Here is a 143314-nt window from a genome sequence, read left to right on the forward strand (position 1 = left end):
ATGTATCGGAGTTCACCCCTCAACGGATAGCAAAGGAGATAAAATCATCGGCTAGGGCTATATAAGACAGAGGTTAGGGACAAACATATTTCGTAGACGATAGGTGATAGGCTCATGCGCAGTTTTAATAAATTATAAAAAAATTATAATAATAACGAGACGACCCGTGTAATTATATATTCCTTTCGGTACGCTGTTCCACTGAACAGGACTTCGCGGTCGTGCTTAGGTAGGCGTAGCTGGAGGACACCACCTTTGAGCAAATGCCTCTCAATGACCATTAACGTATAATAAACAAGCCATCGAACAATTGGTCAAGTTACACGTGACGGAGGAGGGAATGGTTTGATGAAGAACGCAGCGCGTACCCGTATGCTTCAGAGCAGGACAAGAAGTCGGAGTTCGGATGTGGCCGTGGATGGAGGATTGCAGCCCTAGACCGAATTTTCTGGACACGGATTGGAAACCTGGCCATGTCTTCGCGATGTGCTCAACTATGAGCAGGGCAAGAAGAAGAAGACAATCTAGGTATTTGACTTCATCTACCATTTTTCTTCTTCTTCTTGACTTAACGACCTCTGAGATCATTTCTGGCTTCCTATACTTATTTTAACCACGTAGCCGGCTAGTCACTTTAGGTTATTAAGGATGTTAAGGGAGGCCGGGCGAATGGAGTTTGATATGCGTTCCTGACGTGAGGAATCGGCGCAGTTTATCATATAGACCACTGGCCCCCTCCCCCTATGTCCCATTAAAATCATGTAAAAATCCGCTTAAAATAGATATTGTTAATTAATATTACATATTTATAGACAATATATGTTAAGCTTCGGTATAACAGCATTGTTATACACTGTATGAATGAATGAATAAATAATAATAATTATTATGTACTAACGATATTGTTTGTCATTTATGGTTTATTGTGTCATTGTAGTACAATCGTGGAATAAAGTGCAACAGAACCGAATGCAGCAGAACATACTTCTGAAGCTGTACTACTCAATCGGAACAGATCGGCTTCACACACCGCTTGAAGTAAGTCGCAGATAATCACGATGCTAACATTAACAACAGGGCAAGTAGTGATGCATACCCGTACTTAACTGAAATTCCTCATGCCCGTTTGTAGTTTTACAAACCTTGCTTCTCTATTCAGCACACTGTTTTCCCCAATTAATTAATACAGTTTTACCATATTTATTTCCTTTGTTAAATCAGCATTCTCACAACATGCCACAACATCGAATCCGATTCCTCTGTCTCACTATTTTATCTCACTCCTTATTCGAAATCACCCAGGATATATCCAGCAGATTATGGTAACGTCTTAAGCTAAATTGAATCATTTTGACAATGGCTAACAGATACATTGCTCCGGGTTTGAGCATTAAAATGATGTTTTTCCTCCACACACTGGTTGGCTCAACCTTAATTTACTAAGGAATCGCATAGTTTGCATTTGTTTATAGCACACGCTCGCCAGTGCATTGTCTGTGGACAAGAAGGGGTGATGACTTCGTAGTATTATTATTATCACTGGCAAACGTATTAGCCATCTCTTTTGTGGTATCGCATTCCGGATTGCTAACCGGTGTCATACTGTGTTGAGGAGCAGCGTCCGGTACCAAACGTCGCAAGAATCCGGAATTGCATCCCCAAGGAAATACCCTGCAAGGAAGGCAATCTGTTATAGCATTGAGTTGGTAATGATAATTATATCGAACACTCACCATTTGATGGCCAACATTAGGCGCAAATATCCGGGGATTATGACGTACTTCTCATTTTTCTGGACACCTTCAATGATTTTATCTGCCACATCATTCGAATCCAGAGTAGGGACCCATCTGCGTACAGGAATATGTTAAAATGTAAAATAATGTATGCATTTGTCCAATATTTGGACTATTGGATATTTCCAATAGCTTTGTGTATGGCAAATTGAAAAATCAAAATTGAATAGTCGAATATTGTACTTTGGATCATATAATTGAATTAGAATCTTTTTATACTGGAACGCAATTATTCTGAAAGCCATTCTTATAAAATTACAAACAGATATTAATTTACTACAATCATTTAGCATGAACATGCAAAACTAAGTGTTAGTACTATATTTAGTTCTTACCTGGAGTTTACATCGTCAAACATTCCAGTCGATTGTATAAAATATGGGCAAATCACTGTCGTAAAAACACCTTGGGCTCGAAGATGTTCAAGTTCCAACCGTAATGCCTCATCAAAGCCAACCTATACTCGTTCAGCAAGTAAAACATACATGAAAAAACGATAAACTGAGTGATGCTATAAATCAAATTTTCCATTAACACTTCCGCTACTTACCGCAGCAAACTTACTGGAACAATAATCGACCAGTTTCGATATACCGACATGGCCAGCCAGAGAAGCGATAGTTATAATGTGTCCATGGTCGTTTTTCAACATTGCCGGTAGAAATGCCTTTGTCGTCTAGAGTTGGTTCACCGGAAATGACACCAGTAGAATAAAATAAAGTCTATAAGTTGTTTCGATTTCGATTTCATTCGATGAACACTTTTGTGCGTGTATGTTTAATAGTTCACAAGATTCTCTTTCTTGTGTTATAGCTAACTAGCAATCACGTACCGGTCTGTCTACCTATTTGGGAGTTAATTAAAATTCAAAACATCTACGCAACATTTTCCTTCGTATTATTTTAGTGACTCTTTAGCTAGGCAAATAATATTGGGTCTACAAACAAGTTTCCAGTGTTTTATTAAAATTAACACTGCATTCGTATCCGTTCTTTAAAAGAAGTAAAAGTGTAACTAAGACCTATCGTTTAATCCAAGAAACGTAGGAGACAGAATGTCTGATAAACTGCATGAAAAAAAACACATTCCAAGCTCAATGTGCAAGTTCCATGGACAATAATGTGTAAAAATATAAAATTCCCTCGCTATGCACGTGACGAGTTTAGAAGGGTGTCATGTATTACAAATTGCTTCCAAAATTCGTATGAAGCGGATATTTAAACAAAAATCGCCCCGGAATAAAATATTAGATTTGAACCCGTAAATATCTATGAAACATTGCTAGGCCACATTTTGCTGATCTGCTCAAATAATTATTTAGAAAATAGTGTAAGATTTTTCTACCTTGCCTACCTTGCAACCTAGACTTGGTACTAAGCGGCTGCTACTTTTCAGATCTTTGCTGAAAGTTTTTATTTGGAATATATTTCGCTTTCGTTAAGAATATCATAAATTGACTTGACTCGTTCTTGGGCTTAAAAATGAGAATTTTAATCTGTAATTCATAAATTGCATGATAATTGGAAAATGTTCAGTTTGTTATGAAAAATCTGTCCATTAAAAGCTATACAGCATTTGTTTAACAATGTTTGTTCAGTCTAATTTCTTTTAGCAGCTTACTTGAACACCCAACAGCCAAATAAAATTATCAAACCTACCGATTATCCAGTAGCTTACCCAGAAATGTGCCAGTACGTTGACGCTGAAAGATCGTTCTATCAAGTGATCCGGAGTGTCTAGAAGGGCGCGACCAGATACGACACCTGCATTGTTGAATAGTAACGTAACCTGGAAGTAGAAGTAGGTGATCGTATTAGTACAGTTCTAACGTAGACGGTATGTGTTTAGTTTCCTAAATATTTAATTTTCTAATGTAGATTAGTGGCTGTTTATACATAAGATTAGCACACATGTGTGAATAAAACTATAAAAGGGATTATCTGCAGTATATAGGATGTAGATGTTGTTATTGTGATTTATAACTTCTCGCGCAGTTACTAACGCGACAACTCTTAATGCAATGACTCAGAACTATACCCGAAGCGGGTTCCACCACTGCTTCCTGGGGTCAGCAATTTTGATCATCTTAATTAAACACTAAACTAGTAATTAATGGTACAATTATTTGTCGGGTTCGCGTATGTAGAGGGTTATTCTAATGACAATGCCCTTCGGTAGTTTTTGTGCACCTAACAGCGGACACATTTGCATTGTGTATGAATGTTTCTACCAGTTAGACGACGACGTTATGAATGAACATGCTAATTACACTGTGTGCTATAAAGAAACATCAAGCATCTACAACTTTTCTTAAATGCAACAAATGCTACTTTCTATACAAGAATGGATAATGTACTGTTAAGGTAAAAAATCAAACGATCGTTGTAACATGTAACAAGCATACTTACATCACCAATGTCTTCCTGTATCATTTTCGCATACTTGTACACCTCTTCCTTGTTCGAGATGTCCACTTTGTATCCTTTACAGAGGCCTCCTAAGGATTGGATCAGCTTCACCGAGTCATCTAGCCCTATTGCAAGGCAAAAGTACAAAAAAATCATTCATTTACTGACGACAATGAACCAATGCACTGACCTTAATACAACAATACAACACAAAGGGTCATTGGTAAATGGAGTAAAGGCTGTAAGCATGCTGTAAATAAGTTCTTTTGCATTGCATATTAATTTTCAATGGTCGGTTGTAGCATAGAGTTAAAGTTCAAAGACATTCCCTCCCTACAGTCATAAAGTAAAGCTGATTATTATTTAGCTGAAGTAAATATAGAGGTTTAACTTTTCTGTGACTTTTTTTATTAGTTAACTGCATTGCAGAAGATTCAGATACATACCATTTTCAGATACATAGAAGATTCAGATACCATACCAATATAGTGCAATATTTGCTAAAGTTATAACATATCCAACCAGTATTCATTGCCATGGTTTACCACGAATACATGCTATCTTTTTTATCAATCCTGCTGATCTTGACCCAGTGCAATACAATCTTCATATTATGATTGAGCATCCTCCACGTGCAATGAGTTGATGACCTCGGTCTGGTTTTCGGGTTTTCTGATTGTATTTTCTTTTGCGTACGCTGTTTTTTGCACTTCACAAAACCAGTTATATGCCCTATTGTAATTTCATTTTCCTCGCTCGCCCATCATCATTGCCAACAGACGTCATCGGTTGCATTCGTGCAGATCATTCGTGAAAGGAAGCAGCATCCAATCGTTTATCTCCTGCCCAAGCGAACGTTGTTAAAACGAAAGTTGACAACGGGAAAAGTAAGAGTAAACATAAAAGCCAATGCGTGTCTGTCTGTGCTTTGTGGCGACCTTGAATATGTTGCAGTCTGCTGTGAATTTACATCATGGGGACTAGTATGCATATCATATGTTCTCCGAGTTTCGTCAATGTCAGCTTGAAAATTTTATTTTCATAAAAAACACTTGCTTAAATTTGGATGTGGTTATTTTGGTAGTGAAATGTTTTTTTTATGTTACAGTTGTTAATTAATAATGTTTCTATGTTTTTCCACATTTCACGTAAAATTCGTTTTTTTACTTATATTTATGCTAATCAAATAAAACGTATTTTTGGGAAAAATTTAAACATTCACAGATTAAAGATTTAATTCCACATAAAAAGGCATTCCATGAATTAACACATTTTATAATTCACAAAACTCGGAAAAAGGCTGTACATATAAATTGAAGCATTATATTTTTCTATCACTTTTTTTTATTTATTTTATATAAAGATAATAATCACATATATTGCTTCATTGCTATCTTCAATGAATAATATCGTAATCTTCAATTCAATCTGAAAAACAATCTGTAGTGAAAATAAATAAATTAACATTATTCATATAAACACCTCACGATTTCGTCACAACTAAATGTCGGCCGATCATTCACATCTCAAGATGCAACTCACTCCCCAACTGACTTTTTAACCTTCAATTAAGCCAAGAAGTACAAGTGTGTAGCAGCCGCCATCGGTATGGTCATCGATTCAATGGGTTATTGAAAGCTTTAACACACTCACTGGGCGTTGTAGTTGCAAAGCAAGATCATTTGACCTTCGACAAAGCTTTGTGAACTATTAGAAACGTGATGCCAAATTTCAACATTACCCACTCGGCGTTAGTGGTAGGGTATGTATCAAATGTGATGTATGTATCAAGTACGGTTTATCCCATTCGTGTGGAATAGTGATGAAAAAATCACATGCTCATCTAAAGCACATCGTCAACCCTTGTAACAACAAGCCTGTGCACTATTGAACCTACAATGGACATACAGGTTCGTCCAAACATAGGAAAGGCACTGCAGCAAATAGAAGTATCTTCAATTTTATCCTAACTCAAATGTATTAACCCATAGTGCCAATAATATACATACTTCTACCGGGCTGGGGAAACAAGTACGTCGTTAAAATCTTGATATTTCCTTTTTTACCATGCAACAAGCCATCTACGCGTGCTGGTATACGCTTACACAAGAAGTCTACCATTTTCTGAAGCTTCATGACGACGCCAAAGTACCTTTCGCGTTTCTTTGGTGAAAAAAAAACGCCTCATTCGTGACATTCCGTCATTGGTGGTGCAATAGCATTATACTTACACAAAACCGACACCGACCTACCGCTGCTTACCTAAGCCGTCTTTACTAATGCCTTTCGGACTGTTTGAATCTTAATTGTCGAATACATACCTTCCTGATTTATATCCCACAGCACAACCTTGGCGCCAAGCTTTATGAGTCGAAGGGCTAGCAATCGTCCAAGACCACCACCACCGCCAGTCACTAAGGCTATCTCTCCGTTCAAGTCTTTCTTTGGTACGCCGAATATTTGATAGTAAATTGCCTGAAAGCATATGAAAAATGATGCAAAAAAGTTGTTTAAAACGTAACAAAGTGAACACTACCACACAGCAAATATACGGAAAATTTATCAAAACAAATACAACCATCCTCTCGACATTCACGGTCAATTGTCACCGGGAAGAAACGCAAACAAAAGGTTGAAAGTAAAACGCCTGTAAAGCTGCACATAGCTTTATTGCTGATCAGTGACCATGGTCATGACATTATTTGCTTTCCAATTACTACACTCGTCCCAGCTCCGATCGATTGCGTGGTGTTTAAATTGACATACGTGCTAGAGATAACCTCCAAATCTTCTCCATTTTGGTTTAACGTAGCTTCTACGTCAAACATTTCTCCCTTACATTACTCCCTTACGGCACTCTACACATATTAGCGGCTGTGTCTTTGCAACATTGCAAGTGTATGAAATCAAAGGCATAGCGCTTCACGAAGACAAAACAAACTTACGCCATTTTACAATTTGTTAATTTACTTGAAGGTCAACCATATAGGCAAGCTTAACCTGGCCCGGTGTTTGAAGCTACCAGACCAGATATTCACCGAGAGCTGGAAGCATCATTTGCTGCTAAATCGCCGGCATTAAACGCAAATGCGAACTGATGCGCCTATTCATTCTGTTCCGCAACTCGCGTCACTACCCCTTAATGTCTGGGTGTGTTAAGGTTTACATTATTGCGTACAGCCACTCGATTACTTCTCCCATTTTATAGAGGGAAGAAGTCGTTTTAATAATTACTTCTTGAAAATTATCTCGAGATGTTGTTTTTTTGTTACACGGCACCTGAATGCAAACAAATTTCAAACGCGGCCTAACACACGCTATACACATACACACGTCGATTGCAATGAATCTCGCATAATATCATTAGTACCCTGACCGATGGCTTGCCGAGCCCGAGACTAGCAATCATCGAAGGATGTGAGAAAAAATTGCCACCTGTTACATAGTCAAGCCCATTTAATTCAGTTCCATATACTTTGAGCTCTCGTGACGCTAGAAATTATGTCCAGGCTACATTAAATCGTACAGTGCATTTAATTGTTTTAACTCAAAGTTCAAAAAGCGATTTATTCAATTATACTACATTAATTAAATAAATTAGTTGTTGCCTCTACGGCACGGTGTTAAAGGTGTTAGCGACATAGGTCGCAGGTTCTGCAACTAGGACTGACTATTCTACTACGTGAGTAGAGATTATTGAGCAAACATAGACAATTCTACGAAAAATTGAGCATTTAAAAAGGTTGAAAGTGAACAGAAAGTTTCTTAATTTTATGTTTCATTCTCATTCAATATTTAATACATCGTATTATTTAGAAATAAAACTACAATCTGTAAGTTAAATTACCTAGCGAGAAAACGTCTGTTCTACCTAAAGGGAGCTCAAACCAGTCGAGATCCGATCATGGATTGCGTTGGTTTTTGTGTCGTTTCTTGCGAAAATATTTTAATTATTCTAAAGCAACGAATGTTTTTTTCTTATTATCGTGCATTATATCAATATCTGGGAGATTTAAAATGATTGTTTATTTACTACCATTTTCTTTATGCTACTTTAGAATGTTTATTATATGTCTGTCAATGTTCTCTCTCTCTCTCTTCTTGGATTTTAACAGCCTTACAGGTAACGTCGGCCATTTCTGGCTTACTAGGCTTATTTTTACCACGTAGCCGGATAGTCAGTCTTTGCTACTTGGGGACGGTCCGGATGGGATTTGAACCCGATCCTGCCGTTTGGACCGGCGCCGTTGCAAAAACTGTCACATGCCCCAATGTCTGTCAATGTTGTTCTTTACAATTTTTCTGATACAAAATTTAAAATTGTATTTTTACCTTGGTTCTTAATATTCCTGTTTAAAAAATGTCAAATGCCCTTTGACTTAACCTACTGCTCATCTGAACCCGTTGGATGAACTTCATCACACACCATCATGGTTGCATGGGTATTATGCGGCAAGTACGGCAGATATAACCGCGTACTGTTGTTCGATTACTGTGGCCGTGATAGCAACATGTTTAGCCGAAGCATAGTATGGCAAGACCGTGTTTGCACAATACCGTCTTGCTGTACACCAATAGCTCAAATAGTTTGTAAAATGCAACGGCTCCGATGAAAAAAGCCGCGTTCGAAGAGTTTTTGCATTGCATTCGCTCTATCGGTTAGGTAGGGCTGAGCTGAAAGGGTTGCATAACTGTAGGAAATGCTGCGATGCAATGCCTGAACTGGCTGCACCATTGGGGCTTGATCCGTTGTAACCGGTCTTCAGGTGAATGAATCTTTATGTTCTCGAACGTACTATTGGTACAGCAAAAATGGCAATGTAAACCACTTCTAAACGATTACACAAGATGATAGAAAAACTACGGAAATTTACGAGCATGCTCTTGTAGATTTGTTTTCAATAATCCACCGCGATCTTGAATCGATCCTCCATTTAATATTTTGCATAAAAAAGTTAAAGTTTATACCAATCCTGATTGTTCTCACTGTAATACTGGTAAAATTTTGAAACAAAATTAATATACCAACATCTTTTGCAGCAAGGGGCAACTATGGCGTTTAGTGAAATGTACGTATGACGTGAGTTCAAAAAGATAATTGGATCGCGAAAAAATTTCTCTTGCTACGAATTCCCTACTGTTGTTATGTTGTTATGTTCTAAAAGATATTCGTTGGTAATACATGATAAATGTTAAAATTAATTCATTTCATTCACTACCTACCTGCAGTATGTATCCTAACGACGCTAGTAAGAACACTATCACATCCATCATCGTTCGTCGTATAGATGGCTTATTCCGGGATGGATTAAGCTCGGTCTGATCGAACGAGAAAGGTTTTCCTTTGGATGCTAACATATTGTTTAGTGTAGTTAGGTATCGTCGCGCCAAATTCTTTTCAAAATTCCCGCTTCTGCAAAACCGCACTCTTTCACTTTCAAACTTCCGTCTTTGTATGCGCTTGTATGCGTCTAATAACGAAGCAAATGAAGTAAAAACCAGTTTTGCACTGCACCCGCCGGCACCAACAATTTCACTCTATCACTTTTACTTCTTTCTCTTAGCTCACGTGTGTTATCTCTTCTGCATGCACTGCAGAGTCTCTAACGACTACTTCAACACATGCATCGCTGGAATCGTACTCGCGCTACTCGGATTGTTGGCGAGCTGTAGATGAAGAAGTGTGAACTACATATATGTAACAGAAATCGTTGCACGGTACTGGGTTACACCACTGCTGTAACCGTGCAGCTATTAATTGCACTATTGTCTAGTAGTTTTTTTTTCAATTTGCGTTCCACAAACATGATCATTCAAAACGACGGTGAAAAACAAAAACACACATATATACATACAGCCAAACTTTATGATACACATCTCATCAAAGGTTAAAAGCACACACCACAATGCATCCTTATGTGCGAAATATTTTTTTTCTCGTTTTATAATCGAGCAGTATCTAACATCTTCCTTTTATTCCAGCTCACTCCCCTTTAATTCATTTTTCATTTCCCTTTTTACTCCCCCAGAGCAGTGGAATATTTCAACTTTGCATTACAGTTGTTAACGACACAATGCCCGGCTATGTATATTATGTATTTCCGCCCCAAAACCACTCTTCCCAGCTGTGCGGTATTTAATAGTGTAACAACAACGGGGACGTTAGCCATCCCGTTCACATGAAAGCATTTTATTTCGTGCGTTTCACTTTCATGTGAATCTGTTTTCAATTCACTTCAAATACGGACCAAAAGATAGTAACGAATGACGCCAATAGAGCAGTTGTTTCTGCCGAGAGTAGTTGCTTAGTGAAAAACATTAATTTTTTATTTGCTTTCATTAAAAGGCAAAGTAGGTCGCTAACAGCTTTTCGCTAAGTCGCGTTTAATCTTGAAACGAGAACAGATTCTTACATCAAATTTTTACTAATACTGTATGAATAATTTAAGCACATAACACACTTACGACACTCGTATGTCGCAACGCTTGCACAGTTGCGTATATGGCGGCGTATGGAATTAAAACGTTAAAAGTTCACAAGCGACGAACCCGCGCAACCGTTCACGCATCTAGAACAGCACTACACAACAACCTCAACGAAAGCTCACCTATCACATTCGCTTTGCCAAACGCACGATCGCGAACGATCAACGGACGATCAAACGTGCACCACCACTCTACACTACGGCTGGCAAGCATCTATCTGGCCCCATCTGACTGCCGAGCATCTGGCCCCGAGGACGACGATGGTAATTGAAGTTTGTAATAACTGTTACCGCTGCCGTGCTTCGTGTACTTGAAGTGGAAGTCTTTCGCGTTGTTGCTCCTGCTCGCTTCGACGTTCGACCGTACCGTTCCGTGTCTGGTCGCAGCGATACACACCAGGCCTGGATATGAAACCGTACGTTTCCACTCGGGCAGTTTGTTTCTTGTTGCTGCGATACTCCGAACACTATCCGGCTATCCCACTTGTTTTGCGGCGTATGTCCCTGTCGCTTTTCTGTGTGTTCGCTTTCTGTTTCGATGGTTTTTCATGCGAGTGCTTTTTCATTCGTCGCGTTACTCATATCATTATAATGTATTTTATGCAGCCCCGGACGGTGCCATACCTCTTTTTATGCTGTTTTATGCGCCAGACTGACGATGAGCATACACGACATTTCGTTCGTCTGTCCGGTCGCGTGCTGACAAGGGCATCAAGAAGCAACTTTGCATCTTCGCTTTGTCAACAATGGGGTTTCTCATTCTTTTTGCAGTTCTTTCCACCGAGATGAAATTATGCTGGCTGGAACACATTTCATGTTTTTCTTTATTTATGGAAGTGTAAAGGTATTTGTAAATGAATAGATGGTGCACTCACAAAGTTAGGATTGACATTCAGTTTTTTTTAAGTTATACAATTAATGTATTGCTTCTTTTGATAAATTTTAATGGTTAAAGGCTTTTTAGGAAAAGGAAAACATTTTAATCAATGGTTTCTTTATGCAAACTTATTAAAAAAAAGTTCAACTATGCTTATTATAATCAATACAATCAAAACAAATAGCTTTTGTATGGATATGCTTTTCTAAATATTATTAATTTCTTCTTAGAAACCAACTAAATGAGTTTTTTCTTCACATGAAAATTTTGCATAGACAATGTATAACTGTTGCAGCAAAATAATAAATTCACAAATAAATACATCTCTGTTGGCTACAGGAACACAGTGATACTAATTTCATTATGACCTAATACTACACACTTGCCATGTTGTTGCATAAGGCGTCGCAGTACAATGTACCTCCGTAAGATAAGAACCAACACTGCATTGCTTCAGCGTTTATTCGGTTATGGAATGAAGGTGTTTCGTAGGTACGGTGTTTGAAAACTGACCGTCTTGCAGGAAGGGATGTGCAACTTGTGCTATGTTGTTCGGCTTTATTTACATACCACGCTTTGGCCCACCACATGATTTCACACATCGCAAAGACGACCACAATGTTTAATTCTATCGTCGCTTTGTAAAACTTTGTATGAGCATTGGCGTGGATTCTCCCGGATGCGACCATACTACAAATCAGAAGCCAATGTTCAACAGTCCAGTGTATACACAAATTCTTTCTGTCTTCACTTTACGCCACCGTACGCTATCGTTTTGCATTCACCAATGTTTACGCAATGTCCGGCCGTAAAATTAAGGATTTTTTTCTTAATGTCAATATTTATCGAATTCTTTGTGAAGCGTTCACCTCCCGGGATAACACTCTTCTACCCTACCGGTACATTGTATTTCGGGTCTTGGATAATCTCAGGTCCCCTTACCGTCACCTACCGATAAGCGACGAGCTACACCGATGATCTCGATAGCACAGCTGAATATCACAAAATGTAAGAATTGAAAGCGAAAGTAATCACTTTCTCACGAGCTGCAGTTTAAGGTGTTTGATTATTTCGTTTAGCGACAGTGCGAACGATGCCGGTCTAGTACCGTTAGCGTGTCATCACAAAACAACTGTGGTGAATATCAAAACACACACAAACTCTCCGTTTGACTGTCCGAATCGTAGTGCGCATGTTTGCGGCATTGTTCAGCGAAAAGGATCAGTTCTGTCAGTCGTACACCCTTGATGGCACATTTTTACACATTGAACGCACCGTTACCCGTTGCTTTCGCACTGGGTTATTACAGTTGTTAGCCCTGAACACCTGAATTCGAAGCGGAAGGTAACCGTTAACCGTTGAAAGTACACCCAGTTTAATAGTAATAACTTTTTTTTATATCGATTAGTTGAAACCAATTACCCCGGTTTTGGTCACAAAATTCTAATGACATTGATCTGCGGTACAGAGCGACATTGACAACTCCCGCATCCACGCGTACCGCAAACAAGCGTGATAGTGGTAAAACCAAGACAACGATAATAAAAAAAAAGCTATGGAGAACTGCAATCACTCCGTTGCTTTAGCCGCTGATGGCACATTGCGGCTATAAGTACAAAGCCTTTCATTACAACCAGGGGTCCATGTGTACATAACCTTCTCCAAGGCTTCGGGGCTGTGGTCACTCGTCATTCAAATTCCACTCTTTGCTCAAGTAATCTCTCAAACCATACCAACCGGACCGATCGCTGCTGATCGCACATGGCTTTCTTACGAACACACCGATATGACCGCACAGGCACATGCAGAAAACGCACCTGCACGAGAATTACCATTAGGGAAAGGAGGTCAATTTCATTATAACTTCGGTACGATGCCACCAGGTATATGGATGCGAGTGGATATGTGTGGTCTGGTGTTCGTGAGACGTCTTCAAATGCTCACACGACGGCGACGGTGCGGCTGTATTCAAACGAGGAGCGGCCAAAACAAGCGACGTGAAGATACATCTAAATTGCTCGACTAATCATTACGAATCATAATTGCAGTTGCCAAATGCGGTAACCTTCTTTCTTACCGCACGCGAAGCTCCCTCGGGTACGTGAGTTTTTTCCAAACACCTTTATAATCGTAACCCATTACTCTTCAAGCACCGGTAGATCTATATGACGAGCGTTTATATACTGTTTGAAGGAATTATACGTTACAAAATGAAATAACAAAATTATTTAATATTATATGAATTTAACATAACGATGAGGTCGACGTTAGCTGGTAAAACTCGAACTATAATTAGGGTTAATTTAAATGTAAAAAGTTATTTGAAAATTTTTGAAACCAACACTTTGTTTGTTGATTAAAACTAGAATGGCCTAAGGTCTAGCTCTCCATTTACTAGTCGTAAGTGTAAATGTCGAACTTTATTGATGACCAGATTTTAGAGAGGTTTAAATCATAATGAAACTTTTCTAGGTTTAACAAGCTCATTTAATTTAAATTACTAAAGAAGCAAGATTTTTAGAATAATTATTTACACAATGTGATATTTTCAAGGCTTACCCAGTATACAGTTGCTAACACATTTAAAAATAATATCCACAATAACATCTTACATTCTTTAATTTCATTTATTTTTGTATTTGTTTGTACACTTGCAAAATAAATATTTTGGAAAAGAGACCATAAATAATACAATTTAAGCTTAAACTAAGTTTTTCACTTTCCCGGAAATTGCCTTTCATCAATTCAATTCCCGCACCTCATTTTGTGTTTCAGACAGTTGTGGAAACTCGTCAAATATATTGAATTTATTTTTGGTTTTGAAAGTTAGCACTGTGATGGTTCTTCCTGATGGTAGGGTAATAATTAGAGACTGTTGTCCATGTCCATCGATCATGTCGCTTTTTGTGTAGTACACATCACTGCAAATGTTAAAGAAACCAATTTGTTAGACACAAGATATTCCTGTTAGCTTTGTTATCCTTACCCTGTCTGGAAGGAAATGTTCTCTGTTGCATACTGTGAGATGGTATCAATCGCTCTGTTTGCACTATCCAGATACGCACCGAACAGACCGGAAACCCATTGTTCAACACGTGGCCAAACCATACGACCAATCGGTGTTAGAATGACTTGTAGTATTGGCATCATAGTGTCATACCGTAGTAAGGGTTTTGAATCACTCTGCCGCGGTTCGATTAGTTCCATTGTGGTTGTATCGATGCCTGCACTATCTTCGGTAGTGTCCACACCGGTAAAAAAATCCCACAAAGGAAGTCCATTGGTGCAGGGCACAATTAGGAGCAGCATAATGCTGGTAGCAAGTATGATCATATGGCGATGCTGAAATAAACGCACAGTTGGAACTTATTTTCTTCACAATATGTATGTTACCACGGATCTGTACCATTGGGCGTAATATTCACTGGAACCTTCACCTGGAAACACTGATTTGTTAATACTTTCGCGAGCAGAATACAACTGAGGCGTAGAAATTTCGACGTCTAACAATTTCTCTTTTAAATTATAAACGAAAGAAGGGAAAGAAATAGGCCGATAAAAGGGGTTCTGTAGGAATGCCATTATGTATCCAGACGGGTTTTCCCTCTCATTATGGTGATAGAATCTTCCTCTTCAAGTGGTTTTGGAGGGGGTGGGAGATATTTACGGAAAGGGACAAAAGAATGTTGTAATTGTAAATTATTTTTGGCATTTTTACTATTGTTTTACGTAGACGGCGATCAAAGTTTTCTTTATTTTCATCCCAAAAAACGCGAAGAGAAATTGGTTTACATTTAGAGTTTTCCCAAGAGTAATCATAGTTTACCTTAAATGACTTTACAATTGAAAAACATTGAAACAATTCCTTTAATTGTGTAAGTATGCTATTGAGCTATATAAAATGAGCATACATATAATGTGCCAAGCGGAATAGAGTTATAGCAAAAAATTGATTAGGAATTGGTAAGATTTTAGGGATTTTAGGCCTACGTTGTGCGCTAGAATATTGAAAACCATGTAAATCAGGCATGAGCAAACTGGGGCCCGCGCTTGTTAATTTTATATCAAATGTTATTAAGAATTAAAAGTGCAAATTTTCCGGTTAATACAACACTCAAAACTAAAAAAAAGATTTTTAATCCTAATTCACTTTTCAAAAATACAACAATGCATCTAGTCCGAAAAAGTCCGGATAAAAGCAGCTTTACTACAATAATGATTATATTAATGCACACTGCAATGTGGCCCGCCAACCAGTTTTTGATTTTAAATGTGGCCCGAAGCTCTAAAAGGTTGCTCATTTCTGATGTAAATGGATTATTGGTCTTAATGAGTTTGACATGCCTGCGTCAATTTGTATCGCTAGGGCACTCGTGAGTGGCCCATCCTCAAATCGTGCGTTTCATTGATGAAATAATCAATTCCCGGTGCGCAGAGAGCGAGACGAACGGACCATTTTGGTCCGTTGACGTGTAGTTTCGGAAAAAGTTTAGGACAAAGTTGGTCGCTACGGTTTTTCTCTCCAAAACTTGACTATTTTGAGAGCGGATCTGTGTAAATAGAAGGGTTCTTTGATTGTATGTGTAAACCGACAGAGTTTGCTCAAGGTAGAATTATTTGCATCTCGTCCTGAACTGTTCATCCTGCCTCTTTCCTCTAGCGTAAAACCCACATAGTGAAAGGCTCAGTTTGCTGTGCGCTAAGTCCAGGGCGGACGTGTTGTGGGACTTAGAAAATTTTGAATCTGTGCGTGTATGCTGCGCGGAGGATTGGAAATGTGCGCTTTAGCTTTGTGCAGTGCAGTATTTAAACAAGTGTTGCGATTTAATTAGAATTTGTATGTCTTTTCAAGCCATTAACGTGTGGTGTTAGTTTTTTCCCTTCACTCCGTGCTTGCTTCGGCAAGCGCATTGAATTGAAGTGAGGAAAAAAACTTTCGGTACATGTTGTGGAAATTTCTTCGCTTTTTTACACGCCGATGAATACAGTTGGTGTTGTGTGTTGTGTGTGAAATAGTGATTATTGTTCTGGTTGATCTTGTGCCGTACGATCAACAAGCCGCAAATTAGTTTTCGCATTTGATTTGGTGAAAAATGATGTCAAATATCCTGTACGCGCGTGTTTTTGTCTTCCTTTTGTGCTTCTTGCTGGCGTCGTTCGCCGTTCGCTCACCCCATTCGTACATGCAGTGAAGGATTGTGTCTTCTTCTTCTTCTTGTGGGTTTTGCCCGTATCGTATGCACTGTATTCCTATGTGCAGCGAAGGATCGTGTTTTCGTCATTCTCTTCGGCATCATTCGTACGTGGAACCGAAGATCACTGCTTGAACCTACACGCACACAACGACAGAAATACGGAGAGCGCACTCTGCAATGGAATGCTAGGAATGGTCCGTTTCTCTTTTTTGCCCTATGCTAGCACATAGGAAATGGTCCGACCATGTCTTCCTTCGGACCATTTTTTACATGGCGCTTCGGACCATTTCTCCCACCATTTTTTGGTCCGTTTCTCTCGCTCTCTGCACACCGGGTTTCTATATGTTTTGTGTTTGTTATTGAAAATTATATAGGTATTGTTCAATTTTTGCGCTTTAGTTAATAGAGTGCTATCCCACGTGGAATTTTCGTGGAATTTAAGTGCAATATCGTTTGTATTTAAATATATCGCCTTTAGTTAGTTGCTCTTAATTCATTTCGCTGTTCACGTGGCTTTTTGAAAGAAACAATCAAGCAAAACTCATTAACATTCTTTTTTTATTTTTTTTTAAATTTCGTTAAATTGCCGAATATTTGCGAAATCTCTTGTATCAGATACGCTGTATCTCACGGACCATACGTATTTTTAAAGCGTATCGATCATGTGTATTGGACGTTACTGAATAATAACAAATGACATTAGTTTAGTTTATTAGTAAAGTCTAGTAAGCCAGAAATTGCTGGCATGACCTTAGAGGTCGTTAAACTAAGAAGAGAGAGAAAGATCTAGCCGATACAAAATTACAAGATAATGAGGTCCTGAAAAATATGCATTTGAAAACGTGAGATAAATGAGGCGAGTGTAAATAAATTGAATCTCTTAAACTCAAATTTATATGTGCCCAAATATGAAAATAAATTTAAAACCTTCATAAATATAACAAAAGAAATAACAGGAAATTAAAAAATGAATGTGGGAGTATTTTGTATTCCCCTGAAACAAAAAAACAAAAAAATCCACATTCGAAATGTTGTTTGAACTAGGTTTATGAAATATTTTCCAATCCAACATCATTAAAAGCAGAGAATTACTAAAGCAACAACTATAAATTAAGTTTAAAAATAATGTGTAGAAAGCAAGAATGAGATGAACCTAAAACAAAATATTTGTTTACCATTTTATAATAAAAAAAACAATCGTGTTAATAACGAATTTGTACTTAATATGTTAATATACTCCGAATCTGTTACTAAACTCAGACTTTTTTTTAATTTCACGCAAGTTTTGAGTCCCACTTTGGTTTCCTTCACTACTGCTTTAACATGCTTTTGTCACTACAACTTCAAGAGTTTTTCGTCTGTAATTGTTAACCATCCCTGGATACATTAACCTTCAGTGGGATAGTTCATTCTGTGTACATGGGGACTCTCGGAATAGGATTTGATTTTGGTTCTATAGTGGAAAGAACGATGCCACTTTTACTAACTATCACGTCACCGATCTCGACAGTGAATATACGAAGCGTACAAGTTTATGTTGGCCGGTTGTGTTTTAGGTGTTTTTCAAACAGGTTTTTCTCACTCTGCCAAAATAACTTTGCAATTCATTCAATTTCAATTTCATGCCAAATATTGAGCGTTTTCTGGTTATTGCTTCTTTACTGTGTATCACTTGCAAAAAAAAAGTAAATATAATTTGCTTTGCAGAAACTTGTAAAAACATGTTCCAGCGGCTAACATGCGTAAAAGCCAATTTCTGCATTTCGAGAGTAGTAATTTAGATACGAAAAATGACGAACATTGAATACGCAGAACTACGAATGATATTGAATTCAAACCTAAACCAACTGATTTAAAAATTGGCAGAAGCATTAACTGTATCTCATATAACAACTTGTTTTCGTTTACAATTTGTGGAATAGATTTGGAAGCTCGGAAAGCAATGCCAAGCACATTGTGAGACAAGCAAATGGAGCATTGCAATACCCCATTGTGAAATGTTTCTTCAATGATTCCAAAGGAAGTTACTGAACAATGATTCAAAAGGAATTATCGGAATGTTACTGATGACGAAAATTGAACATTATTTAGAGAACTGTAAGCACTAAAAAATTTTCAGTTTCACCTTGTAATGTCTAATTATATACTGCAAACTCAACCGTCACTGCCGAAAATCCATGTCCTGCGTGTGGTGTGAATCAGTACAACAAAACACCAAAGTTGTGGAGTACACAACAATTACATTTACTTATCAGGCGCTCCAACCGCTTAGTACATTTGAGATACGGCAAGAGTCCTTTGAATCTTCCATTCAATATTTTATAAGAAGCTTTCCGTATTTTTGATGACACGTGCTACACGATAACACGTGCGTTTACTACACGTGCACGTGTAGTAAGTGCTATATTAGAATTTGTTATTGCAGTTTTTAAGTATTGTACGCATTTTTAATCTTGACAATTTCTTTTATTCAAATAGAAAAATATAATCTATCATTTATGCTAATTTTGAAATTAAAATATAAAAAATATGTAAAATTTAAGTATTTAAGTAGTAAGAAATTAAGTATTTAAAAATAAGTTATTTTAAAATTTATTTAAAAATAAATATTGCACATTCTATTACGACTAGCTGTCCACCAAACTCTCTCAAACCTCAATGTGCGTAGGGTGTAACCACTGTGCCGCGCACTCTGGCGCAGTCGCAGAAGCAGCCGAAACGCGTTGTTTTCATATTATGGATTCGGCGTTCTTAACTACCCCGCCGTAAACCTTTTTTAGTCCACTAAGCAGATTCGATGCAATCTCACCCATATCGCTCGGCGAAAAAAATAAAATAAAACGAAGGCATACGACACACGAGGGTGTTCTGTCAAATTTCCTTCGCTAGGGGGTGCACATCGTGGCCATTCTGTCGTAGCGCATTAGAAGCGTTTCATTGATGTTGGGGTGCGAACGTGCGGTGGCAACAGTGGTACGGTGATTTTCTGTCTAGGTATCACCATTCTTTCCATTCGTGTGAAATGCAGTGAAATTTGATGAAGATCAATATAGCGTCCGTCCTTCCGGGGGTGGGGAAACGATAGCGTACTAAAATAGTCTGCTTTAACCATCCAACAATGAACGACGTCCGCTTGTGTGATAGTGCAATTTAATTCACATTTGTCAGTGATGTGTAGTACAAAAGCAGTGAAGTAATAATGGATAAAATAAGCATTGCTGTACAGAGTGGGATGTGAAAACGTGCTAAAATTTAAACAAAATCATAAAGATAGATTGTTTTTACGAATGGTTCCGTTTTACGATGCAAAATTTCATCTGACACATAAAACGCTCTACAAAGTTCAGTTTTCTTCTCGTGTTTCATTCAAAAGTGCTTACACCGTTGTATGAAGTTTATAATGTTAACAAACGTAGCCCTCCCCCCAGGCAATACACTTTGCCACGAAAAATGTCACTCGACTAGAGAATGCTACATGTGAATATCGATTTGTACGTAAAGCGAAATGGAACTCGATTGATTTTTTGCTGTTGCTACTTCTTTGTGACGGTCGCCGTGCGTAGCTGTGTATTGTTAGATATGTCTTCCGCAGTGAATTCAGAACAGGTGACCAGCTGTGTCGAAAATCAAGTGCTTTTCAACTAACTAGTGACCTTACTTATAAGAACAAAACTCATTCTTCAGTTATTTTTCGCTACCGAGTGAAAACGAACGTAAAAACCACCTTATGTTATGTGTTGCGGATGAAAGAAGGATAGAAAAGGGAAGCATTAATCGCTACTACGGGCTGGATGTGCAAGTGGAAGTGGAAAATTCATCAATAACGCACTGTCTGACAATAGGGAAAACTGAAAAGAAAAACACAACACACATACACGCAGCCAAACTTCAAGCCAAAGGGGAGATTTTCCAACAGCGCGCACGAGTTTGTGTTGGTGATTTATTTTCAAACCAAAATGCCGCCATCGGCTTATACGTTTTGGGGGTTGTGTCTGTTTTCTATTTGTCCTCATTTTACCCCTTGTTGTAGAAAATGTTACCGATACATAAATGCTCCCAACAATACTTCGATACAGAAATATTAATACAACCAAAGGAAAGGAAGCTCAATTTCACTTGATATAGTACAAATGAATTTCGTATCCATTTATTGATTCATGTAGTAAGAACAAAACTGAAAATTAAACAATAAGCATATTGTTTTTCGTTTGACTTATATTAACCTGTTACATGATACTCTTTGCAAGAAACTCATAAAATTATTTACAGTAACAGGTCAAACGTTAATTTAATAGTAATTTTAGTATTTTTAGAACACTTTGTTTTTTGTTTAGAACTGAAAAAAACTGAATACTTTAACATCTGTTCAATACTTTAATTATGCATTAAAATTTAGTTAAAAAATTTTAAACGTTCAGTCGACAAAGTTTAAATGAACACATAATGTCCATAGCGCCCATGCATGCAAGCCCTTTCAAAGATCAAACGTTTAATCTATTTGCGATCAAGTAAAGTGATGTAGTTTCACTCTCAGCTGCCAGAGGTTGCGGCTGTTTACGGACATTTGGTCATTTGGACGGGAGGTCCAACATGTTGGCTATTTATAATGCAAAATTTCCCCCCAAATCAGTATCTTACGCCGAGTTAATTTCTAAGTAGAAAATTCATTCCGGGCCCTTTTTGTAACAGCTTTGCGCTAGTATAGCAAATGTTTGGCAAACCGGGACGTGTCACCTCGATTTGTCAATATTTGATCGTGTATAAAATAATATTCAGTCTGCCCCTGACGATGTGTGCTGCTAATGGGAGAAAGTTTTCTTGGTCATATTGGCTGACGATACTTTTGTACAGATGTAGCGTAATTTTATTTAATCTACTTGAGTTGCGTACTAACGCTTGGATCAATGCATAAGAAAGCATTGAAACCAAATATTGACAACATAATGCTAAAATACAATGTCAGCAGTATTAGCGAATCTCTCGCTAGCCACGAAGCAAAGTGTGTACAATAAATAAATTCAAGTCTGCTGAATCTAGCCCCCTGTGTGTCGGCTCACTTACAGGTCCGAGGTCAGCATGATGGACAAATTCAGCTGACTCTTTCTTTCACCGAACAGACGGTCTGGTAAAACATTTCCTACCTTTCGCAGGATGTGAGAAAACTGATCGGTGGTCAGACACTGATGAGGTGCTATATTTAGAGCAGCTTCATGTTTATATGGTATAAAAATAAAATGTGTTCTTTCATACGTGATCTTCTTTCGCAATATACACGCCATGATATGTAGGACCTTTGAAATTTAATGGTGTACATCCTTCATTCTGTACCACGTACCGATTCTATCAGTTGGTTAGTAGATTAGTGAGCAGTCACCAAGAGTACGATTACTAGCATTGAGTAAATTGTAATCTTAACTTAACGCAGTACTGGTCTGGGAATTGCAAATAAAGTCTGTTTTTTGTTAATTTCGTTTACATAATTATGATAATCTCTTATCAAATACCATATGAATTAATTATTCACAACTGGTTCTTTATTGAATCTTGTGGATACTCTTTTTTATTTGTTTCGTTTTATGCTGTCTGTTTACTTCTTCTTGATCAGAGCTTCCTTAAAGAGCTTATATACCATTTTTTAAATTTAAGTGTATTACTTTTACAAAAAAGCTATTTGCTACTTCTACTATTCAGAAGATTTGCAGAAGTGAAAATACAAATATATTACAGTGAATGTATGATAATTTTTAAATCTTTAACAGTGTTGTTAACATAATTCTGCGGCATGACTGTGTATGAAAAAACAACCAGTGAATAAAGAATCGTTAAAGTGTGTGCATTTGAAATAAGTCAACATAAAATACAGTGATTTATTTGCTTGTGTAGTGTATTCGTGTACATACTTAATATCTGTAGAGTAGGTTCTGTACATAATGACCGCAATTGCCATGGCGTCGGATGGAAGCTATGATCCCGGTAAGAGCAAACCTAATAGATATGGAAAAAATATGTTACACTAACAAAAATCAAACCGAATGCCAAGCGCGCTAGTTGAATGTGACAATGCTTTACGTTCAAATTTACAAATGTGTATAAACACATTTTTAAAGGAGAACCTTTTCATACCCAAACTAAAAACGCAGTGCAGACAAATTCATGACGAAACGCACGCATGTTGCATTTAGAAGAATGCCACTTTGAAAATGACGTCAATGGTAATCATAAAAAAAATCATGTCGAGTCGCACAATGGCGGTTCGCAAGAGAATCAATTGGGCTGGAAAATAACAACGGACGAAACGGAGTGTCCTAAGTTAAACGCTTTGTTTTCTAGTTATATGACTTATGTACCTTTGTTTTGTAGTTGTGGCAGTGTTCTCAAGTTTCAATAGTTTATTTTATTCATTCAATTCATACCACCAGAAATAATTATTTAATGTATATTTATTTAGTACTCTTGCTTAGTACTCTTGACATGTTGATTTGAAATAGTTATTTAGGTAAACTGTTTTGTTCTTATTTTAGATTTCGCTTTATGTCTTTCATTAAATTAAACAAAGCAATACATATGTTTACTATGTATCTTACTTTGATAATAACCCAATACATTAAAGACATTGTTAAACAATTCCACTAGCACACAAAGGCATAGTAATACTTTTGTAAAAAATGTATAATTCATGATATGATTTCCTCACTCTCTCCCTCTTTCTGCAGTGATATCAAAGTTGATTACATCGCTTAAAGAAGCAGAAAGCTTAACCGATGAGAAAGATCTTGGGTTTTTGCAAAATTTGCTTCAATCGAAGGAATTAAATGCTCTTGTGAATGTACATAGCAAGGTGGCCAAAATCAACAAGGACGACAGGATAGCACCATTGCTGTCCGCTTCAGTGCAGGTTAGTGATACATGTTCTTTAAGACGTCGATTGTAAATTTTTACCTTTTCTTAATAAGAGAGGATTATAACATTTATTATTTTTACACTATTTATTGCTTTCTATTCGCTTTTCAAAACTGATAGATCCTGATGGAAGTTTTGGAACTGCTTGCACCAAGATGTCACATTTCTCCACTATGTAAAGAGGTTTTCCACCTACTACAAACACCGCATTTGCAGGTAAGCTTTATAGAAATTTGGAATAATATTAGTTTACTTTCTTATTACACACCATGTTGCATTTTGCATATATCTCCATGGTCATGTTGAAATATAAGTTGTTTTGAGATTTTGTCAATTTCTACTAACGAATCTTTTTTGTCGTAAATCGATACAAAGTCTATGGCAAACTGATTCATAATTGGGTATCAGATCGTTTCTTGTTTTTTGATTTATGCTTTCTTGAGCAAAAAATTACCCATAGCGAAGTATTCAGCTTTGCGTTTGGGAGGCACGCTCCTTGAATCCAGTCCGAATATGTTACTGGTTCTTGCATCATCCACGCTATAACCTGATTGGCCCTTGTCTACTTAAAAAAAAATACAATTTCATTATCATACGAAAAATTTGTCATTACCAATATTTGCTTAGATAATCACAATCGTGCACGAACGCTGAAAGTCATATGTTTCACCATGTTTCTAATTTTAAGTGTGATCGTCCCTTTTGATGAACTGAAGGTCAACCATTAAATTCGATGTAGGTTTCCTCTACCATCACGCGATTTGTGTGCATTTGCGGTTGGACGAAACTTTCATTAAACCTGTCTGGATAATAAATGACATTCAATCGATTGGCGTAGAATACATCCGGACCCAATTTACTACTGAACTGAGCTTGAAGTTGAAAGCATTAGGATGGGATTTGCAATACATTTATGTCATTGTGTATCCGTTCGTTTGATCGACCGGATGGAATCAACCGTGTTTCATTTATTCATATCGAATCACTTCAATGGTCCACAACCAGATTGATCGTTTGTGCGTAAATAAGAGATGCGTTTTGTTTGCGATTTGTGTATCATATTATGTATAACGTTCATTCCCCATTTTTTTATGTGGCACTACAACCTCTAGGGAGGTCGGGGCCTACCATTTTTGGCTTTCCTTGACTTTATTTATCCGCAGCAGAATAGCCAGTCCTGGGTACGGGAAGCTCGATCCGGTTGGGACTAGATATCCGGTCCTATCGCATAAAAACCGGTGCCTGCTATAAAATAGCTTCTTTGTTGTATGATGTTTATGTTTATACGTATTAACGCGTATCATTTCTGATCATAATCCTTGTCATACATTTATGAAAGTGAAATCAACTACATTTAGTACAAAATATCTTAACAATGTTTTAAAAACAACATTACCTCTTCTTTTGTTCCATATGTTTTTTTAAGAGTATTCTTTTTGCACACGATGCAATCGCGCAAAAGGACTTCTACCCACATCTTCCGGATATCCCTGTGGAAGTTGACGAAGACGAGGAAACCATCAAAATCGTACAACTCGTCAAAAGTAACGAGCCTCTGGTAAGTTAATTGAAATATTTGTTAAATAGCTGAATTTAACTATTTGAACTATTAGCTAAAATTTAATAATTGTTAAATGCATTAAGTGAAGCAAAGTTTCTTGTTATATGATGTGGATTGAAGAATTATTTTTTTACTAATTTGATGTAGTTGTTTTATGTTGTTGTAACATTTTTGTAGTGATTGTTTGTTTAGGTGCATGTTAACAGTAGCGCAGAAGCAAACGAATGCTTTATATATAATGTGTACATATTCATTAAATGGTTAGAGTAAAGTGCGTAGTAAATTGTACGTTAATGCTCTATTCTTTTGTGTATATCCCTTATTAACGAAAAAGAATATGATTTGTTCATAATATCATGCGCTTTCATCGCTGAAACAATTGTTGCTTGAAGCATTAAAATCTTTCTTCACCTTTTCTAAGCAAGCGCACAAGTTATACGCAACAACATTGCCAGTCTACTCTTGTCCTTGGATGTAAAATGAGGAAACATTCATTGAAACTATAGACTACAGTCTGTTTCTTATTCCAAGTGGTGAGTTAGTGGCTGTCTTAGCCTAGAGACACCTAGAAGGATGATGTTTGCCCATTTTACCTTGGCCAGGGATTACACATCAACATTTGCTTGAAGTGGTGGCATCCAGCAGCATGTGCTTCTTGCATTTATTTTCAGTTTTAACCTATGCCCATTGTAAGCCATACAATCAGCCTCCATTTATGTGTTGAGTGCAGAAACATGCTGCTCGTTGCAGCACAGCATTATCACAATGACTTTCTTTATGTACAGAGCTCTTTTCACTAGAAACAACAGAAATTTATGTGTTTTATTATAGAAAAATCCGTTAGTCTGTTACATTTCTCTGTCAAACAGCTTTACAACACATACAGAGAAATTCAGGCTTATCCTAAAGTTTACAACTCTTTCCGCACATGTTTTGCTTTATTTTAACCTGTGCTTTTTACTATTTTTGACACAAAGTTTCTGTAATATTTTGTTAATTAAATGACTTTGCAACACATACATTCCGAATAAAACTATATTGTTTTCTAAATTTTATATATTTCCCGTATTCATTGCTAAATAGTGATATAGTTAGATCTTCCATTGTGTTATTATTGTGTTTAAGATGCGTTTATAAATGGTTGAAACATATTTTTCCATAATTGCATGAAAGATGTATTGCACACTTTGACAATCCCTACACGCTTTCATAATAATACAAACACAGTAATATACCACAAATTGTTTAGTTATACCAAAAAACTCATACATTTATCATACCTCCATCGATACAGTGTACCTGTAGGTATATGTGCCTTTACGTTCGCATTTCTTAATGGTATTTCAATCGTATTGTTTAGTTTGCTTTGTAGCGCTACAACAAAAATATCTAAAATTACGTCAGGTCTGTGTAATCGGTATTTCTCACAAACATTCGTTAGCACCGTCTCGAATATTAAAATAAATCTAAGGCTTATAAAAGTATTGCGGTCGACTAGCTTCTGTTCTTATACGTTTCCTAATAAATTGTTCGTATACAGTGAGAGGCTTTAGTCCGCATCCATTCTGCGGTTGTATGTTGATTATTAGCCTTCTTTTGTTTTTGAACAATTTGAACAAAATTTTCAATTCAATGACCGAACCGCATTTCACATTGTAGTGATAATTTGTGAAACAATACACCAAACTTTTATACAAACTATTATTCGCCACTCATTTTTCACTGCATTCAGTGTGCTGGAGCACAAAGTGCGGAACCAATCGTTGTAAGTATTTGTTGTAATTTTTAATTTCTTGGATTTTAGTTACGTCATTGATTTTTTTTTAATGATTTGGCTTACCTATCCTACTCAAACGGTTTTGCCAAAGTGATTCTTTTATTTATGCTGCTACGGTTTAATTATTCGTTGGTGTTGATTTGCTAAAATATATTTTGTTTGTTTCAATTACTTATTTGCGATGGAGGTAACCGATAAAGTATTTTTGACCGCCATAATAATCTTACCAATAGATAAATTAACTACTTTTTATACTGCTATTTGCTCAGCTAGTTTATTTTAATATCGTTTAGCTTCTTGGCGATAAGTTTTCTTATATGCTAAACAACTGTTATCATTCGTGCGCGATTACGCGGATTCAGTTAAGCGATTAGATTGATTTGTAGTAGTTTGATGTTTGATAACACGAACGGTACTTTAATCGATGATATTTCAGGGTGCTACCATTAAAACAGACGAGGAAACGGGCAAAATCATTATCGCACGAATCATGCACGGTGGGGCAGCTGATCGTTCGGGCCTTATTCACGTTGGCGATGAGGTGATCGAAGTTAATAATATTAATGTCGAGGGCAAAACACCAAGTGATGTTCTTTCGATTCTGGTGAGTTTGGTGAAATATTACGATGTACATCGATTTCTTTCATCGTACAGGGACAGGGAGAATTTAACTGTTTGGCAATTTGACTAATTTTCCACCAGCAAAACTCTGAAGGCACAATAACGTTCAAGCTCGTTCCGTCGGATGGGAAGTTGGATCAGCGTGAAAGTAAGGTGCGAGTTAGAGCATACTTTGACTACGAACCAGAAAACGATCCCTACATCCCTTGCAAAGAGGCCGGTCTAGGGTTCCAGCGGGGCGACATACTGCATATTGTATCTCAGGTGTGTAGAAACAGCATTGCGTTAAGTTGCTGCTGTTTCACATTACAAAAACCCATTATTATCATTCCGACAGGACGATTCCTACTGGTGGCAGGCTCGCAAAGAAGGTGAAAAAACTACCAGGGCCGGGTTAATACCAAGTCGGGCACTTCAGGAGCGTCGCATACTGCACGAACGAACACAGAAGGAAACAAATGGTGATGCAAAAAGTGAGCAAACAGTAGATTAAGCATTCGGTACACAAAGAAGTGCATGTGCGCTACATTTGCATTGTAGTAACAACGCCTGTTTTGTAACACTCATTATACTCAAAATTATCATTCCACTGCTCTCGTTTTCCCTCATTGCAATATCATACATTATTGCCCGTTTGTGCCTGTCATCCCGCATTGCTACAACTGCTCATCCCATCTTCGTCTGCCTCGCATCTGTGTTACCACCCTAAGAAGGTTCATGTGCCTCCATCTGCTCTACTCCACCCGGTTCACCAAACCCAAACCATCCCTGTGGTGGGCCAAAGACTAAAAAGATTATGTACGATACAGCTGAGAACGATGACTTTGATCGAGAGATGATCGCCACCTACGAGGAGGTGGCCAAGCTGTACCCGCGTCCCGGTGTCTTTCGACCGATCATCTTAATCGGTTCACCCGGTGTAGGACGAAACGAGCTCAAGCGTCGGCTAGTCGCACGAGATCCGGAAAAATACAAAAGCCCTGTTCCATGTGAGTAATGGCGCAATATTGTAAGCCACGGTGGTGTTGATTGATCCGCTGTCGTTCATTACGCTTATTTTATAGACACTACGCGCCCAATGCGTCCCGGAGAAGTCGCCGGCAGGGAGTATCTGTTTGTGACGCGCGAAAAGATGGACGCCGACATTGCTGCTGGGAAGTTTATCGAACACGGCGAGTATAAAGGACATCTGTACGGTACAGCGGCTGACAGTGTAAAAAGCATCGTGAACGCTGGATGTGTGTGCGTTATTGGACCACACTATCAGGCCCTAAAGTCCTTAAGGACGGCACAGTTAAAGCCGTACATTGTACACATTAGACCACCGGCGTACGAGGAGTTGAAAAAATCACGCACGAAAGCACGTGCACGCTCAACGTTTGATGAAAATAATTCGAGAGGATTTACGGTAAGCTAAAGAAGCCAAAACCACCTTACATACAACCTTGTACTGATGTATTTCTTCTTTGCAGGATGAAGAGTTTATGGAAATGATCAAATCGGACGAACGTATAAACTTTCTCTACGGCCACTTCTGTGACGATGAGATTGTAAACGATGATCTATCGGAGGCGTTCGAGAAGTTGGTCAACTTTGCCAACAAATGTGAATCCGAGCCGCTCTGGGCCCCGGCCAGCTGGGTGCAGTAGATAATTTTGAGTTTGATCGATCGCGGTGTTGAAGCTAGAAATCGAAACTTGTTGAAAATTGTTCATTTTCTATTGCATTATGCGTACTAGGTGGTAATTTTTTCCCCCCATTTGCCTGAAATGAATCCGTTACTTATGTTGTTGGATTTATAACTATTTTAGTTACCAAATATTTTATCTTTTTCCAAATGATACATTTGTTTTTAGTTGTATGATTTTATTTACCATCAACGTTACTTTAATAAACTATCCTTGCTCAACATCATGTAAAGTATTTATTATTTTAAACCAATACTTCAGTTTCGATAGCTTTCAGCTGCTTCTCTCGAAATGAGAATATATGAAATAAGCTTGTACGTTATTCTAAGGTGCTTTACTAACAGATAGTTGTAAAAAACCCCAAACAAAGCGTGAGGTTAGTAGAGGATTGGGCAACTCGAAACAACAACTCTACACATATAACGAGGGTTCGCGTCTCCTATCTCGATGCTCGGTGGAACCAAATGTAATTAAAACGATCAAATCAAGATTTAGTGATATAACGCCAGGAATTGTGTTACATTGTGCGTAATTATATACTAGAGGACATTTGTTGTTTGCCGATAAGCGTATTGCTACACAGCTGTGAAACGCTTTACATTCATGTTCGATTGTTTTAGTTCTTTAATCAGCCAACGATGGAGAGCGACAATGGCATGCAACATAGACCAGATAAACAGAAAGACACGAAAGAGCTTATTTAACCCGTTTAACTTCACGATACGTTTTTGCATGTTATTTGTAGGAATTTAATTAAAGCAAATTCACTGCCCAAAATGAAATGGCAGTTATGTGCGAGAGTTAAGCTATGAGAAAGGGAGAAGGGACGACAAAAATGCATAAAAGTCCGATGTTTTTTATACCCGTGTTTGTGCGATAAATGATAGCAGATAGTGGAACAAAACAAAACAGACACACATTAGCTAGATGGTTGGATTCGTGAAAACGTGTTGCAATTGTGATTAGATTTAATAACTTTTTTTTAATCACATTTTTAATTGCATTTTTAATTAATCATTGCACATGTTTGAGGTTTGTTTTTTTGTAAACTAATCAAAAATGAATTTAAACTAACTGCACAAAATGGTTTATTTAAAGTTTAGAAATTCGATTAGGCAAACAAATTAGGCAGTGTTTTAAAAACAAAAAATATCTTACATTCGCCAATTTCAGATTTCTTGAATGCCACCACCAATGCGCCATGAGCAACTTCCGTACCTACAAAAGCATGAAATTAAAACCCCCGTAGCAAAAAAGAGCATAATTTTGAAAGACAAAAAAATCATACAACACAACTACTCCCAAACGATCTGTTGAAGCCATTTTCTCGTAACACAACTTCTAATCAACAAACAAAACAATACAAGAAAAAAGAATCACTTGAATAGTAACAAAGCTAACAACCGTTCAACCGTTTCTAGTTGCAATATAGATATATTTAAAGCAGCATTTAACAAAATTCATAACATGAAAGTCCGTATTTTCCGACCCGTTTTATAAACTAAATCATTAAACAAAGAGGATAGAATTGAAATGTAGTACACTGTATCTTCATATAGCCTTGCTGTATTTAAATATCTTAAAGCATTTTGCCAACCATTACTACTTTCCACTAAAAGAACAATAGAATCCGGAATATGGTTTGTGAACAAGATAACCATAACATGAAGGGGGGCTAAAAAAACCATACGGATTACACAAAAGTACATACGTCTTTCTCTAGCGTTAAAGGAATTCATATAAATCATCAACCATGTGTTGCAGCATTGTACAGTGAGCCAAACAAAACCAAACAAAAATCAAATGAAAGTAAGCGCAAAGGCCAAACCAGATACTAAGCTAACCAGAACCCCCGCATACATAAACACACAGTTAGAAATGTTGGATCAAAAATAATTATTAACTTCATTCAAAATTTCTATAAAACCAGAAAAGAAATGTGTACAAGCTCGCAATGTAATATTCTAAAGCTGTTGCTAATTTATCATCCAGATTATACACCACACGTCTTACTCTGAAGGATATCCCTTTCAATAACTAACGTTCATAACAGCTACGCTAAATTAAAAAATACCATTTACAATAAATTAGTGTGTGTGTGTATCTGGTATAAGCGTGTCTTGCGGGATATATTATAACTGCAACTGTTTAATAGAACTACATGCCAACTGGATTGTTAAGAAGATGTGTGTGTGCAAGTAAATTGTGAACAATCGGGACAATATGCAGAAACAATTTGCGTCACCAAATCGTTGATGATTCGTCCTAAGACCAGATCTATCTCGCTGTATCGGAAGCTAACATAGAAATGAAGTTACTATCTTAACCAGTATGTGATGGATGGAACGATAAAAGTGGCATTAAAATGTGTCCCTAGTACAGCAGCAAAGGCATCCCGAAACTATAAACTCTCCGATTCTTTTCTGGAACCTGGATGCCAGATAGCTAACGACAAGTGTACCACCTAAAGAAATTTTGTGGCAAATTATGTATTCTCCTGTCGACCAGTGTATGAGGGTATGTTGTTTTGTGGAATGATCGTACAAAAAAAAAATACATCGCGATAGTTTCTAACACTCTACGAATTCCTCAAACAGTTAGATCTTCCCAATGTTTTGCTGTGCTAATCATACGATTCCTACCAGCCAAAGACAAAGACGTTTAAACTGAATTGTGTAGCAGAAAATGTTTGCGAGATAAGAACAAAGAATGAAGGAAAGAAACATTCTAACTTTCGGGCAAATGTTGTAAAATCTATTTGTTTTCTAGGCTCTAAGCGTGCATATAACAAAACAAAAAAAAAAACAGAAACAAAACAATATTGATCAAAACAACAAAAATTCACAAAACCCTAAAAACGATCAAACATTATGTACATGTATGGTACATATATTGAATAACATGCAAACACACAAAAAGACACGAAAAGCGCGTAAAAATAAAACAAAACGAATGATGTTGTTTGTTGATTAGTTCTAGAAACGATACAAAACCAAGCCAATCATGTAGGATGGATAAGGGTAGGGCGAAGTAACAAAAATGTCACCCCATTGTGTACACACTCAACAGCAAGCACTATGCAATGGAAAAAGAGTACAGTAAATACAAAACGAAAAACCAATCTTCGAAACATGAAAACGATTCTTTATTATGACCATTGTTTCCTTTTCTTCGTGCGTGACCGTGATGGTTTGTATAGATTTTTAAAATTTGTATCATCGAGAGATAAACAGGCTCGAGACGAAACAACCAGAATTCTACGGAACTATCGATGCTTCATTCATTACGTAAAGGACTTCGTTTATTTCGTTCATTTTGTAAAGGACTATATGTTAATTGACTTTGGTTTACGAGGGAAACGGTCGTTTGATTGTCTACTACTAAACCACTGGGCGTCTCCACTCGTTAGCTTGCTTGGTAAACCGCTTCACCAGAAACGATCGTTTCTTTTGATGAACGGAATAAATCTGGTTGGTTTGCATAACACTACTGTATTTCTTACAGTAGATGAAAAATGTGGAAACACATAAAAACATTGGACTATTTTTTTAATGCAACGGATAAGTTTGTTCCGATCGTTCCATTTCGTTCCTTTTGTTAATTTTTACATTGATTTTTTACTACCTATCATATTTATTTCTTTCTTTAATTTTGCTTCTATCACTCTACATTCCTTGTTTTACATAGTTTTCTTTCGTTTTGGTCTTTTCCTTTCCTTTCATTTTTTGGTCTTATGTTTCTTTTCATTTTCAAAGTGGCGCAATAAGCGAAGAGAAAAGTAATGTACAGGGTAAAATTTCATTGTTTGTGCAAAGGCAAACTTTAGGTAAATTGTTGCGTATAAGCATTATAAAATGTTCAAAGAAAAAATATTGTATTGAGTGTGGAAATTCTCTGGCGCTAGCTTTAACCTATATGCCTTGAAAAAACATTCTGATTCCTTGTTCTTATCATTCTGTTTGAGGAATGGAACTAATTTACATCCATTATAATTAGTTAGCGGCTGTACACAGAAATTTCATAATATTTTCCATTTTGGAAATAGGAATTAACTGGTTTTGGTTTAGTTTTCCCGCACAATCTGTGGTTTGTAGTCGGGTTTAATGGCCTTTGCTAAGCTTTCCGCGTACAGTGGTAAACGCTGAGTCATTTGGAAGCCCCAGAAATCCTTTATCTGCCGACAGAGGTTCAAATCCATCTCGGCCACCAACAGACCATCCTTATCGCGCGACAGTCCAGGCGTCCGCGAACCATCCGGAGCAGCCACGTAAGACGAACCATAAAATGGGCCAAAATCTTTGTGAGCGGGCAGTCCATTGCCGGAGGTGAACTCGTTCGGAAAGACTTCCGTACCGACTCGATTGATTGCGACGGTAAAGAAGCTGTTAGCGATGGCTGCATTACGAGCTTCAATTCCCCACAGTGGTTCACTTAATCCACCTACCTGTAAAGAAAAACGAATGCAAACGAAATTATTTGCATGAAGTCATCATTTCACACACCTTGCTACGTCTCACAGTGGCCGATGGATTGAATACAATCTCTGCTCCATTTACGCCAAACATCATCCAGTTCTGTGGATGATGGCGTCCGTAACAAATGTTAATGCCAATGCGTCCGAACTGTGTCTCAAACACCGGATGTCCTGTGTCGCCCTCGTAGTAATAGGTAGACTCATTGAAATCACCCACGCGTGGTATATGGTTCTTCCGATGTTTGCCAATGTAGGAACCATTGTTGGAAATGACCACAGCCGTATTCCAGATCGTATCGTGATGATTTGCATCACGTTCCAGGATGGGCGAAATGATCACCATGTTGTACTGTTTGGCTAACTCTTTCAACATCTTCGTCGTTGGTCCATTTTCCACATCTTCAGCAAACTCGCACCAGGGAAACTTTTCGCGCGTACAGAATGCAAAAGGCATGGCTACAGTAAACAGTAAAAAAAAGCATACACAAAATATTTTGATAAGAGAAGAATTTCTTTTTTCTTCCAGCAAACTTACTCCAAGCTTCCTGAAGGCATACGATATTGACACCGGCAGTTACGGCAACACGCAAAATGTTCGAAATCTTCTCATGCAGCGCATCACGCTGCACATGAATCGGTGCCGTGGTCGGAATGTCCACCGTATTTTGTACTGCTGCTACCCGCACTATTCTTGGCCGCCGTAGATCCTCCTTCCGGGCACTAAAAACGTACCCTTTCAGCTCGATATCCACATCTTTGGCCAGGGAAATGGTTTCCTCGGAGAATTGTAACACATTGCTGTAAAACATTCCAACAGAATCATGATCGTTACTAGCTGAAAACGAAACAATCGATAATACAAGGACTTCTACAAAAATTAAAGCCACTTAAATCGACGATTAAAAGACTTAAAAACATCGATGAAAAGAAGACAGTGATCATGACGAATCCTCACAAATATTGGAGTATTCGCCGTTTGTGGTTTACTCACAAATATTTAACCGGCATCATCTGCTAGACATTGAACATTTCTAAGCTTCTCTGGTGTTCCTGAAGGAAATGTCCTTAGTCCGTTGTTATTTTTGTTATTTGTGAATGACTGTGTTGCTATCTTTTCCCCTATCTGCTTTATGTGGATGGCCTCAAGAGCCACCTCCTGTGAGTTCGTCTATTGATTGTTGTTCCCTCCAAATTATCTTGAATACCTATTCCGTTTACTGTCGTAAAAATGGTCTGTATGATCTCTTTTGGGATATCTGATAAAATCCCGTACTTTCTTCAAGGCACCGTCACAAGTCGTGTAATTTCTGTGAAAGAATTGGGAATGTCATTTGATTAGACACTCTCTTTCCATGTTCTTGTAAAGCATGTCATATCAAAGACTAACAAATTTTTGAGTCTGGTTGTTAGGCTATCATCTGAACTCAAAGATCCGCACTGCTAGAAGGCATTATACTGATGGCGAGTACGATCCAACTTGAACTACACCATCGTTGTCTGGTCTCCCCAAAGCTCGACTGCGCTGGCCAGATTGGGCTGGGGAATGGACTCGCTTGTTTGTCCTCCATGCCGCTATACGTGATACCGTTCGAACGAACATTTTATCGAATCCTTCACGAATCCTCGTCCTTTCAGCCATAAGTGTAATTGTACAATAATTAATTTCTATTGTCTTAATTGTTAATTGTAATTCCTATTTTCTTGTCCCGTTACCCACACGAGATGAATATTAAATACTAAATTGGGGGGATTATTAACCAGTCCAACTTCTGTAGTGATCTCTTCTAGTGAAGCCAAGACGTGATCAGCACAAAAGATTCGGAGACATTAATCCCCTTAATGGAGGATGTGAAATATCCGAATCCACGCTTGTCGTCGCTTGCCGTCCATTGTCGAATAGATAGGGTTATTCAGTCCAGGACTCCGTGCTTAGTGAAAAAAACATGTTTTATCATCTTCTGCAGCCATCTATTGCCTGCTGCTCAGATTTATCCGACATCGATTAGTATCCAGTTCAAATATTTCTTCGCCGTGTGTTCCACAGCGGAACTTTTAGATCGAATTAGAAAGATATTATGAATATCTAGATTGGCACAAAGAAAAATTGATAAAATAATCCTTTTTCTAGATACCTACGTTACTAGAAAATTTATCAAACAATCAATAATGTGTGTCACTTGTTTTCTAAGTTCCTTGAACATTGCAAGTCACATTTATCGTAGCTGGGATTACTTTAACGACCCAATTGCATGCACACTGAACAAGTTCTTCAAGTTGTCGTAAATTTGTCGTCCTAAAAGGTCACAATCTACCGTCACAACAACGCGTTATCTTAAAGCTTATCGCAAACAATTCACCAATCCATTGTATTATCATTACAGTACTGTTATCAGATGCTTATTGTCATACTATGCAGATTATAGCCGAATTATTTGCTTGGTTGCTGCTCGGACGTACTTTTGTAATCGTGTGCTACAACTTTAAAGCTAAAAACATTCAAGTTCAGGTTCACATTATAGAAAAGGGCCATGAATTTCTTCACAAAACAATCTCCCGAACGTAGTGTAATGTTGATATCTATTTTTATCGAGCGCATAGCAAAATGAACGAGAGAGAGAGTATCAAGCGCCGGAATAAATCGATAGAAAAAAATACCCAACATTTACAATGTTCATTGTCACTTCATTCTAGGCAGCAAACCTCTACTTACTCGTCTGGCCTTCCATACAGCACTCGTTTCACTTCACGCAGCTCTTCCGGGGGAATATATTTGTTTAGAGTGGCTTCTAGACTTTTGAAATTCGATTCAGACATACTACTGTGTTAACGTTTTACTTTCGATTTAAAAGTAAACTATCTATCAATACACTCTACAGCTTGCCGATGTAATTTCCAAACAGTCTCGTACCTAATGAACGACGTATGATTGTTTTGGGGGCAATGATCAACACAATGTAACACGGCCACGGCAAGACACTTGCACTTGAACGCACCCAATTGTTCACTAAACCGTAAGTGAAACGAGCAGCGGTAGTCGTCGTTGCGCATTTCAACCTAGCATTGCGCACTTCGACTCGGCTCAGTGCATTGCGCGATACAAGAGAAAAAGAGAATTTTGGAATCAACATGAGTGAGAACACATTTTTCATCGGGCTCCCGCGGTCTATCGATGTCAGGGTTCTCCCACTTTCACTCTCCAGATTACATAATCTGTTTCCTCAATCTTCTAGCCGCCGGTTCTGGCCGGTCGACACCTCAGGTTTTCTCACCGCCAAGAGCATTGATGGTAACATGAGCAAACGTTTGTACTCTTTAAACGGCTGATGTAAATAATTGTAATCTAATCTTCAACTATGAACCGTTCTTTCTAGGCACGCACATGTTTGAGTGTCTTATAGAAAGCACTAAAAGGATTGAGTGAATCTCAACCTAAGATTTGGGAAGATATGCTGTATATTAAAAAAATCCTTTAATAGAAAAAAATCAATTCTTGTAAAAAAAGGTCCTGTAATTTTTTTTTAATTCTTCTGCATCTATGCCTCTTGGGATATGAACAGGTAGTCGCGGTCACATAGCAGTAAGTCGCGGTATTTAAGAGACCGGCAACAGATATATTCCATAATTTTCTACACAAAACAATGTTTTCTCTATGCAAACGTATTCCGATGATATAAGCAAACAAAAAGGTTCACAGTTTTTTATAACAATATCTAAACTGCATCGACACAAAAATTCCTTTCTTTTTTGGCACATTTTATTCTTCATTCATTCTGGAATGTTAGGTTGTGAATGCTATGCGGAAAAGCTCTATACACTTTGTGTAAATCTGAAAGTTACTTTCGTTGTCCCTTGAAGGCTACGACGGTATGGAAGTATTAGTTAACAAATTTTGATTCACAATCATCTTACTACGAAGCGTTAAACGCTGCCCCGTTATAGCACGTGGAAGTTTTTTAAATTTGATACTTTTTAAAATATCAAATATTAGGCTAAGCCGTATTGGTGTGGGCAATGATTTTTTTGTAGCAATAGCTTCGATATTTGGTCACTAAAATTATTGTTCCTGTGTAGAGTTTCTTTTACTACTACTATATCAGAGCGTTAAACGCTGCATGGTAAAATGTGCGCTACTCTATCATATCTCAATGAGCTGTATCTCATCGAGCTGCTGCTTACTTTCTAATAAATGCACTTTGTGTCAGACTGTTTAGAACAGATTAAATGCAGAATCAATTCCTTTTCTTGCTTAATAGGTTACTCCTATTCATTCGAATGAAATCAAGACAGCTCCTTTGCGAACGTTGCTACCTTCTGCGTTCGGGATCGCTTTGACCACACCATCCTTGGCCGCTTTTAGAACGTGCTCCATCTTCATTGCGATCAACACCGCTACCGGTGTACCTACTTTCACGCTGTCTCCAGGCTTCACGAGCAATTTATCGAGCACACCGGGCATTGGGGCAGTAACACTCGAAGCATCCACACCACCCATCGAGCTTTCGGTAACGAGAAAGCGTGGCTGAATAATTTCTCCTCCCACCATGCCATTCTGGAACGAAATTGTGAGAATAATGTTAGTAAAATATACGAATCAATCACTACTTCAGGTCTTACCTCATCAAAAAGAGCGATATTTTCACCGGAAATGACTGCGTTGAAGCATGAAACGTGTCCCTCAATATTCGTTTCCAGCAGGAAACGGTTCATATAGGGTTTGCGACGCACCGATACTTTCATCCATTCGCTTGCATTTACGCGAACAGCGTAACTCCCTTCGGCGTTAGTCATTATTTCCACCGTATGCTCTACATCGTCCATTTTCAATTTTAACGATCGTGCCACACCATAGTTTGGCCGGAAACCGTACTCGGTATCGAATGGGCTAGCAGTTTTCTTTCCCAAACTGGCCCCAGCTTGTACGCGCTCGTTTAGTATGTGAGTTAACGCCATCTGAACTACCTTCTCCGAAGGTATTACTTTTTTCGGAAACAGTGTGTCCATGTGCTGCTCGATAAATCCCGTATGCACGTCTGCAGCTTGGAAATGTTGATGCCGTGCAAGATCGATCAGAAAGTTTATGTTGGTTTGCAAACCAGCTATCTGATAGTTGGTCAGCTGTTCGATCAACAGCTGCAAGCTGCTGGCCCGATTTTCACCCCAAACAACCAACTTCGCGATCATCGGATCGTAATGGATGGAAACCTCATCGCCCTGACGAACGCCAGTTTCAACGCGCGTTGTATTCGATGGTTCCGGAGTCGATAAGTAGTCCAAAGGGCCGGCACCCGGAAGAAAGCCACCGGCTGGATCCTCGGCATAAATACGAGCTTCGAAAGCGTGCCCGCGCTTCACGATATCTTCCTGCATCACCGGCAAAGGCTCGCCTGCTGCTACCTTGATCTGCCATTCTACCAAATCCGTCCCGGTGATCATTTCCGTGATTGGATGCTCAACTTGCAAGCGTGTGTTCATTTCCATGAAGTGAAACGATAGATCTTCTTTATCCAGTATGAATTCTACCGTTCCAGCACCGACATAATTTACTGCTTTGGCGGCGCGAACTGCTGCTTCACCGAGCTGTTTTCGTAACTCCTCCGATAGTCCCGGTGCAGGTGCTTCTTCAATAATCTTTTGATGTCGCCGCTGCACTGAACAATCACGTTCGTACAGGTAGACCGCATTGCCATAGTGATCGGCAAACACCTGCACTTCAACGTGTCTTGGCGATCGTACATAGCGTTCCAGCAGCATTGCGCTATCACCGAAAGCTTTTTCCGATTCTGTGCGGGCAGATTGCAACATGGGCATAAAATCAGCTTCAGTTTCGGCAATGCGCATACCTTTGCCTCCACCACCACGAACTGCCTTGATCATCAGCGGAAACCCTATCTTTTGTGCCTCTTGCATAAGCCTCTCGTCCGACTGATCTTCTCCGTGATACCCATTGATGATCGGCACTCCAGCTGCGGACATAATGTGTTTGGATGTGCTCTTAATGCCCATGTCCCGGATGGCACTTGCCGGTGGACCGATAAACGTTACTCCCTCCTGTTGGCATAGCTCAGCGAATTCTACGTTCTCCGACAGAAATCCGTAACCGGGATGAATTGCTTGGCATCCGGCGTTTTTGGCCACTGCCAAAATTTTATCTCCCCGAAGGTAGGACTGTTGGGATGCTGCCGGGCCAATGTTGTACGCTTCGTTCGCTTGTTTCACGTGAAGCGATTTTTCGTCCGCATCGGAGAACACAGCAACCGTACGTATGCCAAGCCGGTTGGCTGTTCGCATCACACGGCACGCGATTTCTCCACGATTAGCTATGAGCAGTTTATTGATTTGGCGATGAACCACTTTTGGGCTGGCGCTAGTACAAGCGGAGGCAAAACGTCGGGAACTTAAAGCAAGGAAAAAGTAACAGGAATAGTCAATTAAAATGGGTACGAACAAAAAACAAAAACTACACGATTACATAACATTCATGTGATAGTGCCGTTGAAATTCGCAAAAAACATGCCTTTGAAGACTCATCTATGATTAAATTTACTAGGCACAATACTTACCATCTCGCCGCAGTTTGTAGTTTGTGCAACATGTTGTATTTGTCTGTTTTTCAGGATAAATGTTTATTTACTGCAGAGCACAACAGCACAACAGGTGGAATTGCACACATGGAATGTGTCAAGGTTTATAGGATGTTTTACGCACAGTTTGATTTGACAGCTCCACGAGAACTTTTTGCTTTTGTTTTTGCATGTTTTGACCTTTTGGTTTGAAGTATGAGTATGTGATATTTTATTGTAGATAACAAATTAAACATTATTTGTACAATTTAAACCAACAGATGTATTCCATACGAATCACGTACGAAGGGAATACATCGCTTTGAATATGAAGGAGCTCAATTTGTAATTATTGAAATCTATGCCTCGTACAACTTTCTTCGAACTTGTTGGGGATCCAATTACCTGAAGAATATTGCAAATTAATCTTATATTTGGATGTTACAGTAAACATTGGTTTTGAGGAAAGCTTCAACTAATGACCCAAAAGCCATAGCTGACACCCCTCGCAGTATGTTGCAAAAACACACAATATTTGTACACGGCCTTTAGTTATGTTTAGCTCAGAGCAAACAGTGATTTATTCCCATTTAATAGATACACACTCGGAATGTTTCACTTATGCCGAGCAGCGAACTGATTACCATAATAAGTTTGCTATTGTTAGTGGCGGCATACCGGCCTCTGATCCTTTCCGAAATCCTGAAACATAAATCACACCATTAGATGGACATGTTCAACCTAGCGACTTCGGTCATACACATTGAAACGAGTGTATTATGTAAATGTTTGCGCCCCTACCTAGGTACAGCAACGTGGGAATGAAACCCCAATGGAAGGATGTCTTTACCACTTCAAAAACAACGCCGATGCGTTCTTTTACGCCTGGGGACAACATTACTGCCTTGATGGGATTGTAAATCACGAACCACCACCAGAATGCGAAAAACAATCAATTGCGTAAATACAATGCGGTATCGAATGACATTTCGCACTATCGAGCAGGGAAGGCTGGACCACGATAAGAAGGTTGACAGCTACCAACAAATTGAAATTAAGTAAAAATTAACATTTTGAAGTCGATTAAAGAAAAGAGAATTTGTATACGACTAAAATGTAATATTGATGCAATTTGCTACACCAAATTTGAGTACGTAAGTGTATATGAGTTATTTTTATGTTACCTATAGTCACCTTTGGTACATGTTTGCAGTTGTCAAACACGCCAATAGTTTTTTTTTAGTCACAGAAGCTTGTCAAATCTTATGACATGAGATAACCTTGCGTTCTTTGCGCAGGCTGTTCTGATTTTATTTCCGACCCCGTGAAGGTTGCACGAAGTGAGTATAGTTTTGTAATAAAGGATATTTGCCGTATAAATTGGGTAAATTAGGATTGCTATTGAAGGAATATGAATCAGAGTACGGAATAGTTTGGATGAGTCTAGTGTTAATGGAAATTTAAGATACTTTTAGGTAGTTGAAAGCTCTTCAATTTTTGGTTCCAATAGAAAAAAAATTACATAAATTTTACTCAAAGTGATAACTCCAATCGTTCGAAAACTGCACCTGCACATTTGTGTAGTTAGTGGAGAATATTTGTTGTTGTTTCACGACAAAGTGCACATTCCAACGACTAAACAAAGAACATCTTTTGTCGATCACAGTGGATAGCAATTTTTTGTTGTAGCAATATCGTCTAGGTCACTTTCTGACCAGGAAGTTGTTCCGTATGACATCATAGCTATAAGTCCTTTCGGGTTTTTTTGTACCATTCTGTTCGATAATGTTTCATTGATATAAAATTCATTTGTACGGTTTCAGGTGCTGCTGTCGCATAGGGATTTTTCCTGAATAAGCTCATCACGAAAAACCAGCAACAGTGCGGGAAGACAAAGCATGAAAACGACACAGGCCATCCGATATGCCGTTCGCCTGAACTATGGACAGGTAAGTTAGAAAGCGAAGCGGAGCTAGATTTGGTGATTACTTGATTAATTTGTCGTCACAACGATGTTTCCATGGTTTTCATGGTGTTGTTTCCTTGCCGCTGAACCAATCAGTGCTGAGTTCAAAGTGTTTTCACCTTCTAGATCATGTGATCCATGTCCGTAAAGACAATGTCAGACGAACAAAAGGAATCGTGTTTTGTTTCAAAATTCGTTTGTAATATATTCTTTTGTTAGGTATATGTTTACTATCCTATTGATTCAGTAGATAATTTAGTTCAAATGCACACAAGTGCCCGTAGAGCATAAACCATGTGCGCCTATCGCATTTTTAAGTAGTTAAATTCTTAGATTTCCGAATAAAGTAAATACTACGGCGTCACGAATCAAGTTCATGTTAGTTTATGTATACAAACAGCAAGTCTAATCGGTCTTTTCCGATCATCAATAAACTATCGCCACCCTAGACAGATGTTTATCAATGACGTCGTTCACAATCTGTCCTGGCACCTACATTGCTTGTCCATGTGCGCTGCTCATGTTGCGTGCTAGGAATAAAAATAGGCAGGATTTGCAAAAATATTTCACCTTGACATTCGCCCATCGCCTATTTATAGAATCCGGTTGTTCATTTGTGTTTTGCGTTATCGATTTAAGAAACGCGACAAAATGCAAATGTTCCGGCCCGGTGGCATTACGACTGGCGTGCTGAGCAAATGGTCTTATTAACTTATTGGCTTATGTTGTATCAATTTCTTTCTTTTGCAGGTTAACGATGTTGCTGCCAAGTCGACGGACCGCTATACTACAAGATCAGCGGCCCTTCTTGCAGCACTTGGCATTGGACTGTCGTCGTTTAGTATGAAACAAATGTTGACCAAACCGGCGAAAAGGAAACTGTAAGGTTCCTGTCACGGCCCTATCTAGCCCCCGAAAAGTGCGTGGAAATCAAATGAAAATTGAAAGTTAGCTCTGCATCGCTGTGCATCGTACGACATGATTTCGGAGAAAGATAAAGATGGAGAAAGACGGCATTGGTGAATATTTCATCCCTTATCGTAGAATATACCGGTTTATTTGTACCCTTATTGTTGAACTTAAGTTTGATAATCCTGCAAAGACCGACTGATTTTACGCGGGAACATATTTTGTAATCGACGCAGCTGATTTGAAATAAGAGATAATCCAAACCATTGCCCTTTGATTGCACATGTTGCATTATAGATTCTGCATGTAGCATAAATTATCGATAACAGCCCGTATTGTGCAGTCCTTCGGCAATAAGCGGAACGCTTATGTTAGTTTCAGACAATGATCATTAAGCTTAGTGAAAGCTCCATGAACGTAGATCTATTTCCTGATTGTTTTAATTTGCGTAGCTTTTAGGTTTATAATTTGCTTCATGTTAGCTTGGCTCTATGCATATGACTGAAGTGTTGTAAAGATATAAAATTGCAAAACTCAACACCACTACGTGTGGTGTATGTGTGTTCGATGCTAGTTCATCGCTGGATCACAGATTTTGTTTCATCATATTGAAACAAAACAAAACTATTAGAATAGATACGTTGATTGTGACTACTCGAGGTACGAAACCAGTAAAGACTGCAGAGCAAAGACGATAACGAAATTCATATAGTACTACATATCCAATAAAAAGCGATGAATGTGCATCGAACTTGCAATGGAATGCGAATGGAATTTGGAATGACTACCTGTTAAACAAAAGTAGACAAACAAATACGGAATTTTAACTGTCCAGACCAAAACCTGAAAGTATCGTGAATTACTTGACAAAAGGCTTATTCAGTATAACTGATTAGTGTGGCTTTTCTTCCAAAGAGCAATGCGCTAGGATATGGGCAAACCAATTTTTAAATGGTTTGATTTCTTTACGATAGGCCGGATTTGGTGTGATAGATAGAAAGGTAAATAAATTACAAACTATGTCAATGCTTCAATACCGTTGCTCGTTATCCGCATATGTATTCCTGTTGAAATGATGACCTTGATGGCTACCATGAGTATATTAGGTATTTTTTTACACGAACAAATGATCTCAGATTCGCCAGAATACAGAAGGACCATTCTGTGTTTTAATAACTGCAATAGTGCATACCTATATTTGTCTCTGTTGCATTGAGATGCATGCGCAATAGTTTCGATGCACTAAACATTCAACTACACATGTCCTCCCTATGCCCGAGAGATGGATTTATTCGTTCATTGCTAAGAGAAACCTTTAGAGGAAATTGTGAATTTTTGTACTGTTGTACTTTCCTATTACCATGCATTGGTATTTTCCCAGACGTCGATAGTAGTGGAACTTGTTGATTAGCAGCGAAATTCCTTCGTTGTGTTGTTATTTTTACCAGAATTCTCCCGCTGGAAACGAATCGCGCGAGACCGGTTTGAGCAGTGAAACTAATACCATCATGCACATGCATTGCAAAAACAGGGACATCCCCCGAAATTGTACAAGTATGAGAACTGCAAAAGCAGTGACCGCAGACATCTCGTGAGATGAATCGCTTCTCTATACTTGCACAGCAAATAAACACATGGAAACAGTCTGAGTTGTGCGCGCTGTATGTTGTCATGTATGGAATGATTTTTCTGCCATCGCATTTGCTTTCATTTTGCATCTTCCGTTCATAGCGTGAATAGCGGAGCAGCAGCTCGAGTCGTAGTTAAAAAGTTGTTTGTTTTTTTACGGGAAAGCGAAACAGTTGCAAAGTGTAGTGTGCTTCACAAAAATACGTGATCACAATGGTGAGTACGCTATTTCATGCTGAATGCTGAATCTGTATTGTATTGTAATTATTGTATGTATGTATGCTGCATCCTTCACAGCTTACTGGATACCGGTTGCTGGCGGATTCATTCCACGCGTTTGCAATACTCTATCTGCTGTTCAACATTTGGCGCACCAAATCATGCTTTGGCGTATCGGGAAAAACACAGATTCTGTACGTCACCGTTTTTGCGACGCGTTATGCCGATCTGGTCACGTTCCCAGAAACCTACAGCGTGTATAATGTGCTGATGAAGACGCTCTTCATCAGTGCAACGCTAATAACGGTGCTGCTGATGCACAGCATCTACCGTAAAACGTACGACCGCGAAAATGACACCTTCTACAACGAGGTCCTGATTTTGCCCTGCTTTGTGACTGCACTGTTCGTGAATTATCGCATGGAAGCGTTCGAGATATTGTGGTCGTTTTCCATCTTTCTCGAAGCTGTTGCCATACTGCCCCAGATGGATTTAATCTGCAAAACCTTCCATGTGGAGCCATGGTTCAAGTGTTATCTGCTTCTACTCGGCTCGTATCGTGCACTGTACGTACTTCACTGGATGGATCGGTATAGCCTGTATGGACTGTACGATCCTTTAGCATTTATCGCGGGTGGCGTGCAGACCGTACTGTTTGTACTGCTAGCATTACGAATTGCCACTCTGAAGCATCGGGATCGTATCGTGACGGTTAGTACGATCTGCTAGTCAGTGCAGCAGATAAATCCATGCACTGTAAGCAGTACTCCAATAGTTTGTATTCTTGTATATGTATAGCTTCAAGGAAGCTTAAATCTGTGAATTGATGTAACGTTCGATTGTTAGTTCGCTAATTGGTGGCGAGCGATACGTTTTCTACCTATCCCTTGCATATCATTCAATTGATAGAATTGTTAGAAAAAACATTAAAAGGTTAATCTTGAAATAAAGATACGCAAATGTCTCAATCCCATCCAAACATTTATTTATTCAGACTGAAAAACTGATATTGTACCATACGCGTAAAGTTGACGAACGTTATTGAAATTCAAAATGTAGTTTTAATTCGGTAATCATGTGTCAGCTCATTCTCTACAATTCAAAATATAAAAGAATTTAAATAAAACCTCTTGTAATGCTTTTAGAGTAAGTATATAAGCATATGATCCTACATGGTTGAAGAAATGTTGATTGATTTGTTTTTAAAATTTAAAAAAATCCTACGATCATAACAGCTGGTCAAAATAACATTTGTACGCATCCCAATGTGCCAACTGTTTCGTAAGCTATATATCTTGGCAATGTTGGCAGATGTCAAAACTATCAACGCCATTTTAAGAATAAAGAAAAACAACAATAAGAAGAAGTGTTTACACGTCAGTCGGTCGGTGTCCGGTTGCTTCGATAAATTTAAGTAAAAAATCCACAAAAGCAGTGACAAAGTTCTACTTTTCGGCAACTTTCAGCTCGATCCTTTCGGGTCAGGCTCATCTGCAAACAGGCGGAAGCAACGAAGGACCGATTTTGGCAAAGTTACCGGCAACTCGGCTACGTGTGCAGAACGAACCCCTTCTTGTTTAGCCTGCGTGTATATTTTCGTGTCATCTCATCATCTTCTGCGAGCCGCCACCGTCTGGTGTGTTGCAGTAGTAGAACCATTCTTTGGTTGTTTCTTCTGAAGAACCGAATATAAACTGCTTGCAGATTGTTGGACACCAGGCGAATTGGAGAAAAAAAGCGAAGGAAAAAAACGTCCAACCCATATTTGACCAAAGGCCGGATATATTGTTGCATCCAAAACCGTAACAAAGAAGTGGAGTAATTTGCGAAAATGAATATTTTCAGATTGGCTGGTGATTTATCGCATCTGCTTGCGATCATTTTACTGCTGATAAAAATATGGAAAACCAGATCATGCGCTGGAATATCTGGCAAATCGCAAATTCTTTTCGCCATCGTCTACATTAGCCGCTATCTGGATTTGGTGACAACGTTCATCAGCGTATACAACACGTTCATGAAGCTGGTCTTCATCAGTACTTCCGTAGCAACGATTTATTTGATGTACGTCAAGTTTAAAGCCACCTACGATCACAACCACGACTCCTTCCGCATCGAGTTCCTGCTTGTACCGTGCTTTCTGTTGGCCCTATTGATCAATAACGCCTTCACACCGTTGGAGATCCTGTGGACGTTCTCCATCTATCTGGAAGCAGTGGCCATACTGCCCCAGCTGTTCCTGGTCAGCAAAACGGGCGAGGCGGAAAGTATCACTAGCCACTATCTGTTCGCCCTCGGATCTTATCGTGCACTGTACCTGCTGAACTGGATCTACCGATATTATGCAGAGGGCCACTACGACCTGATTGCCATCTTTGCCGGCGCTATCCAGACGATTCTGTACTGCGACTTCTTCTATCTTTACATTACTAAGGTTCTTAAAGGCAAAAAGCTGCAGCTCCCGGCGTAAGTGACTTTCGGTGGCCGGCAGCAGCACTGAGGCAATGGTTGCGAATATCTTCGAAAGGACTAATTAAGAGCAATTCCTTTTGGTAAGAGGCTGACGCCTTGGCAACGACATCAATACAATACATTTACAATTGAATTTGCATTAATACAAGAGCGAATGTGGTGAGAAAAGCAGAGCAGAGTTGCGTTAGTGAATTTAGTTGTGGTTATGAAAACAAAATAGTAACAACCAACAGACGAAATACGCAGAAAATGTTAAATGTCTTCTAAGGGACACTAAGGCGGTAACTGCGCGACTTTAATTTTATTTTTACATCCCTGCTAACCATTCTTACTTTTCCGTTATGTGGCTGTTCTCAGGCTACACTCTTCCTGCTACTCGTGTATTTGTGTATTTCTAGGCTTAGTTGAAGAAGTGTTAAGTGGAGGACATAATGCTAAAGATTGCATACGATATGTAGGAAGAACATAAAAGAAACCTTTAACATACTATTAGCACAGTTTAGCATGCAAGAGATACATTCAATAAATATCGGAAAACTGAAAACAATCGTTTTTTTTTTTCAAACAGCTCTATTACTATTTTAGCAAGCATACCGCTGTACAATATTGCATCGGCATAGGTCTTTGAAGTAACTTTAAAAAAGGTCGTAATTGAGCATAATGTATTTTCGACACGATGTTTTATAAACATTTCCTTATGAAATATGCAAGTGTGCGAGAAATATGTTACCGATATTTGTACCAATTACATACAATATTGCCCCGGCCCATTGATCTTAAGCGAAAGTAACTGAATTACTGTAATATGATACGGTTATGCAGTCTTAAGAAACTTACAAAATCATACATTCTACGGACCCAACAGTTCTATCGTTCAGAGTATTCAAGGCAGGCAAAACAATTTGCTATACATTACATATTTGTTCACGTTGCACTTGCTATTCGCAATTGCTCCAAATGCTCATGCTTGGCACATGAAGAAACAGAACATTGTTTTGGGAAAAAAAATTAACAGATTGCCAAATGGTTGTTGGTTGAATAAATCGGTATCGAATTGAAAAGGGTCACTCTAATAACCGTAGCATTATTTTAGTTAATTACTAATACAGTCATCGACAGTATGGAACAATAAATGAACTACAAATCTAAACCACGTTTGTTTCAGAACATTATACGCAATGAAAGAAATGAAACAGTACAAAACGCCAGCGACTGTGGGGAAGCGAGATAGGATGATGTCGGATTTCACTATCAGGGCGTGTTTGAACAGATGTTAAACCCATTGATACTCAGTGGTAATTGCTACAACCGTGTCAAGAATGTCGATTAGGAAAGACATAGTGCTAGGGATTGTATGAACTTTGGAACGGAGATAGAGTTAATTTCTTCGGGAATCAGAACCAAAAAATAAATCATAAGTACATATATATGTCTAGTCCGTAATAGGGTACATTTTCATTAAATATCCGTTTGTATTTGGATACCATGATCGTAAGCTAACCAAAAAAGAGATAGTAAAAGTTTGGTTTTAATTCAAACAATTTACGGAAGCTTTCTGATAAATCATAATGAATGAAAATGTATAAAACAATTTTGTTTCTAAGTTTAAAGCCTGCAATTTGGACCAATTCTATAGCCGATAACGTATGGTTTAGCAAGCAAGTTGGATTAAACTCCCATTTTAACGCGTTATCTAGGACTTATCATGGCTACATCAAGACATGGATAGTCAGTAAGAACAGATATTTATTCAAAGCATGATTCAAATTCACGCCTTGTTTTCTGAAACCGCATTGAAACTTAAAAGTTTACAAAACAAATAGACGATACATGTACTTTGTCAAGGTACTAGAACTTTAGTATTATATGTTAGTATAGTATATAATCTAGTATCATGTTTTAACGGCAACACTTTCTATACTGATGTACGATTGAGTTGGCAGCACACATGTGAATAATTTTGAATCAGCTTTCTTCATCAATGTACAACTCTGTACACAACGATGATAATCGATAAGTGAATATTTTGATTAAAAGTAATTAAAACTTCTGCCGAAACGTGATTAGAAACTATTTTGTGCCACGGGCGCGAGGGAACAACGTGCTAGAAGAAATGGTTTTTTTTATATGAATCATCGTGTTTACGTTTGATTTTTTTGTTTACATTGACAGCTGGAAAGACAGTTCCCAATTCACAATTTTTGGTGACAAATTCTCAACGCAAGGGCAAGCCATACATAACGAAACGGAACAACATTTTTTGAACGGTGCGAATCACCCATTTCAGCTCATTCAAAAATGACACACATAGCATAAGTCATCTCGAAAACGACTTTTGTTTTATATAGCATTTCGATGGCAGCAGAATAATTTAGAAATATAATGCTCACGCGTGCACTGTTTTTTTTTTTCATAAAACCTGCATTGTCTGAGGATCAAGTTTACATAATTACCTGAAAACCCCTGTAACTTCTTTGGTACAACAGTTGACAGCTCGCACACGCGGAGAAATGTCAAATGCTGGGCCAGTTCGTTGGGTTGTTTTCCACATTTTCAGAACACAAATTTAACGTTCTTGCAATTCAAAGGAAAAGTGCATCGTGCTGAATTACGTTTAACCGCAACCTTTTTGGTTTTTAGCACACAAAACAACTGAAACGGAACGGAGCAATTGTTTGGCACTCGTGATATGTACTGTTGCTGCTTGGTACAGCGCGTAATATAAGCGAGCGAATTATCAATACGAAAACATCTTTGGATGATGGTATTGCCTAATATTCTAGTAACGGGTATGCCATGCTTTTCTATCCCCAAATGCACAGCAACGGACACAATTTTTCATCTGGTTCTATTTGGCAGGTACTCCTGGCACGGGAAAATCGGAACTATGTCAGCAGCTGACGAAATCGCTCGGCTTCCAGTGGCAAAACGTAAGCGAAATCGTGAGTGTAAACAAATTTGTTGAGGAGTACGATGAAGAATTCGAATGTCCGGTATTGGATGAGGACCGATTGCTGGACTATCTAGAACCGCTGATGAAACAGGGCGGATGTGTGGTAGAATACCACAGCTCTGACTTTTTTCCCGAGCGCTGGTTTGCGGCCGTATTTGTCGTACGTTGTTCTACCGCACTGCTGTACGATCGGTTGCAGGCGCGTGAGTACAACGATCGCAAGATTAAATCGAACATGGAATGCGAAATCTTCCAAATTCCTTTGGACGAAGCCAAGGACGCCTATCGGAAAGATATTGTGTTCGAGCTACAGAGCGATACAAAGCAGGACCTAGACGCCAATGTGGAGCGCGTGCGCGACTGGCTAGAACAGTGGAAGGCGTTACTCAATAAATCGTAAATTTCGATCATTTGGTATTTAACGGGTCGAACATTTATGCTCCCGAAACAACTACTAGCTAAGGATGAGCGTTCTAAACGCGTGCGGTCAGTTTTGGCGAGCCAAGACAGTATGCCATAAGCAATCTCAAAAAGAAGAATAAGAAGTCCTTCTCCCTGGATGGGTAGAGAATTTCTGGCAGGGTTTCCATTGCCGTACCGTGGACTTAAAATAGATTTTGCTCAGCACGATCACCAACACCAGGCATTCCTGCTCCAGTTATTGCTCAGCATAAATGGGGAATAAATGGCAAATATTGTACATGTGTCATCCCTAGTAAATATCAATATTTTCAACAGGCAAAATCTGGTCCTGTAGATTGATGGACTTGGTAAATCGCGTTGTATTTCATGGTTTCATTCGTAACAGCGAGAAATATTGTTCAGAAAGGTGAGCAATTGTCGCGCATGATTTAAATGCATGCATGTGTGCGTGATTCATGTACTTAGTACATTGGTTTATGTTCTGAATTTGAAAAATGCGCTTATAAACGAATGCGCGAAAAGATACAGGGTTTTCCATTTACGATGTCCTTATAAGGCTTTCGATTATTCGTAACAATATCGGCTTTACAAAATCAAATATCTAGTCTAATATGACATTTTTATAAATAGAATTGAATTGTTTAATCACGAACGTTTGAAGTTGAACCTCAATGTGTTCATACTTCTTTTCGTTTTAGAATTTATGCACTGCGTCGCTTAAAATTTTCTAATAACATCCATATAGCTTTTTAAAGAGTCCTGATGATGTCTATATCTCGCAGCCAATTGTCAATATGGATACTGGTAATACAAAAGTTTTATAAAAACCCAGTGTTGGCTGTATCCACAAATATTTTTAGTGGTGAAAAGTTAAACGAAATATTTAACTAAATTTAAAATATATTGACTGTACGATTAAATTTCCCAACCTGGCCAAACTATTTTGTAGGAATCGTGAAGGATATATCTTCATCTTTTTGGGTCGTTTAATTCCGGCTGCTTGTGCTTAATAGTCTCGATCAAGCGGTCCAATTGTAAACAGCAGCAGATAGTTTGCCTAAATGTTCGTGCTTCATATCTGATTCTCGATCGTTTTCATGTCTGCTTCTCATACTTGATCCATGGCCCATTTAGGTATGGCTTAGAGATGTATAGTGTTTAAAAAACAAGGGGTAGGATATTGTTTTAAAGAAGCTGTTTTACAAAGTATCAATAAATTGAAATTTATTAATTTATATAATTTTGCATAATTTTGAAATTTATTGAAATCTTACTATAATTGTAATTTCATTGACCTTCTAGCTTCACTAAAACAATAGAAATATTAGCTCTACTTTGTGTACGTTTGCATAAAAAAAACAAAACAATGTTAAGAAGTTGAATTAACAATTAAATTGTAAAAAAAGTGTTTCGTGCAGTTTTTTTGGTAAAAGTCTTTTTCGTTTTTCCAGCAATATTTGGCCTGCTTTTGAAAAAACTCTCTCGCAAGGCACCGAAGTACCTGGTACACAAAGGTTTTTCATTGCCAAAGTATAGAGTGTTGGAAATTTTGTACAATTTTCTTGCCACCATAACAGTGGATCGCGTTCTACTCCAATTGTGTTTACCTTTATATACACGCTGATCTCATCCTCCACCAGTTCGTTAAGTGTATTCATATTTTCTGATTCTTGGCTCACAATGTCGCCATACAACAAAGTTGCATCATTGCTAGATCTAAAGGATTCTTCGGTATCCGTTGTATGTTTTTTCTCTTGCAAGAGAAGCATTTCTGACAATATTAAATCGCAAGTGTATTTATATTTCTCGGGCTCATTCTGAAAACCGGCTTTCTTTACACGTGGATCCAAAAACATTGACTTCCAAATTTGTTGATTATCTCTATACACTTGCAGTCTTTGTTCCATACCTTCGACTAGTAAAGATATGAGACTTTTTACTTCTGGAACTAAGTTGGTGTCACTCAAAAGTGCTGAAGTTTTGCGCAACAATACGTCGCATAATAAACCAACATGTGAAAGTGTGGTCTGTTTCTCTGCCGAAATTAACTTAGTCGCTGATGCAAAGTATTTGAGGGCGGTCAATGATTGTTCGATAATCAGCCAATCACTGTTTTGCATCTTTGTTTTCACCTTTAAACGGTCTATGCACGAAAGTATAGGAATTTTGTTTTTATAAAATCGGTCCATCATGTCAAATGTCGAGTTCCATCTATTTGGAACATCTTGTTTTAATTTCATTGTTTCGTGTTTATGTTTGATCTGGGTACCTACTAACATATGCGATGCCTTTATATTTTGTTTAAAATACATCACTACATGTTTTACTTCATCTACTGTAGTCTGTATAGAATTTCTTATAGCATTTTGGGCTATCAAATTTAAGTTACGTGCAAAACAGGGAATGTGTGGAATATTTAAATCTGTGGAAGCTACCTTCAAGTTCGGAGCATCGTCAGTCACAATCGAAATTACTTTTTTTTCTATTTCAAATTTCTTGACCACGTTGTTGATCCATGAAGCAATTTGAAATCCTGTATGTTGTGATCCTGGGAATTCAGAACACTCTAAAAGTTTTGATTGTAAATTAAGGCTTTTGTCTATGTAGTGGGCTGTCAGAGCCAAAAAACTATCATTATTAATGTTTGACCAACCATCCGTTGTTAGTGCAATGGTATTTGCTGATGATACATTTACTTTTACTTTCTCTATCTCTTCGTTGTAAACACTTGGTAACAATGCGTTTGTAATGCTCTTCTTGCTAGGTAGTTTGTAATCGGAATTAAGCGTATGTAAGAACTTTTGGAATGCTTCATTCTCGACAATTGAGAATGGAAGACATTCCTTAGTAATGAATTCTAACAGCATCCTATCGAGCTGCCGTTTTGTTTCAGGGCTCATTTTGCTCTGTAAGCAGCTCAATTTTGAACTTGTCGGAGGAGGAATGTGCGACTCACTATCACTATTAAAGTGCGCACCAGATGTATGGGGTTCCTGGGTAGGGGTTTCGCTTGTAGTTGGATAATGTTTATGTATCTGCTTTTTATAAGGCACTTTCCGATGCTTGGATAATAAATGACGCTTCAAATTTGAAGTCGTACTTTTGGAATAACTCAATATTGCTAGACAATATTTACATTTCGCTCCTTTTTCCATCTTGGTAAAGTGGTTCCAGATTGGACTGGCGTAATTGCTGTGCTGTGCCATCTGAAAACATAACACGCTTGTTAAATACATTCCAATTGCAGTGTTTTCAATGCGTATTCCTTACCTTATATTTGATTCGAATTCAGCACCAAAGTTAAAAGCCGACTCGAAGAGCGGCACCCAGATCCTTCGCTATTGTAACAAAAGTGTCAGTCAATCGTGCAATCTTTCTCGTCTTGCTTTTCGGTACGTATTTGCCAAAAACAGACTAAAAAGTAACATAAATCAGGTACAAGGGAACCACAGACACACCAATATTACCGAAATAGATTCAATAATTCAATACCTGTCACAAAACAAAACTTCCCCGTTCGAACGCGTTCGACACACACGGTTGCTTAGGTGCAATTTCCTCCACTACAGAGTCGTGATTCGTACGTACGCCGTTCGTGCCGTTCGAATGCGTTCGATACATTTAGGTGTATGGGTGTGATATTCACTACCATAGAATGTCGATTCGTACATGTTTGTCTCTTGTATGAGTGGATGTGTGTGGCATCGAACACTGAACCGTGAAGTTCAGTTGTAGGAGTGTGATATCCGTCAAAAAGTACACAAAAGAACTGGTCGTTCTTTTTTTATGAATCGCGTTCACTCGTTCACTCCCACCCAACTATAGCACATGCTCAGCACAAATCATCGATCTTTCTCGCTCCCGTTATTGCTTACAAGTTGGATGGCTGTTATTTTTTTCATACCCATTGCACCTCAGGCAATGTAAAATTGATCGAGAAGTCAAAACTATGCATATTTCAGTTTTTTTTGTAAATGATCATGTGGTAAAGGTAGTAAAACTGTTGAAGCTAACATTTTGTATATGATAACCTCGTAAAATGATATACTTTTTAAGTAAATTATGGTCTTGATGTGTGTGAAGAATTGCATGGTATTTTGAGTCAATTTTCTCCACTTTCTTTTCGATTGCAAGGTAAAGTGTTGGTAAGGATGATTCAAAGTTTTCTGGGCATTTTCCATTCATTCCATTCATCTTACCGTCTCAAATATTTTTTGCATTGCTTTGGGTGCCATAGCCATAAAAAATGTTAACCAGTCAACTTGTATGCAAAAATTGTCGAACTTGCAGGCAAACAACAGCAAAACAAAGTGTACAGGGTTCGCAGCTTATTTTTAACTGTCAACAAAATTTCCCATTTTGGTATAGTAGAGCTCTACTAGCTAGCTAATCGGCGGCAGTACAGACTTCGAACGACGAAAATCCGTTCGACGCTCACGAGGAAATGAACAGAACGGCATGTAACTGCTAATATTTCAATGTCGTTTATATCTGCCTTCAAAGGGTTGACAGATTCATGGCTAATAGGAATTTTAAATTTTCTGCCGTTACTGATGTATTTGGCCTTAGTGTTAATTTACTCAATGCAATAAAAAACACAAAGAAATTCAAATCAATCAAAAATGAACACTATTTCAATATCCGTAGGACAATTCTTTCCCGTGGACATCTTCCTGATGTAACACTTACCTAACAGCTTGTAGTAAAAAATTCTGATTGTTGGAACGATTAAAATATATCACGGAACTTTTTTGTATAGAGACTTACAAAAAACTATTTATACACTTAAAAAAACACTTAAAACTATTTATTATGTATATTTCGAAAATTAAGCTATTGATCCAGACGTAGTATTTCCTATTCTAAAGATAAAACCAAGCTAAAAGGGTGTACGAAAAATGTACAGAGCAGGCAATCAATACAAATTGACCGTTTAAAAATTATGAACATACAAAAATGTACTCTTTGGCACACGATGTTATGAAAAAATCTTAACAGAAATTGCACAATTAGTCTGTGCTTTCTATCATTGTTATCAAAATGACAAATCAAGAGCTCCTCAGGTAGTAGTGTCGAAACTTAAAAGATGTCACACCTAATTAGGACAAGCACGAATTTGATGGTGTCAACAAGTTCAACAAAGCTGATCATTCGAATAGAAGCTAATATGAACAAAAACGGTATAACAATGTTTTCATTTTTGGAGATTAGTTATCAAAATATTTTAGATTATTGGACCTACAGCATCTTCGTTAGTTTGATGAACGTTAATGGAACGTCGGAGTCTTTGATTTGCTGCTACCAACTATTTTTCAATTAATCACGGTCTGATAAACTGGTACTGCTCTGCTTAACAATCGAGGTAAAAAAGCAAATTTCTTGAGACTTTCCGCATCCCGGTGAATAGGTGATCATTGCATTGCATCTTTGTGATTGGCTCGTTAGGTGGGATAGATACTAATAAGAGGTTATACGCTGCATATGACGGTTCGACCTGTAAGCAGACACAGGGTAATCGATTCCGATACCTAGGTACAGCTGAATTGTAGGTGTAAGAAAGCCCAATTCGCTAGGTTCAAGAATGAAACGTTCGCAGTGCACCACCTTCTGCTTGACCGTAGATTTTCCTGCAAGGATCAGCTCGAACACGTTTCTAGGGGCTTTCGTTTAATATATTTCGTCGCTAACCTAACCAGTGAGCTTTGCTGAGACGTTCACATGTCAGTTAAGTGCTAGTGTACGCCTATGACATTTAGTGACCCAATGTAACTGTTCTTAACTCTGTAAGTGTTTGACAAGGTGTACATAGAAATAGAAAACAGAAGACCACCATTTTCAGTTCGGTTGAAATTTGTTACCCATCCTGTCGTCTGAGAAATTATAACTGCTATCATTATACCACTATGTAGCAGCTCAGTAGACAATTACTATTGTCGAACACCTGGACTGTCATCAGTAGTTGAATTGTTTGAATGTCTTATTGAGATTTTGAGTCCAAAGGAGTTCTCTACTGTCATCAGTAGTAGTAAGCACACATGTTCACGCGTCTAAAATGAAACATTGCAATCATCTGCATCGACTAAATAGCAACCATACTAAATGATGATGAAGTGAACCTCTATGCTTTAACTAAATTAATAAATAACGAAGCCTTCTGCTGCTACTGCTTATTTTTAATTAACTTTATCGTGGGTCGGACACTATTCAACAAAGATTGAAGTTAACACGAATAGACAATGTAGAAGGTTTAAAAGAGTGTGATAAAAAGCTGGGAAGCAATAGCAATAACCAACTTGTTGGTACTGAGCAAACGTTCAAATTAGAAATTGATATTAATCGTAGACTAATGTATTATGTTGGAATTGGTTTTCGTTAGAGAATTTCTTATTAAATACAGATAGTTTGATAATAATTTTGTTCAGTTAAGTGATGAATTTATAAAACTTTTTTTTTCGGTAAAAGTTATGTAAGTTAAAAAGCGGATGTAGAATATCTGAATAGAGCACTGTGTTTATTTAAGTTGTTCAAAGGAATTATTTTTATTCGCATTACTTCTATTGCATCAGTTTCATGTATATCTATTACTATTTCTCTTTATTCTTTAGGGATGGTTGATATGGAAACACCCCATATGTTAGCGAATCTCTCAATATTGATAGGAAATCGCGTGCACTTGATATGAAATGTCAGATTGACTAGGAGGTTTGAATGCTGGGTTTATATTTGTCGGTTCGAGAGTTGAAAAATGTAAACAAATATTTTTAAAATAATTTTTGATTAAATTACGTAGTTTGTGCATTCGAAAATCGAATCAAAATTATTGTTTAATAATATTACTGTAATATTATCACACTCAAACTGAAATTGTGAACTATAATTGTAAACTGTATTTAAAAAACATGCGAAACTTCAAATTGGAGATTTAAACCAGCGCGTATATACACCCACGTTCAAAAACTGCGTTCTGTCGTGAAGGGTAAAATTCGTTTAGGTACAGAAAATATTTCATATTGGTCTAGCAAGCGAAGCGTCTACAGTTTTACGGATAAATCTTTGGCGAATTTTGTGTGCTTTGTGGATATTTACAAAATAATAGCATAACGTACGTTAGTTTTTGGTGTATACAATCATCCCTCTCGTTTTAGTTTTAAATAATTCAATAGTTCAATTAAAATAGTGTAAAAGTTTCAAACTCACGTGCCTTTTCATGTCTTGCAGGCGCTTGGGTACGGAAGGAGTAATTTCTTTGTCGGTGATTTTTTGCTTCTAGAACGTATCGTGTAAGAGTAAAGTAAGTTACAATCGAGCAAAGGGCTGAAGCAAACTAACTCTAACACAAATCGACAATTTTTCATTTCAGCAAACATGAGCTCTAGCGAAAGCTCTGAACTAGCTCAAAGTGCAATCGGGGCAGTGCAACCACCTCGACGTCGAAAGACTACGAGCAACGAAGACAGAGAGCGCGTGGTAACGGCGTATGAAAATGGAGCAACTCATGCCGCCATTAGCGAAATGCTGAATATAAAACTAGCGACAGTTTACGGTATTGTCAAAAGATACCAAACAGCATTTCAGGTCGAAGCCAAGAAACGTGGTGGCAACAGGCAGAAAGTATTGTCGCAGCAAGCCATAAGCGATATTCAATGCTGGATCAACGACGATTGTACGGTGACGCTAAAATCACTCGCACAAAAATTGTTGCAGGAACACGGTGTGCGAGTTTCCACTACCACCATAGCGAGGGAAATAAAAGGCTTCAACGACCCCTTGAAGATGGTGAAGGTAATACCGGAGCGGCGTAACACACCGACGACCATCGAGAGTGAGTGATATTACAGTAATATTATTAAACAATAATTTTGATTCGATTTTCGAATGCACAAACTACGTAATTTAATTTTAAATTATTTTAAAAATATTTGTTTACATTTTTCAACTCTCGAATCCTCAAATATATACCCAGCATTCAAACCGCCCCGCCAATCTGACATTTCATATCAATTGCACGCGATTTCCTATCAATTGGGAGATTTGCTAACATATGGGGTGTTTCCATATCAACCACCCCTACTTTCATATTCGCTTGCGCGATTTCCTAAAGTAGGCCCTCCACAGCTTATCATGGGCGTTTCCCTGTAACTACAATCTCAAGAAATCTTGACCTGCCATTACTCGCTTTCTTGGACTTTATTTATCTGTTGCAGAATAGCCAGTCCTAAATACGATTCGGGGGTTCGGTTTTGATGGGATTGATATCCGTTTCTAGAGATCGGCGCCGCTACCATCTCCAATACCATGGGGATTTTAGACCAGGACATTTGTCATCAAGCTATTATAGTATTTTTGTATAACGTTAAATTTATCGTCACAGTAAAATCGTATGGTCGCACACTAATTATCACATTCACGTTCACAGTCAATCAGAAGCAAAGAATGTATACAATTTTAAGAGCACACATTAATTTACAGTTGGCGAGAATTGAGCCACTTGCAGCTGGGTATAGCAGTTCAATGACTTATACTGCTGGTGATACTTCTTCTTCTTGGCTTAACGACCTAACAGGTCACGCCGGCCATTTCTGGCTTACTAGACTTATTTTACCACGTAGCCGGATAGTCAGTCCTTGCTACGGGGGGACGGTCCGGATGCGATTTGAACCCGGTCCGGCCGTGTGGACTGGCGCCGTTTATCACATGCACCACCGGGCCGCCCTATTTTTTAAGTGCCAACGACACATGGTTTTCCCAAGTGGTCACCCACCTAAGTACTAGCCATGCTCGATGTTGCTTAACTTCGGTGATCGGACGAGAACCGGTGTGTTCAACATGGTATGGTCGTTGACCATGGTGATACTAATGGTGACCTATACTTTAGCAATTTTAACGAATGTTTGTATTGAATGCTCTGACAATTCAAGGTTCAACAAAACTAAAAATTATGAATTATATATTGTTTAAAATGATTTTTATTTATCTTATTTCTTATGCACTAGCGTCAACACGACCACCTACTCCACCAGACCATTCCTACTGTCCATCACCGAGACCATCATCAGTGTTAGTAGAGGAAAATCTTCCCTCATCTGAAATGACGAATGTAAGCGAAACCGAAGGATGTCAATCATCATTGCAATCATCCACATCGACTGGCGGCACGGCAACCACATTAAATGATGTTGAAGGCAACCTCTATGCTTTAACTAAATTAGTAACCAACGTAGCAGCAGAAGTTCGACTTATCTTTAATGTAGTTTGTGGTGGATCGGACACTATGCAGCGATCTTTAAAGTTCCCTAGGATAGCGACTTTAACATCCTTAAAAGATTTGAACGAAAAGTTAGGAAGTAATAGCATATACATGGCGGAAATGATATCCTATTTTTTACACTTGCTGAAGCTGGAAAACGATATTGATCGTAGACTAACTATTATGTTAGACTTGATGTTTGATAGGGAGTTTTTTTCCAAATGCAGCTGGACAGGGTTAGAATTTCCGGAACCTAAAATACGATTGTGTGAATTCGTTTTCGTGATATGCTTGTTCAAAACCGCTGGTAGCAACAATTTTATTCAGTTAACTGATGAATTCGTCAAAGAATTTTTTTCGAAGAAATTACATCATGGAAAAAGTCGATGCTTCACAAAAAGTCAACGATTGTTCGAATCACGAAAGCGTAGAAAATCGGAATAGCAAAAGTTTTCCACAAGTTTTCCTACTTGTAGGGAAATCTGTAATCGCAACGCCCGTGCATACCAGTACACTTTAAGATAAATGCTGATGAGATGACTTTCACCGGTTCTACAAGTGAACGGAGGATATTTTCATCGTTTCCTAATTTGATAAATTAGAACGTACATGTAGAATAAACATATATTAACTCTATTTCAAATGGTTCTTCATTGTGTTGGCTCGCCGTTATTTTTGCCATTGTTGGGCAGGAAAATAGTTTAAAAGGATTAACATTATTATTAACTAGGATTCACACGATTGGTTCGTTGAAATTTATTTTGTCCGTTACTTTATTGAAACGATTTATCATTGCGTTAGTGCAACTATTGCTGGCATAACGAGTGTTGTGGCCGTTTGAAGGAATATAAAACACAGGGCTAGAAACCTGACGAGAAACACAGAAGTTAATTTATTCTTGTAATGTTAAAGTATCCATATTGTCGCGTTTGTTTGCTATAAAGCAGTGCTCCCCAACCTTTTTAGTACCGCGGACCCCTTTTTGTTCGACATAAGTATATCGCGGACAAGTGGTCCGCTTACTATACGTTGGGGACCACTGCTATAAAGATTATCTATGCAATTTTACTACTTTTCCAGCGTTTCTAGCTCTAGCAGTAGGCAACGAGAACGATAACTAGCGAGCTGTGCTGTGTCACTCTATCTGAGTCGTCGAATCACTAATCTGGAGAACGCTTCATCTAAAACCTGTTGTCTTAATTGTCACATATACGGCACAGTGTTCTCATCGATTGACCCGACAGCGCTTCCGTATAAAGCGTAATACTCAATGGGTTGTCCAATTCTCTTTATGTTAAAAAAATGAGATCAAGAGTTCGCTCGGCGTAATATGTTATCGAAATATGCAGTAAAAGAACATTTCATACTTTAATAGTAGAGTCTTTTGGATCGCAGTATTTTGTATAGTTTCTAGTATACACGATTTCTCGTAGAAATGTTCCTCTGGATATCGCTGCTTATTCGATAATTCGATCGTATCTATGTTGCGACTGTCCACTGATGATCCTATATTGGTTATACCTCCGGGAAGGAGGTATCTCGCTTTTGGAGGTTGTCTCGCGCTGAAGGCCTCGCTTTTTAGTCGAATGATGATGCTTCGTCCTTCGCCGCAGATGTTCGATGTTAGTCGCGGTGGTATTACGTTTTATCCTATTTTTTGGGTGCAGTCGTTTCGGGGATCTCCTACGTTGTTTCGCGTTCTTATCAATTTGTCCACTGTGCATCTGTCTCCCTCTCTCGTTGGCTTTTAACGACCTATCAGGTCTCGCCGGCCATTTCTGGCATACTAGACTCATTTTTACCGTGTTGCCAAATAGTCAATCCTTGCTACGGGGGGTCCTGCCGTGTGGAAGTGCGCCGTTTATCACATACACTACCTGGGGGCCGCCCTAGCTATGCACATATCCTACCCAACAAAATTAAATAATTTGACTATAAACCTAACACCAAGGATTAGGAGAGAATTAGTGAAAAAGATGTCACAGACATCACTTCGCATTAGAGATGTGCACGCTGAATAGGAGTGAGTGAGTGAGTTTACTCGTGCAAAGGAGTTTATGGTATCAACTCAGCATAAGGAGTTTTTATGACTCTTTTACTTACTCCTTTACGTTTTTACTCACTCCATATTATCCATATTAACCATATTATCGACGTACGCACGTGCAGGGGTGCAAACGTCGACTCAGACCATTTCCTGGTTATGGTTAAGTTACGTCAGAAACTGTGCATAGCCAATATGCTGATCTATCAGCCCCCTCTCCCTCTCCCCCACCCCAAGGCTTAACATAGATCGGTTGAAGCAAGTTAATGTGGCAAGGGACTTTGCGAGAGACGCTTGGGGAAGCGCTGCCGGAGGACACCACCATCGAGGCGATGTCCCTCAATGACCATTGGCGTATGATGGAGCAAGCCACCAGCAGCACGGCCGATCGTACTATTGGCCGCGTAACACGAAACCAGAGGAAGGAATGGTTCGATGATGAGGGCAGGCGAGCACTATCCGAGAAGAACGCAGCGCGTACCCGCATGCTCTAGCGCGAAACCAGGCAGAACGTGGAAGACTACAGACGACTGAGAAGGCACCAGACCCGACTCTTCCAGGACAAGAAGCGCTGCTTCAAAGAGTCGAATGAGCAACTGATGCAGCAGCTATCCCAGTCGGGGGAAACTCGTAAGTTCTACAGGATGTTGAATGCGGCACTGGGCAATTCTACTCCCATGAACGCTATGTGCCGCAATGAGGAGGGAGATATCCTGTCGAGCGAGATGTGATCGACAGGTGGTGCTAATATCTGAATGGAGCAGATACATGAAAGACTGAGCCAGGTGCAGGAAGGAGAGGAGAGCAGTATTACGACAGCCAGCAGGATGACGAAGTGCCCCCGCCATCCTTGGACAAAGTCATCAGTGCCATCAAACAGCTGAAATGCAACAAGTCAGAGAGGTTTGCCGCGATTATGGTTGAAGCCCACTATGAATGGGGTGCAGTGCAAGGTGAGAGTATCGAACATGCGGTCGGAATCGTTCGAAGCTCAACGAGGTCTGAGGCAAGGGGACGGACTCTCCTGTTTGCTGTTTAACATCGCTCTGGAAGGTGTCATGCGAAGCGCGGGTTTTGATATCCGGGGCACAATTTTCACCCGCTCTCTCCAATTTCTCGGCTTCGCGGATGACCGCCTTTTGATCGGTGTAATTTGTAAGTATGTTTATGTAAGGTTTGTTTGATAGATGCTCAGTGCATTTCTGGAGGATGTACTGCAGAGTGAAAGAATAGTCCGTGGTGGATTTTCCTCCTAAAACTCTATTTGATAGTGTACGACTAAATCTGTACCAAGAGGGCGCTTGCTTTGCAGTAAAGAATTAGGCGTGTCGAGAATTGGGATCTTGGCATGTAGGATTGTAATGTACAATCAGCTGATAATTGCTGCAAATCTCACCGGACACATCTTCGGCAGTTTTGCTATTCATCGCTTCAGATTTACTTTTTACATTTCAGCAATTCTAGGTTCTTAGGAACTTCACGGATGGTTGTGGCAAATCGTCATTGTCATGAAGGCTGTCGCGATGTAGGTCTTCGATGCGCCTGGCCTAGTATTTTTTATATTCGCTCCATGAAGGTATCGTTCGAACTAGCAATTCCATCTGTCGATAACCTTTTGCTCACCCGTCAGTATATCATCTGTTGCGTTAGGCTGGTGGCAGTGCTCAGGCGTGTACGACTTTTTTCAAAATTTTGTATGGGATTTGACAGATAAAGCCGGACGACGTTTTTGGTCATACGACCAAATCAAAAATTTCACTCTCTCTCTCTCTCTCTCTCTCTTTTTCTCTCTATCTCTCTTTCTCTCTCTCCTCTTTTCTCTCTCTCTCTCTCTCTTTCTCTCTATCTCTCTCTTTTTTCTTCTTATCTTAGCGATTTCTAAGGTCATGCCGACCATTTCTGCTTTACTTGATTTACATTGTATTTTTACCACGAGACGGGTAGTCATTCCTTGCTTCTTCTTCTTGGCGTAACGACCTCTAATGACGGCCATTTTTGCCTTATTTGATATATTTATACAGCGAGACGGGTAGTTCTTGCTACGTTAGGATGGTCCGGATCGGTTTTGATACTCGGTCCTGCCGTGTGGAACCGGCGCCGTTTGGCTACTCAACGGACCGTCCCTTGGCTATTTGGATATATTAAAGACGACAAGACATAAAACATTGTTTATACAATGTTTTTTTTTAACAATTTGCAAGCATAAATAACATGACAAGTATGTTTGGCTTGATAAACACTCATTAAAAATGAAAATTAAAACAGGAAAAATATAACTCAAAAATGCAAGCAAATGAGTAAGCGCACGCAGTGCAATCCTGGAAGCAATTTAGAAAGGCTGCAAAAGATCGACAAGAACGGAACAAAGCGTGAATGATTGATGTTAAATAAATTATGACTTTTCATCACGATTCATCAACAAACACGAACATACGCTGCGAATAAATGGATTTCATCATGGCTAGCTGACCATTTTTCTTGTCTTTTTCCAGAGGCGGGTGAGTTGTTTTTTTTATCGCCACAAGGCCTTTTGTTGATCCAACAGGGCTGTATTATTATCCGCACTTACTTATTCTCTTTTCAACAGTAACAAAAACTAGCGAACCATGTCATGCCCGATGCAATATGGTCATCATCACGAAAGGAAACGTTTTGGGATAGGTAATACGAGCGAAAGATAAGCGCTATACGATCAATAACACTTTGGTAGACATTGGTAAGAAAAAGATAAATGCATTTTGACGGTATCGTTTAGCGCTTCGGTATCGCATGCTCAGTGCGTGACAGTTGCTATAGTTGCCTGAACTGAACGCAACACTACGCACCGAGAATAAGCGTCAATCTATATGGTTTGGTGCGTGCCCGGTCACACCGATAAAACAGTCCATGTTCGGTGCAATAATGTTGCGCATAATGCATCACTTGTCACCGCATAAGGATATTTCCAATTGAAAGAAAACTGAACAGTTTTGCAACATAAAGTGCAAGTGAGGATCAAGTGAGTTGGCACACTTGGTCTGTTAGGTTAGTCTTTTCGCTCCCTTCTAAGGACTGCAATGGTCTCCAATAGTCTGCAATAATGAGAAGTTTTAGAATTTACGATTTAGTTACATTTTGTTTGCTCTAGCATACTCCAATATCTACAATTCTTATAGGATAAGTGTTGTATTCTGTAATTCTAAACTGATTTCATTTATTTCTGAGATTTACAAAAATGGGAAAATGGTACGCGCGTTCTTCTAACGTGTTCTTCTAATCGCTCTCGAAACTCTACTACCACCGGGTTGCACCGCTGTGCTCCGCATGACAGCACTGTGCATGCAACTGTCAAACATAACAATAAGTATTATTAAGATACAGTTGATCCCCGCAGTACGCTATACTCGATATACGCGATTTCGCAGTACGCGATTTTTTGAAAAATGACAGTTCATTGCGTTTATCGTTGTGGTTTAAACTCTTGATAGTTTGCTTTGTCATTTTCGTTGATATTTTGCAGTACAATTTTTCTCTGCTTCGATAGAATGAAGTTTTTAACACGCAGTTTTAAACAGTCGTTAAAGGCCAAGCGGACAAAATCATCATGTTCTCCTGCTTTGGCAAGTTTTGTTGTTAGTTAGGCAGAACGAGAAAGCAGTACGATTTTGTCCACATGGCTGCAACGGCCTAAATTTCCAGAAAATTTTCACTTGTTTTCACAATCACTACACGTTGGTTCTTGTTTCTTTGGGCTGCGCTTTAATCTCGAAGCGATAAATATGGAATCAAATTATAAAAATAGTCGGAAGAAGTGTGCTATAACAATGTCAGAAAAGTTGGAAATGATCAAGTTGTTTGAAAAAGGAAAAAGTTATGCAGCAATAGCCCGGCAAATAAAACGACCACAATCAACAGTGCGGACCATCATCCAACGCAAAGATAATTTACTGAATTTTGCGAAAGGAGATTCAATGGCCACTCGGAAACGTAATGAGATAATAGAAGAAATGGAACGCTTGTTAGTGATTTGGATAGAAGATTTGTTAAATAAGCGAATTCCTCTCAGTTTACAAATTATCCAAACTAAGGCAAAATCTTTGTATCAAGATATAGAAAGCTCCACTGGAATTACGGAATGTACTGTAAACTCTTTCAAAGCCAGTTCGGGATGGTTCAACAGATTTAAAAATCGTACTAACCTAAAGAACATGAAGATGCATGGTGAGGCTGGAAGTGCAGATGAAGAAGCAGCAGAAAACTTTCCTGGCTTGTTGGAAAAGATAATAGTAGAAAAGGGGTTTCTTCCGGAACAGATTATAAATGTTGATGAAACTGCACTTTTTTGGAAAAAGATGCCCACAAAAAGTTATGTTTTCGGCAATATGATACCAATACCTGGAATAAAATTAAATAAGGAAAGAATTACCATCATGGTTGGAAGTAACATGACGGGTGATTTAAAATTAAAACCCTTGGCAGTATACCATTCACAAAAACCAAGAGCATTTAAGCATGTTCAAGTTCAGTCCTTGCCAGTGGTTTGGAAATCCAACAAAAAAGCATGGGTGACTCGTTCCATTTTCAATGAATGGTTTCTTCAAAACTTTGTACCAGAGGTAGAAAAGTATTGTAGAGATAAAGGCATTCCATTTAAGATCCTTTTGTTAGTTGATAATGCTCCAGGCCATCCAATAGAGCTCAACGAACTGCACCCTAATGTTGAAGTCGTTTTCCTGCCACCTAGAACTACATCATTGTTACAGCCTATGGACCAGGGAGTAATTGCAACATTAAAATCGTACTATCTTCGCAGAACATTCACTCGCATTCTTCATACAATAGAGCAAAATCCAACATTCAACATAACTGATGCCTGGAAAAATTACGACATTCTTTCTGCCATACGTAACATATCTGCTGCATGGCATGAGGTTAAATCGAGTACCATTAATGAGTGTTGGAAAAAAATATGCCCTGCTTTTTTTACACATGATACGACATCAACTGATGAAGATGAACAAATTCAACTTCTAATAGAAGAATGTGTGTCTGCAGCTAATGTGTTACCATTGGAAATAGATGCTGAAGATATACGCCAATTTATCTTTTTACAAGAAGAACCTCTAACGAACAATGAGCTAATTGAAGCAGATACTTTAGAAGTATTGGATGAATACAACGAGGAGTACGACGAAGAAGATCTAGAACCTATTCAAAAAAGATTCAGCTCAAAAAGATTGGAGGCTGCTTTCGAAAACATAGAGAAAGCATTATCTGAATTTCAAGCGATGGATGAAGACGAAGAAAGGTCCGCGAATGTAAGCGATCGAGTTAGAAAGGAAATAGCGGTTTACAAAAATATTTATAATGACAAGAAAGTCATCAAAAGACAGTTATCAATGGACAGTTTTGTACAAAAATTGTAATGTTTTCATCATATATAATGAAACATTTGTGAATCAAATATACCGGATTATGAATTCTTAATTGAATGTGTTTTTAGTTTACAATTTTTATTATATGAACATATTTTGATTTATGGTTACGATTAGACGCTATACGTGTGAAACGAACACCTAGCTTGACTTGTTTACATAGTTTATTCGAACCCCATGTGCATGTTTATATTTCGACTCTTCAATTTTAAGTATAAACGATATGTCAGAGGGAATCCGCAATACGCGAAAACTCGATATACGCTATAGCGTTCGGTCCCAAACATTAGCGTACTGCGGGGATCTACTGTATATAAAAATCTATACGTATATAATTCTCATGTCGCGGTGTTAGCTTGCAAACTCCTCTTAAATGGCTGCACCGATTTGTATGAAATTTTTGCTGTAGATTCGGCAGGTATGAGAATAGGTTTGTAAGTATTTTTCGTTTCGCTAGGTGACCTCTGGCCAATGTTATGAGTATATATCACTAATAATGTTAAACACTACTGAAATGAAAAAGTTCTAACGAATAAATCGATGAAAGTAGGTACAAATGACGTTTTATTTGTGCAATTTTATTCATTAAAACATAAAGTGAGTGATAAATTAGTAAAAAGCAAGATAAAGGGCCGATTACATTATGTACTTTTGCTTGGTTTTTACCATGGTAGAATGTGTCAAAATAACTTCAAACTGCACTATTTGACAGAAAACACCATGGCTCATGTGTAATCGCAATCTTGGAACAAAGTTGGTTTTTTCTATGCTACCACACGGTGACAGAATCTACACAGGACAAACCGAATGTATTTTACCATGCCTTGGTAGAATCTGTCAAATCGATTTTGACACATTCTACCATGGTAAAAACCAAGCAAAAGTACATAATGTAATCGGCCCTTAAATGTATGAATAATTAAAAAAATGTTGTGCAATGATTTGCGGCTCTGTAGTACATGTGGAATCGGCGCCTTACAAGGAAAGACCCTTTTATTAAATCTCAATCGTCAAGGAAAGCCAAAAAAGCGTCCTGAAGTGCCAGAAAAGAATAAGAAGTGCCACAAAAGAAGAAGGAAAAAAGCTTTAATCGGAAATATCATTTCGATCAAGAATGGTAATAAATTAAGAATTTTACGAAGATTGAACATTCAAAATGTTTGCTAGAAAAATTTAATTACAACACGCATGTTTAAGGGCACAGCTAGCTTTGCGGGGTAAGCTAGTATAAATATAAAAATGTAAGGTTTGCTAGAAACACAAACATATGATCTACCCCTAGTCAACGTTACAAACGTTTGATAAGGTGCATATGTTCCCAAAAGTTACAATAAGTAAGATAAAACGTAACGTTATAGTATACTGGATGTATTCGGGCGTATAAAAAATCACACCGTTTCGTTGCTTACTGTTGTTTTGTGGTTGGCTATACTTGTGCATCTTGAATGGACGATGATGCTAAGATGTCACACAAGCAGAGAAATATACCCATCGTGTACGACCGCGTGTCATTCAAGCGCTAAAATAACGAGCAGTAGTAGATTAACTGCATCGGCGTGAAAACCGCATGAACCGCGGGTAAAATAGCTGACAGCTTGACGTCACTTGAAGCTTCTAGCTGCAGGTAGAATGATAGACATCGTGGCAGGCGCATCACCACACGCGATGAACGCGTCCTTTAGGCAAGACAATCTCGTGTTCCCATTCGCCGTAGTTCCGTCATATGCAGCACGAACGGGAGTTGGAAAGATGGTGCGCGAGAAACGATTTTCTTGTCCACAAATGGTTGAGTGCACAGCGCTCATAAATAATTATTTTTAACTCAAATAACTATATTTCAGCCCGATCGTTGACAGCTCGACGCGTAGGTCGGTCGCATTGGCATCCGCTGTTAATGCTTATTTGATCGATGACGGTCAACATGGGCGACGTAAGTTATAAAGTTAATGATAGCGAGCGGTACCACCGACACGATCGTTGATCGAGTTTTGCAGCAGACTATTGGATGCAGCTCGGCTGGCATGTGTTGTTTGTGTTCGGTTGCTTGACAGCTTGGCTCATGGGTTACAAATTATACGACTGAACGTTTTTGGAAGTGTGGCATTCAACCATGCACGGTAGAAACGAGTGCCGGCACCACACAATGGTGTAGTAATAAATATTCATCAAACAAAACCATAGAATGAGCGTTAATCCATTACCGAGCTGTGGGGCCACATGTGTGTGTGTGCGTGCTTGATTAACGAGCGGGTTGCAAGATTGCGGGAAGCAGAAATTGAGAAGTCACGTAATGAGCGTTAAGACGATAGGAAAGAGGCTCATAAACACGTCTGTAACGGTGGCATCTTATGCCGAGGCATTAACTGTTTCGTTACTTCACATGAGACTAAATCCGATAGCTTGGAATCATCTTTACTTAATCGAAAACATCAATCTCTGTCACCGAAAACAAAAGCGTAAAACGTTAAAACGAAAATGTATGAAGTAGAAAAGAAAAAAGAAAAAAACCTTGACCAAAAGTGTGCAGCATATAAAAGTATATAAACCAAAAAAGAAAATAAAGAGAACATTTATATGTATACTGATATCATTAAACAAAGCAACTCAAAATACCTCAGTAAGTAAGGTGATAAAATGCACACAGTTTCGTGGTAAATTAATGCCCTTCTGATCAACTTTTGATGCATTCCGAAAGAATTATGTCGCACTGAAATATCTACAACTAGTGTGAATGTGATCATCAACAGTTTCACTTCAAATACATAATTATCTAACCCATCACCAGCACCAGTTAATGCTGTTAATGTTGGTCTTTTTATGCATCTTCGTCGAAAGCGACTCATTCGTCCGGGAGGTCATTTGAAGCACCACAGTGTTGAAAATGGGATCGTAAAGTTGAGAGTTAAAAGATGCACGTTTTCGTCCGTTCCGTTCCTTTGGAGGAGTGGAGGATTTTCGTGTCTACTGTCGTAAATCTACCCGTACCATCCGAGGACAGCTCTTAAAACATCACCAGCAGCCCACCATACACACTTACATGGGAGATTTAAAAGTCGTTTTGGTTAAAAAAAGAAAGAATAAAACAGAAGAAAGGTGGTGCTTATGATGACTCTCTTTCGCCTATGATGCTGCAAATGCTGAGGAGGTTTGTTGGATTTAACACAGCTGTTGCCACTGGTACGATATATGTGATCGCCTTGATATATGATTGGGACTGCGTTTTTTTTTTATCGGGACTGTCGTCAGAGATTCTACGTGATTCCGATGTAAACTCGTAACAAACGTACGAGCGGATAGGCACTACACTACCAAACACAGTGGAGTTAAGATGAAGTCCGTCTTGCACTTTGTGTTAATCATTAAGTTCATAGAAAAGGGGATAAATGAATATTAGTATGCCACCTTTTTCACAAAACTTTTGTATACTCATTAGCAAATGAATCACCATTCGTATGTGTGCCGCATTGGAATATTGGAATACCCGCAAATGCATGAATAATGGCGGTTGTCGAGCACCACGCATCATTAAATATTAATGCATCATTTACATATAAATACACTTTAAATAATTTATTAAACTTGATTACAGTGCACAGGCTGTCCGTCTTGATTCCACACTGGGAAGCTTCTTTTTTCTCTCTCCTTCACCTACACACAATGTGCAGGCGACCAGCAATGAACCTTAACAACGATACTGTGTGTTGTTTGCTCGTGCAGATCCGGCGTGTTGATTTGTTTCACAATTTATAATTTATGATCCACGGTTGAGGGTAAGGCGCATGTGAACCTGTTTATTAACTGCTGCTGCTGCTGCAGGTTCCAACGATGTGGGGAGGAATAGTAGCAATTGCTCAGTCTATCCCGGATTTAATGGCTATTGCCCTATTAGTGACAATGGAGTTGGTTGGAAAAAGTGCTGCGATGATGGCGATAAGTGAATAAAAATGGGATGCCATAAGAAGTGTAATATAATATTTATCGCTCGAAATACCATTTTAGAATACTCCTCATTCACCTAGCGGAATTGCAATTCAACGGGGGTTTTTAATAGTGTTTTGTTTACTGAGCTTAAATATTTAGTTGCATAAATCGTGCAACTAAAGATTTAGTAGCATGGAATAACAAATGTATTTCACTATTCAGGCCTTTCTGTGATTTCTGGATTATTAGATATATTCTTACTAGGAATATCTCAAAATCTTTGTCTCCCAGGATAGATAGAACCTTATCCGGATAAGGTTTTGCACTAGAGTCCTGTTGTGTAGAAGACTGATGGTGCTTCCGCATACATCACCGAGGCACCTCAGGGTGGTTGAAGCAATTATTACGACAAACTCTTAGAGTACCAGACTTACCAAATCCTAAACCGTAAGTCAGAACATCCATTCATCCAACAATCCATTTGTTCAAAAATTAGTTTCTTTAAATTGTAATCTATTCCCAGTTTTAAAAATATCTTTGTCTAATATTCTTATAAATTAACTGTTCTCAAACTACTGGGTTCTGATTCAAATTTACCAAATGTTAAAGTAAAGATCAATATCATAATAACTATCGTTTCACATATTAATTCCGAAACGTATCTTATCATTAACGAATTTCGTTAGCATTGTCCATTGCTAGTTTTGTCTGACCTGTATTTATTTATGTTACTTTGGATAAGTCACAAACGAGAGCCAATTTCAGCCAGGAAAATCGAACCCAAAACGAATGGAATTTAGTTTCGAAGCTAATTTAAAATTTATTTCTTCATAAATATGTTTAGCCATTTCCAACATTTTAAGGGAAATGTACCTATATTTTTACTTAATAATCTTCTTCACATACAAAATCTAAACACATACACCACCGGGCTAGCGCCCTTTATAACATTTTTAAAAAATAGCCCTGCAAGGTTTGTTATGCCACCAGTTTGGAGTGAATTATCGTCTCGCAAAAGACGAATTCAATCAACATTTGATTGAGTTTGGGTTCACAAAACATACCAATGATTTTTAAATAAATAAAAAATAAATATTTGTTCAGTTCTTTAAAGGTTTGTTTAGCTTTTTAATTAGCATACAAGTACATATTAGTACTACAAGCTCGGAATGTGTTGGATTCCTACTTCTTCGGATTTAATTTCTTTTAAAAGATAGATTTATACTCGAGAGGACAGTCCGAGTTTAATAAAATTCATGTAATAGAAGCATTATATTATTCCATACTATCTTTGTAATGGTATCGACGTGAAATACCATATCAGGTTTCATGCTTAACTGTCATTTTTTTAAATCCATTTAAAAAACGCTGAACGAGAATAGGTTCAGCACAGTGAAGGGAAATGGACCACTATTCACCAAACAACCATCCACGACCTCATTCGTCTTACACGGTGTCTGTGGCTGTAATCAACCGGAGGTGGCCGCCGGTGCACTGGTTGGTCGGATTGAGTGAAATTCAAAATAATCATTATCGCGACGGTCATAAATTTAACATTTCCTTCATAACTCGCGATGATAAGCATCCATGCGGCTTTGACTCTCCTCCGGTGCGTATGGTCACTGCGAACGCGAGTGCGGTTCCATATGTATGCGTACGGTAGGATCGGGTGTGTGCATGGCCAAAAAACAAAACTCCGACATGGCCACGACGCAGTTATTAATGAAGCTATCCCGTGAATTATTTTAATGGATGATATCAAGATTTATTTGTTTGTTTGCCCCTGTCACAGAATCGTTGTGTATATAATTCGTTGTCAGTTTAATGTCGCCACCTGTCGCTAGCGTTTCCTATTAATCACACCAATTGGAGTGTTTCCCCTAGCGCTCGTTTCTCCGCCCTGCGTTGTTGTGTTGTGCTGTCTGACGGCAGATCACGCGTTGAAACGAAGGAGGGTGGTAGAGTGAACAGCATCTCGTGCGCTGCGAGAAACCCAACAAAGAGAGAAGAGCGATCGAAGCAAACAGCAGGCAGGCAACGTTGGAAATGATGAGATCGTTTTTCAGACGAATTCAAGCGAAAACCGGCTTTTCGGGTATGTGCAGGGAAGGGTGTGGGAACAGGAGGGAACGATAAAATGTGCCGTGACGAAAAGCGGCTGCAAGCGATCCAAACGTTGGGCGGTATGATGAGATACAAGTTCGCGGTGTAGGTTGTCAGCAATTAACTTTCGGTGCGATTTGTCTTCTCCTTTCAAGCGTTGCTACCTTACTGTTCCGAGTCGTTTCGATTTCGTTGTCCGTGTTGCTATGGTTACCACCGCCGTTATGCGCGCAACGCGATGCATCAACCAGCCTATACCATTACAACGTACACGAAACGATGCCGTTGTGGCGAAATTTGCCTCGAGAGCCTGACACCGTGGTTTTAATTTTGTCCTTCACTTTGATTTATCGTCTCTGCTCTCGAGATTTTCAGCCGCCCTGTGTCGCTTAACCAACCCAAGCCGGTGCCGCACACCCGCCGTACCTGCTGCCAGACGCAACGAAATGTGCATTCCGCGATATTGCTAACCATCCGGTCCGACATTCAGAACATTTAAAAAACTCGATTACGTTTATGCTCTGGCATTTCATCCCTTTGCACTGACTGGTGCTGCTGCTGCTGCTGCTTCTGGTGCGCTTGTTGGCCACTTTTACGACAGCTTTTACGACTTCCCAGGAGAGCATGCACACCAACACGCTTGCAGGCAAAACGCTCTCGCACACACTCCCGGCACATTTGGCCAATCTCTCGCGGGGGCTTCACAATAATCAAGATTTATTTGTGCATGTTTTTCCGCCCGTCATTATATTCGGTCGAGTTTGAGCGTGAAGAATTAAATGATTTATGGTTCAATATCGCGTATAAATTATTACCGTGCGCTGTTTCTTTTTTTTCACCGAAGCTGGAATATGATCGCTGCTGCCCCCCCAGCCTTAGATGGTTGCGGAATGGTTGCGAGTGCCAAGAGGTCGTACATAAAATTGGCCCCATAGTGTGTACACCACCGGATGCCCCCCCCCCCCCTCCTGGCCAGAGTGGTTTTGATTTTTTTTTGTTATTTCATCATGTTTTAACTTTTTCACCGAAAAGCGTATTGTTATGCCAAATGCAGTAGATGGTGGACACAAGGAAACAAATGAAGGTTGTCGTTTTGCAAAAAAAAATGCACTTGCACCGAAAAGGCTAAACAAAAAATAAATAGTTTTGAGGTGACTTTAAAATTAGTATAAAACCATTTATAAACAATCAATTATACTATTAGCGTGTAATTTTACCACAAAAAAACAACTGTTTCACCGCGTGTATGGGAATTAATTTGTACATGAGAACAAGAAATAATGCAAAAATTACGTACATATATAATTTCTTTTCAATTTGATTTCTTGCATCACTTGCGCTTTGCTATGCCATGTGATTTGTGTTCTTAAATAGCATTTGAAAGACCCTACATTCCGGGCCCGCCTTTAAGTGCCATTGCCGGTATGAAGCAATAATCGTTTCGTTCGTTTCGGTGCTTTGTGTGCTGTTAGTAAAGCATTCAAAAACCCCCGGTGGTGGTGGGTTTAAGAAGGAATTGTATGTGGAACAATCACTAAAAAAAAGAATACAAAATTCTGTTGGATAATCTTACCAACGGAAGCCAGACACTTTTGAGTGTAATAGGAGATTTGAATAAGTGAAAAAAAAAAAATACACAGCATCCTCTGCCAAATGAACAACGGACAAGAAATAAGAAAGGCTGGCTACTTGTTGAGCCAAAGCTGAATATTCTTGTCTGGCATCATGCCACACGGTTTATCTCCGTTATTTTTTCTTCCTCTTCTTCTTCACGACCAGTTTATGTTTAGGTCGGGGTCTGTCCATGTCTCTTCCGTTTTCAGGGGGCCTGTTTTTTTGTTGTTGCTGTTGTCTCACATCTTATCGTGTTATATCCCTCCGTGCAGCCCTGTCACTGACGACGGCTCTTTCGTCGCCATTTCACGGCTGAGCGAACCCACAAATTCAGGTAGACACGATCCCTTTTGTGTGTCAACAACAATAAACTGACAGAAAATGTCACGAAAGATAGACGTAATAATAATGTGAAATAAGGGAGTTGAATGCGCCACTTCAGGCTAATTACTAATCCCCTTGTTGTGCAGAGGCATTGGGAAATTGTTTGCGTGAGTGAGTAAGTGTGCGTTTGTGTGTGTGTCGTACAATGAAGAGCGCGAGGAGAAGGCAAAAAAGGGAACGAACCAAAACGTCCCTTGGCGAATCACTCTGGTCTACTGGTAACATAAATGACAGGAGGTCGTCGGGACAGAGAAATGCCTGTCGTTTTATGTCATTTCACCACCGGCTTTACGCCAGGCGGTAGCTTGAACAAATGTTTACTCGTTGCGGTAAGCGCGGACATGCAAGGCAGAGTGGCCAAGGGAAGCGCGAGAGAGTGAAAGTCTTGCGGACGTTCGACACCCGGTCCCATATGCTGTCTGTATGTTGCGTTGCCGTCGAGTAATGGAAAGCCGGATGAATGTAAATCTCTTAAGCCAGCAGAAGGCAGAGTGCGCATTGCTCGACATATAAATGGTTGTTTTAAAAGTCGCCAGAATTGTCACTCTGTCAGACGATTTAGTAAACGGCGATCGCAATGGAAAGTTAAACAAAACGTACCGGCCGGATAGAGAGAGAAAGAGAGCTGGCGGAGATGCGCGATAGCACCACATATATGTCGCCTTTAATGCACTCGCTCTCACAACGCGGATGGAATGCACGCCGGGTGCAGCGGTTCGGTGCATTCTGGCCGTCGATGGTGCTTACAAACACGACACACGCAAATAGAGCGATAAAACAACTGTTTTAAAGAATGAGTTATGGACAGTTCAGCTGAAAGCCGTTTCAAGCGAGCGTGCTTTAAAGTGAAGTCAAAGGCCAACAGTAAACAGCGAGCGAGACAACGATCCAGCCAGGAACGAAAGGTTAGAGAGCTTGTAAAACGATAGTGCCAGCTAATATGTTGCACTATTTGTCTCATTTCTAATTGCTTAAGAATGCTTAACGGGCGCAAGACTTCAGTAGAATTGAACAGTTCAGCTCTATGTTAACGAAATACTCTGTCATTCGATGAACTGGGATGCTGAGGGTGTGTGCCTTGCTATAAGCATTTGTCGTGCTGTCAGTGTCGCGGCTAATGGGTCCAAACTGTAGCACACATCCGCCCTCATCATGTGTCTTCGCGCTGATAGTAAAACCCAAATATTTGGCGCCTCTTATGGGAATGAAACACAACCCTAGAAAGGCGATACCAGACGCCGGCACGCCGAAAATGGGGTAAAAGAAGAGAAAAAAAAGTCGAATGAGAATGGTAGACAAGAATGGGACGCTTACGCGTTCTAAGATATGACTAACAAGACAGAAAATTACTCAAAAAAGCTATTTCAAAACAAGTCACTCCAAATTAGACACCGCTGTCTAAATCCCTTTAGGATCAGCGACACCATACTACCCCCTCTCTCCCCCACATGTACGATCAGCAGCAAATAGTAGGGCGAAAAGTAGTGAAGCACTCGACTGCATCCTAGCAAGCGCTGCTGATTTATTATACCGTCATGTGTCATGTGTGTAAATGTACACAGTGTTTCTTTCTCTTTTTTTGGTTCGTATGCTTTCTGGGAATACACAACGGGACGATAAGAACCAACGAATGCACGAAGCGCGAGAAAAAGATGCTTCAAGCATCTGTCATCCCGCACGACGGTGACAGCGCCATGACATAACGAAGCACCCGACTTTGGTGCGACGGTGTGCTCTATGGCTATAGCAAACCGTTCTGCCGTTGATGTGCGCTTAACATTGTGCGCGAGTGTCGACGTTTACGGCTGCGAAAAACGCACTAACAAAAGAAAAAAAAATAACGGCCTCAGCATGCAGCATGTTCCCAAAGGCATTTTCGAATTCGAGCTAGGATTGCATAGACGCTGGATGATGGTTGAATGATTCGTGGTATCTGGCCGGCCTGTTGCCTGTTGACTTTCTCGGTGCCGCACGGGACTAGACCGTTTGGGAAATCGGATATCGTTGCTATGCAACTGAACTATGCACCGAATTAGTGATAAATTTATTGCCCATTTCCTGTGAGCTGCGCTCTGCGTGTTCGGGACGGGTTTCGGTGGCAGGAATCCGGATAAACCACTGCAAGATTTACCGCCTGTACAGCATACCAGTTCCGTTTAAAAGCGAGAGAAACGGCTGCTTAGCAGACTCATCAATCGTCCCAAACTGCGTGAGTAATGAATGTGAACATTTAAGTTTATGGACGGGTCGTGTTTTGAACTGTTTTTGCTGTCACAATATTGCAACACATTCTTTTTCTCTTCCTTCCCATGCGTAAGCTTGTCTTTAGTACAGTTTTTATGGCTTTTTTACACTTTTCGACGTATTCGCTGGAGCATTAAAGGCCCATGGGATTTTGCTTTTTGGTTGCTGTTCGTATTATTACTACTATAACTCGAAGTTTTTTTTTTGTATTTCCAAAAATTGATGGATTGAAACGTAGTTTTGGTTTCAGCATTAGTATCATTCTATAGTAGGTGTATTAATTGTAGTTACTATAATTATAGTGCATCATCAACTTTACTTGAATAATTCTTCTTACTTCCAATCCGATATCTCGGACTTTTAGGTTCATGTGGACGACCTAAAACTACTTTATGGCCTGGGTCGTCCGGTGTTATTCGAATGACATGAACAACCCACCGGAGTCTAGCGAGTCTAATTCACTCGTACAACTCACAGAGTTCATCGTATAAGTCATAGAGCTCATCATTTTAGAGTCATTGTCCTCCATTGTCCAAGACGGAGACAAAAGTCTTTCTGAGGATGTTCGACAATTTTGAACCATTTTGAAAGTCTATGTCTCAGAGGCGTATGTGAGTACTGGAACTAGACAAGTTTCAATGGGTCGAAAGACCGATTGGCAGCCAGCAGCCTACCGGTTCTCAACATCAATGTTGCTGACCTTTGACCCAAGATAGGTGAAGTTTTGGAGGGCTTCAAAATTGCAGTCACCTATCTGTACGTCATTCCTGAGTAATTCAGGATTTATTAGCAGGACCGCTGGTGGTGCCACCATCAATTTAATTTCCGCCGCTTGTTCGCTCTTTTGGCAGACGTCTATTACAAAACAGAGCCGTAAACCAATGATGACTATGTCATCAGTGTACACCAGGATCAGGAATGACTTATAGAAGATGATCCTCGAAGTTTCTACCTCTAAGTCCCGAAGTACTTCAAAATATTTTTCCGCTTGGCGTAGATCCTTAGTGACATCAAAGAGTCCTGAAAGTTTTCCTTCCACCATCGCCTAACATGTGACGTTGGTCATTGTAATCCGTACAAGTCTAGAAACCTTGGCCGGTATTCCAAAAGAGCTCATTGCATGGTATAGTTCTACCCTAGCTATGCTTCCTTATGCGGCCCTGAAATCTCTGAAGAAGATAGCAGGAGTGGAGCTGTTCTTACGCCATCCTATCCAGGATTATTCTAATGGTGAAGATCAGGTCCTTTGGAATCCTTTCTGGTAATTTCCAACTAGCACTTTTAAGATGCCAAGATTCCAAACACACGGTATTACTCGCAGTGCGAGTAATCCTTTTCCTCTAAGTTTTCGGATCCCGCGAATACTAACTTTGAAATGTCGAAATTTGGTTACGACGACGTTAAAATACTACTATATGTCCGAACGGTACTAAAGCTTATTCCATATCCTAGCCCGCCGTCCTTTTTTATCGGCACGCAAGCACCGTTGGCACGGTTCCGATTCTTGCCCATAAAAGGTCAAAAATTTTACCTCTAATCGCTTATCTACGATCGATCCTTATGCCCTCACGCACTATTTTTTCTCCTAAGATAGGATCGTTACACAAACTACTGGCTGCTAGCTGCGATATATTTCTTTCTCTTTCTCTCTCTCTCTCTCTCTCTCTCTCTCTCTCTCTCTCTTTCTCTATCTCTCTTTATCTCTCTCTCTTCTACATGACTGTCGAACCCGTGTACTTATTGTCGACACACGGCGTCGATGAACAGTCTCATACAGAGTCATCTCAGTAAATTAATTTTTTGTTCCATCGCTGGTTCCTTGTTATTCTTGAACCGACAGATTGACTTTCGCATTTCTTCAATGCTAGATGGCAGTAGCATGATCTCATTTGCTAGCGGAGCTGCTCGTTGAACTGATCATTTAATAATTCATCAAAATATTAAACCTGTCGCGAGAGAACCCCTTGCTGGTAACTGACCAGATCTCCATCCGTTAAACCTGCTGTCTCTTCTTGTTGTAAAACTTTCTTCTGAGTTCCTATTGCACTCTTATTGCTTCAAGTTCTTATGATCGGTCACTTATCAACACTTTTCGTCGCATCTACCAGATGTGAATTTGCACTGACGTGGTGGGATTGTGGTTTGGGCACAGTGGATGATGATCTTTTTTTGAGCCTGTCACCTTTCGCTGGTAGCATTACACTTATTCTCTTGTAGTTCAGTCTCACCTAAATCGGTAACAAATGCCTGCTGGACATGGCTGTCCTTTAAGGACTCTGCGTTGAGTGGCAACTACCACCTTTTTAAATTTATTTGTGTTTTGAATTGATTGACTTAAGTTATTTATTTTGCTTGATTATATTTCTTTATTCATGCAGTGTAAAGTGAAATGATTATTGACATTAATAATCAATGACATTCAACTGGCTTATTCAATCACATTAAGAGCTTTTGGGACGGTACAATCGCCTCATACCGCGACTTTAGCTATAAAACATCAAACACCGTGGATCGAATCGCATTTGGACGTGTAGCAAAAACTGCCAAACTACGCCTAGTAATTCATTATACGGGATGTTTGACCTAGGTAATTCTTAACCTAAGAACATGTAGTGAGCGTGTCTAACATCCTTTCGGACTCGTTTGAATCTATGGTTTGCTACATACATAAAACATTCATTAAGAAATTATAAGTAATAGATATCATGAATTCCCGGTAAATTTGGTTAACCGATCAACGGAATGTCCACTGAGATGTAGTTCACAGCATTTGACGTTTGATGTTTTTGAGGCACGGGTAAGACATTACATTTTCTGAACACGTGTACGCTGCGCCTCAAACAGAATGGCACATTCACAAACCTCAATGGAAATTACACGATGCAGGGTTCGCTTAATGGGAGCACGTTAATCATACGTGTAGCGATTGTCGGGTGTCACATACTGAAATAAACAGTAATTGATCGATTTGAATGTATACCTTGTAAATACGCCACTAAAATGCTACTGCCTTTGCCTGATTGCGTACTGCATATTGAGTTGGGTGCCACGCCATGGCATTGAGTATGGCATTGATGTTTCCTGCTTTCGGAGGTTGTGCGTTGAATTTGAAATTGGAAGAAGCTCGTGAAATGAAGCTTCCAGTTGGTGAAAAGAAGTCGTTAGCAAACAAGACAGGAACCAGTGGTTTGTTCATGGTTGTTTAGTGTGATATTTTATTAGGTCGATGTTCAATAACTCATTTGTTTGGTTTAAAAATTGCTTCAATTGAAATTAAGAACAGCATACAGCATACGGCATATTTGACTCTTAATTAAATGATTGTTACTTTGTGTGTTGTTAGAGTAGTTAAATATGTACTACAGTATGAAAAGTGTTCGTACTCAAATGTGTCGGAACCATGGTGTTAAAAATGCATCGTAAAAAAGATTCTATTGTTTTTGTTAGAAAACGTTTCTTACCTGCTGTGAATTATTTTCCTTTTTACCACGAATTAGTTGGAATAATTTTACCAATGATGCACTCGCTTTTCTAAGTATAAGCAATAATAGTATCATAATAGAAGATTAAAAAAAGTTGAAAATCAACATGATCTTGAATTTAAATTAATGCGCATTTCATTAATTAATGCACAGTTTCATGTGTGTACTGTATAAACACAGATATCTTTATAATCAATATGTTATCGTTTCCGCCCAGTTCCTCGAAGCTATCAGAAACTTAATGTTAATCAATTTATGTACTGCGAAGAGAATTATGCAAAGAATAACACATCGCAAATGATGATGCTACAATATTAACGCGTCGTTTGTAGTGCGGACCGCGTTATAAAAGCGCTACGCCGGGATCTTTCCCTGGATGCGGCCGTTGATGCAGGGACAAAACTTGCGGCCTGGCGGAAGGCCGTGTAAAGGAGTAGGCGTTAAAAGGTATTAATAATTTTTTTCTGTAAACCACTGAGTAAATAACACCACCAACGGGGTGTGCGATCGTTAACGCGTACTCGAAACCTTCCCAAAAAGACCACAAAACATTGCTCGGAGGATCGCTCGGCAACAACCCGGACCCGAAGAAGTCTAGGGAGGGTTGTACGGGCAGTACTGTAAAATATCGTTCACACCCAGTGTGTGTTAATCATTTCGCCCCAGAAGCGAAACTCTATCTGTCAAAACACAATCTCTTTACGCCGGGGCGTATATCGTTTGATCTGTTTATTGATTTTTCCGCCGTTCTCAGCGTGTACCATTGAGTTGTGTTCCCAAATGCGCACCTACCCGGTCGGTGTCGGGGCCGTTTGCCACACATGTACATGCTCGCCGTTCGGTGGTAATCGTTGCCATTCATACCGCCCAAGAAACGGTTTTAGTCAGTTATGTTTACAGAGTGCGCATTAAGGTTGCAGTTTTTCGGCGGTGATCCTGTTTGAAAGTCAAAGTAAGATGTATAACGTTCCATTATGGAACCCGGAGAAGATTACCCACGAAGTGACAGAAGCTGTCGATGGTAGGCGAAAAGAAAACGTGACCGACCGTGAGCTAGAAGCTGGTAGGAAACATTATCCGCCGTCTTTGGTGGCACATGGAGGTGGTGGTGGCGGTGGTGAAGATGATGGCGCATGTGTGCCTGGCTTAGCATGCTTCATTTCGTTCGGCAAAGGCAGACCGCACGTACAAACATCATATGTGTGCAATCAAATTTTCGACGGAAAGTGAGGATGAAATACATTTGTTTACTTAGCCGTGGCATACGCGGTCTCCTTTGATCCCGATCTCCCATAAGCAAGTATTTTAGCGGGTATGCTCCACCGCTTCCTCTTTCTCTCACTCTCTCCATCCCTTGACTGGACGGTTTTGGAACCTGCGGGAAGTGGGGTAGCCAAAGATACCGACCGACCGACCGGACGTTTGCGTTTCTGTCAATGGAGGGTTCTAAAGACGGGCGCCGCAAAAAAGGCGGCATCGCAAACAAAGCACCGAAAGAAAGAAAGGAATGTATAATTAAATGATCCAGAAACCAAGGAAGACCACGGGACAGGACAGAAAAGTACATAAACGAAAGTTAATGATCGGTGTTTACGAGAAGTGACTAACTGGGCACGATTAAGCTGAAAACGATAAGATGAAATGAATCGTGTTGTAATGATTTATTATAGGCAATTTTTTTTACGACCGACAAGCCGTTGGGAAAGAAGAACTGCCCGCGTTTGCTAGTAGTTTCATTCGTGTCGTCATTTCAAATTCGCTGCTTAATGTTATGCGCATTATATCAGCTCATTGCTGTGCGGCTAGTGTGAAAGCTTTGCGAATGGTAAAACGAATTGCTGAAATAATGATGACATGTTTGAAAGGAATTAATGAATTATGATTTGGTTACTTCAATACAACACTGGCGATAAAGTTAAAACAAAGTTTGTTGCGTTAGTGGTGGTCGAAGTGGTGGTCGTGATACGAACGTATAAAATGGATACATTTTCGTCATGCGATTTTAATTAGTATTTCCAAAAATATTATTTTAAATTTATTCTTAAATTTAAATAATGTGGGTTTGTTATTTGAATGCAAATCAGTGGGAAATAAATGTTTATTACATCATCCGCTATATGAAGTAGCAAGATTCTCCTAAAGCACACCCTAATCGAACATATTATATATTATGTAGATAGTACTACATCATGATTTATTATGAATTGTTTTACATATAGTAAATATCTTTCTTAAAGCAGTAACAGATAACTTACTAGATATGATTTGCAAATGCGTTGGAGGAGTTGTTTAATAATAATTGATAAATTGAAGCTTTGCTTTGAATTAATTGAACATTTTTGGATGGTTTTTGTACAGTGCTAGCATACTGCATTTTGTTTTAGATTGAAAAGAATTTTGAACTTTTGTTCGTGTTAATTAAATTAAGTTTGATTCAGTGAAAAAGAATTTTATTGTGTGAATAAATTGTGTTGTCTGAGTTAATTGCACGTGACCGTAAATTGCAAAGAAAAAAGTATTTATTGCACCGGAAATACATGTGTCTTAATGGACAACTTAGTTAATAGTGTCTAAAAGAGTTACATTAGGTATTTAAAAGGCTGAACTAAACTGAACAATTGCGGTAACATACGTAGTTTAAATTGAACTGACTAGTTACTATTAAACATTATCATTTTATCTACAGATGATGATGATAACTCCCACCTCTTATCCCTACACAGACTTGAGAAGGACGGAATTATCTTTACTATATTAATAATCTAGTCATAATAGGCAAAAAAACGAGTAAGGGGTGGCGTCAATATGGCTTTTGAAGAGCTCGCTGTATGATTCACATGTAAAATTGTTTCTTAACTTTTATTTTTGTTTTCATATTTTTTAGCTACATTAATCACTTGAGAATTTTTTTGATTAATGTTAAGTTAATTAATGTTTTCAGTGTTCAGCACTGAAATGAATATGGCTTTTCAACAAGCTTGAGATCATTAAGAAAAAAGAATGGAATATGCATTATGTAGAACCAAAATGTTAAATCACAGTTTTTCTGTCTTTTCCACACAGTAAGTTATAATTGATTTTTAGTGTTTCGATTTTTTGCTAACAAAACCCCATCGTGATCTTTATGTTATATATAAACATAATGTTATACGGCCATTCTTCATGAATAAAAAAAATAAAAATAAAATGCTGGTTAAGTCTAATGTTAAGTCTAGGTACCTAACATAATACTTTTAGGATACATGTGACTTAACTAGTTGAAGGAGTTTTTATTAGAATTTAATTTGCATTTGTGTCACTTGCATTTTTGCATTGCATAAAAACAAGGGAACGTAATACGTATAAATGTATAATAAGAAACAATATTGCATTACATAGAAAGTGCAATTCAGAAGGTCATTAAGCATTAGTTAAGCTTACTAGAAACACCACTTAGGTTTACGCACCTTAATGGAGCACCACTTAATCAAGACAACAAGCAAAGTTGTATGAATAAATTTTGTGCTGTTCCGCGTCTTGATCTAATAATGCTTTATTAGTTGCTTCATTCATACCTGCACGAGATGCTGATTCCATGGTCGGATCTCTTCCATGCAAGATATGCATATGCATTGGTTCACTAAAAGAATGGATGATCAACGTAACCATCAAACAAACATGATATGCTTATGGATAGAGTCAGTGGCCGGTTGGCTGTAAAATTAATCGATCTTCAGACTTTCATCCTGCCACGGAAAAGTGGATAGCTTGAGTCCACTGGTAGAGGTGCGGATGGAGTATAGCTAGTAATTTATGGTTCATATATTAGCGAGTGAGGCTAGTGATTACGAAATTTATTTAATCCTCTTAGCCAGCCAGCATTGGCCTCGGGCCCGTGGACATTTGGTCGGCGATGGGCAGTGAAACACATTATTAATAGGCAATAATTTAGCTTCGAATTGGCTTTTTGGTCCGGTCGGCGATACTCAGCCGGAGCGACTTAATTCCATGCTAATGCTACGCTATTTGAGTGCCCCTAATCGAATGGCGGTCGTTTCTTTGATTTCAGCAGCAGTTCAAACAAGCAGCAACCACATCGGCGCATTTCGATCAGGAGCATCGATTATTGGTGGATTGTTAGTGTTATTTTAAAATCACCTGTCCCAATATCTGTGGATTTTATGTGTGTAAGTATGTGGTGTTATTTGCTTTTCCTGTAAACCTGCAAACTTGGCGGCTGTCTAGAAAGGGAGTAGTAATACAATCTTTTAATAGAGTGCTTCAAGCACAAGCAAAAATGGTTTTATCCCTACGTCGGGTCGGGTTTTGCTTTTCCTTTTCCATTGTGCGTAAAATATCGCACGGTGCAGGATATTTATTTATTTCATTTTTTTTTTTCACAATTCGCAATCCCTTTCCGATGGTTTGTGTGAAATAAAAGATGAATCCATCCGCTTTTTTCCGCCCCTGTCGGAACAGCCGTCACTCGTCATTCGAGTGATTTATGAGACAGCTTCAACACGTTTAGTTTAGAATCATTTGTTATCATTCATCACAAAACCGGAACCGGCTAGCGTACGAGCGTGGCAACTGGCGGCGAATGGATGGATGGGAACAGAACACGGACGAACAAACGAACGGATGGATGGATAGATGGGATGCTGTACCACCGTACGCAGGACCGCATCGCTTGGTAGTGTGGTATAGAATGTATAAATTATTGTTGCTCGTTAATATTTTTTCTTCACTCCATTCGTTTCAGTCGGCTAGCGGTGGTTATGCTTTTTTTTCTTGTTTGTGTATGAATGTGTTCCACTTCCCCCGTTTGGTATTCTTTCGTGCCGTCTTCTTACTCGACCGTTAACGATTCTGAGGGTGCATAATTAATGTTTGTCATAACGAAACATAGCGATAACAATATGTACATGACACTGTACTGAAAACTGATAACAATATGTCTGACAAGTTAGTTACTGATTATATTTTGAATGGTGCATCCTCGTTTCGATAATTTGTACATTTATTTGAGTACCATTGCACCCAACTTACTGTCAGCGCAAATGATTTACGTGTCGCAGCAGAGCTGTGTGGTACAAGTTAAATGCATCTTTAGTAATAACATTTCGGGTGATATATTTTTTGGTAAAATTAAAGGAACTGTCTCACTAATAATTGTAAAAAAGAGGAGAATATTTAAGATGTCCATTATGGTGCACTTTTTGTATCTCGTTCCTAATAAGATTGGTACTATTAATTTCGATTTTGTTATTACTTATTCAAAAAAATCACTTTTAAGATTAACATCGATCGCGGTATTCTTAGTTGTTTCCCAAAGAGCACGATCGGATCGTCTCAGACAGTTTGTGGTTTTGACAAACCACTCCACATCATCAGAGAGAGGGTTCGAGGGTTTTGTTTTTCGATGCGGTTGCATATCAAAACAAAAACCCGAACGTTGAACATTGAAATAACCGCAGCAAATAGCTGGCAAACAACAATGGGGGGATACCGGTGCCTGTTTGAACATTGCACAGAAAGGGCGTGTGGGGCTGAGTGCTTGCAAAGATTTATGATACAGCTGTAATCACGGTGGCACATTCATTCATAGCGCAAAAAGGTTCTGGGTTTCGCTCCCCTTTCGCCAATCCGAATTCTCTATGCCCAACAGCTAGGACACATATTCTCTCTTTCTCTCTCTATCTCTCTGTGTCTCTCTCTCTGGTACTCTTCGCCAGCATCTCTTTCTGCCAATTAGTGCTTTCTTTATCATGCTGCTAGCGGTTTTATGTGTTCCTTCTCCTGGGTCGAGGTTGTGCCGCTTTCATTTTCATCAAGTTTCACACCCAGCTTCAACAAACCGGCCCGAATAGCATGAGAGGCGAAGGAAAAACGTGCTGAACTGAATAAAAACTATATAAATCACTGCCATATAATCCCCTGAGCTAGATTTATATCACTTTAGAGGTCATAAATCTACATTTTGTTAAAGTTATGCAAATTAAACCATTATATTGCTTTTTTGCATGGTGTTTGTACGATGGCGTTTTGTTTCTGTGCTTTGCCCGCCGTGTTTCTTGTTGTTTCAGCTTCTTCGTTATTATTGGTGATCGCGAAACGTTTGTTGGTTGGGTGGTTGGTTGGTTAGGCACTGTATTACCTTTTTCCCCCCTAAGCCGTCCAAATTGCTGCTGCTGTAGCGGTAATAATCGTTAATAATTGTCACACGTGTTAGTTGCTTTGGTATATCATGAGAAAACTGGACAAGCAACTGTCTTTAGATTGAATAATATTCTCAATTATGACTGTTCATTCTATCTATCCATGTAGATGTTTAATTCGTGTTCGATTGCATATGAATTTTATCGAATAATCCATCGAACCAGAATTAGAATTTTCACTAAATTTACTCCATCTTTCCAATACCAATCTGCATGATCCTTGATTTCACTTTACTGCACTATTGTATGGTGAATTTAGTATTGCAACCACTCTGGTTAAAATCAAATAAAAACACATACCAGTGACGGGTAAACATTTGACCTAGGTGTTGATTTTTGTCGCGAGAGCCACCAGTGCTGCTGAGTGTTTTCTCAGCTGTCTCAGCCTTTCTCTCGGGGCCCGTTTACTATGTGCTCCATCTCGGGTTTTACCACTGTAGTGGTGAGAGGTCGTGCAGCTTTCGGGACAACGAAACCCGGCTGTGGAAACTGCGCATTCTCCATTCCGGACGCCATGATGGTTTTGTCTTGTGTTATGGCCGCTCCGTAAAGGCATTTTGGCGCGCTTTCTCAATCAAGCACGCGTTCTTCGGTTCCCCGGGACAACACGTAAAACATGGAACAGGTTAAGCATATGCAGTCACGAACAAAACGCAATACACACGATCCACTCGCTATGGTTGTGGGCTATCAGTGGCCTAGACACGGACATATACTGTACCTCACCATAAAGCAGGAGCGATTGTTCCAGCGATACCTACCAGCCCGAATTGTTCTGCCGATTAAATGTTGCGATGTATGAAATTGTGCATTATTATTACACTAACGCAGCCACAGCACCGCCACATAAAGTATCAGAAGTATGAAATTGTGCCCTCGTTATTTATGCTTAAAAGAGTCAGGGTATTGGGAAGGGTGCGAGTTAATGGTAGTTTTGCGTTGAAAAATGGCCTGCCATAAAATGTGGAACCATAATAAAAACATAAATTAAAATGATACCATTAAAGTCGAGCCATTCGTACGGAACCATCTGATAATAATCATACATCATTTGGTGCGATAAATTTCATACGAACGGCACAGTCGCCACTTCGGCACTTAGCAATGGAAGTATGGCGAGAGTGGATGTACTCATGGTGAAGTTTGCTAGTTTTATGCTGACCCATTTCGGTGCCCTGTGTACCGACTCGGTGTGGGGGTCGGAATGAAATGTGTGACGATCGCAATATTTATCGATTTCAAGTGTTACGGTGGTGTGAAGAATATTTTTCCTGTTCCACCACACTAAAGGTGTGATTTATCTACCCTGCTTTTTTGCCACTAGGGCTAAAGAATAGAATTCACCAAGAATTCATTGTGATAATTTCCAATTGAATATCTACACTATTAACCAAATGTGTAGAATTCATATCCTGCATTACCCTGAATGCAGTGTAACAATTAATGTATTGAAGTAACAAAAACTATTGAATCTGTGTGGACACTAAGAACCCATTGTCTCACTTTCCGTGATGATGTATGAGAAAATGCATGAAACAATTTTTGTTTTAAAAATGGATGCAATTTCATTTTCCTATTGCTTCATATTTTCATTTCAAATTTATCGTTCTTAATTTTGAAATACAACAGATTTCTATCTGATTTTATATGAATAACTGTGATAAAAAAGTATTTTTTTTTACATTTTAATATGGTACTTCTTTAGTTTAGTTTAGTTTAGTTTGTTATTTGTTACTTTAAAACAGTTCTTACTTACTGCGATGCTCTGGCTTAATACATAAATCGTGGGAGTGACGTTTATTGCGGCACTTTTGTGGATGGCGCTCTTCACATAGGCGAAGCCAACCTTCTAATGTGACAGTTACAGAACGTAACTTTTGGCTACTATACGTTATTTATGGCAGTGAAGATACGAGAAAAAAACTTGTTTTCGTGCAACAGAAAAAAAAATACACCAACGAAGTAAAAAGCGAAGCAGCAGAGTTTACCACCAGTAAAGGTGTTGTATTTTTTCGTCTGTTTCCCAAAAATCACAATCTACGCCAGCTAGCAACAACCAACGTGGTGGTGGACACACGGGCGCGTCTAGCAGACGCACTGCTGGACAACGGTTGACGAGTAATTTGAATTTATTGCTGTCCATAAGCCACCCGTAGGAAAATTTATTTCTCAAAGTCCGTACCAACTGGTTCACGACTGCCTACGCCGTATCCTTCTGGCGCTAATGTTGAACGAAGCAGGGAAATCGGAGAGACCGACCAAGATGCCAAGCTAGGAGATGCCGACAAAGATTCATACTGGGCATAAGACAAAGTAAGCACGGGAGTATAATCATAATAGCTTCCCCGACCTGAGCCCATGAAGCATGAAGGACTGGATGAAAATTTGCAGCATTATTGTCACTGCGCGGTAAAATTTATGACCATCCACATTTCACCATTCCTTAGATGTCTAGTGAAGCTTCCAATGTGATGTTGTAGTATGGTGACAAAATGTTGCCTAGTAGAAAGAAGGCACACAAGCAAACAAAAAACAGAAATAGTAAGAAGTTTTCCAAACCTAACTTTTGGAAAAATTTTGAAAAAGCATCTTACTTTTTTAACATTTATATTGTTTTGAAATATGAACTTGTTTTTTCTTAAATTTTAAGAATTGCATAACTATTAATACTGAATTATAACTATGGATCAAGTTATAAAGTTTTGAAATGTTTTTAGTTTAAGTAAAAAATAAACAATTAAGGGTAGTTTGTCAGCAGGAGCTAAACAATTATTTATGTAAAACGTTATTCAGATTTTAGCTACTTTTCCCAATTTCAAAGGAGCAAGCTGCAGGGAAATTGTGCACATTTAAAGCTAATATTAATTTGTACACTTTCGGTTTTTTGTTTAATTCTCTAAAACTGTTTTTTTCTTCAAATTATACATAAAATGAAAAATCCGTAAGGTCAGTCCTAGAGACATTCTTATCTGTAAATAACTCGTTCGCTTGTCAACAGTGTATTGCCAGGAATCCACCTGTCCTGCCCACGTTATTCCGACCGTGAGTGGGACCGTTTTTCGTTGAAATATCGTTTCAACCATGCTTATGGTGTTACCTACCGCTATTTCTGTGATGCGCAGCGCGTAACTAATGCATTAATGTCAGTATCTATTGGTGCACAATTTATTCCAGTCACGTCAATACTAACTACTGCCAACTGAATTTCATTACACCCAATCATCATTGGCTTATCTTCCTTACCTACCCGTCACGCAGCGAACAGGCGAAAACGCACATTGCTGGGCGTGCGGGTGAAGGTGTGGCGGATACTACAGCGTCATCCATTGACAGTGCTTGCGAAGCAACTGTCATGGGACAAATAATGATAACTCATCCACTATTCACAGGCGTGCCGATCTCATCGCTCCCGTTATTCACAACTGCGCTAAATCACGTTGTCAGTAGCGACATGAGTAGCAGAAGAAGCTGTCAGCTTTTTACTTGCGTTCCCACGAAGTGTAACATCCAGCTGGCAGGCTGCACAGTTGTGGCGACCTCCAGCAGCGTGAAATATAATAGTTCATTTAGATTATTTAGCCAGTTAGCATAAGTTTCTCTATCAGCGATTCGTTACTGTGTGCTTTGCCACAGTGCTGTGTTGCTATTATGATGATAAATGTGACAAAAATCTCGATCCATACAGCAAGCTATGGCAAAAAACTGAGCAAAATTTGTTATTATATTCCTGTTATATTATTGTTATATTACTGTAAAGAATGTTATATCATAGTACATTTATGTATTGTATATAAAACAATTTCAACAATATTTAACGTTTTCTGCAGTTATAATAATGTTTAAATAAAAGTTTTCTATTACTCTTCCATCCGGTTATATTCAAAGTAGGTTAATCGATAAGTGAATAAATTAAGCCAATATTTTCAAGATGCAAAACAAATATAATGAGCACAGATAACCTAATCCAGTACCGACGTGCGTCACTTGAATTCAAAACTTCAACTCAATTAGCGCAAAACACTGATCACCCTACAAAAGCACCTCCATAAAAACTTCCCTAGTGGTGCTGATGTGACAAGCACGAACGACCGAACGTCGTAACGATTGTCACCCAAAACGAACAGCAATTGGATTCCTGTCACTGGCTCTTGCCCGACACAAACGAAGATTAATGAGTGACTATCATTTTTCCTACCAATAAAGTACCGCCATCGACAGAGCCATTCTTCTGTATCCGCTATAATGTATTATCGTGCGATGGGCCATCAAAGTGCTTATTCATTCGTCCTGTCAACCGTAACTGCAACCGTGTGCGCGAGATCGATCTCTCTCCCAGACTCGCAGCTTCCTTTGATTCCTTCATCTCCGGCATGTGTTTCGTCAATGGGCTGGGGAGGTTTTACACTAACCGTGCCGGATTGGTACATTTCACCAGTTTACAATACAATACAATTTTATATTTTTTTTACTTTAACATTTGTTAATTTTGAAGGCATATTTAGTTAATAAAGTTTGAAAACTTTGAAAATTTCAAGAAACATTTTTTATGCTTACTTCAGAATAATCTTTGTATATGATCTATTGCCACAAGCATGGATGAAACTATTTTAATGTACTCTAACAACGATTCATGTATTTAGCCGCAAACGATAAATATTTAATACTGACATTTTCATCCATTGGTAGATTTGTTGTACAAACGGTCAGGAACACCCTTGGTGCGAATAGTGTCAATATTTGTACGATTGTGAAGTTTCGCACAGCACGCACGATGTCGCACCCACAAGCACAACCCTTTCGCAGCACCCAGCTCCCACTATCATCCGGGCACATCATTCGTCTCGGGCCATGGGATGTCGTTTCGTTTTCATCCGACCCGTTTCACCCGGAGTTTGCGGTGGGTTTTATTAGCTGGAAACAGCAATTTCCGTCGAAATGGTCGCTCCTTTTCTGCTGCTTAAGTTTATCGTCTTGGCCCCGGTTGGGGCCATTCCAATCGTTTCATCGTCGCTCATTTACGTGTTTCTTGTGTTTTTTTTTTATTTCTGTGTGTGTGCCTTCTTCATTGCGTATTGCTTCTCACTGCTAACTATATAAACATAACTCCCACTGGGCCGATTGTTGTTGGTTTGAAGATCGAGTTTTTCGTGCGCTCTCCTACTCTGATTCATTGCCCATCGCTGAGGCCGTTCCTTTCCTTCGCCTATTCGTTCACTGTTACTTACTAACACATCACACGTACAAAAGCAACACCGAGGGAACACACGTACAAACGACTAGCAGCAACAGCAGGAGCAGCAGCAACAACACCACAAAATGAATGCTCGCCGTGGCTCGTTTAGCTCAGCAGCGTGTCTTTATTTATGACAAAATAAAATATATTCCCCAATAAAACAGGAATAATTAATTGCCTCATTACGTTTATAGATGAACTTGGAGAAATATCAAATTACGTGAAATATTTGTATTTTATGGTGTATCGTAAATTTTATCGACAGTTTTTTTTATTCCACCGTGTTGTTTTTCCTTTATTTCTCACTCTGTCCCGTCGATTGGATCTCCACGGCACCTACAAGGGTGAGGTGAGAGTTCTTATTAGTTGTACTGCTGCTGCTGTTGGTTTTTTTAGTTGCTCCGTTGATGATGGGATTCCTTCTGTTCATTCGTGTCCGCTGTGATCGGTTGCTGATGCTGTTGCTGCTGCGCCGAAGGAACTACAAAATAGAAACTTCATTCGCTTTAATAACGGTTTTAATTAGTATAAATTAATTTATATGTTTGTGTTGAATACATTAAAAAGGTACTCTGTCCGACGGCGGGAATGATGATGGCGATGGCAACGTTGAATGGAGCGATCAGCGATCGCGTTTACTGCCGCTCTTGGCGAGCGAACGGCCCCGGCTCGAGAAGGAGAAGGATACCGTGGAGGTGGTTTATTATGGGGAAACCTTCGCGATACGGTCGTCGACGCTGGGGCTGTGAGCGTTGGCCGGTTAAGATAATCTACGGTTGTTACTCTTTTGTAACTTCATTCGCATAATTTATGGCTCTCGCTCGTTTGTTGGATCGGCGCGCACGGACAGCTCTTAATCGTTGCCGCGATCATTCTTAGTTAAGTGAAATCGAAAAACCGATTAAAAACACAGGCCTCAAACATACCGCATGCTAGAAGACACCGGCGTTGTCCGAGCACCGGCTTGCCCCGCGCATGTTGATCGTTGGACACGATCTGTTCTTTGCTTCGCCTATCGCGATCGCACCCGCTCCGTTTCGCCGACCGATGCTCATTGGCGCCTTTTGCCCAGCGAAGCGGTGGGAACATTAGCTTTGGTTCTTCGTTTATCAGCGGTTAACGATGAACGATCTGTTTCGATCGTTCGATCGATCGTTCTACGAGAGCACACTGACCATGAGCACGGGACGACCTGTCGATGTATATCTTCATTACTCCCGGTTGCGTGCCGCAAATACACGTGTGATTTGTGGAGGAAAACCATGATTGGATGTAAATTGTGTCTCCGCGCTTGTCCCAGTACCCCGAACCCAGGTGAAGTTCAGCGTTTAGCGGCTCCAACAGAAATGGGCAGAAAACTGACAGCTCTGACAGGCGGTAATTCTTTGAAGTGACACGACACGAGAAGTGAAGCAGGCCGAACTAATGAAACCCCCCCGGTGGCCGGCCAACCACCGGCACGAGTTTCAAGTCGTCGAGTGGCAGAGGCAGTGGTAGAGTCACTTTATCGCGATATCCTTGCACCGACACGTTTATCGTGTTCGCACACAGCATAGCAAACATGACATGACTAGTCGCATGAAGAATGCCTTTAATCATGCACTGTGTATGCATAACTAAACAGCCACACAGACAATGAGTGAGTGCAAACGCAAACGCTAGACATCCAAACGTAAAACGCACTCAATGCTCGCAGCACAGTCGAAGCATGACGGTGCGATGCAAGATATTTTTCCATCACTAGGGACGCACTGTACCCGGCTGATACCGGTTTGATTGGTGTACCGGGATAAAAACGCTGGTGCGTTGTGGAGTCGAGCGGAACCGGGACTCCTCCCGGAAAGGAGGATGAGATGGAGGAGGCGGCAGTGGGTCGGAGCGAGTAGGGATGGCAGCGAATGTGCATAAACTATTTGCTAATTTACTCACCTGTTGTTGTTGCGCACCGGGAGAACGGGCTGCGTATTAATGAGTGTGACATTACATAGCCTTCATGAACGATAAATTTATGCGCACACAAACGCGACCGGCTAAGAGCAGCAACACACCGGAGAGCCAAAGAACCAACAGACCACGGGGTACGAATCGGAGGATGTGTGCAGCGGAAGGGGTGCACGATTGCAAACTACTCGTTTTCTTGCCACAAACACACCACTTTACGAATGACGACAACGACGGTGATCGCGAGGATCATTAATCAATATGGTTGTTAGCCGAACAACTTTTATAACTATGTTTAAGAGCGGCAGGTACACCAAGGCAAGGTACGCTAAGTGGAAATTTGTATGAAGCGTTGTAATGTGTCATTTGCTGTTGGGCGAACGAAAATGGTCTATGCAAATTAGCAACCTTCGGCGGTGTTGCATGCACTCACGGGTCCGTGGGGGGCGGACTGGAATTGCTTGGGGAGCGCTGGATTGTACAGCGGTACACATATTGCCGTATGTTTAATGCATGTGGCGCTGGACTGGTTTTGGATGTGCTATTGTAAGTAATTTGTAACCACCGGCCGCTATCATTCATTTTGAAGCATTATTTATGATTTCTGCACTGCCAAAGCGTTAATTAAGTTCAGTTTATCGTTTGTATGCGGTCTGCAATATTACGCTATAGTTTGATGCAAATGATTTGTCACGGTGATCAGCATTGAACAGCTGTAGAGGTTCGGCCCTCCTTTTGGTCTGAAATGCGGGCAAAACCGAATACACTGGTCAAGCGATTCAGGAAGCAAAGAAACATTACAAAGACATAGTGCATGCCAATTTTGGTACTATTTCGTTTTTTTTTGGTTAATTTTTTTTGTTAACTAAAAACTCGCATTTTGGCAGCGATTGTAAAACAAAACTTTTAGGCCCATTCTTTTTACGGTTGTAAATCACAAATTATGTATGCAGCTCGTTGTAGACCATTTGTATGCAGAATCTTTGTTAACGAGGCGATCATTAGTAACGTTCGCTCGGGAAGCATTTATCCTTGTTTAGTTTTGATAATTTGCATTAAATGTACATCAAGCGATAATTTCAATAATTTATTACAGTAGCAACACTTTTTCACCCCCGGACAGTTATGAATTTGTTTTCTCTCTATTCTAGTGATTTGTGTGATCTTTGTTGCGGTTACGGTGACTGGTCGTACAGTTCTAATAAATTAGTTTCCGTAAAGGGGGCCACAGCCGTGGTTACAGTCGATGGTTCCTAGGGGAAGCTGCTTTCGCAACGCGCTCTGCAGCAGCAACAAGTAATTCAATATTTTATCTTCACGTTCTCGTTTCAAATGCAGTACCGGTTCCGGTATTGAGGTAGCATTGTTTCTGCATCGTGAAGCGAATGAAGTTTGTCGAGCAAAAGAAAACAACAAAAAACCTAAAATCACGGGGGAAAATGATAGGGCAAAAGAAAAAGATTCACCAAAAAGGCTCGCTGCTTCATTTGAAATGGTTCGAGCAAATGGGTATGATTTATACACACGAACAAAAGTAAGAGAATCCAAATGGTAAGTGCGTAAGAAGTGTTGATTTTTTACCATACTGAGCAAATATCAGAACACGGAGGGATTAACTGCCGGATGTGTTGGAAGTGGTTTACACATGAAATTACACCTTTGCATTATCATAGGAAAACTAGGTTTCAAGGGGAACACAGAAACTACCAGCAAGGTAAAGCTGGGAACGAGTTGTTACTCTTTATTATTGCTTCCAGTAGGGGGAAATGTACACATCCGTGTAAGAGATAAATTATTCCACGATTACACTTCTTGGTTTTTTTTGGGGGGAACGAATAGGAAACATTCATAAATCGTTGGAATATGCATGATATGGTAAATAAGAAAAATAACAATAATTAGACACGGCATGGCAGCGGTAGCGGTCGATGAAATCTGTAGGATACCGATTGGTAATGCTCAATTAAAATAAATTATGCCGGAACTCAGAACAATGTTTCAATTTTAAGCCCCTAACAATGCGATCAACCATCCCAAAAGATAAAGAATCTTTTTTGTTGCGGCCAATTGTTCTAAAAGATTGTTATATTTTTTATCTCTGCAAGAAAAAAATTCATTTATTGACAAATCAAATAGCTTTGACTGATTATTGAATTGTTTCAGATGCATGCAAAAAGGACGTTTATATAGTTCCAGTGGCCATTTATGTTTACGTTAAAGATTGTTTTTTGGGTTGCAAAGAACATATTTAAAACTTTTATTCTTGCTGAATGTTTACAAATCATTGCCAGGCTTGTAAAGTTCTTTTGGATCGTCCATATGAACAGAGGAGGCGCGGTAGTTCAACCAGAAAGGCCGGGATATAGGATTGGAAAATCGACGGCGTTTAGAGGACTCGGTTTTAGCGCCTTATAAGTAAGAATATACATATACAACTATTTTAAAAAGACGTATTAGTGACACGTAAGGAATGGAATATTTCGTGCATCCTTGTTCTTTAATCAATATCCTTTGTGCGTTTAGTGAAATGGTAGGTCATAAGACATTTTCTAATATGTCTAAATTAACTACGTAACAAATTGTTACAATGACCTGTGTTGATCAAAAAACCGATAAATCTTGCTTCAAGCTAAGTGGAATGCAGTGATTCTGAGTATGTGAGTGAAGTACTGAACATTCTTGCTTTTTTCTCACCGTTTTAATTTGTCTACAGCGCTTTTTTTAGTCATTCCCATCACGGGACGCTTCTCGCGATCGTCACTTGTGCCGTGGTAATCTTGGACATTAAACGTAATAAAAAATAACGACCTATGGGATTGCATCCGATAATGAGAACATGCTGTGAGAATACGCCCCGAATCGTCTGTTCTTCTTGGATGGTGAAGTTCCTGGTGGTGGCACCTACACCCGAACGGAAGTCTTGACATTCTCTTCTCCAAGATTGTAATGGTTCAACTAAACGCCAGAATGGCGACGTTTGCTGTCGAAACGCACGATTGACTATGAATGATTGCCCTCTTTTCACGTCCAAACTTCCCCCACTGAAGGTGGTTACAGCGTCGACCATTTTTCCTCTGCTATTACATTGTTGATGATCATTACAATTATGAGAGAACGAAAAAAACATCAAGCAGTTTATCAACTGCTTTAAAATGGAGTATAGAAACCAATTGTACGACATTTCTCTCCATATGTCATCCAGGTTTGGTGGCGAGATCCAGCCAAATATCACAAACGTGTGGTCCGTTTATGGTGTGTAGCACTACCGCAAACACACTACACACTCACCCTCTTCAAACAACCATTGCCACCGACCGTGACAAGCAGAAATGTGGAAACAAACTGCCCCGATATGGTAGTCATAATGTTTCGTAGCCATCTGATCCTAGTCCAAATAGCGGAAGGCGAATGATGAATGAGTGTTTTGATACCCACTCTGCTGCCATTTGACTGATTGATATGTTGTAATAAACGAGGTCTAGGATGAAGAATATTGACTAATCTGTTCCCATGTTTTCGGTGTGGTTTTCCGTGGGCATTTTTCTGTCTACCCGTGCTGGGTTCTACTTGTATCATGCTGGTTTTGCGTTACCATCAATCTTGTTTTTTTTTCATCTGTCTATTAATGTTTGTGCGCTAGCTATTTCATTGCAGGGAAATTTCTTACCAGTAGCCACAAGTACGTTACTGACAATGGAGCTGCTTACGTCCATAGACACAATCTACTGCTGCTATATTGTGTGAGTTGTTATCGAAAAAGTTCTAGTATAAGATAATTGATGTGCAGGATATATAAGTTTAAACAGATGGTTCAACTTTAAATTTAAATACAACTGCATTTAGTTAAACTGTAAAAATGCTCTGCGTAAAATGTAGTTGATCCTATATTGTTGTATTATAGCGGTGTATATCACCATTACAAACATCAACCGAAATCCTTCAATGAACGGTGCTTTTGTTTCACAAGTTAGTGAAAAGAGAACTCATCTCACGGCGAAGACTTCGCTTATGCAAATTGAAGAACAAATAGTTTGTTTATCTTAAAAAGTGTTCCATCTGAAATGGCTATTGACATTTCATAATGAAGCCGAGGGCTCTCCACACCTTTGCCGAACTATTGGTTCGTTTCGTTTAAAGTATATTTCAACATTTGGAACGAAGCTTGTCGAGTATTTACACACACCGTCGCTAATGGTGTGACCGGATGCGTAACCTTCGTTGTAACGCTTCTTGCAGGGCTTCCACGCATACATACTGTTAAATGAATTACGAAGAAAATCGCTGCAGGTGGCAATTTACCTTAACCTATCGGTGTGTGGTTCCGTACCGGCTTTGTTTGGTACTTATCGGAAGGATTAGTTTACAAGTGGGCTTTCATCATTACAACACTGCTTCGTTCTGAGTTACTTTAAGCGTGTGTGCTTGATGTTGTACGTGACAAGAAAGAACAGACAGAGACAAACCTCGGCATAAGTTTACGGGTTTAAGTTGTCCGTTACTAAGCGGTGCATTGTTTTACCCGCTGGAAGTCCTTCAAATACTTGAGTAAGCAAACTGCTGGTCAACATTTAAGCGCCACTGGCACAGCACAGAAGCTTTGCGTATTTAGTTGGCACTTAGAGCCGTCTCACAAAAGCCTCGAACGTTCACGTAGATATGTTAAAAATTTTGACATTTGCCATCACTTGCCATCATCATGTCAAGCCATATAACGAAACATCAAAGCAAAACGTGTTCGTTTCTTTGGCTTCCTCTGGCTCATTGCGGTATGTGTACACTGCTTACCTCTCTAATCGGAACGACAAAATCAGCTGTCAAGCGAGTGTCGGCATCATGGCCCCCATCCGCCCGAGGATGTAAATAAATAAATCCGCCGACGAACAGTTGTACAACTGAATGGTCTGGTAATCCAATCGGCCTTGTCACTGAACCCGACCGTACAATGGTAAAACTGTGGTGCGTTGCGGATGCATGGATAGAAACGGAGTTGTACGAGCCGTGGGTGATTAATCAGATCAACGAATAATCTTACGTTTGGATCGGTGGCTCAACGAGGATCATGGGTGTGAAAGTGTGAAGCCTTCCGTTGATGATAGGCTCGCGAATTAATCATTTATATTGATCGACCACAAACAGCAGCCACTGTTGCCCTTTTTTGGATTCATGTTTCCTATATTTTTTCCTTGTCGACTGTACGAGATCGGTATTAAAACATCGCTACTCAACAAAGTTGGCTTTCAGCTGATTACTAAAGTGAATTACGAACACGTTTTTACTCCTTTCATCAATCATAGCTGAACTACGAGAGGGTTTGAGAGGGAGTGAAAACCCGTCATGCAAGTGAATATTATTGATGAACGTTCCTCATATTGGATACTATTCCAAGTGCCATCTACTCTGGAGCAGCAAAACCAAAAACTATGAAGCTGATAGCTGATAGACATGATTAGGCTGTCATTTGGAGCTGGAAAAGTGGCAGCGGCGCAAAACCACACCTAGCAGTAAAAAAAACCCGCCAGAATCTCATCATCTGTACTTTTGCAGTAGTTTGTTTGATGGTGTTCTTGATTGAGAAATTATAGTAAGTGCATGAAGGTGTACCACCGCGCCCGTACTTTGCAAGGTTTGACTAGGATGAGATCTCGTTAACAGACTGAGTTTGGGTTGTTTTTTGCTGTTTTCGTTTGAAAAGTGAATAATAACAGTGTCAAAGTGTCCATCTAGATAGCAGGTGGTCCGTTCCGGTGGCGACGTGCATGGGCCCGAGGATCTGAAGAGGATACGGGTAAATCTGACAGCCGAATGAAGCCGACCCCAAAGTAAATGGATGAAAAATGAGCGTACGCAAGACAAATGTAGTCCTGCTTGTACGACGCTTTCCCGATGGTCGGGTAGAGACGCTTCTTTCTTTCCTTGGTTTGCTTGCCAGGGGTGCGTACACGAAGCTGTTTCCGCAATGTCACGGTTGCTGGCAGAAGTGGCAAAAAGGACAAGAGTGTGAGCGGACCAGTCAAAGCAGCAGCAGCAGTTGAAAAGTAGACTCCGTGCTCAAGATCATTAATCATTTCGGTATTCGGGTGTCATTTTCAGGCATGCTTCGCTTCCAAACGAAGGAGAGAGTGTTGAATCAACAAAAGTTTGTAAGCCGAACCTTTTTTGCCGCTTCGTCAAAGCCCATGGTTTATTTCCTTTTGACTCTTGTTATTGCTATTGATGAGTTCTTGTTGAAGCTAGAGCTCTCTATCTAGTTGAAACGATGTCTGATAGATCGTCGTATCTTTCCTCGGGTACTCCACCACCTGTCCTATGTACCCAACTCCACAGCTTATGTACCCATTCGTCACGGTGCTTTTTTGCGTACCTTTTTTTTATTCGTTGCTCTTGTGATGAGTATTATCGTCAGCAGTATCAGAAACTCTATTCATACTCATCAATCTTGGCTGGCAGGAGCTGGAGCTCGCGCGTGGAACTTTGAGCAAGTGTGATGAATAGAGTCACGAATCTTGCACACGGTTTCGTTTTGCAATGTCGGACAGAGTTGTCAAGTATATTTGGAAGTTGATTGTTTATTTTTGAGCAACCGTATTACCGATGCAATAAGCGCTGCCGGGCAGGTTTTCCCAGATTTCAGTAGTTTGCTGATCACAAACGATCCTCATTGCTGCCTAAAATCTATCACTCTATCTCTATTCTTTCGTCAGTTTCTTCAAAGAACTGAAGAAGGAACCCAGAGTAAAGATAAACAACAGGAAAAAGCAATACATAGATTCTGGCGCGAATGATCGTTTGACAGCGATCATAAGATGCTTTCCTGCTACAGAGCCTTCGTCTGATCGTGAAGCTCGGAAATCGGGTCGAAACGGTAGTATAAATTGTTTAAAACGGCTGTCAATCAAATCGGATAAAAAACAACAACATTGTAAACAGCTACAGACCCTCTCCGTGCTTGTGACGGAGTAGAATTTCAATCAACACAGCGAGAACGGTGTGGATATTGGTTCGTTTTTGTTCGAGGCGGCATAGAAAAGGAACCACTCTGTTCTAATGCCCTGCCGCGTCATTCAAGAGATGGAAGCGATTTTGTCTCTAATTCTTTTTTGACATTTTCACTCGTCATGCTTGAAACATCAAAAAGCCGATTTGAGGTTCTACTGGCGTGCAAAGCCAACAGAAGGAGAAAATACGATAAGTAAGGCAAGACAACTGGCTAAGCTTATTCGAAGACGATTAATGCCTTCACCGCAACGAAACGGTAGCCAAACGGATTACCGAACCATGCAGTAGCTCGTAACGTATAATTAATTTGATGTTCTTTGAAGGAGAAAAAGCTGTTGAAAGTCATTGTGGTACAGATCACGGTTCTGTTGTTCCTAGAGAAATGTTGGATGCGTGTTAGGTAGTAGTTGTGAGAAATGGAAATGTGTTAGACGATGAGGTGATCATAATGCCATGTCTAATTATATTATAATTTATAACGTACAATGTACATTCATAGCAAGTTTGTTTTAAAAATAAATCCTAAATTTGAATACAGTTGTAGTAAATATGGTACATCACAATTCTTTTCATTCCACAACAACATTAGCAATAAATTGCCTGAATAAATAGTTATTTTATTTTTTAATTCCATTTTAAACTAAACGCGATGGTTTTTTTAGTTTTGATTCATTTATATTCTCTGTGTCATCGAAATAGAAATAATTTTTCATAAGCTTCCACTTGCTCACGATTTGATAAAATCTCTAAACTTCAAGGTGAAAGGAAAATAAAATAAATAAAAACCGTATCAAAGGAAGCATCCCACAAATCCCAACAAAATAATAAATGGTAGCAGTATTTGGTTCGTCCCGTAATAGTGCCGAGATGTCATGTTACATCAAGCTGATGGATAATGCATGATGACGCCACGATATCCATGTAAACACACACACACTCACACACATGTACACACGTACTGGTCGATGATATGCCGCTCATGTGGCACAAAAGAGGCTTCTTGTGGGTTGCCAGTGTGAGAAAAACTGCCGATTGTCATGCTGAACTAATTTGTATAGCCAAAACATTATCGACGAAATGTTACAGTAATAATGGACCGTCATTAATCATTCTGCCCGACCGGGTCCGGGTGTTTCGGGACAATGTAGGGGAGGTGTTTCTTGCCAGCAGATCGAATGGCGTAGATAGCAATGGGAAGGTCGGAAGAATGTACCATGGCCCATTCACGCTACCATAACGAGGGTTAGTGAAGCGGGGAAGGAAGAATTGGAAAAATAGATCCCAAAATGATCCGACAAAAGGAACAGGAAATGGGAGGATATAACCGCTGTCATGAATCAGCAAGATTTCGTAGTCATTTATTTTGTTCTAAACCCCTCGGCCCCGGGTGTTGGTTCCGGCGATGGTTCTTCTCTCGCGTTCGTGTGTTGTGTGATTAGAATGGTTAATGTTGCTTATGCTGGGTGGCACTTGGCGGTGGCTAGATTTACTTCTTAAGCATTTATCGATCTTTTGCCTGGGTGTCAATTATGAAAAATTAGCGACCTTACACTCGTACAGACTCGTCCCAAGCGATAAATGTAGCGATTAAAAGGAAACGTAAAACAAACAGTTCATTGCTTTCTCTAGCTGCATTAATTTGTGTTGTTTAGCGCCTTACTTAAGCTTTCTTTTTTTATTGAACTATAAAACGAACTCTTTCCGTTCCGCTGTGCCGTTTGCGATAATATGGTCACAAAATATTGGCCTTTAAAATCAAGCCAACGATCGGTCTCATTAGCATGCGTCGATCGTTTCATTATACCACATAATGGATTTGGTTGTGTCGGTTTGATGTCATTTGCATGCAACCAAATTTGCCTGGGTTGAATTCGAAAATTTCCACTATTCCGTTTATCAAATCAACACTGTTTGGGCGAGGACTGGTGGATTCCACCGGTCTGTGTGTGTGTGTGTATGATCACCAAAAAGAAGCTCACTCCAAAATGCGATACCATCGAGGATGGATCGGTAAAAAGCCACCGTGCTGGCTTTAACACCCATTCGAAGTTACCCATTTGCATATGATTTGGTTTTTTCGGGAAACCTTTTTCGGTCCACCAATGGAGACCATGGTTGAGTGCGGAAGCAGAGCGACACAACTTCAAACGATCGTTGAAGCTTGATCATTCGTTTGCCGAAAGAAATGTGAGATTTATGGAAATCTCACACGCTTGGGTCCGCTTTTCGATAAAGATAGATGGTGTGATTTATTGGTCGCAGGAAAATAAGTGCGGCAGATTGTAAATTGGTGAGGTTGTGAATGTTAAACGAAGATATGCTAAATAGGAGTAACGTTTTTCTATATATGCTGATGGTGGCTATATCAGCTACCCATATAGTGGGATTGTTAGTATCGCAATAGTTCAGTAAACAATTTGCATCTTTTAAACGGTATTTAACGGGTCCATAAAACGAAATAGAAGTCACACACTTTTCGTTGTAAAATATCAGACAATTATGAATGAGATAGAAGCCACAGCAAAAACAAAAACGAAAAAAACAATCATCAATTCGAAACACATGGTAACATTTTGTGGTATCAATGCAGTCGTTAAAATAAATCTCGCTTACGAAATAAAATGCATAAAGCTTCTCATTCGTACCCGTTCTGTTCGTTTGTGAAGGTGATTTGATCTCATCTTATGTCACCCTCACCAAAAACCCATGTTGTCACCTGATCTTAAGTACTGCACCCATTTCATCGGTTTCAGGTTACAAGGTGAAGGCGGGTGTGTGACTAACAGGCAAACGTCAACGAGGAGTCAGGCCGGGGACGATTTTCGGTTAGACATTTATGTCATGTTATTGCTTCTTCCTACACTCAATCGGTGTTCAGTCGCTAGTAAGCCATGAAATGTGTATGAATTTACGTTACCCTTAACGACGCCGTTGGAGGGAAATAAAATGCGGGTAAGAGATCGTGACAGACACACCGGCTGATAACCGTTCCATAATGAAAAACAACACACCATGGAGGATGATGGTTGCGTACGTGAGCGAAGACGATGGGTGCGAGATGCTGCGCGGTTCTCGCCCGAACGGATAAAAGCGAATGCGACCAAAGGCAGAGTGATAGAGTGCATGGAGTAAAGAAGTATCGCTAGCTAAAGGGGAGCAAGAATTATCGTTATAGCCATCAATATAAATAATCCCAAATTTATAGAGAGAAGAATAGATAAAGGCAAACCGGTGGATCTTCAGCAACCCAGCAGCTTATGGCTGCTCACTGGCTGGCTTTTTATGTGTTTACGTGTATAATTTCGGCCATAAATATCCAAGTAAAATCCTAGGGCAGCTAGAATGGATATTGAAACTAATAAAAAGTCGTAAAATAAATTTTCACTTTTCACTTAAGATAATTTATGCCTCACTTTATTCGGGCTTTTGCTTACTCGCTCACTCGTTTCATTGGTCTGATACTGGCCGTTATTTCGAACCCTGTTCGCCTTTTAACCTCAATTCCAACAGCATCGATTTCGTTTATCGTTATCGGCATTTTCTATATGTGCAATTAACCTTTTCGTTTCTGACATGGCATGAGCATGGAAGGAAGCTGAGACAAAAGCGGGATTGGTGATTGACAAGGTGTTTTCAATGATTGTTATTTGCTGCGGTAGCGTTAATGTTTTGATATCAAACAAATACTTAAATGTACTTTATTCTGTTTGGTGCATAACTCTGTAAATGTAAACATTTGAGGCTATATACACCGACAGAGTGGAGCGCCGATTATCTGGGTATCTTTTATCCGACTGTCGCATTAGCCCTCCAGTTCGGACAGTTCCATAGGCAAAATGACATATTAACTGCAAAATCGATGATGACTAGAAATAAAAGCCTATATAGGGAATGATACATGTAAATTGCTCAAGTTTAACAAAAAAGAAGAGCTTTATTTTGCAAAGTGCAACTAAGAAAATGAACATCTTGTTTTAGAAAAAAAAAGTCCACCCTAATCGGCACACATTAATCGGCGTTTCACTGTAAAATGTTTACAAATAGGCTCTTTTAAACTTAAAATACATTGATGCGAGGTGTAGCGTAGAGTAGAATCATAATCACGATCTAGCTAGCAAGAAATGAGGCATACATCATTCAAGTTTGTTTTCACGTCTGAATAAAACAATTTATATGCAAGTATTCATTGTATTAATTTGAAGATTAGTAGCATAGTATGCTCGTAAATGAATATGAAAATGAGTGACAATCTTTCTTCGTTAGTTAAAAATCCAATTTAATTTACAAAATGCTATGAAATGTTATAATGATGGAATCATAAATTGTCTATGCCGCCTGCAGTCCGCAAATGGGCTGAATTTATTGCACATATAATCAAAATATTCCCCAACCTGAATCACTCAATTCCATTCGAACTGATGAAACATGTAACCTTTACGCTAGAAAACATCACCATACCAGCTCTTTCAAACGGTAGTGATCGTAACTCTCCATCTGCTGCTATACTAAAGTGTTTTGTTTTATTTTATCAGCGAAGAAACAGGCGTCTTTCCTAGCAAAAGGCAGAGATGGAAGGAGGAGAAAAAAAACATTTGAATATTTCACCGATGCTGGATCGTTTTGAAAGGGATAAAACGCTACAGGGGGGAATCAAAGCAACGACCGGCATAAATCTAATCTTCATTCACATGCGCATTGATTCAAAAAGAAGTCCCGTTCGATGATTTGATGACCATTTGCACCAAAATGAACGTCCAAACAAGGGTCGCAACGCGTGGAATGTAAGAAATAACGAAGAAATATAATATTTCCTGAACCGATGCTAAAGCACCCTATTCCTGTAGCTGGCTATTTGAATTTGGTAGTCAAATTAGGTTGACTGCTGTGTTGCTAATGAAATCTAATCTGCTATCATATTTAACGTATAAAACGCCATTTGAGTTTGCTGTTGAACGATGAGGCGACAGCGATAGAAAAGAAGTGACGGTTTCATAAGTAAAATATTACCATTAGTGGTATTTTTTCTGTTTAGAAGTTCTGAAGTTTTGTCTACTTAGAGAAAGAAGGGTCTTAAATCGAGAAGTTATAGATTTTTTGAAGGCTTTGAACTGTTCAGAATGGTTGATATTTTGCAGATAACATACATAGTTCAGATATTAAATGCAGCATTACACGGGTTACAGCATCGTGTACCTAATCCCATCCGGACCGTATCCCCGATTATGCTGCTGTCGAGCTAAGTTAAGAACAGCTAGAAATGGCAGGTCACGACAACTTGAGATTGTAGCAAAAATAACACTTGATCACAGCCCTCATACGCATGACAACTAGGTTATTAACATGAATTAACGTCACATATACATAGATACAACAATTAGACTAAATAGATCTGGCACAGTAACAATTGTGTAGATATTAATTAAAATAAAACTTGATAAGTAAAACTTGGTTTGTTACAACTTTCACAGGTTATAAAAATATATATCAGTCTTGTATGTTACATCTAGAGTAAAAAATCAAGTGTGAAGAACGGAATGTCCTATTAACTTCCATTTTCATGTAATATTTAAAAACATGCAATGAGGAAGTGAACAAATTGCAATTCATTTATTGCCATTTTTCGGCAGGACAATTAAATAAATAGTTTTAGGTAATAGATTGCTTTAGAATAATTTAGACTTGTTTGATCAATACTTTACAAGGTCATCGATCACCAGAGCATGCTATAGATCAGAAAAAATGGACTACGTTTTCATGTTTTCATTCGTGTTTAAATTTTAATAAACTTTGTTTTCGATTATATATGTATGTTCTTCTTCCTACCTTAACTCTCAGGTCATGCCGGCCATTACTGACTTACTAGACTTTTTACCACGAAGCCAGATACTCAGTCCGTTTATCACTTACATTACCGGGCCGTCCCAATATTACATGTTTTGTGTATCAAAAATGGTATTGATTATTTAAACAACACAAGAAGTATAAAGTTTATAAATATGTCTTGATATATATAAATAATAATTCACTAAACAGTGATTTGGATGCTGCGCTACAATTGAAAACCAGTTGCCATCTTAACTACGTTGATAGTAATCAACGCTATTTATGACACAGGTGTTACATAGTCCTCACAAATTGACCGCAAAAGTAGTTAGTGTGCTACTCCTCCTATATGGACGTGCAAAAACCTGTAATGGGAATAGCTCATTCATTCGTTCATGTCACGATTGACGATTGGTGGTGTCATTTCCATTCGATCTTCTTCATCCCGCTGTCTTGTATTGCAGGTAGCTCAAACGAACAACGTTCGCTATTGCAAAAAAAAACAAGAAAGAATGGTGGTACTTCAGCATATCTCGGTATCAGTCAAACTGTCTCCTGGTGTCGCTTACAGTCGTGCAGCGCAATGGCGATGACGTAGGGTAGGAAGTGAAGGAAACGGGCCGCTACTCTTAGTAGTTTGGTGTCACTTCAACGAAAAACGAGCTTGTACAAACATACATGTAGAGAGCGATCTAACTGCCACTTGAGCGACAAACTGAGGTAGCGGGCGACCCATTTGAAGAGTCTTACTTTTTTCCGTGTGCGTTGTGTTACTGTTGAATAATGAATGTGTCCTGCGCGGGAGCTGGAGGACATTTTTCTTATTTTCCCGATCGTTGGCGGAATTTCACCAGACGTCACGTTCCTTTGGCAAAAAGTAACATCGAAAAACATCGACTGTCATGTGCCAATGCCAAACGTACCGCGAATGTGTGTTTCAAGCAGGCAATGACCAAAACACGACCCCAAGCACGGTGCTACCGCACAGGCCGTTGGTATGTGTGTGAGTAATCAAGTAGTTTGAGCGTGGAAACCGATTTTTCGTTTTTATCGTCATCCCATCGGGCCGCACCGTCTCCCATCCTTAGTACTGTGTGCCCGTTCCTAGGCACTACACTCACAAGAGCATCGCTTTGAATTGATTTTAACCTTGTCGTTCAATTCTCTGCTGCTACTATCTGCTCTGTTCTGTGCAACGCAAACAAATATATTCTTTTTGCCGATTTACTGCATCGTCGTTCCCCGGGCTGTGCACACATACAAAACCGTCGTTCCCTCAGCGCGGACGACTTGATTGACGGATATAATAAAGAGTGACATACAAAATAAATAAAAGTAGCAATTTTACATAAAATTAATGTTTTTTCTCTTCAGAGCCTTTTGCTCTTTGCTTGATGCCGTTGTCATCGGTTGGCCGATCGGTCTGTAAGATTGATGGATCGAATGACAAAAGCTCTTACCGGTTGAAGCCGAGCAAGATGCTTGGTGGAAGGGTAAGTATGGCAAAGGTCGTATACTAGGCTCGTCAGCTTAAGATTGCGTTCTGATGCTGGTGGTTAAGCTACGCTGGGATGTGGGAAGTGTGGGCTTTGTTTCACGTATGAAATCGTAGATATTCAATTTTGATCAGCTCAAATCGATCACACGTGTATGGAGGGAGGCACAAATCATAGTTGTCTATCACATTTTTGTTCGCTTTGGCCACACATTTTTGAATGCAATAAATTTGAGTAAGATTTTGGTTGAACATGAGGAACGTAATGGAGAATATATCTAGATTAAATTATATTTGTTTACAATCAATCAAAATCTTTCATTAGGTTCGGTGTACTAGCCTTGTTTCGTTTATTGACTTCCTTGAAGATACCTTGAAGGTGCAATTGGACGTTACACAGCAAATGCGTGTTCTTTATAATGAAGGTTCTATGACAACGGTCTTTACGCCAAATGGGTTTACAGATCACATCATGCTGATTGCTTCACATCCAGAAATTCGTTTCGCAAATGCTCCATTAAACCTCGGGGCATCAACATCGGGCTTACAAAACTACCAATCACCGGGACCCAAAAATGGATCTTCTTACCGGCTGTACTAGTTTTCTCGTCAGAGATGGCGCGACATTGAAGCTTGATATCTAATTTAAAATTTAAATACAATAGCCTGTGCCTACCTGTACATTGATCCGCTGTTCGCTTTGGTTTTCCATCAATCGTCTTCAATGTCACTCAACGGACGTATGTTTCGTTCGTGGTTCGCGTTGCCAACCATTTTGCATCATGGATATCTGCTTGCATTGGCGGATAGAATGATGAGATTCTTTCATCCTGTGCCGTCTGCGTCCGGGAGTCGCACAATGTTTGGCTTTTATTGTGACCGCTGTCAATTGTGAAGAAAACCTAGCTCGATACATTTTAATTGGGTCCAGATTTCTACACCATTCTCTACAGCAGCGTCCTTTTCTTTTCTTCCGTTTCGGGGGAAGTTTTGTGGAGCTTTTTGTTTATTTGATGTGCGGCCTGCTTTGTCTGCGACTCGCTGTGAACTGAATACCCACTGCATATCCCGCGGCAGCAATATGTATGTATAAACCTTGATCACTTTGACAGGATATCACTGTCAGTCAAGTCGAAACCGACGGGTTTCGATTGTTTCATGTGCGCTGATCGGCGGTATGTTTTTATCGGGCCGTTTTGGATTCAGCAGAATTTACTGTTTGGCAATAAATTTTGATGAATATTTACAACCATTGCGCGCTGAAAACGTTCGACAGGGTCGAGACATTCGGTTTCTACGGTTAGCTTGTCCGATATCCGTCTTTTTGATCGAATGGGGATTGATTTGAGTTTCAAAAGAGGCCAGTTGAATAAAGAGTGTTGGGTGTAGATCATTTGAAACTATTGCAGTCTTTAGGGAGATGTGCATTTGCGACACAGAATTTTCACAATTTTCCGCCATAAACCGAAATACCAATGGATAACATTTAACATCATTTACTAAAATTTTTGAAGAAAAGAAACATGCAATAGAGATTAAACTATGGTTCATCTTTGTGGGTTGCGGTTCAATCAATGAATATTCTAATTTAATTTGGTTACATCATCCTTCAACCAATTCTCATAACATATTTAGTCGAAATTTGCTTACTAAAAGTACGTAAATTCAAAATGGTAAAACGGAAAAAATGGCTTAGCAACAAAAACAACAGCGAGGAAATTGAACTTCTGTGTCTTTTATATTCTTCTTCTTTCTTGGCTTAACGACCTCTAAGGTCACGCGCGCTATTTCTGGCTTACTAGACTTGTTTTAGCACATAGCCAGATAGTCAGATGGGATTTAATACCCAGTCTTGTCGTGTGAAACTGGCACCGTTTAACACATATACCAACCTTTCGGGCCGCCGAATTTTGTATTAGATAGTTTAATTTAATAGGGCGGTCCGGTGCTGCATGTGATAAATGGCGCCGGTCCACACGGCAGGACCGGGTTCAAATCCCATCCGGATCGTTCCCCCGTAGCAAGGACTGACTATCCGGCTACGTGGTAAAATAAGTCTAGTAAGCCAGAAATGGCCGGCGTGACCTGTAAGGTCGTTAAGCCAAGAAGAAGAAGTTTAATTTAATGACAGTTGATTAATTTTTCTTTCAATTATGTACTTCTTCATTTTCGCATACTATGCCCTGTAAGTGTATGTGTGTTTATAATTAGTTCCTCTTGATTGATCAAAGGATTTTCACTTGTCCGCACATCATCACATTATTACAAATTTCACTTGGCATATAATAAGTCCGTCTTAGCAAGGACTGAATTTTCGTCTTCAAGTTAAAAGTATGTCTAGTAAGCCAAAAATGGCCGACATAACCTTAGAGGTCAAGTCAAGAGGTTAAATCAAGAAGAGATAGAGAGAAAGAGAGAGTCATAACATAAGTTGCTACAAAAGGTGCTAAAGAAGTTATAAAACTAAAAGCAGGACATTGGTATTAATTAGGACCGACACGGTTTCTAAACATACAAGTCGATTCGTTGAAGTTAATATGATTAGCTAGGTTATTGAAACTAGGTATCATACCGTTAATGGAATGTTGCTGTCATTACAAGTGATATGACGATCTTCTAAGCACATAAGGTAGAACCTGACGAGGAACAAAGAAGTTTACATTTTTTTAGTATTCCCGGTACGTAGATTTTGTCGTGTAGTAAATTAGTTGTAATGAATGCATATGCATTTTTACGTATTTTTACAATGATTCAAGCCCTGGTAGTAGGGAGCGTGAGCGATAACTTGATTTTGTTACAATGTACCCTGTGGCCTGCGAAATAATAAATCTGTATTATTGCTTCTTTTCGCTACATAAATACACTGAACTACACTAGAGTACTACAAAAATAGTAGTGAATTAATGAAAATGGAAAAAATAACCCTTGTAAATAAGGTGTAACTAAGACTGCTAGAGCTTGTATCATTAGTATATGCTTCGATATCACCACTGTGACAACATTCTTTCAATATTCCAGAATTCTTTCAAAATACTTGTAGTACGAGTATCACTGCTGACACACTAGTATTACTTTTCAAGTATTTGTATATGCGTTTCTAGCACAAATTATGTTTGCTCAACAAAATGGTTCATAGTTTGAAAGATGAAGCATGAAGATGAGGCAAAGGATTTTTTTTTATAAATAAACAAATATACTTAGAATTTTAGAAAACATTAAAACTTTCAGTTAAATAACTCAAAAGTATAACCGATAACATTGCAACATGTTGATGGGTGCTAAACGTAAACTTGCTTAACAACATAACATTCCATGATAAATTATGTGAATTCATGTACAAAAAGAATGTGACAAGCTTATTTGAATAGCTGTTTCGAGCGTAAGTGAGCAATAAAACATCTGAAGCAAACTCGGTTGGCCTGGACAGGACTGTGAAAACGGTGTTGATAATAGTGTATTAACACACGGCAATGCCGTCAGTGTGTAAAGGAAAACAGCGTGTTTGCGGTGTATGGAACGTGAGATATGCGGCCTGGATTGTACATCCAGTGGCAAGGGCAAGGGCCAGTCAATGATGATGGTGTGTTTGGTTATGACAAACAGTATAAATCTTACGGTAGCTCTAGCACAATTCGGTAGCAACTTCATGGTGTCGGTGTTGTAACAGGCACCGAAGAGGCACCGAAAATCGTATCGATTATTCACAAAGAAACAAGGAATGCAGTACGCTTTGATGTGATAGGGGGTCAAAGAAATGTCAAAAGAAATGTCTTATTTAAAATAAAAAAGTGTCACATGACTACCAGACGTATTAGTTTATATACTCCTAATAATATTTAAAATGATTGAAGAACACAGCCTAACTGTTATTTCTGGTACTTTATTACGAAGTTTCAGTTTTACTTAACAAGATGTTGTAGTTTTTACAAAAACATTTTAAGTTACATTTAAAATTGATCACTTAACTCAAATACATATAACAAAACTTGTCAGCAAATGTTCAAACAACTAACAAAGTATGTTAGAAAATATTAACTTTATGCAAAGTATCTAAAAACAAATCACATCGACAGTTGTTAAAACCGTCCATTACCATCCATGAAAGAACAAACAAAACAGAATAAGTAACATTTGTAGCACCTTGTTAATATATTATACTTGTATCACTAGTCAACATATTCTATTCGGCAACTGCACCACCAGTACGAATGGCAAAAAACAGGCAAGATGACAAGCATTAAGCGAGCAATCGTGCTCAATCTGACCATACGGCTAACACGGGACATCATTTACAGCATATTTCAGACCGGCTCTTTCGAGCTGTCGACAAGATTGCTCCGTCGTCAGCTCGCCGTCGAGCGCTGGTGCCCAAATCGAGTTGTCTTCTGCCGCCCGAGATTTCCACTTCAAAAACAACCAGGCGCACAGAAACCCAGACCTAACGTATGGTGTGTGACCACCGACCCGGGCCACAAACACACGCATGCCTGACGAAGAAGCGAAGCGAGAAATGAAATGAATTTAGTGAAATTATTTATGAATCTGTTGAGAGAAGACAGGCATCGAAATAATTTACATTGATTTATGTGACAATTTACAGTTTCTTTCCACATCTCTTGCAATCTGTCCGTGCGTCTTGCGTGCTCGGGCCGAAAAACCCTTTCCCCGTCCTGTGGTTGCGCTCTTTTTCTCATACACACTGTTGTATTATACGTACTGCGGCTCTGCGTTACTCGTCGTTACACTCGCCGGTTATCTATCACTCACCTCGAGCTGAAACGATGATCCTGGGAGGCAGATTGTGGGATAGCAGCAACAGCAGCACACGGTTTGCGGTTCGGTTGTGTTCGTTTTGGTTTTGGTTTCATGTTTTGCTTGTTGGCTACCGTTGAATTTGTCTGCCCGGCACATCGAGGGCGCATTGGCACAAGGGTAAAGTGAAGTAGCAGAGACCATTTGTCATATGATGTATGTCTTCCTTCGGTATAGCGTTTTCAAGTTGCCGCGTTTGATGTGTCTCACTAAAAAGGGTAAACTTGAGAAAGTTGAAACGAGTTGTTGAGGAAAAGGAAACAGTCCAAAACAGAAGTATGCACGGGTATGGGTGTGGAAACTATACCCGAATAAATAAAAGAAGAAATTGATGCCTTTTGTTGAACCTAGACCCGATGTTGCTGAAATGCGGTGTAAATAAGATTGTTAGTGATTGTACAAGTTGGTGAGCTGTAATTTTTAAGGTAATTGGTTATCATTTTATTTTTTTTAACATAATTCATGGGGCGAGGAAACAATCATGTGTACATATTAAAGTTTAACAATCATGTGTACATCATACATTATTATTAAAGTTTTCAAAATAATTCGTGTTGATGATAGACTCCATATGATATGATATATCATGCATCCATATGATACAACAATCAGAAAACATTTATTTTTCAATTTTTGTGGATAAACGGTCTTCGACTTTGTAAGAGATCCATAACATTATGTAGAAAAATTGCTATTTTAACAGATGTGTACATTTAGTATTTTTTTTTCTTTTTTGAGGCAATAAAATCCAAACAATTATAGATAACAAAAATTTATGGCTAGTTCAGTGGTCCTAAAATATAGTATGCTGGCAAATAATCAAATATCATAAAAATGAAAATTAATAGTATGTAGTATTCGTAAATGTGAAATAAATTAAAATTGTATTGGTGTACTAGCTGAGCCCCACAAATCGCTTTAATTATACATATTTCCTCACATTTTTTTAATGATACATCTTCACATAACCAATATTTCTTTAAACATTCCTGATATGTATGATAGAAACATTTGAATTAGGATCTGTGTTTTCAAGAAAGCCACACAAAGGTCCTAGGCGGTAGAATTTCTTTTACTGAGTTTTACCACATCGCACCTGACTATAGAGGATATTTGAGTGCATGACAAAGTGGACATTCATTATCAACGATGTAAACATCTTCAATTTAATATTGTTTTTATTAATGTTGTTGATCGAATCCTTTCCGTATGCTAACTATGATCTGGCGATCTTAATGTTGTCGATGTTGCTTTCTTATAATTCACAATCCGAGGGTATAAAACGCTTTTCATTTTGTGGCACTAAAGCTTGATCCTGACATTACTGGGTTTGGTTTTGTTCACCTATATCCAGGAATCAGTCCAGCTTATGGATGGAATCCGTACCAATACTGGATGTGATTTGATACACAATCCTGTCGTGTAAGACCACATGTAACACCGGGTCACACTATTTTTTCATTATGCACTCACTTACCTCATTTTTTTACTTATTACTGGCTTAGGTTTTAAAGAATAAAGCGGCATAAATAAGTAGTTTTATGTACTTTGATTGTTTTATTTGTTACAAATCAATAGTATTCAACTATTGATACGCTTATTTGAGTAAAAAATCCCGTAAAAAATGGAAAATATCAAATAACATTGGCAATTTCAGTACTATGAAGTACTAAAAAATCCAATTTAATATCTACCGAATATACAAAAAAAAATCATATAATTGCCTGCGGTCGTTTTTTCAGGAGTTTATTAACAAACTTCACGATACGAAAATTTCAGGTATATAAGTTACAAAACTACACTAAATATCCCTAATGTCTAATTAGAAAAATACAGATCTTGAATGAATAAGTTATATAATTTAATTAATTGCGGTAAACATATTTGGAAGAAAGAATGACACAATTGTTAGTGGCTTTTAAAACATAAAATAAATCAGCTCCTAAATTAATATTCACTTTAGAGTGAATGAAATCCAATCAAATGAGGACTACGATTAACGAATGTGTATGAGACTTCACAGTTGTCAATTGGTTAAAAACTTATAGCTGCAAAGTATAGGACCTACGGAGCGGCTCGGTGGTGTATATGATAAACGGCGCAGGTCCACACGACAGGACTGGTGATCAAATCCCATCCGGACCGTGCCCCCCTGTAGCAAGGACTGACTATCCGGCTATGTGGTAAAAATAAGTCTCGTAAGCCAGAAATGGCCGACATAACCTCACAGGTCATTACGCCAAGAGGAAGGTCCTACGAATTCTTGAATTGTTCGTAGCTTAATGATACTCTCAAATAATTGTTTAGAAGTGGTTTTAGTTCTTACAGTATGTAATCAACCTTAGAATATGTCACAAGCATAAGGTAACCGAGACAGCCGATTGCAACGGATTTACAAGGATTCGAAGTTTTAAGTATCTCCACTTTAAAATTTTACAAAATCTTTCTGGCACTCTAGCAGAAACAACAACGAAATACGGCATTTATTTTATGTCATTTTTATTCTTTCTACATTCGATTGTATAAACGAAAATATGAAAGCAAAACCCATATGACAGAAGATAGTTTTGTAAAAAAAATAAATAAAATCAGTTGACAATACCATTTGTTAGTCGATTCAGATACATTCAAGCAGTATAACAATGCCACACAAGTATGTAACGGATCGCTTGATTGAAAGGATTGAGCAACGCCCCAGTAGCAGCAAAGGGAGTCAAGAATTACCAACAGGTTTGTCGAAAGGATTGACCACAGTACCTGACACTAGCCATGGTTCTTTTGCGCTCTTGTTCCGCCCTCCAACAGTTCCTCGTGTTCGTCTGCGGCACTACATTCCTATTCCCTACCACCAACCTTCTCAACCGTCGTAACTCGTATCACGGCAGCATCACTTCAACCGGACTGAATACTTCATCATCATCAATGCCGCCGAAGCCGTCTCATAGTACTACCCATCGGCGGTCTTTCTTTGTTTTTTTTTTTAATTTTCGTTTTTTTTTGTTTACATCCTTCACTCTCCATGCTCGTCGCTTACAACGGCCGACAGGAGCAAAAGGAATCGCTCGTTAATCGGCTTATTGTGTACACGGAGCAGAAGGGGGAAATCTATCAAATCATTCTTGAAATTGTCAGTCATTCATCTTATTTGACATGTGACGAATGGAAAAGACAGACACATTTCTTTCGTCGCACAAATTCAAGTCATGTTTCATTCATTTTTTTCCTGTTTGTTTGTTCGTTCGCTTCTTCTCCAGGGCAAGGCGCGCGTACCCCCGGGGGCCTTCACTCGCAAGACCTTCACTTTGTTGCGGCCTCGTACACGTTTTGCACCGCCACAAATATGCACAAAAGAATACACGGATCGGTCTGGTTCGTTCTAGCGCTGGCAGCAGTGCCGGTTGCTGAGTGCCTTGTCAGTTTCTCAACTTTTCCCCGGCTGTCACAGTCCAAACAGGCATGGCATCCTTCACCAGGGACACACAGCATGCATTTATCTTCAATCTCCTGTAAGCAAAAGTGCACACATAAGTACACATACACATGCACACCATCATGTATGGTCGTCACCGTTCCTCACTAGCGGAATGACAGACAGGGTGTTTCCGGTGCATAACAAGCGGGTGACAGTCAACAGTCAAGTGGTGAGACGTTTTGGTTTTTCAATCGACGGCTTTTCTTTCAAACGGTTGCGCACTGTGTCGTCTGCACGGTGTTTGTTCAGTTTGTTCTCAGCGCTTTCCGCTGCCATCGGTTCCATGGTGAATGATGGAATTTGAACCACTACACGCCGGTACGGGCGTCCATTTGGATCGTTTGGCGTTTTTAATTACTTCCAAGACACATGGTGTCACATTGTTTGACCGATGGATTTTCACCTTTTCTGTCCGTACACTTTAGCTCTTTCGCCATTCCTGGCGTAGCAAATGTTTCTCGCTGCGCGCAATGCGAATGCCTTCGATCGTGCGGCGAATGAGTGATCGTGTGTTCATCGCCAATCGTGGACCGTGGGTCATAAGATGTTTTAATTACGGTAGCTCATCGATCGATCATAATCAGAAGCAAACAGACGGACCCTATGTTGTTGAAAGCAAAGGGAAAATGAAAGCAAAAGTAGCTGAAAAAGAGAAGAAATTTTCGTTACAATATGGCCAGTTTAAACAACACGAAAGAACAAAGAATGTTGCAATGTGTTTCTTTTGTGTTTGTCTTGTCTTGTGTTTTGCTTATCTAAAATAAAACATTATAGTTTAAATTTTGGGGGAATTTATTTTGAAATTGTTTGTTCATGGTACAAGAGAACTTTATTTTACCTAGATCAACATCTTGATTGTTTTTCGTTTGAATCGTTTGAATAATAATACTGTTAAGGAATTATGCCAAATTTAAGACACATTTATTGAGGAATTTTAGTGCAGCAATGATAATTGAATAAAAAATAGTTCTACACATTCACATTAATTTTAAATTAATATGCTTTCTTTAATAACATGCATTAATATGCTTTCTTTTTTCTGATCCCTTTCCTCCCATCAAATACAGATACTAGTAAATCGCATACTAATTGCTCCACTATGATTCATGTATTTGAAAATTGCAGTCGTAATTCACAAATACCCGAAGGTAACGAAATCTGTTGGTAAAAACAAACATAAGTATGGTTTGGCCACTCCTAAAGCATAAAAAAGTTTTATTATTAGTTGCAATTGTCGTACTAAAACACTTAAAAATTAGGAATAGGAATAGGAAATTAAATCCTTCTGTTTTCATTTTTTTATGATCGTCATTTATTTGCTCAACAGTAAGAAAAAAAACAGATATCACTGCTGCTCCTATAATTTTGAAAAAGATCAAATTAACACTTCAGCCAGTTATTCCAGTCACCAGTCAACACTCATGGCCAGTAGTTATTGGGTTATAAATAAAGAAGAAGAAAACATATCCCTCAAAATGTACCATCCGTGATCATTGCAGGGAGAGCATGGTTCGAAAAAGACCCTAAACGATGCTTTCACTTTTACGATGCTATATGTTGTGTAAAATTACAATAATGTCCTGCTGTACATTGCCCTTACGAACCTTGAACGGACTAATTACCGTGTTGGTAAAGTTGTTTAAAGCTACTTTCAACTTTTACAGTCGATCCACGCGAGTACACCGACATCACTGGCGGAGTATAGTGATTATACTGTGCAAAGTTTTGAACACAAACCGCACTGCAGAAGCTAGCAGTACAGTAAAGACATCTTCTAACAATGAATTGGTGGGTATCATTAGTCCGGTTCAATTGCTGAAACCTTCCCGGGTGGTAGGCAATCAGTTAAGAGTTGTACTCTGTTCCCCCGTAACCTTCGGTGCAAAACTACATCCAGGATCGGTCGTGAGAAGACCTTGAACAATTTTAGCTGCACGTTATAGTGATTTGTTATTCTACCATTTCCTTTTCAATCTTGCCTTCTTTTCTTTGTTCCGTACATCACTTTCTATACACCAAATTGGTTTATCGATAATTTAAGACCGTTGGTTTTTCGGAAACAAGTTTACAGTGAAAAGTATTTGGCCAAATAAATTGTAACACTACCTTTTCATACCGTACAGTGTGGTTGGGTTTTGTTGCTTGCTTTGTGATTTATTTTGAGTGCAGTTCCTTTCATTGGCAGGGTCTTTTGGGCCTTATTTGCCATTGATCTGTCCAATTTTACACACACAATATTGTTCGACATTCCCCGTAGATAGTCGATAACGATCAATGTGAAAGAGGAAAAAATGTGCGCCGGTAAGCGAACGGAAAGGGCCAGACCCTTCCATGACAAGGGATCTGGTAATAATTCTATTATGTATGAATCTCTGCCCTTGCCGTACCATGAACAAGCGCACCAGTCTCCTGTGGTCTCATGCTGATGTGACTGCTTGCGGTGTGATTTATTGAATTCTACCAAATGTTTGCCGGTTTTCCCGAGGTTTGATCATTTGCTGCACTGCAGGAGATTCCACTCGCATCCAGTGCAGTGAAAATTAAATGTGACCATGCGGACGAAGGTTGTTGGCGATTGCTTGTTGCACAGTTGACACTGATGACGACCATTTGAGACCCTTCAAGGCCAATAACTTTTCCAGCCGTTTTTTTTGTAAAGTGACGAATGGCCAGTTCATTAGGTCGTGTCAGGACCTACGCGGCTCGTGTGTGAAATTCATCGGAAAAGAGTAATTTTTCACTGCGTTTAAATCTTTACTTTTTGCTACAATACGATGACCTCAAACACAATCAAAGGCGAGTGCAGTTGGGCTTCCTAGCGTTAAACGATGGTACCCTTATGTGCGTCAATCAATCTTCCGTTAAGCAATTGCTGATGTTTATTTCGGGGAGAAATTGGCTGAAACTGGACTGTACATGCAACGTTTATGGAACACATGTTTCAATTTCGAAACATATGAGCATTTATTATTAATTATTGATTCACGGCGTGAACCGTGACAATGTTGCGTGACAACTCCAAAGTGCAAGAAAAAACTTTTCTTTTAATATTCATTGCTTACTTGTCATCAAAATAGCTAAATGTACACATAGCTCTGGAATCTACACTACAGCAATATGTATTATTGGTTGGAGAATATACAATTTTCTTCGACACAATGTTCTTCCACCATAAAACGTTCGATGTATATTTGTAATTTTTCTCTGTGGCGTGTGCTTGAATTGGGATAGAAAATAATGGCTGTTGCTTTATCCCATCGATCTGCTATAAATCATCGAATGTTATATTTTCCAACATACCTACCATACAATGTATGGTGTCACTTTTACATTCTTACAAACACCCAAACCCGAGTAAACCAAAACAAATAAAATTTTATGGGCAAAGACAGTTACCTGCATTCTGCAGAAGCGTAATTATTGGTTCGGGATAGTAAAATCATCATAAATCATGTGTTTTTGTCAACGACCTGTTCCTGTTTATGCTCATACGTTGAGAATCTAGGCTCAAAAAGTTTGAAAATTATTATTACAACAGCTGCACTGTATTGTTCAATAGCTAACCTTACATTCAATCATGGTTTTCAGAAACTTTAACAAAATAGTGCAAAAGCAATCAATATTTAAGAAGTCTTAAGTTTTAAATCCTTTACACGTTTATTTGAGCTCATTTATAATGACTACATCTCACCGTTGGAGTGCGACGAAGTTTATTATAAACGAGCGAATGAATAAAATCGATCAAGTTACGATCTGATCTTCTTTCTCATATCTATTGGCATGCGTACTAAATCAGCCAGCGAGCGCATGGAAAAAAAGCACACAGTATAAAATGATTGTAAAGAACTGATGTCATTAAAGGTATTTCCTGTGTTGAATTTAATTTATTGCTCATCGAACCGAGCCCACCCATACGCACGTAGTGTTAAAAGATTTACGAGCGGCACAATCGAAGCAAAACCGCAAGCACTCATAAACAAAACTCGCAAAAATGATTTATACGCCCATGAACTGAATCACCCGTACCACACAGCGCTCCATCCACGGTTATGGTGGAAGTTCATTCGATGCAACCTGATTAAGTGGTTCACCATGTAACTGAGCCAGTGGGTACCTCGCACGAAACTTAAAACGACCAATCTTGTTGCTCTAATCGTTCTGGCAATGCCGTGGATCCATCACGGTTAATCTAATGAATTTTTTGATAAGGACGCGCCATTACGACACTACCAAAACGTGCGTAATGGTAATGATTTATAGCAATAATTTTACGTTTCTTTGATGTTGATAAACAACGGCTCGAATGTTTTATAACGCTTTGGGGTAATTAAGCACGCGTTTCGAGTTTTTGTTTGTATTACGAAGATTGTGCTATTGAAGTTGTGGATTGAGAATTAGTGGAGCACCACAATAACGGGAGCTGTAGTGTTTTGTTTTTATTCATAAGAGTTTCATTCTTGCAAGATTGATTTTTTTTATTAAATTTGTAATCACATAATGCGGAATGATCAAAAGAACGCAACCTCATTACATGACAACTGTGTTTGATCCATAAGTATATGGTGAGGTCGAATAAATTTGAGCAAAATTTGTGGTACCTTTGACAAACTATAAAAATTTACAAAACAATCTTTCAACCGTTTATGATTTTGCGTCAAACAAATTGTATCACATCAATTAGCACTAGTAATTAGACTTTAGTTTTAGTATACTAATGTTCTGAAAATACATTCTGAGCTGGGTTGTCAGCCGTCATTCTAGTTACGTGACGAGGAGAATGTTGATACCTGTTGTATATTAAGCACAATATTATAGGTCACATAAAGCCTACCATTACTGCGTCTCGATTGCCTTCTGAGTCCTTTTGAGCGTCCGGTTGTCCGAACAAGAATAAAAATGGTTTTCAGTTTTGAAAAGATCCATGAATCCTGTGTTGAAATCCGATACTTTGAAGTTTCCGACCGTCGTGGTATGTTTTAATTATTTACCAGATTTAATTGTTTTCAGATTGTTCACTTCTGCGAGACAAAATTTCACTTAGTTAAAGTTGTTTTAACATATTTGTGTTTGTATAAGACTTTTTTCCTTTTGCTGGCCTAATAAACAAGATAAATAGAGGTACTGTTGAAAAATGTACTGTTGGGCTAAAGAAACAGGTCATCATCTCTTTCGAGGTCTTTCATTTTCTTTGGATCAAATCCTATGGACTTTAAATAGACGTAGAGTTGTGTGACGGGTAATTTCAGCTCATGAGGATATACAAGGTTTATTGTCAGACAATATTGTATTACCATCATTTTAATTGCCAAAATTGAACTGTTTTCCGATACTATCACCGAAACACTTGAACAAGTATAATTAATGTCTAAAGATGCGTGTATTCCTGGAAATGCGCTCTAAAGATGTAACATTTTATGCGTTAATTCTTAAAAAACCTCTATTATCTGATTGATTCTTTAGTATTTTCCGATTCATTGAAGCTACAGCAAATACCTTGTATTGCATATTATCGGATGCAAACATCCGATTTCTTGATAGCCGAATCTCATGCATCGCATACCGTATCCTTGTGTTGAGCAGGAAACAGTTCAATAGTCCTTGACCAAAATCTCCGATGATTTTAATAGGTTTTCATCTTCTTTCAATTGACATGAAGCGTCGGTCGTATTGGACTCGTCGGCTGAAACTTTATAAAAAAATGCATTACTAGTTCGTCATTAAAGCAAAAAAAGCCTACAACAAGTGATTAAAGCTTTTAATGGTCCGAAACTCAACGTGTTGGAAATGATGGGGCATTGGTTTGAGGAATTTAATTATTACAGCACATCATTATGTTTGACTTTACCAGATCTTAATCAAACTTCCCATGGTTTTTAGCTTTTTTGTCGTTTTCAAGTAATTAAATATTTGTGTAAAGTTGCAGGACGACAAACAGAGAAAGATAGATTGTGGCCGGAGTATGATAGAACAATTTTAACATTATTTTTATCAACTTCCTTGGTCTTATCTAACTACGGTTTTCATCGTCTTTCTGATACTAATTATTCTTCGAGGCTCATTACTTCTATTTTTTTTTGTAATGTATTTAACATACGTATGTAGAAGAAATATTACTAATAATTCTTATTTTTTAATATTATTGTTTCTAGTCTTGTATTTTCCTAACAATTTTCTCCTGTTACTCATGATAATTGGTAAATATTATAAATCTTTTCTTGTAGTGGTATTATTACTAAATAAGAAATGGATATGAAAGAAAGTATCGTAAGAGGACCAAAATGTGTGGTACTTTGCAGAGAAGGAAGTATGATTCATGAATTATTGCCATTTTGTTCTATTCTGTATCGCAAAAAAAAGTACTTAAAACAAAATAGCTACTATCATTCGTTGTTAAAGCAAAAGTAGAGGTAAAAATAATTAGATACTCGTTACCTATGTGTGAAAGATCTGTTAGATTCTATCCTCGTTCGTTTGCAACAGCTGTATTAATAATCATGTTGGCGGAATAAATGGGTGAAAAATGTCTTTTAAAATGCAACGTGTTTCCATGTACCTCAAACCTCAAATGTTAAGTTCCTTTCGAGTGGCCTCTTTCCATCGTGTCCTGAGCAGTAGTGGTGAGAAAAATACGAAAACAAATGCCAGTGCCACTGATAGATGGGGATCATAAACCATATGCATGCCGCCACAGCACGCTTGAACTGCTGAATGTATGTAGTCGTCGCTTCGCGCGATGCGCGACAACACCGGCCTGTAACGCTATACTCGCTGCGCAGCACCACTGCGGTATTATAATGACGGAGTGGAACCGGATGTTCAATTCATAAATTTATGCGTCTAGGGCTGTGAAATTTGCTGACAGTTTCAGCGGTCCCGCGCGAAGCGATAAGGTGCATTAACGAAGTGAAATGACATGTTAGTTAATGAGTTCGTAATGGTGATGCTTGGTAATGCATCACCGCGATCAGTCGACGACTTCCCATGCCCGCATGCACCATTCCGGTGACCCATTACCCACAGTACACAGCCATCACATTTGCGCTCCAGGTTAGGTGCTTTAAAAAGCACTGGTCGGTTGGGTAGGAACATGGGTGACGGTAGGGAAGGTTTTGTAGAGAGTCGTCGCGTGACTAAATGTTCGTTATGCACTACTACGGCTGCGGTGATCAATTATGGGCACTGCACTGCTTTACTACATGCTCTGTTCGTTCATCGTGGCGAAGTCAGGTCGGTCAAACACTCGACAAAACCCTCTAAACTCAAGATGCCGATGACAGTTGAGACGGACAGTTTGCCCACCTACCACCCACAGGCCGTCGGACCTGTGCGTGTGCTCGATAAATCTTGAGTCAACGTATTCACATCAACATGCTGTTTGCTACTGCCTGTCGTATATCTGGCTCGGAATCATGGCACGCCACATGGCAATTTATCGTGATTTTGTAGCCTCGATGGTTTGTATGTGTACATTTATACGTCTATGACAAGTATGCATTAGCGCTGCAGTTTTTGTTGTCGTTTTGTTTTGTTTAGGTGCTGCTGCTGCTGCTGTTCCCGAACTAGGCTTGGTCCGTCGTCGTACCATTGGAGCGACCATGGGTTAATAAATAAATCACATGCTTTTTTTTCATAAAAGAGCACCGACCATTTCTCATACAATCTCAATCTCTGTCTTGCTAGGAGTTACAAATTGGCGTTCAACCGAGGAAAGGCTATATTGCCTTGATTAATACATCTTGTGCAGCGATCTTTAGGCCATGTTTAACGGTAAAATTGGTGCTTTGGAAATTTTATTTTAATTTATTGAAACGATCAATCATTGTTAAAATATGCTTTGCAGAGCTGAAATCATTGTTAGCAGCATAGTAAGCCTAATAATTATTGCTAATACATAGCCCTTGTTGCTTCATAGATCATACTTTTATCAAACCAAAAACACTTAATTTGTTATGTACTCTACTAACATTGAATCGCGTTGTATTGGGAAACAAATCCGCAAATCGGTCAATCAAAGCCGATTCAGAAAGTAAGATATTACGGGTGTTTTAATTACGTGCGATTCTTTCCCATTTAGTGCTATAAATTTAAGCACACTCACACAAAACGGTCTGATAAATGTGTACGTGCAAATGTTCATCTGATTGCACGACTTTTTGCTTTCCTTACACGAAAAAAAACGAACCGACAAGAAAGGCAATGCACACAGGTCTTATCGAGAGGGTCAAGGCGGCTGAATATGGAAAATAATTTCATTCCAAAACTTTGTCGACTCCTTCGCACCCTGGTACACCCGCGGCCAGTGCTTGCGCAGCTCAGACTCCGTTTATGGGTTGATTAATGTTACACAAGCTAAACCATATATAAACATGGTACGCTCGATGCCGCCATAAAACCGCATAAAGTAAATTGTTTTCGTGTCGTGGCGAAGCAGTGAGGCGAGAGTGCAATAGGAGAAGAAGGAAAAAAAATCCATTTAATGTCACACACCGCTCGTTTTGCCGTTTCAGTCCGTGCATCCGCTGGCTGGCTGGCTGGCGGCAAGGTGCCGAAGGTAAAAAGAAGTTAGTAAGGCAGGCATGTGAGTAAGTGAGCACCATGTTAACTGATCATAACAATAAATTCAACTCTACACAACTTCATCCGTTTCCAACGGTGCGCCATTATCTCACCCTCGTTACGAGGGCGCAGAGTGGGTAAACCTGATGAAAAATGAGTAGCTTTAGCTCGCGCACTTCGCCCTTCCTCGTATAGAGCAGTTTGCCTAGCCTTGCGTTCCGGGTGTTTCTCCCACCCGCTATTGGTTTCCGGCCGTCCCCGGTTGCGGCTCATATCTGGCATTTAATTTTCCTAAATGATATCTCACTCTCAGTCAGTTTAATGAGCAGTATAAGACAATTTCCACTGCCATCACTACTGCAGCTTTGGTTAATATTATCGTTATTATTGCTCCCATTTGCCGACCGACCGATGGACATGGTGCAATTTCTTTTATCGCCATTTTGGACCATGAAAACTGGCGCACATTACCAGCGCGATTACGCCCTTACGTCGTGGGTGCGCGAGATGATGCTGTTTTGTTCTTCACCACAGCACAGTTCGCTAGATTTATGGTCTCCGTTTTGCTGCTCGTAGCCTCCCCCCCCAATCCACATCCTTCCCACAATTTGCGCTTTACGTTGCACCCGGTCGGAAACGCAGACGATCGTAAGATGCCGGGCACGAGTGACATTAATTTATAAAATAATTACCCCGGCAGCGACAAGGAAATAAAATATTACCACTATATGAGAGTGGTTTTCTGCTTTACGACGAGACGTATAAAGAGTTTGGGCGCTTTTGTTTATTGGCCTGGGGGGCTTTAGTTTGGAATGGCGGTCCTATATTTACCATACTTTATGCTCTGCAGCGAACCAAGGTTAGAAGCGTAAACGTTTCTAAATTTACATCCTTTATACAAGGGAACACAAACGATGGTGGAAGTAGAAGATCATAGGTTTGTGTTACTAATGAAAAAAAGAAAACTAAACGTATATCCCAGAGGACAAAATAGCAAACTGTAGCGATGATTTTGTTTGAACATTTCATTTGCTGTCTTCAAGCTGTCGGCGGCGACTGTTGACATGTTTACTCTTGATCGTTACATGTTGGTCGAGCAGTGACAGTTTAGCCAATATCGTGCTTATAATTGTAACCTTCAATGGATTAATTGGACAGCTATGCTCTTGTCGACGTGTTGCAGTTAATGTTTTAGGCACTTCATATGAATAAAGTATAATTGATGTGGTAATTTTGTAACAGTGATGGGATTTCTGATTCCTATTTATTCTTTGTCTAGAATAAGGTTAGAAATGTGCTGTGAATAAATTTCACAAATAGTAATAAACTCCATGCATCCACCATGTTAGGATGGCGCAAAACGAATAGATTTGCACTGAGCAAATACACCCTGCTGATCATCATGTTGCAGTGTTTGCAATGCATACGTTCGCAACCACCCCGTAACACGACAGTAGCAATCAGCATCAGAAGAAGTGTAGAATAAATATTGTTTCTAAGATTTGGTATATCGTTTGAGCACCTCTCGAAGCACCTTTCGATTGGAAAAGAAAATATAATTACACCACGGGCGGTCTCGCCATCATCATCATCAACATCTCGTTCAGCACACTGTGGCGTGAAAGAAAAGGCCAAACGAACCGCGTTCAATCCGTTGTCAGTTGTAAAGGGAAGTATAGTAACAGCAATATGGTTGTAGCCATAAAAAAAGAGAAGAAAACAAAACACAACCGGTGGTGCTTCGTCGAGGACACTTCACAGGACCGCCTTCGGTAGTGGATGCTTTAGCCACCTTTAGCCAACATGGGAGACGGCACGGTTTGTGGCATTGATGATGGTGATGATGGCTTTGGCGGTCCGTTTCATAAATTGGGTGTGGAAAGGAAGTGCCGTCTGAGTGTGCTGGACGGAAAATAATTATGGCCCATTTGCCACCCTCACTCGAGCGCGCAGATTTAATTATATCGTTGTGTTCTGTTTCAAAATGATACCATCCCGAGTGGCTGATGCACACAAAATGGACATAATTGTACGGGGCGGGCATCGTGTTGAATCGCGTGCTGGATTGCGAAAGATGAAGCGGACCGCTGCTGGAAAGCCGGTTCAACATTCATCGTGATTTTTTTTTCAAACATAAACACGACCAGGAAAGCAAAAGTTTCATGTCAAAGAACACGTTCGAGACGCGTTATCAGAATTATTATTTTATCATTAAGTTTCATTACTATTTAATGCTTTTAATGTCAAAATTTCAGGACAGGAAAAGCATAAGGAAATAATGTGTATGACTTGGCGCTGAATTATAAACCGAATGATTGATTAAAACGTAACGCACCGGTATCGAATCGCAACGAAAGATTAATGGAATCATTCTTAAGCTGGTGGTGTTAATTTGAGTAAAACAGTACGCTTCCGCCACGTCGCGCCACCGGGCACTGTTCGAATCACATTGTCAGTAGTTAGTGGATGGAGACGGCTCTTTTTTATTATATCTCAAGTGCTCTCATCATTTTTCCATTACCCTTACCCACGGAGCAAGAAAAAGGTTGCCTCACGTTGTGCTGTTCCTTCGCTGCGTGTAAACGACTGGCGGCCAAGAACAAGGAACCCTTGTGCTTCAACATCGACGGTACAAGAAAAGAAGCGATACGAAATAGTAAGAAAAAGAAATAGTTGTGGCAGGACAGAGAGAGAGAGAGAAAGAAAAAGAAAAGAAAATCAACTAACCGGCATAAAGACCCGCACAACCCAATCTATCGCAATCTGAGCTGCATGTCCGACTGTCGGAATCGAGTGTAATTTTGCTGTCAGAATCGTGTTATTTTCCACTCCAATCTGCTGCGGCATTTCATTCTCTCTGGCCATGTAATCTTTCATCCATGCGTCTACGTCGAGTTTGGTTAAGGTATCAGCGAGGTCTTTAGCGGCAAAGAATGGGGAGGCAGAACTGGGCGATTTCCTCCTTCCTTCTTCTGTAAGTGGTCTGGTCGAAGCGGCAATGGACAAGCACAAGCAGCATTTAAAGGAAACTGGGGTGTAGAGTCGCTCAAGATCGCGCGGCCATGCCGGGAAGCATCGTTGCGGTGGTCGCCGACGGATGGACACGTAGCCGATCTTATGAGCGGGTGGGCGTTACGTTGTGAAGAGGTGCGATCATCAGTCCCATGATCCTTTCCGTGCCGATGCGGACACTCTACGCCTGTGTATCTAACGGCGTGGTGAGAGGAGATGAAATTTAGCAAATAATTGACAGCGAGCAAATGACGCCGAACGATGCTTGAAGGAGCGGCACAATTAATTGAAGCCGAAGGAACAGTCACTGTTGTAGACAGCGCGCGATTGCTGTGCTGATGCAAATTGAGACAACTGTGTGTTGAAAAAGGTGGCATCCATACCATCTGTACCATTTGAGGATGGTTTTGTGAGTAATATTTCTAGTGGTACTTAGCGCTTTGAATACATTTTTCATCAATGAAATAGTGTGAGGTACAGCGAACAAACATTTTTCACGGAGCGGTTGGAATGCTTGAAATTAAGTAATTAAAATCATTATTTTACAATTTCGGTTCGTTATAAATTTTTCTTGTTCATATTCACAAGTATGCATGCAAAATAAATAGAATTAATATTATTTTGTAGTTTGTTTTCTACAGCTGTTCAGCAACAACTATTAATAAACATAAAACGAACAGACCGTTATAATCAATATAACAAATGATCGTTTCGTTGGGATCTTGTGGGTTCGTGTAATAGCAATTATTAGTAAAAATCTGCGAATAACAATCGAACAATTTTTTCCTGTAGTTAACAAACATATTCGCATAGTTGTAGAAGTCCTTAAATGTTAATTGTAACCTATTCCGTGAAATTTATTTTTAAATTTCTTCAACTTAATTAAGAAGCTAGTATTACACTGTTTTTCACATAAAAGAAATATGTTCTAAATGTAAACACTAATTTACATTGTATTAAATTCATAATACAAATTAGGTTCATAGTTTGAAAAAATTTTTTTTTCGATCAAATACATATTCACACAATACAAACGAATCGAGTTTTTCTCCTGTAAACGATATTAATGAACTTAATAAAAAAGCTCTATGTACAGTTTATTGATCAATTGCCATTATCGTACGATCTCAGCTGTGCAGTTAAATAATCGCATCTAATATTTACCATTATCACACTGATCTGCAGTTCAAAAGTGCATCCTCGCATCATCAAGCCCATCACTGTCATCTCCAATCTCCAAATATGTAGACAGCAATGCGCTCACACACACACACACATGCCGTGCCTATTGCCGATGATTGGCACTGTGCGCTTTATCACCCTTTACAGCGTACTTTGAAGACGGAGGTTTTGTCTAGAACAATGATCTTAATAGAGTAATGGTATGCGAAAAGAACCAACTCTAGCTTTATCATGTGCGTGTATTGCTTGGACAGGGAACGGTTTGCCACACATCAAAAGCAAATGCAACCATTACCCGATCAGTAATGCTACGGTGTCGGTGCAATAAATGAGACACGCATGAAGCAAAAGCAAGCAAAAACACATGCCTTCCACACGCCACACATCAATCTCAAATGTGTGCGCGCATTGCTGCGTGCCAACCGTAAGTGGGTAACGCAACATGACGGAAAAGATCGGGCAAATGCATCTAACTCTTGTCCGTTCGCTGTCTTTTTGAGGCCGACACCGACACACAGTGCGGATGATAGCTGAACGGGCAACGTGCAACATTGCCGCGAAATCTGTCAATTTGATGTCCATAGCTGAACAGGAGGGGGGTTTCGTATTGCGGATCGTAATCAAAGTCAACAGTGAATTTCTCATTCGAGGTTAAACAGCATCCGCCGCTCATCGGTGGTGCTTCTGGGTGGTAATGCCGCTGCTGCTGCTCGCGGGGGTCGAGACGAGAAGGCAAAAATAATAATAACAATAAACGAGCCACAAAACGACATATCAAGTCAGGGGTCCGTTCCCCGTGGTGGCCTATGTGTTACATATAGAGGCTTTTTTCTGTTTTGTTTTTTTTTCGAATCCGCTCCGTCTCGAGCAACCCAAGGGTGTGAACAAAGTACGCACATAACGAGCCAGCGAGCATCATCATCACCACTGCCACCACCACCACCACCACCTGCGTCGTTCGTTTCCGACTGGGGTTGTATGCAATTGTGTTTGTGCGCGCTGTCGGGACTGTTTGGTGTGTGCGGCTTCGTTTGGGCTTTGTTCAAATTTATGCTTGACGTGTTAAGTGGTTTTCTCGGAATATTGCTCACTTTTGTTTACTTTTCATGGGTTGTACATCTTCCTTTTGCTCTCCGCGCATCGTTCGTCCTGTCCCTCATACCCTCCTGTGGTGCTATTTGAACGCGCATCAAAAGAATCTCTTTATTGCTCCGACGGCAGCAGCGCCATGCGATGGATGGGAGAGCTGAATCGCAGTAGACCGAGCTGGTCTATGTGTGTGCGTTTGTACGGTTTGTGTCGCCATCGCACCGCACACTGCGAGAAATGAGAGAGCGCGCGAGAGTATGGGAGAGTTTAACGTGAGCGAACGAGCGTAGTAGTGTGCGTGATGCAGCAATAGGGCGCTGCGATTGGTCGAAACGGGTCATTCATCACACGGAATCCATCATGAAAATTTCGCCTCGCTCTCAGCCGCAGTTCATGGCAGCTTGCGACAGTCGCTGAGCAGGAGTCCAACTTTGTCTGCGAAGCTAAACGGTTCGACAGTGAACGTGCTCGTCGTCGTCCTCGCGTCAAAATTCCGCTACGATACACTGTGTGTGCAGCCGCCGTGGATTACTACCTTGTGTCTGTGTGTATGTGTGCATATACGCAAACGATTACGCATTGAAGGAATATGATCAAACAGCAAATGTGTTAATACGCAACCATTGTACCGTGTGACACGTGTGTAAGAAGGTGTTGTGTGGGGTGTGCTGTGTGGATGGATGTCAGCGAAGGCCACAGAAGTCAAAAGGAAAGTGTTTTCAAATGGTTGTGGTTGAATGGTGATTGATTGGGTAAACAACAAGCACCTAGCGAAAAAAGGAAAGATCTGTCTGTTATTGTAAACGTCTATCATCGTCGCTGTAGCAACGCAGTTGCGTGCAGTGGATTTGAAGCTGAAAGAAGCCGTTGAAAAGTGTACGAGTGAAGGCGAACGAGATCAGCCGCAACTCATGAGAATCGTTTCCAGGTTGAGATTTGTTTTAGTGTGACTACTAAACAAATTAATTGTGTGTGTTTTTTTGAACGTATCAATCACCGTGTTCGTAACACGACAAATCGATCGAGTCGTGGGAAAGTGGGTGCGTGTGTTTTCTTGTTGAAAAAAAAAATATGATCACACAAAACGATCTAACATGTGAAGGTTTCAGCATGCAAATAAATCAACCATTTGCAGTGCAAATACTGCATCGCCGTTAATTGTGACCGCGTTCATGCGTAGCATAAAACAGAGTGAATAGAGAGAAAGAGAGTGAAGTAATATAACCGAGACGAAACGGAACGTTGAAAGAACCTTGACAGGTGTGAAACATACAAATCGACAGATAAACTACACGAGCGAGTAACTGAAGTGGTTGGTGTGCGATCGTCATCGTGTTGAAAGTGCATTAAGTTGTTCTTCCCCCCTGCCAAAGACCGCCCAAATGGTAATACTAGAAGGCACCGCAATGTTACAAGTTGGAAATAATCAATATCTACAGCCGGACTACCTTTCTCCGCTTCCGACAACGGTAAGTAATGTCCCATGCATCAAAACGCGTGTTGAGTTATTTGTGTTATTTGTGTTGAGTAACGCTAATGCTAATTTTACCCTATTTTCGCTCTTCTTTCCAATCGGCAAACAGTTGGACGCGAAGAAAAGTCCCCTGGCATTGTTGGCGCAAACGTGCAGCCAGATCGGTGCGGATCCGGGCAACATTACGGTCAAATCGTTGGTTTCACCGTCGGAAAAGAACAAAAAATCATCGTCCTCCAATAGCTCGAGCAGCAGCACCAGCAGCACATCATCATCCGGCAGCAATTCGTCGGCATCGTCCCAGGTCGATCCGACGTCCCACTCGTCCGCGTCTCGATCGCCGTCGGTAAAGACGGACAAATCGGACGCATCGCCGGAGATAAAGCTCGCCTTCAAACCGTACGAGATGAATGTGCTAACGACGAAAGTGAACCTTAGCAAAGCGCCATCGGTTGACGATCGTCCGTCGTCAAAGATGAGCAGTGGAAGTGACGTGTTGAACAACAACAGTGTGAGCCAAATCAATAATAATAATCATGGTGATCACGGCGGCCGCAAGGACGGCCGGGCCCTGTCACCGCGTGGTAGCGCCGATTCGCCAATGTCTGGCCGGGGCGGTGGTAGTGCTAGTGTGAAGAGTAACGAGAGTAGTGGTGGTGAGCATGGTGGTGGCAATAAGTGCAGCACACCGGAAGCCAACCGTAGGGCTTCATCCGCCGGTACGCCCAGTGATCGTGAGAAAGTGAGTGGTAGCAGCAGTGTAGGAGGTGGTTCCGGCCCTTCCAGCAGTCCGTCGGCTGGCATGATGCATCCGGGTGCGTTGCCACCGTCGGCCGCATACAAAGCGAACCCGTACGGCATGAGTGCGGCCGGTTTGCCGAGCCCGTCGGGGATCGACCACACGAACCCTGCCTTCCGGCCACCTTTTGCCGGTGCATTTAGTCATCATCATGCGGCCATGCTGGCAGCCGCCGGTTACTCCGGTGCAGCAGCAGCGGCTGCGGCAGCTAGTGCCGCCGGTGCCAATCCGTACCTCAGCTACACGCGCGTCAAAACGCCTTCCGGAGGTGAAACGTTAGTGCCGATCTGCAAGGATCCGTACTGCACCGGATGTCAGTTTTCGGCCCACAATCACCAGATGATGATGGGCAGCCAGTGTCCGGCCGGCTGTACCCAGTGTGACCACCAGAAGTACATGGCCATGGCTCTGAGCTCCATGCCACCGGCCGGCTATCCGGGCTATCCTCCGCCCTCGTCAGCCGCTGCAGCAGCAGCAGCAGCTGCGGCCGCAGCCGCAGCAGTAAATTCCGGCGGATCGCAACCACCGGGAAGTGCCGGTGCCGCAAGCCGGCCGTACATGTGCAACTGGGTCGTTGGTGACTCGTACTGCGGCAAACGGTTCAATACTACCGATGAACTGTTGTCCCATCTGCGTACACACACCGCCAACCTGTCCGACCCGGCAGCGTTGGCACTGCAGCAACAGCTGATGCCGCTGAGTGGCATTTTCCCGCCTACATCGCTGCATCACCATCACCGAGGCTACCCGAATCCACCGCTTAGTCCGCTGTCAGCCGCCCGGTACCATCCGTACGTGAAGCCCGGTGCCATCCCGACGGCCCTGCCCGGTTCACCGTACAGTGCGGCGGCAGCAGCGGCTGCGGCCGCTTTCAACCCGGCGGCTGCCTTCGGCCAGTACTACTCACCGTACGCGGCCGCTCTCTATGGACAGCGCATGGGTGCGGCAGTACACCAGTAGAGCCAGAGTTGGCAAGAATTGTGACTGTGTCTCGTGTTGTGAGGTTTTGTTTGTGGCGCAATTCTAAAGGTACAGAAACGTCCCTTTTGGTCCACAAAAAGGACTACCAAGAAAGGCTGTCCGATGCGTACAGCGAGGGCACGAGCAAAGCACTAAGAAACGGCAACAACAACAACGTAAAACCGAAAGTGTCCAATCGTGTTTGTTCTATCAACTGTGATATTAAGATTATTCTTCAACTGAGCGGATGGATAAAGTGGGAAGGAAATAGTAACACATTAAATGAAGCCGAAGTGCTGTTAATACAAGCGTAAAACATCGAGGAACATTTCAACTGGAAGAACGCTACAAAACGTTCGAAAGCTACAGTGCGTTTCATCCGAATAGTGAGGATAGAGCTGGATTACAAATCATTCATACTTAGATCACAGTTTGCACACAACACACAGCTACTATTAACTTGTAGATTGTGTCATGGACATTCGGGAGGGAAAAGAAAACGCATCCACACAACGATTGGAGATTGCGCCATTTGCCTACAAAAATCGATCAAATGCTGTTAGTTTGTTCAAAACAATTCATAACTATTCGCGGTAAAAGAGAGGCTCAAGAAAGGCCATCCAAAACGAAATGTATGTGTGTGTACGTGCGCGTTTCTGTAGTAGATAAATGATCATCAGCACACGTAACGTAGTGTAACGCCTGTAACGCATGTAAATCGAAAGATCGTTTTTTTCATCTTTCCGAAAATCCTTTTCGATGCAGTGTTAATGAAGAGGAGATCCTAGTGAAGATTTTATCAGTATAGCAACGATAAGATATGAAGAAGAACTTTATTCTGTCTTAACGCAGTTGTTGTTGACGGAACGCCTTGATGATCCAGTAGGAGATCATTTCAGTTCAATCCAAGCTGAAAAGGCATGCGTTAGTCGAGAGAAACTTTGTGCGCATTTTGATCACACTTTCTTTGAATCGGAACTTGATCTAAATATATAAAACAAAATCTCTTACAATCGTTTTTTTTTGTGTTATTGTGTCATTCTTCCGTACAAAAAAGAACCCCACAATCTCTCTCTCTTTTATACGTGTGTGGCATATTAGCTTATCCACGTAACGAATCTTGCACACTAAATACATTGTTTCGGTTGCTGTTCACAGAACCGCATTTTTTTTTGCATTTGTGTTGCTGTTGCTAAATTGTTCATATATCATCATCCTTAACAAATGCGCAACATCATGAGTAAGGAAGGAATCCAGAATGCATTACCCTGTATCGACAGTTGCTATTTATTATTGCCGTGTTATGTTTCGCACTTTGGCCGCTTTAGTTTGCCGTAGGATCGGGTCGAAAATTGGAAGTGTAAAGTAAAACAAAACACATAAACCATCCCATCGGAGATGGTTGCAAAAGCAGGGCAGCACAATAAAAGTTGCATTCTTGAGATAATAAAGCAAAACGAATCAACTGCTGAAATGAGGTGAAGAATAAATAAAGAAGAAACACGAAGAAGCACACAAGCAAAAAGGAAGAGAAAAGGAGAGCAAAAGATACAGAGATTAGCAGTGAAAAAAGCGAGAAAGAAAAAAACAAAACAGCGGCAGGTACGACGAGTTGTGCGTTGAAATTGTAAATATTCAGACACGGTGCAACACGAGCAAAAGAGCGATACGATAAAGTGGATAAAAAAGCGACCGAAGGAAACAAGCTCGTTTGTAAGAGAAAAATATGGAATTTATGAACCTGTAATAAATCTAAAAGGCAAAAAAAGGAACAAAAAAATATGAAAATAAAAGGAAACGCCACATCCTCTATTAATTACAAACCACCGATCTTCTTGACACTTTATTCCCCCCAATGCCCAATCCGAAAGCCCATCGAACCCAGTTAACCGGATGAGGTTGCTAATGGAAACGAATTCACGTACACAAACCGGAATGTTGTGAAGAAGAAGAAGCGAAAGACGAAAGCATGAAGAGAGAGACGGAAGGCTAATAAAAATGCTACGAATGTGTCGGGCTTTAATAAGAAAAAAAAACACACACACTACGAAATGATTCCAAAAAAACAAACAAGAAGAAGTAGAAATGGAAACGAGAAAATGGCACGGACGAATGATTTTAAAATGATATCATGTTTCGTTATTTATTAGTTAATTACCAAGCCTTTCAATTAGCACCCCAGAAGCACCCCAGAAATGAATGGCTGTCGGTGTGCTGGGTCGTTTGGCAGTTGTGTAGCATCCTTCGTCCGAAAAAGAAGAAGCAGGAAGAGGTCAAATAGGGGAGCAGGCTCTCTTTCTCACATACACACACACATATTCACGCGCACCGACCGGTGGGGGATTCCGTTTGCTTTGTGCTGTGTGTGGCGGCTTACGACGACGATGACGCCGCGTTGTTTGTCATGTTTGTCGGAATAAATTCCACTCTCGTTTGAGCGAAACATTTGTACAGTGCTCATTGTGTTTTGTATTTTGGGGTGTATTTCCGCACGGGAGAGCAGATCTCGTCATCACCGAGGGGGGCTTGTTGGATGCGCGTGTGTGTGTGTGTGTGTGTGTGTGTGTGTGGTTCGTCTCCATCTCCGTTGTTTTGCACATTTGTTTTCCAACATTTTTTTGTTGTACCTACTGGGAGACAGTTTCACTCATCACTTTTCTCTGGTAAATGAGAAAAAGTAGGCAATGAAGTACAGTGCTTGACAAAACGATCGCACGTGCTTTGTTATGTGATAGTAATCGCTGTCATTGCGCCTAATTGACCATTTTTCTGACAACGATTTCGCATGGGAGATGGGAATTTACAGCTAACATACTGACATGGAATTAGTCCAACAATCAAAACATTTGCTAGGGCAAACGTTTTGCACAGCACTGTACAGCAAATGACGAGGGAAATAAAAGGCTAAGCTCTACTAAACCGAAGCAACGAGGTTGAACTAATAAATTTTCAGCTTTTCAGACACACCATCGCTGCCACCACAACCACGGATTTTCTGCCCACATTTGGCTTGGGTCTGGTTTTGTGCACATCGAACGGAGGCTTTTCCCTTGCGCAGCGGCAGACAGACGAGATTGGGGCATGGGGATGGGAGCGCGCACATAGAAGATCTGCGACTGTGACTGTGCGATGGTTCGGGTTGCGAGTTGCGAATCTTTCGTCCGTCTGGTGCTGTCCAGGCGATTACAAGTATCAAAGCCGTTGCGCCGAATCGTGTATACGCACGCAGACACATCGGTGGTGTGTCTATTCGTGCGGCGTGCTTTGCAATTTTAACAGTGTTTCTTTTTTTTACTGTTGGCCAGTGTTTGGTGGTGCTGTTTTATTGCTCCAAGCGAACAAAACTGGCAGAATGATGAAGAAAAAAGATCCAAAACAAAAAAAAACAAAATGCAGGCAAAAACACAGTATAAAAGGGCCCACGGAAAAAGATACTTCTCAAAACCATTAATCACTCACGACAAGCAGCGGCGGCCGCGCAAGATCCCAATCCCGAGATGAAGTTATATAGCGGCCGGCCGGCAAAGCGCACGGAAAACGGGCGGGTAAATGGCGGAGCAAAAGAGAATGGCGTGCAGCAGAATGATGGCGCGATCGTACGGTCGAAGCCGACAATACAACACTCCTTCTCGGCGTTGGGCATTCTCGTCTGTTGTCCTGTGGCAGGCGAAAACTGAAATTTATCTGTAATTATCTTCGATTATACAGTCGTTATTTTTCTCGCTGCGCTCCATCGCTACTAAAAGGTGCGTCGAATGGAGGTGATAAGGAGACGAGTGCTCTTCTTACCGGAAACATAAGCGATATCCAAAGCTGGAACTCCAAAGGAAACTCACAACACGTAGAAAGATACATTTTTTTGTTGTTGTTGGTGTTGCTTTAGAGTGTTTTGCGTTCAATTTCTGCTCTTCAGCTCTTCTTGATACGGAGGGCTTCACGATTTTTATACTTTGCTTTCACGGTTTGCCATTGCATCGTTCGCTCTTGCTCACTCACCATTCACCACTGTCTCTCCTGTGTTGTGTTCTTTCTCTTCGTTGGTTTTCCTTTTTTTCCATCTCTTCATGCCGCAATGCCTGCTTTGATCTGATAAACAGGGTGTTCGAGCGTGTTTCTACTGCGGCTTGTGTTTACCGTTTGTGTCGGCGGCAGCACTGGGGTGTTAAGATTGAACGACGCAGTGAACGCGAGCACATGATTGAATAATGTAAGGCTCCTGATTTAAGTCATGTTTTCTGCAAGTCGTTAGGAACTGTGATATGATTTACTTCCATCCATAGCAGCATCGTTGCACCATAATAACAGTTGATGTTTGAATATCGGGTCCATTTCACGAGCGTCCTAAAATTAGCGGTATCGCTGATGTTTCTATCGATCTTAATTGTATGCAAATTTAGGGCGGAAAGAAAATGACCCCCATTAAATCCGTTCAACTAACCACGTGTTGTTGGATTTATTTGTTAAACATTATTGCATCCCCTTTCGTAGGTTCAAATGTGAAGCAAAGCAATAATGCAACTGATCGTGGCTCATACACCTATTAATAGATTTATGTGAACCGTAAAGTTGATAAGAACAAAATCGTAAGCGGGATTTGCTTTGTTTCTTTTGTACTACAATGTGTTGTAGATGATAACGTGTTGAAGTACAATTCACGCCAAGGAGAAGAAACCATTTTCATTGACAAATTTTAAAGATTTGAAAACATTTATTTTTAAGTTACTTGTTTTTTACATGAATGAAAAGATCTCCTTCAAAAGATCGTATAGAAAAGGTCTTCAGGTTGAAAAACATATAGTTTTTATGATTTAAACCATTGAAGAGAAAGCTAAAAACACCTGCGGTTGTTTCGTATTACCTTCCTAGAAGCAATCACAATTTATGCCTTAGGACAGCACATTCTTTGTGCAGGTTCAGTTAAATTGAAACATGATAAACCATTTCATAAAGCTGTAAAGTTGTTTTCGCTTCGCAAAATGTTTCCATTTGCAAACAATGTCAAACAATAAACGGACGGATCAGTTAACATTTTAACAAAACAAAAAATTTCACTGTGCCGCTGTCGGTCCTATTTTCAACACCGTCCGTCTGTCGGAGCAGCAGCAAAAATAATGACCGTCATTTTTAATGGTGCCCATTTTCGAGTCATAAATAGTACTTATAAAATTATACCCCATTTCAGCTTGGGCTGACCAATTTACCCACCGTCAGAAAAGACATATCGACCACCGACACACCGGTGACGGGTTGATTCGGGTTTCATCTTTTTTTTTACCAGTGGCTTTTTGCCTGGTTGTAGGCAAGCGGTCAAATACTGCTTCTTTACAAAAAAAAAACTAAATAAAGAAAAAAAAAATCGGCAAGCCCCTTTACTCGTTCTGTTTTCGTTACGTTCGGAACTGCCGCCGTTACGGGTGTCACTGCCGGGCTAGAGTGTAATGGTGGTATCATATTTTCTCAGCATCGAGCGAAAAATCCAATTGAAGGAAACATAAATCTTTCTTTGCGCCAACTTTCCGCAACGGTTCGGTTCTCTGCGTCTTACGTTCTTCCCCGGGCCTCTTAGTCGTTGGTTTGACATTTCGGTCTGACTAATGTTCATACTACGAACACTACGAACGAACGAAACGGGCGTAAAAGCTGTCTCTTGGGTACACAAAGCACAGGGTTGGGAGTGGGTTTGGGGTTGGAAGTTTGTGTGAGCGCGCGCGTGTGTGTGTGTACGGGGCGACTGGGGTTTGTCGTTGTGCTGTCACCGCGTGTCACTGGGCACATGCATGTGGGGCCCTCCCATCTTTGAGAAGGGCCTGTCCCCCTCGCTTCAGCCCAGGATGTTAACGTACGGTGTAAAACGCAGAAACACATCAACCAAACAGACAAGCTTGACAGGCAGCGAATTGCGCTGTGTAAGCCAAAAAATGGCTGGTGGCAGTAGGAAAAATTAATCTGTCTTGAATTATTATCGGACTTTGCCGTCAACTGTACAGAGGGGGACGACGGGGGTGGGCAGTAAGGTAGGCGCGGAAGGCAGGCGCAGTGCAGAAGTCAAGCGTCTGTCTTTTTAAAAGCCAACCAACAAATCCCGCTGTTAAGCAAAGACTAAATGTTGAAAGAGAACGGCAGCGAAAAGGTTTCACTCAAAAGGTGGTGGCAGGCAAAGGTAAGTAATTTTACAGTGTTTTTACGTGATCGTGTCGACATTTCGGCGAGCAGTTCGGTGACGACGGCTGAACAACACATGCGTCAACTGCAAACCATCAGCGCACGAGTTACTGAAATTTACCACAGAAAGCAACAAAAGGGTACTTTTGTACGCCCACCGAACTCTGTCACGATGATCATCAAAGAAGAGTGAAAAGTTACACGCAGAGAGAAAGGTGTTAATGCTACATTATAATGTGGTCTAATTATTCATCAATGTTACTTACTGTAATCTGTGTGTGCGTGTGTGTTTTTTTTAATTTGGTTTGTTAGTACTTTAGAAAAGACTGATCGCGGTTTTGTCACTATAGTTATTTGTTATTAAATTGTTTGTTTCTTTGGTAACAAATTGGTACTCATTTAACGGAATGTATTTTGTAAGTTTAAAATTGAAATGTTTGTTTTGTAATTAAGTATAAACACAATAGTGTGTGAAAATGTTTACCTATTACATATGTAACAATCTGAACTACTTACGATTGTTTTGGTAACATGCAAAACAGTGCTTAAAAGAACTAGACTAACATCTGATTTTTGAGATAATGCAAATATTTTAAGAGGTAGATAGAAAAATTAATGTAGAAGTAAGTCATAAAAATCAGAAGAAAAAAGTTTAACGAATTTATGAATACAATTAAAACATTTTTTAAATCAAGTCCAGAGATCCTCTGCGTTGCAATTTTCTATAGAGATTTTTACCCTTTTTTTAATATGTTGTTTTCTTTGCAATCATATTGGCTTATTGTTTATATGTTACTACTAACACAGTAATATTTTTTGATAGTATTGATTAATCAATCATTGCATCAGTGGCGGATCAAGCTTGTCGGAGGCCCTAGGCGGAATGGTAATTGGGGCCCAAAAAAGTATTACTGTACTGTCGATAAACTGAATTTTGAAAAAAAACCCGGGGATTTAACTGTTTAAAAGAGTGCTGGGGGGGGGGGAGTCATTTTTGGAGGCCCCTACAGCTACCTAGCTACCTACCTAGCTCAGTGAAATACCGTTAGCCAAAACACACTGTGCATATGGTTTTCAAGGAAGAACAACCCATTGATAGTGCTGGGGCCTCGGCTGTCCATATCATTCCTTGGAAAACGTTCGTTCTCGGTTTAAAGGGGCCCCTGGCTGCCCTGTACGATTAAGCGGGAGGGCCTATAAATTCACAACCTCGTCACCGCCTTTGTGCGCCAAACCACCGCCGAACCTAGATGGCATAGTAAAAAAAATCACATTGTGACAATCTTGGGGCCCCGGCTATCCATATGATTCTTGAGAAAACGTTCGTTCATGGCTTTAAAAGGACCTCTAGTGTTCGAGTTCGATTAGGTAGTTGATTGGCGCGGGGGGGGGGGGGGGTCTGTTTCTGCTCGGGCTCCGTTGCGTATGAAATGTTCTGTCGTCTTTCGGCGCCCCTCCAAACGACGGGGCATTGCATTGTTTTCAGAGCAAAAATTGATTTAACAATTTCAAAACAAAATTTCATGCACGAGCCTTTAACTGAAAATGTTTGTTCCGATCGGTTTGGAAGTTTCACCTTAAGTAACTAAGTATCTTAAGATTTTAAGTCTATTCATGAAACAACATGTAGGGTTCTCCCAAGATACGGTTTACGGTACGACTTTATGGCCTGGGTCGTTCGGTGCCATTCGAATGACATGAGCAGCCCACCGAAGCGGAGCGTGTCTAATTCGCTGTACTCACTATGTCCTTGTATATCTCAAAGGGTTCCTCATTGTAGCGGCTCCTAGATTGTCCTTTTGCGCATACGGGGTCCAACATATTTCTGAGCATCTTCTTCTTGAACTTGTCTAAGAGGATTTCGTGAGTTTTGGACAGTTTCCATGCCTCGAATGAAGTTTTCTGCCGTCCGCTCGATCCTTTGGTATGCTTCTGCCACATAGAAGAGCCGCAAAACAATGATGTCTATGGCATCAGTGTAAGCCTCGAAGTTTTCACCTCGGAGTTGCGGATGACCCTTACTGCCGCTAGATTAAAGAGGACACGGTCCCATCTCCTTGGCGGTGGCAAAGGCTCGTGAGAATTAAAGAGCTAAGCATGAGTTTATGCGACAGGATAAAAAGAAACTGATCGCGTCGCATGCGTCGGATATAAAATAAAAATGATTGCACTTGTTAACAACGTGTCCCGCCTCCGTTCAAATTTAGGAATTTGTTCCGTTTGCCGCGTAATCATAACAGCTATATTAGCTTTAAACACAAAGTAGATAGCTATTTGCCATAGAATAGATTTTGAACAGGATGAATTTGAAAACTAAACAATAAGATTCTCATCAGAAAATAACGATTACTACAGTAGTCAAAGCCAACGAAACAGTGCATTGTGTGCAGTTAGAATATGAAGGATCGCATGTCTAAATGCAATATCATACTAAACTGCAGGTACAATATCTTTGTTTGCTAGGTAAACAAACGCCAGACATTAACTAAGTCTTTAAGCCACTTTTAAGTAACAAGTGTAGATAAACGTTAAGATATAAAGGCATATTATCTGATATCGTCTAATACATGTATGTACTCTCGATTTACGTCAGAGTGAAAATATTGTTTGTTGTTTTATTTTTCTCGATTTATATTTTTAAACATATTTGTTTTACTATAACACGTATGTTTTACCAGCAAGTGATTATTTTAATTAGATATGTTGTCTGCCGTTACGCGCTGAATGGGTTAGGTCGAATCCACT

The 143314-nt window shown here is 39.7% G+C and overlaps 12 protein-coding genes and 1 non-coding gene across 38 annotated transcripts; 7 read left to right on the forward strand and 6 right to left on the reverse strand.

Moving 5' to 3' along the window:
- Positions 1-902: 902 nt before the first annotated feature.
- LOC125766169 (short-chain dehydrogenase/reductase family 16C member 6) lies at positions 903-13007 on the reverse strand. Of its 11 annotated transcripts, none has more exons than XM_049431879.1 (9): positions 12989-13007; positions 9428-9871; positions 6526-6679; positions 4205-4329; positions 3474-3584; positions 2347-2472; positions 2132-2253; positions 1734-1850; positions 903-1671 (listed from the first exon to the last, which is right to left on the reverse strand). In XM_049431879.1, exons 2-9 carry the CDS (start codon positions 9560-9562, stop codon positions 1467-1469), a joined length of 1095 nt encoding a protein of 364 aa, XP_049287836.1. In that variant the 5' UTR covers positions 9563-9871; positions 12989-13007; the 3' UTR covers positions 903-1466. The 11 variants fall into 11 exon arrangements, with proteins under 11 accessions (XP_049287836.1, XP_049287832.1, XP_049287834.1 ...); XM_049431875.1 differs by lacking the exon at positions 12989-13007 and adding an exon at positions 12519-12629; XM_049431877.1 differs by lacking the exon at positions 12989-13007 and adding an exon at positions 12602-12620.
- A 6410-nt stretch (positions 13008-19417) lies between these two features.
- On the forward strand, positions 19418-32446 carry LOC125764255 (MAGUK p55 subfamily member 7). Of its 10 annotated transcripts, none has more exons than XM_049428272.1 (12): positions 19418-19755; positions 22521-22734; positions 23475-23656; positions 23782-23877; positions 25088-25219; positions 26955-26987; positions 27436-27603; positions 27702-27884; positions 27958-28093; positions 28331-28609; positions 28685-29028; positions 29093-32446. In XM_049428272.1, exons 2-12 carry the CDS (start codon positions 22692-22694, stop codon positions 29267-29269), a joined length of 1773 nt encoding a protein of 590 aa, XP_049284229.1. In that variant the 5' UTR covers positions 19418-19755; positions 22521-22691; the 3' UTR covers positions 29270-32446. The 10 variants fall into 10 exon arrangements, with proteins under 10 accessions (XP_049284229.1, XP_049284235.1, XP_049284231.1 ...); XM_049428278.1 differs by having other exon boundaries at positions 28334-28609; XM_049428274.1 differs by having other exon boundaries at positions 19418-19739.
- LOC125764257 (beta-ureidopropionase) lies at positions 32432-37370 on the reverse strand. The gene is made up of 4 exons (XM_049428283.1): positions 36493-37370; positions 34318-34580; positions 33826-34238; positions 32432-33752 (listed from the first exon to the last, which is right to left on the reverse strand). The coding sequence occupies exons 1-4, from the start codon at positions 36594-36596 to the stop codon at positions 33372-33374; spliced, it is 1161 nt and encodes a 386-aa protein (XP_049284240.1). The 5' UTR covers positions 36597-37370; the 3' UTR covers positions 32432-33371.
- A 144-nt stretch (positions 37371-37514) lies between these two features.
- LOC125764253 (methylcrotonoyl-CoA carboxylase subunit alpha, mitochondrial) lies at positions 37515-40490 on the reverse strand. Its single transcript, XM_049428267.1, has 3 exons — positions 40343-40490; positions 38397-40176; positions 37515-38331 (listed from the first exon to the last, which is right to left on the reverse strand). Exons 1-3 carry the CDS (start codon positions 40372-40374, stop codon positions 38047-38049), a joined length of 2097 nt encoding a protein of 698 aa, XP_049284224.1. The 5' UTR covers positions 40375-40490; the 3' UTR covers positions 37515-38046.
- A 399-nt stretch (positions 40491-40889) lies between these two features.
- On the reverse strand, positions 40890-41348 carry LOC125764262 (mitochondrial import receptor subunit TOM7 homolog). Its single transcript, XM_049428292.1, has 2 exons — positions 41144-41348; positions 40890-41044 (listed from the first exon to the last, which is right to left on the reverse strand). The coding sequence occupies exons 1-2, from the start codon at positions 41238-41240 to the stop codon at positions 40983-40985; spliced, it is 159 nt and encodes a 52-aa protein (XP_049284249.1). The 5' UTR covers positions 41241-41348; the 3' UTR covers positions 40890-40982.
- Positions 41349-41590: 242 nt separating this feature from the next.
- On the forward strand, positions 41591-44251 carry LOC125764261 (uncharacterized). Of its 3 annotated transcripts, none has more exons than XM_049428289.1 (3): positions 41591-41682; positions 42166-42291; positions 43059-44251. In XM_049428289.1, exons 2-3 carry the CDS (start codon positions 42241-42243, stop codon positions 43191-43193), a joined length of 186 nt encoding a protein of 61 aa, XP_049284246.1. In that variant the 5' UTR covers positions 41591-41682; positions 42166-42240; the 3' UTR covers positions 43194-44251. The 3 variants fall into 3 exon arrangements, with proteins under 3 accessions (XP_049284246.1, XP_049284248.1, XP_049284247.1); XM_049428291.1 differs by lacking the exon at positions 41591-41682 and adding an exon at positions 41797-41817; XM_049428290.1 differs by lacking the exon at positions 41591-41682 and adding an exon at positions 41897-42071.
- A 109-nt stretch (positions 44252-44360) lies between these two features.
- Positions 44361-46038, forward strand: LOC125764259 (ER lumen protein-retaining receptor-like). The gene is made up of 2 exons (XM_049428286.1): positions 44361-45062; positions 45144-46038. The coding sequence occupies exons 1-2, from the start codon at positions 45060-45062 to the stop codon at positions 45792-45794; spliced, it is 654 nt and encodes a 217-aa protein (XP_049284243.1). The 5' UTR covers positions 44361-45059; the 3' UTR covers positions 45795-46038.
- A 307-nt stretch (positions 46039-46345) lies between these two features.
- On the forward strand, positions 46346-48687 carry LOC125764260 (ER lumen protein-retaining receptor). The gene has a single exon (XM_049428287.1). It carries the CDS (start codon positions 46897-46899, stop codon positions 47533-47535), a length of 639 nt encoding a protein of 212 aa, XP_049284244.1. The 5' UTR covers positions 46346-46896; the 3' UTR covers positions 47536-48687.
- Positions 48688-49898: 1211 nt separating this feature from the next.
- On the forward strand, positions 49899-60794 carry LOC125764258 (adenylate kinase isoenzyme 6 homolog). Of its 2 annotated transcripts, XM_049428284.1 has the most exons (5): positions 49899-50326; positions 50397-50467; positions 58132-58204; positions 58274-58735; positions 59907-60794. In XM_049428284.1, exons 4-5 carry the CDS (start codon positions 58279-58281, stop codon positions 60602-60604), a joined length of 1155 nt encoding a protein of 384 aa, XP_049284241.1. In that variant the 5' UTR covers positions 49899-50326; positions 50397-50467; positions 58132-58204; positions 58274-58278; the 3' UTR covers positions 60605-60794. The 2 variants fall into 2 exon arrangements, with proteins under 2 accessions (XP_049284241.1, XP_049284242.1); XM_049428285.1 differs by lacking the exons at positions 58132-58204; positions 58274-58735; positions 59907-60794 and having other exon boundaries at positions 50010-50326; positions 50397-50907.
- LOC125764254 (E3 SUMO-protein ligase ZBED1-like) lies at positions 52019-55123 on the reverse strand. Of its 4 annotated transcripts, none has more exons than XM_049428268.1 (2): positions 54406-55123; positions 52019-54327 (listed from the first exon to the last, which is right to left on the reverse strand). In XM_049428268.1, exon 2 carries the CDS (start codon positions 54147-54149, stop codon positions 52296-52298), a length of 1854 nt encoding a protein of 617 aa, XP_049284225.1. In that variant the 5' UTR covers positions 54150-54327; positions 54406-55123; the 3' UTR covers positions 52019-52295. The 4 variants fall into 4 exon arrangements, with proteins under 4 accessions (XP_049284225.1, XP_049284227.1, XP_049284226.1 ...); XM_049428270.1 differs by having other exon boundaries at positions 54381-55123; XM_049428269.1 differs by having other exon boundaries at positions 54372-55123.
- LOC125766675 (5S ribosomal RNA) lies at positions 59638-59756 on the reverse strand. Its single transcript, XR_007418684.1, has one exon. It is a non-coding gene; the product is annotated as a 5S ribosomal RNA (ribosomal RNA).
- Positions 60795-65557: 4763 nt separating the features above from the next.
- Positions 65558-67670, forward strand: LOC125766668 (tigger transposable element-derived protein 1-like). Its single transcript, XM_049432895.1, has one exon. The coding sequence runs from the start codon at positions 65963-65965 to the stop codon at positions 67607-67609; it is 1647 nt and encodes a 548-aa protein (XP_049288852.1). The 5' UTR covers positions 65558-65962; the 3' UTR covers positions 67610-67670.
- A 63894-nt stretch (positions 67671-131564) lies between these two features.
- On the forward strand, positions 131565-136230 carry LOC125766009 (zinc finger protein Noc). The gene is made up of 2 exons (XM_049431581.1): positions 131565-132643; positions 132758-136230. The coding sequence occupies exons 1-2, from the start codon at positions 132557-132559 to the stop codon at positions 134405-134407; spliced, it is 1737 nt and encodes a 578-aa protein (XP_049287538.1). The 5' UTR covers positions 131565-132556; the 3' UTR covers positions 134408-136230.
- The last annotated feature ends 7084 nt before the right edge of the window (positions 136231-143314 follow it).

This window comes from Anopheles funestus, chromosome 2RL (assembly GCF_943734845.2).
Source record: "Anopheles funestus chromosome 2RL, idAnoFuneDA-416_04, whole genome shotgun sequence".
Classification (NCBI taxonomy): domain Eukaryota; kingdom Metazoa; phylum Arthropoda; class Insecta; order Diptera; family Culicidae; genus Anopheles; species Anopheles funestus.

Excerpts from the sequence above, each read along its gene's own strand:
- LOC125766169 (XM_049431869.1), bottom strand. The coding sequence starts at position 10,903 with ATGCTTGCCAGCCGTAGTGTAGAGTGGTGGTGCACGTTTGATCGTCCG. Across the intron at positions 6,680-9,427 it reads CGTTAGGATACATACTGCAG|GCAATTTACTATCAAATATT; the intron begins GTAGGTAGTGAA and ends ATATGCTTTCAG. Across the intron at positions 2,473-3,473 it reads ACGTACTGGCACATTTCTGG|ACGACAAAGGCATTTCTACC; the intron begins GTAAGCTACTGG and ends AACCAACTCTAG.
- LOC125764255 (XM_049428272.1), top strand. The coding sequence starts at position 22,692 with ATGACCGCAATTGCCATGGCGTCGGATGGAAGCTATGATCCCG. Across the intron at positions 25,220-26,954 it reads TCAAAAGTAACGAGCCTCTG|TGTGCTGGAGCACAAAGTGC; the intron begins GTAAGTTAATTG and ends CACTGCATTCAG. Across the intron at positions 27,885-27,957 it reads TACTGCATATTGTATCTCAG|GACGATTCCTACTGGTGGCA; the intron begins GTGTGTAGAAAC and ends TCATTCCGACAG.
- LOC125764257 (XM_049428283.1), bottom strand. The coding sequence starts at position 36,596 with ATGTCTGAATCGAATTTCAAAAGTCTAGAAGCCACTCTAAACAAATAT. Across the intron at positions 34,239-34,317 it reads ATGCCTTCAGGAAGCTTGGA|CCATGCCTTTTGCATTCTGT; the intron begins GTAAGTTTGCTG and ends TGTTTACTGTAG. Across the intron at positions 33,753-33,825 it reads TATTCAATCCATCGGCCACT|GTAGGTGGATTAAGTGAACC; the intron begins GTGAGACGTAGC and ends TTTTCTTTACAG.
- LOC125764253 (XM_049428267.1), bottom strand. The coding sequence starts at position 40,374 with ATGTTGCACAAACTACAAACTGCGGCGAGATG. Across the intron at positions 40,177-40,342 it reads CTACAAACTGCGGCGAGATG|TTCCCGACGTTTTGCCTCCG; the intron begins GTAAGTATTGTG and ends CCTTGCTTTAAG. Across the intron at positions 38,332-38,396 it reads ATATCGCTCTTTTTGATGAG|AATGGCATGGTGGGAGGAGA; the intron begins GTAAGACCTGAA and ends ATTTCGTTCCAG.
- LOC125764262 (XM_049428292.1), bottom strand. The coding sequence starts at position 41,240 with ATGTTGTCCCCAGGCGTAAAAGAACGCATCGGCGTTGTTTTTGAAGTG. Across the intron at positions 41,045-41,143 it reads TCCCACGTTGCTGTACCTAG|GATTTCGGAAAGGATCAGAG; the intron begins GTAGGGGCGCAA and ends TTTATGTTTCAG.
- LOC125764261 (XM_049428289.1), top strand. The coding sequence starts at position 42,241 with ATGAAAACGACACAGGCCATCCGATATGCCGTTCGCCTGAACTATGGA. Across the intron at positions 42,292-43,058 it reads TTCGCCTGAACTATGGACAG|GTTAACGATGTTGCTGCCAA; the intron begins GTAAGTTAGAAA and ends TTTCTTTTGCAG.
- LOC125764260 (XM_049428287.1), top strand. The coding sequence starts at position 46,897 with ATGAATATTTTCAGATTGGCTGGTGATTTATCGCATCTGCTTGCGATC.
- LOC125764254 (XM_049428268.1), bottom strand. The coding sequence starts at position 54,149 with ATGTATTTAACAAGCGTGTTATGTTTTCAGATGGCACAGCACAGCAAT.
- LOC125764258 (XM_049428284.1), top strand. The coding sequence starts at position 58,279 with ATGAGCTCTAGCGAAAGCTCTGAACTAGCTCAAAGTGCAATCGGGGCA. Across the intron at positions 58,736-59,906 it reads CACACCGACGACCATCGAGA|CGTCAACACGACCACCTACT; the intron begins GTGAGTGATATT and ends CTTATGCACTAG.
- LOC125766668 (XM_049432895.1), top strand. The coding sequence starts at position 65,963 with ATGGAATCAAATTATAAAAATAGTCGGAAGAAGTGTGCTATAACAATG.
- LOC125766009 (XM_049431581.1), top strand. The coding sequence starts at position 132,557 with ATGGTAATACTAGAAGGCACCGCAATGTTACAAGTTGGAAATAATCAA. Across the intron at positions 132,644-132,757 it reads TTTCTCCGCTTCCGACAACG|TTGGACGCGAAGAAAAGTCC; the intron begins GTAAGTAATGTC and ends ATCGGCAAACAG.